The sequence below is a fragment of the Rana temporaria genome, chromosome 3, assembly GCF_905171775.1.
Source record: "Rana temporaria chromosome 3, aRanTem1.1, whole genome shotgun sequence".
In the NCBI taxonomy this organism is placed as follows: Eukaryota; Metazoa; Chordata; class Amphibia; order Anura; family Ranidae; genus Rana; species Rana temporaria.
This window is the reverse complement of record NC_053491.1, coordinates 466,985,717-467,129,895: the sequence shown is the minus strand read 5'-3', so window position 1 is coordinate 467,129,895 and position 144,179 is coordinate 466,985,717. Positions and strand designations below refer to the sequence as shown.

Here is a 144,179-nt window from a genome sequence, read left to right as displayed (position 1 = left end):
GGAAGGCCCTTTTTGGGGGGCTTTGGCTGCTACCTCTGGATATGGCATTGAGGTGGTTTTGACATGTATAATCTAGGTAAAAATGATTTCCCAATATCCAATGAGATGCAAGTTTGAAGGTATATTTGTAATTGTTTATTGAAAGTAGCAACAAGTGATCAAGTCAATGTTTTTTGGGGGAACAAAGACTCCCCCTTCCCCAGGGCTGTTGCTGTATGCTAAGGTGAATGGAGAAGGATCCCAAACAGGCGAGTCTGTGACACCAAGATCGGAATGATGAATGCCTGCCGTATTTGCAGGGGCAGATTATTCCAAGACACCCCCACTCCTGAACTGTACCAGGCCACATGGCCCCAACATGGGGGAGTGGGTGTTTTAGGGTAGGGGGCTTTTCACCCCCCCACCCCAAAGCACCTTGTCCCCATGTTGATGATGACAAGGGCCTCTTCCCGACAACCCTTGCCGGTGGTTGTTGGAATCTGCGGGCGGGGGGCTTATCGGAAACTGGAAACCCCCTTTAACAAGGGGGCCCCCAGATCCCACCCCCTTTGTGAACAGGTCTCGGGTACATTGTACCCCTACCCATCCACCAAAAAAAGTAAAAACCACAATAGACAGTTTTTGACAATTCCATTATTAGAAAAGAAAAAAAAAAGTGTCCCGCGATGTACATCCATTGTCAATCACACCACCCAACGGACCGAAAAAATTGAAAACATTTTTTTTAAAAAAAAAGCTCCGCCTTCATGGGAGGCTTTCCAGCTACTGCTGTCTCTTTGCTTTGACAGCTGTTATATAGGCAAGGGCGGGGCCACCTGGTGACGTAACCAAATGACCACGTCCCCTCTGGCGTCTCATGATCATGATGGCGACTCCTGCGACCCCTGTACGTCTGCCCCTGGATTCATCTATGGCCTGCTTAAAGCAGTATAAGGCTCGGTTCACACTAATGCATTTTTTCATGCTTTTTGCAGAAACACAAGACATTGTTTTTAACATGGGTTCCTATAGAACACATTCACATCGATGCATTTTTGTGCCTCTGCATTTTTTGGAAAGGTGTAGGGACTTTTTTAAATGCAAAACGCTGCTTTTTTCCTTTTTTTACTTCAATATACTTCAATGGAAATTCAGCAGAAAAGCATGTTGTGCGTTTATAGCCTGTTTTTGACGATTTTTGCATTATTTGCAACAAATTGGCCAAATAAAAAGAAAAAAATGATCAAAAACACGTGTCCGAAAATGCGGAAAGCATAGCAAAAAGCACTGCTGAAACGCTCAAAAGCAAAATGCATAGGTGTGAATCGAGCCTTCAACTCAAAACCAAACATTAATTTCTCATATTGCAGCTTATGAATTCTTATGCCGCGTACACACGACCGTTTTTCGGGTTCTAAAAAATTATTTATTTTTTAATGTCATTAAAAACGATTGTGTGTGCGCTTCAGAGAATTTTTCACAATCTAAAAAATGGCCAATTTTTTTTTTCGAACATGCTCTATTTTTTCACAATGTTTTTAACGTTGTCGTTTTTCGGGTTGTAAAAAATGGTCGTGTGGGGGCTTTAACGACGTGAAAAAACTGCGCATGCTCAGAAGCAAGTTATGAGACGGGAGCGCTCGTTCTGGTAAAACTACCGTTCGTAATGGGGTAAGCACATTCATCACGCTGTAACAGACAGAAAAGCGCGAATCGTCTTTTACTAACACGAAATCAGCTAAAGCAGCCCCAAGGGTGGCGTCATCCGCATGGAACTTCCCCTTTATAGTGCCGTCGTACGTGTTGTACGTCACCGCGCTTTGCTAGAGCATTTTTTTTTTTTTACGATTTTGTGTAGGCAAGGCCGTTTTAATGATCGGGTTGAAAAAAACTTTGTTTTTTCTAGACCCTTAAAAACATCATTTTTTAGAACCCGAAAAACGATCGTGTGTACGCGGCATTAGATGTGACAGCTGCTTTCTTTTTTCTTTTTAACCTTTCCTTCCTTTATTTTCACCAGATAAAGTAAGTCTATTGTTTTTCAACAGAACAAGCTCTCCTTCAAATGTAGCAGCTAGATAATTGAGACAAACCATTTAACAGTTACCCGGGTGCTTATGACGATCAGCTCTTTTTTTTATTCATGTAAAGCCTTAATTGTGAAATAAAAATCTGTTGCTGTAACTGCTTGTTTGCAAAAAAAAATAATCTAATGCAACACTACATTTAAGACTTGTAAGCTGCAATTTATAAAATTTTTGTTTTTGAGTGAGTGAGTAACATATATAGCGCTACAAATGCGAACTAAATCGCCTGAAGGCGCTTTTGGGTTTAGAACTAAATTAAGCCGCTTGACTTTCAACATTAAATCAGAGGTATTGCAAAAAATTTTTTTAAATGTAACTGTAATTTTGTTTTAACCCTCATTAGACTGAAATAAACACAGACTCAGTTAGTAAAAAAAAAAAAACACAGTATCTCACAAAAGTAAGTACACACTCACATTTTTGTAAAAATTTCCTTCTATCTTTTCATGTGACAACACTGAAGAAATTACACTTTGTATCTACAATGTAAAGTAGTGAGTGTACAGCTTGTAGAACAGTGTAAATTTGCTGTCCCCTCAAAATAACTCAACACACAGCCATTAATTTCTAAATTGCTGGCAACAAAAGTGAGTACACCCCTGAGTGAAAATGTCCAAATTGTGTCCAATTAGCCATTTTTCCTCCCTAGTGTCATGTGACTCTTTAGTGTTACAAGGTCTCAGGTGTGAATGGGGAGCAGGTGTGTTAAATTTGGTGTTATTGCTCTCACTCTCTCATACTGGTCACTGAAAGTTCAGCATGGCACCTCATGGCAAAGAACTCTCTAAAGATCTGAAAAAAGAAATGCTGCTCTACATAAAGATGGCCTAGGCTATAAGAAGATTGCCAAGACCTTAAAACTGAGCTGCAGCACAATGGCCAAGATCATACAGCGGTTTAACAGGACGGGTTCCACTCAGAACAGGCCTCACCATGGTCGACCAAAGAGGTTGAGTGCACATGCTCAGTGTCATATCCAGAGGTTGTCTTTGGAAAATAGACGTATGAGTGCTGCCAGCATTGCTGCAGAGGTTGAAGGGGTGGGGGGTCAGCCTGTCAGTGCTCAGACCATACGCCGCACACTGCATCAAATTGGTCTGCATGGCTGTTGTCCCAGAAGGAAGCCTCTTCTAAAGATGATGCACAAGAAAGCCTATAAACAGTTTGCTGAAGACAAGCAGACTAAGGACATGGATTACTGGAACCGTGTCCTGTGCTCTGATGAGACCAAGATAAACTTATTTGGTTCAGATGGTGTCAGGCGTGTGTGGCGACAACCAGGTGAGGAGAACAAAGACAAGTGTGTCTTGCCTACAGTCAGGCATGGTGGTGGGAGTGTCATGGTCTGGGGCTGCATGAGTGATGCCGGCACTGGGGAGCTACAGTTCATTGAGGGAACCATGAATGCCAACATGTACTGTGACATACTGAAGCAGAGCATGATCCCCTTCCTTCAGAGACTGGGCCGCAGGACATAACAACCCCAAACACACCTCCAAGATGACCACTGCCTTGCTAAAGAACCTGAGGGTAAAGGTGATGGACTGGCCAATCATGTCTCCAGACCTAAACCCTATTGAGCATCTGTGGGACATCCTCAAACGGAAGGTGGAGGAGCGCAAAGGTCTTCAAAATTCCCCAGCTCCGTGATATTGTCTCGGAGGAGGGGAAGAGGACTCCATTTACAACCTGTGAAGCTCTGGTGACCTCCATGCCCAAGAGGGTTAAGGCAGTGCTGGAAAATAATGGTGGCCACACAAAATATTGACACTTTGGGCCCAATTTGGACATTTTCACTTAGGGGGTGTACTCACTTTTGTTGCCAGGGGTTTATACATTAATGGCTGTGTGTTGAGTTATTTTGAAGGGACAGCAAATGTGCACTGTTATAAAAGCTGTACACTCACTACACCACATTGTAGCAAAGTGTCATTTCTTCAGTGTTGTCACATGAAAAGATAGAATCAAATATTTACAAAAATTTGAGGGGTGTACTCACTTTTGTGAGATACTGTATTTATACACACACACAGTATATACCATTTAAGTAATTGATATTCGCATACACTCAGTGACCGATCATTTTGTAATAAAGCAATTTTCAAAACTTTATTGACAATAGTTCTTTAAACAGTAGTTTAAAGCCCAACTTCAGTTTAGTTCTCATCTTTCCACTTCCCATTCACCAACTCACTGTACTTTGCAGAACATATATTTTATTTTTAGGTATCTTCTGGCCATTTCCGTAATAAGCGAGGGTCCTTTATCGTCTCCTCTAGTATTGGCCTAGGTCAGCCTGCAGTTCTACATATAACAGCACTCACTTTGTGATGCATGAACGGTATTCTATATGGCCTCGTACACACGATAGGTTAACCCAGTGTTTCTCAATTCCAGTCCTCAGGCCCCCCCATAAGGTCAGGTTTTCAGGATTTCCATTATTTTGCACAGGTGATTTGATCAGTTTCACTGCCTTAGTAATCACCACAGCCTTTTCATCTGAGGGAAATCCTGAAAACCTGACCTGTTGGGGGGGCCTGAGGACTGGAATTGAGAAACACTGGGTTAACCAGAGGACAACGGTCTGATGGACCGTTTTCATCGGTCAAAACCGATCGTGTATGGGCCCCATAGGTTATTTAACCATAGGTTAAAAAAAAGCCAACTTGCTTTAAATTTAACCGATGGATTCCTAACCGATAGGTCAAAACCGATCTTTAGTAGGCACGACCATCAGTTAAAAATCCACGCATGCTCAGAATCAAGTCGACGCATGCTTGGAAGCATTGAACTTCGTTTTTTTCAGCACGTCGTTGTGTTTTACGTCACCGCCTTCTGACAAGATCGGTTATTTAACCTATGGTGTGTAGGCGTGACGGACCATCAGTCAGCTTCATCGGTTAACCTATGACAACGGTCCTTCAGACCGTTCTCATCGGATGGAATGATCGTGTGTACGAGGCTTATAGGCATTGGCTGAGTGATGATTTCCCCCTCAAGGGAGTATGTTACATTAAAGGGGTTGTAAAGGTTCCTTTTTTTTAAAATAACAAACATGTCATACTTACCTCCACTGTGCAGCTCGTTTTGCACAGAGTGGCCCCGATCCTCGTCTTCTGGGGTCCCTCTGCGGCTGTCTCGGCTCCTCCCGCAAGAGCTAACCCCCCTCTGGGAAGCGCTCTCCCAAAGAGGTTAGCTTGTGGGCGCGCTCCCGTGATACAGTATCACTGGTCCCCTCCCCTCGGCGCACCGCGTCATTAATTGACGGCAGTGGGAGCCAATGGCTGCGCTGCTATCAATCATCCAATGAAGAGCCGAGAAGCCAGCGCGTTCACCACGTGGGACTTTCGAGGGCTCAGGTAAGTAAACGGGCGGCTGGGGGGGGCCTGTAAGCATCGGATGTTTTTTCACCTTAATGCATAGGATGCATTAAGGTGAAAAAACGTAAAGCTTTACAACCCCTTTAATTGTCATTTAACCCAGAAGAGGGTCATCAGTACGAGGATGTGGAGGACAGCGCTGAATTGTTGAGAGAGTGAGTACTGATTTTTTTAAACTTTACTTGTCAAGCCGTGGAAAAGGACTGAAGAGGAGGTGGTAATGCCCTAAAGGTATCATTTGGACTTTGAACCTTATTCATCTTATGATCTCCAGGTGATGGTTAAGAAGAATCAAACAGCGATCACAGAATTTCTGCTCCTGGGTTTTGGAGACCTTCATAATCGCAAAATCCTTCTTTTTGTCTTCCTTCTGCTTATTTACATCATGGCTCTAACAGGAAATGCTCTTGTAACCATTTTAGTTATGGTCAGCAAGAACCTTCATTCTCCGATGTACGTCTTTCTGACCCAGCTGTCTTTGTCTGAGATCCTCTTCACCAGCAATATTCAGCCTAGTATGTTGTGGTTGACACTGGAAGGTGGTGGAAAAATGTCCATTACCAAATGTTTTTTCCATTTCTATCTGCTTGCTGTATGTGGAATCACTCAGTGTCTGCTTTTGATCTCTATGTCCTTTGACCGATACCTGGCCATTTGTAAGCCATTACATTATACTGTCATTATGACATTTGGACTTCAACTTCAGATTGTCACTTTGTGTTGGTCAACTGGACTTTCTCTGTCACTTGTAATATATGTTTTCTTGTATAGGTTAGATTTCTGTGGGTCAAATACCATCAACCATTTCTACTGTGATGTCGCTCCTGTTTTAGAACTTTCATGTTCAGATATTTCTTCTGTTAAGCTGGTCACTTCCATGGTGTCCACTCCTCTCATTGTCTGCCCATTTGTATTCATTGTTGCCACCTATATTTTCATCTTCCGCACCATCCTGAAGATGTCAACCTCCATCAGGAGACAGAAGGCCTTCTCAACGTGCAGTTCCCACCTCACCGTAGTTTGTCTTTACTTTGGAAGTTTAGCGTCTATATATATTTTTTCCCCAGAAAGTAGTTCCTCCAATACAAACAAGTACCTGTCTTTGATATATATATTGGTTACACCGTTTTTCAACCCTCTGATCTACAGCTTGAGGAACCAGGATATTAGAGGGGCCATTATAAAATATATTCACATTTTGGGCTCATGGCAACTAAAATAGATAGATAGAGATACAGGAAAAAAAATCCTAAACAAATGTCCATCCAAAACTGATATTTTAATTTCTGGTAGATAGTACCTTAAACCACCTGACAGTCACTTCTATCTCTCGGGAACTTGGTGAGTTCTCGGGTCTGCGCACCTGCTATGCTCATTATAAGCGTGCCCATGATTAATGCTTGATTTTTTATAAACCACTCGCCTACTGGGCACTTAAACCCCCCCCCCCTCCTGCCTAGACCAATTTTCAGCTTTCAGTGCTCTCACACTTTGAATGACAATTACCCATGCAACTCTGTGCCCATATGAATTTTTTGTCCTTTCATACAAATAGAGCTTTCTTTTGGTTGTATTTAATCACCACTGGGTTATTTTATTTTTTGCGCTATAAATGAAAAAAGACCGAAAGTTGTGAAAAAAAAACAAATTTTTCTTCTTTTCTGTTAGAGCCGGTTCACACTGGGGCAATCTGGGATCTGACTTCAAGTCGCCCCAAGTCGCGCGGTCGAGAAAATGAATGGAAGTGAATGGGAGCCGTCTTAGGCCTTGTACACACGATCAGTCCAAACTGATGAAAACGGACTGAAGGCTGAAGTCTGATGGACTGATGGTCTGATGGTCTGATGTGCCTACACACCATCAGTTTAAAATCCGATCGAGTCCAACGGTGACGTAAAACACAACGACGTGCTAAAAAAAAACAAAGTTCAATGCTTCTAACCATGCGTCGACTTGATTCTGAGCATGTGCGGGTTTTGAACCAATGCTTTTGCGTACTAACCATCGGTTTTGACCGATCGGTCATCAGTCCGATTTTAAAGCAAGTTTTAAAACCTTGGTCTGAAGGGCAAAGGTCTGATGGGCCATACACAGGGTAGGTTTGGACTGATGAAACTTCAGTCCGTTTTCATCAGTTTGGACTGATCGTGTGTACGAGGCCTCAATGTACACTACTGAAGTCGCTCCGACTTCAGAAAAGGTTCCTGTACTACTTCAATCCGACTTCTAGGCGACTTGTAGGCAACTTGTACCCATTGATTTCAATGGAAGTCGCCTCAGAAGTCGGATCACTGTCTTAACTGAAGCAACAATACAGGAAGATAACATACATTTCTCAGGCAAACCCCTCCCTCCCACAGAGCTGATTGTTGTTTGATTGGCCACTGGAAAGCCTCCTGTCCTGGAGGCAACTTGTAGTTGCCTTGTAAGTTGCCTGATGATTCATACTCAAGTAGTGTCCAAGTTGCCTCCCAAAGTCGTGCTAGAAGTCGTGTTGCCCCTGTGTGAATGGGCTCTTATAAAATTTTGTAAAAATGTTGGCCAACATTTATACCGTTACATTGCTTTGGCAAAAATAACCCAAATAAGTGTATATTATTTGGTATGTGTGAATGTTAGAGAGTCTACAAGCTATGGTGCCAATCATTGAAAATTGATCACACCTGATGTACTGACGGCTTATCTCATTTCTAGAGACACTAACAAGCCAGGAAAGTACAAATACCCCCCAAATGACCCCTTTTTGGAAAGTAGACATTCCAAGTTATTTAGTAAAAGTGAAGTGAAGTTGTATTTTTTTTACACAATTCTTTGCATACTTTTTTTTTTCCTCCCGAATTTTCATTTTAACAGGTTATTTCTCTCACATGGCATATGCAGACTTGCAACTACACCTCAAAACACATTCTGTTACTCCTCCTGAATATGGCGATACCACATGTGTGAGACTTTTTCACAGCCCAGCCACATACAGAGGCCCAACATGTAGGGAGCACCATCAGGCTTTCTAGGAGCATAAATTACACATCTAATTTCTCAACCACCTATTCCACTCTGAAGGCCATGGAGCACCTGGACAATGGGAACACCCACAAAATTACCCCATTTTAGAAAGGAAATACCCCAACATATAATCTATGATGCCGCGTACACACGATCGGTTTGTCTGATGAAAACAGTCTGATGGACCGTTTTCATCAGACCAAACCGATCGTGTATGGGCCCCATCGGTTATTTATCCATCGGTTAAAAAAAATTGGAACTTGTTTTAAAATTATCTGATGGATACCTAACCGATAGAAAAAAAACAATCGTCTGTAGGCACGTCCATCGGTTAAAAATCCATGCATGCTCAGAAGTCGGCGCATGCTTGGAAGCATGGAACTTCATTTTTTTCAGCACGCCGTTGTGTTTTACGTCACCGCGTTCTGACACGATCGTTTTTTTTAACCGATGGTGTGTAGGCACGACTGACCATCAGTCAGCTTCATCGCATAACTGATGAAAAAATCCATCAGACCGTTTTCATCGGATTGACCGATCGTGTGTACTGGGCATGAGGCATAATGAGTCTTTTAAAAGTGGTTGGAATCCCTTTAAAACCACTTTTTACTACGGGTAAGCTACGACATCATCAGCACATGCGCACTGAAGCAACGGCACGTACGTTAGTGTGCAGTTACCGGTGGCTCTCACATGCATGTCACCGGCCGGAACGGTGTATGAGGACCGCTGCAGAGGCTTTGATCTAAGGTTAGTAATTCATAATGAGCTAGTATCCTCCTGTTGAGTGCACCCACAGCAAGCAGCTTGCTATGGGGGCACCCGAGCCAAGTCACAACTCCTTGTGTCCATTCAGACATGAGGTCAGAGCCCGACCCACCCCCTTTCTCTCCTTATTGGATGACTGACTTTGATTGACAGCAACAGGAGCCAATGGCACCGCACTGCTGTCTCAGCCACTGAGGAGGGAGAGTCCCAGGCAGCCCAGAAACTCCTGCAACATCGCTGGGTCTAGACAGATCTCAGGTAAGTATTAGGGGGGGCTGAGGGGAGCTGCACACAGAAGTCTTTATATCTTAATGCATATAATGCATTAAGATAAAAAAAAACTTCTGCCTTTACAACCCCTTAAATTAAAAAATTTGGGAAATGTAACAGGGGTTGCCAGAACAAACAAAGGTGGGTGGGTAAACCCGAACCCCCCAGCTGGAGAGTAGTTGAGAAAAAAGATAGGGAGATTTTACTATTGGAATATCCATGAAATCTTAAGCGCCGTACACACGGTCGTAAATTCCCAACAGAAAAAGTCCGATGGCAGCTTTTGGTCAGGAATTCTGACCATGTGAATGCTCCATGCTCAATAATAGCATGCAATGCCAAGCTGTGGTTTCCAAAGCGAGCAAAGTCCTTTCTTGTATTAAGAGAGGTACAGAGAGAGAGAGAGAGATATCATTTTGCTCCCCTGTACAAATCATTAGTAAGACCTCATCTGGAATATGCAGTTCAGTTGTGTCTCAAAAAGGATATCGGGTAACTGGAGAAAGTGCAGAGAAGGGCAACCAAACTGATAAGAGGCATGGAGGAACTCAGCTATGAGGAAAGATTAGAGGAACTGAATTTATTCTCTCTTGAGAAGAGGAGCTAAAGGGGGGATATGATCAACACGTACAAATATATACGGGGTCCATATAGTGAACTTGGTGTTAAGTTATTCACTTTACGGTTAACACAGAGGATAAGGGGGCACTCTTTACGTCTAGAGCAGGGGTCTCCAAACTTTCTAAACAAAGGGCGAGTTTATTGACCATCAGACTTTAGAGGGAACGGACTATGGCCAGTGGTAGTGGAAATGTTCTTGGCATCAGTGGGAGTAAACATTGCCATAATTGGTATTGGGGGAGAAGCAGTACCCTATCGTTGGCAGGAATACTGTCCCATCATTGGGTTAATTGGAAGGAACAGTGCCCCTTTATTGGTATCATTGGGAGGGGAGGAATAATACCCCATCATCTGTATTATTTGAAAGCAATAATGTCCCATCATTAGTATCAGTGGGAGGAATAGTGTCCCATTATTGGTGTCAGTGGGAGATATTGTGCTTCATTGCTGGTATCAGTTGGCAGAATCGTGTCTTGTATCTTTGGAAGTAGTGACCCAAGGGCTGGATAAAGGCAGGCAAAGGGCCCCATAGCCGCAGTTTGGAGACCACTGGTCTAGAGGAAAGAAGATTTAATCTCCAAATACGGAAAGGTTTCTTCACAGTAAGAGATGTGAAATAGACTCCCTCCAGAGGTGGTTCTGGCCAGCTCAGTAGATGGCTTTAAGAAAGGCCTGGATACTTTCCTAAATGTACATAACTGGGTACTAACATTTATAGGTAAAGTTGATCCAGGTAAAATCCGATTGCCTCTCGGGGGATCAGAAAGGAATTTTTTCCCCCGGGTGTAGCAAATTGAAGCAGGTTCTGCTGGGGATTTCGCCTTTCTCTGGATCAACTGTGGGTATAGAATTGGGTAATATCTCTATGTAATATCATGCAGTAAAATTGCACTAACGCACTTTAATACATTGCAGTAAAAGCAGGGCTCAAGTCCTGCGGGAAGCGTGGGAACGGAGGGCCAGATCCACAAAGAGCCGCCGTAACTTAAATATTCTGATTTAAGTTACACTGCCGCAAAATTTCTACCTAAGTGCCCGATCCACAAAGCACTTACCTAGAAATTTTCGGGTGTGTAACTTAAATTCCGCCGGCGCAAGGCGTTCCTATTCAAATGGGGGCGAGTCCCATTTAAATTAGGCGCGCTCCCGCACCGGACGTACTGCGCATGCTCGTGACGTAATTTTCCCGATGTGCATAGCGCGAAATTACGTTACGCCTAACTTCGTGAATCGCGCCGGGTCCAAAAAATTGCGTCGGGAAAAAAAAAAGATACGGCGGAAAAAAAAAAATAAAAAAAAATAAAATAACAGCGTCGTGGGAAAGAAGGGTCTGCTTTTACAAGGTGTAAACAGTTTACACTTTGTAAAAGCAGCCCTAATTTTACACATGCAACTTAATACTTACGGAGAAAAAACGAAGCTGAAAAGCTTTGTGGATCTCCGTAAGTGCTAATTTGCATACCCGAAGCGGCATTTCGACACGAAATGCCCCCAGCGGCGGATGCGATACTGCATCCTAAGATCCGGCAGTGTAAGTCCCTTACACATGTCGGATCTTCTGTCTATCTCTTGGAAACTGATTCTGTGGATCAGTTCCAAAGATAGAAACAGGGATACGCAGGCGGAACAGCAGATCCGCCTGCGTATCTCTTTTGAGGATCTGGCCCGGAGTTCATGCCCTTTTTTTACAGCAGAAACGCAGTTCCCTTTGCAGGACTAGAGCAGCCCGAGCCAATCCTTCACTAAGCGGCGAGCACAGCTTGAGTCACTGTCAGGGGCAGGCGAACCTTAGTAATCCTTTATGTTACTGGCAGCTTCCTGTATATGGATTCATCGGGTAGTGTGCGGGTATTCCGTCACTTCCTCGATGCTGCAATGTCTCCTGGAAGCTTTTGTCATTGTTCCCAGGAGACATTGCGGAGGTCTGCCGCGAGTTATCGCGGGATTTAGAAAGAAGCAAGTTCTTTCTAAATCCTGCTACCCGATGAATCCATATACAGGAAGCGGCTAGTAACATAAAGGATTACTAAGGTACAGTGGATCGAAAAAGAAAAAAAAACATGCGGTTTAGTAATTATGCATATGGGCGTATTATTTAATTTTTTTTGGTGGGGAAGTGGATCTTGGGTGGGAGTTCCCACACTTTTTTCCCCAGGACTTGACCCCTGAGTAAAAGTGCACTGAGGCACTTCAATATATTGTCGTAAAAGTACACTAATGCAGCAGTGAGCAGTAATAAAGCCGCTAGACCTGGAACAACTGGATGTGCAATGTCCATAAAAACAAAGGAAATGGGAGAAGAGAATGTAGGTGACTTGCAGGATTGCAGGGTGATTTTACAGGACGTGCAGCCATTTATTTTGTTCTTCTGCCGGCTATCATTGAGGTTGTTTAGGAAGCGTTGGTGCACTTAATGAAAGTTTTGGTAAACCAGTATGCCATAAAGGTGCAGTAAAGATGCAGTAATGGTGCGGTATAAGTGTGATACAGGTGCAGTAAAGGAGCAGTATAATTAATGTCCTGACTCCAGTAACTCAGTCCCTGCTAGCAGTGCGAATAATGGTAAGTGTCCTCTCAGCATTCCCTATGGTGCAGCTGTGAACTCTCACTTTAGAAAGTGGGGGGCCGTCATTCTCCCCACAGAATGCTTTAAGAGATTTAGTGGTGGGAAGTAAAGGGTGAGAGGATGTTCTGGTCTCCCTGCTGCAATAGTGTAGATTCAGTTGCTGCGGTCTGTGCTTTTCTGCCTCGGGTGTCTGCGTTGGTCTGGTCTCTCAGCACTCTGGTCAGTATGCAGTAGATGTGTTCTCATTGGTTCCCTCAGTTGCAATAGGAAGATCCTGGCAAACAGTCTCAGAAAAGCAGTTCCACTCTTCCTCCTTGCCTTTGTGTCTCTTGGAAATTACATTGCAAAGGGTTCATAAGCTCCATTATATCGCATGAACTGCAACTCCCATGAATCTCAGCACTCTGCATAGAAGTCTATGGGCTGGTGAGGGGATCGTGCTGCGTAACATCAGCACCACAGTATAGGTTAAAAAGAACAAAAAGCAATGGCTCTTTCTCCATGTTTCTGTAGTCTAGTAAGATCATAACAACCCCATATGCCCAGAGCATCTCTCATGCAGAGCCCTGCCATTTGCAGTGGTTCACATTAGGTCTCTGGGAGTCCAATAGAACACATAGGGCCCATGTCACACAGGAGCCCAGGTCACCTGGCGTGGGTTCCATGATACGACCCTCTCTCATCTCCAAGAGCATGACTCTTTTCCACTAATCACCACCTGCTTCTGAGTCGATCAAGTTTGCACAAATGTGGGGCTTAACCAGTGTACCTAAATATTTAGAGTAGTCAACACACATTGATGCTTAACCTCCCTGGCGGTATGATTCTTTCAGAAAAAACATGCTAAAAGCGGTACCATTATTTGCAAGGAAATTTGGCGTTTTATATTGTAGGTCTGTAATTTTTAGAAATAACTCACTTAAATCTGACCAAACAAGATTCTAATAGGCATCCCGTGTATTACATTTTTTTAAAAACAAAATTATAAATTATAATATAATAAATAATTATAAATAATTATAACAAATAATAATATAATTATAATAAAAATTATTCAATAATGTAATCAAATCAAAATCACTGAAATTTGCTCAGTTGCAGAATTGTCGCTGTCATTACTTTTATTTTTTTATGACGAATTTCCCCACAAATCGCTATCGCACAATTCTGCAAGTGATTATAATTTATTATCGCTGTTTTTTAGCTGATCTAAAACTATTTTTGACATAAAGGGACACTTTTGGTTGCTATGGACAATCTACAGTTTGCAGGGAGAAAAAAAGGTTTTTATTATATAAAATGACATGCAGGACACTGGGCAGACCACTAGGGACAGGGGAGGTGTGTTTTTTTTTACATACAGTACTGTAATCTATAAGATTACAGTATACTGTGTGTATAGTGTTTGTTTACGTTTTTGAATTTGGCGCCGTTCTCCGTCCCCGTGCGTCGTAACGTCGCAGGGAACGGAGATCGGCGTCACACGGAGGCACTATGTGAATCGAGCGAGGTCCCGCTCGCTCACACAGCGCGGTGGCATCGCTGGATCCAGGGACAAGGTAAGTAAAAAGTGCCTGTGGATCTAGCGAGGCAAGCCCGTGACTGACACGGGGTTACCGATAGTAGCAAGAAAATCTAACCCCGTGTCAGTCTCGGGAAGACCGCCAGGGAGGTTAAACCATACCTAACACTTTTTTATACGAAAGTCTACAGAAACAACACCACATAAGTTGCAGGTAATGTCCCTCAGCAAGGCAATTTTTTCCAACAGTACTATAATATAAGCTTAAAGACTCCTGAATTTCTGAGAACTTCTTTTGAAGGAGGTATTGAGATTACGGCATAGCTCTGAGACCCCTAAAAGTCCTTGCAGATTTTTGTACTGGTGGTGGAAGACAGTTCCAAAAAGCTGGCAAAAGAGATGCCCTTTAAGGGGAAACTTGGTAGTTCCCTCCTTGTCAGGTATTATTCCCTAACTCTGCTCCCACTCTCTCCTACCCAGTGTGGTTCTGTCCATCATTACTCATATACTGCTGGAATGATGCAGAGAGTACTATTTAGGGCACTTCTGTGTAAAAAAAGGTCATCCATATCTCGCAGGTTTTCGGCCTCTAACAGGAGACTCTGACCTCCCCAAGATAGCTGCCTGGAGACCATAATAGGGGGCACTGAGTTGTTGCCAGCCAGAAGAAGTGACATAGTGCCATCTTCAGGTCAACAGACAAATTGAAGCCCAACACCTGCCTACAAACCTGCATGGGAAAAGCACAGGTTCACTTTAAAGCACAGGCATATATCAATACATGCTCACTGACTGCTAGAATTTCTTTATTTTTTTCAACAAAGGTGGTGGGGTCCCGCCCCTCAGTTTTCTCTGACAATCCCACTATGCATATGTTGTTCCGTCGTAAACGGTTTTCCATGTCATCAGCTCTGTTATTAGTGTCCCTGGCCAACTGATGTGCTACATGGGCCTCCCGATTAACTGGGGGCAGCTTGTCTTCAACCTCACTCACCCTGCTTTCCACTGCAGTTGTGCACTCCCGGATCTTTTGTAGATCCTGTCTTAGGCCTCCTAACTGCTCTTTATTCACTGCTCTTTATTTGCTGCCATGGAGGACTGTTCTGCGAACCCCCCCCCCTCCGCAGTCTGATCCAGGGGATCCCCCAGCTTTTGGCCATAATATAGCGTGTCTCTCGGGTACTCCTCACCCTGAGTCTTTAACGATCGTTTGCTGACCTCCTCCTTGGACTTCTTGGCTCCTCTCGGTGTGCGTTAAGCCAGGGCCGCGGCGATGCCATCTTGGATTTCCAAGCACAGGAAATCCTCTTTTTTCCTTGCTATTCCGCGGGTGCAGAAAGCCGGTGGGTGGACCAGGAAGGTGACCGGGTCAGTAGCCAGCTGGAAAGCCGTTTCTCACCGTCGGATCGCTGCTGGGAGAGGATCAGTAGTCTGTCCTGTGGCGGAGCTGTGAGACACACGTCCTCTCACATGCTGGTCTTGGCCACTCCCCCTACTGCTAGAATTTCTTAAAGCATGCTTAATGTTTTTGTCCAAAGTTCTCTGTTATACATAAAGATGAAGGGGAATGGGGTGGTAAGGAATAACCATGGGAGATCTGAGCCATATTAAGATGGCCTTAAATTAAAGATACAAACAAAGCTCAAGGGCATAAAACAGACATGCTTTCATAGGGATGTGTTGTTCATTTTTGTACAGCGTTTGCATGACCGTGCAATTGTCACTTAAAGTAATGCAATGCCAAAAAGCTAAATAAATTCTTCAGAGGTCAAATAAATATAAATGCCCTTGCGTCACATATAGGCAATTTCTTTTAATTATGCAGATCTGTGACATTATCTTGGTTGGACTGAACAAAAATAAAGTCCGTTCTGGATGGCTCACTTTTCTTCCACACCACCACTTGCAATCGAATTTCCAAACATTTTCTTTCGAAAATCAGAAATTTCATGCAATCTGTGATCTGATGGCCCCACCATTGATTTCAAAATTCGACCAACCAAGCCTTCAATTTCACCTCATGTTGCTACACAAAAGAATTTTTGTGGCCAGGAATCTCCTTTTCTTTCTGGGAATTTTCCTTGCTGGGCTGCAACAGTGAGTGATCGGGCATGTTGGAATTATTTAAAAAAAAAAGAAAAAAAAACGATTTTCTAATCAATGAAAAGAGAATCGTGCGAGAAATATGATCAAAAAATAAATGCACATGAGTGTAGAGTGGGATACAAACTAGACCGTGTTTCCCCGAAAATAAGACCGGGTCTTATATTAATTTTAGGCCCCATACACACGAGAGGATTTATCCGCGAATACGGTCCAGCGGACCGTTTCCGCGGATAAATCCTCTCGAGGATTTGTGTGGATTTCCATGCGATAGAGTGTACTCACCATCGCATTGAAATCCGCTCCGAAATCCTCTGGCGAGGACGTGTCGCGCCGTCGCCGCGATTATGACGCGGCGACGTGCGACGCTGTCATATAAGGAATTCCACGCATGCGTCGAATCATTACGACGCATGCGGGGGATCCCTTCGGACGGATGGATCCGGTGAGTCTATTCAGACCAGCGGATCCATCTGTTGGGATGGATTCCAGCGGATAGATTTGATAGCATGTCATCAAATATTTATCTGCTGGAAATCCATCCCAGGGGATAAATATCAGCGGAAACAGATCCGCTGGAGTGTACACACCATAGGATCAATCCGCTGAAACCCATTCGCTGGGATTTTTCAGCGGATGGATTCTATCGTGTGTATGGGGCCTTAGTCTCAAAAAACACACTAGGGCTTATTTTCAGGGTAGGTCTTATTTATTTACGGGAAATAAAATGATGATCTAAAAGTGGTTGTAACCCTAAAAGAAAAAAAATTATATATCCTGTTCTTTTAAAGCACAGTGCTTGTGCTTGATGCTGTGTCATTTACCCCTAAATCAATAAAATATTCCTGTGTCCCCTGTCTTCTCTCCGTCTCCCCCAGTCAGGTCAGTATTTTGACATAATTTTAAAAAAAACATCTTGCTTAAAATTATGTAATCAGTTTTAATAAAAAGATTATACTGGTATAAGTGTATATGCTGGCATTTTTATCAGAAATACGGTACAGTACCTTTCTAACAGATCCCCTGGGCCCGCACGTGATCTGCTCTTCTCCGCTCCGAGATCCCTGCTGATGTCAACCCGCTCCGAGCTCTGAGAAGGGAGGGGCCCCAGACGTCAGCCAGATGGAGGGAAGAGTCGAGATACCCGTCAGCCCGCTCTGAGCTCTGAATAGGGAGAGGCCGCAGACGTCGCCGGGAGGAGGAAAGATCCTGCTGACGTCAGCCCGCTCCGAGCTCTGAAGAGCAAAGGGCTGCAGATGTCAGCCGGGAGGAGAGAAAGAAACCTCCGGCAGAGCGGTGGCTGTAAATACCATATGGAAATATTAAATACAGTTACAAACGGAGACGCACACTTATACCAGTTTAACCATTTTTTTAATGAGCGTTACTAGGGCATATTATCGTGGTAGGGCTTATATTGCAGCCCACCCCGATAATCTAGGTAGGGCTTATTTTTGGGATAGGGTGTATTTTCGGGGAAACACGGTAAGAAAAATGATTTTCCTTGATGTTTCACAGCCAATCGGAACCAATGAAAGAAAATTTGTATGAAAATTCTCGTATTTATTCTGATCATGCAGAGTCTTTTGTTTCAGATTTTTCTTGTATAAAAAACTTTCGAAAACGGTACACATTAAACGTAAAAATTGTTTGTTCTGTTCCCGTACGAGAAAAAATTTGGAGCTTGTTCCTTCGGAAATTTTTTTCATTTAGAAGGTCGGTATCGGCTGTAGAAAATTGTGTACACACTATATGAAAATCGTAAGAAAGTGTTGGCCCGAAACCACAGGGGCAGCAGAAACCTTGTGATAGCATCACTGTCTGTGCAAGAAAAGGACATTTTAACTGCTTGCCGACTGCCTAACGCACATTTACATAAAAAATAAAGCTGCGCCAGAAACTCTTAACTAGTAAAATACATTTACTAGTTATAAAGGCAAGTCCATAAGATGCAAGATGTAGGTATGTAATTCCAAATTGCAATAAAGTTCATGCAGATGAAGTGACACCCTTCACCAAGATGCAAGGCCGCTTACCAGAAGGCAAGCTTGATATGCAGTCGGCTATGACCCAGCCGCGGCCTTTATGGACTCACAGTATAAAATTTCAAGCAGCGTGTAAAACAAAAGTGCCGGGCGGCAACTATTGGAGCCCTTCCTCCTAAGCGTGGTGACGTCACTGCACATATACGTCGGCAGAATGGCACGGGCAGGCAAAGCAACGTACAGGTACGTTGCTTTGAATCTGACGCCTAGCGAGCGCACGCTGTGGGCTCTGTGACCGTGACTCGATGTCCGCCGGGGTCCCGCGTACGTGTCACAGAGAGGCAGAACGGGGGGATGCCTTTGTAAAGAAGGCATTTCCCTGTTCTGCCTTGTAACAATACAGTGATCTACTGCTCCCTGCCAGTGTCATGTACACAGTATCAGTGCATTTTTATAGCACTGATTACTGTATAAATGACAATGGTCTCAAAAAAGTGTCCGATGTGTCTGCCGCAATATCGCAGTCACGATAAAAATCGCAGAACACCGCCATTACTACCGTGTTTCCCCGAAAATAAGCCCGGGTCTTATATTAATTTTGCCAACCAAAAACACACTAGGGCTTATTTTCAGGGTAGGTCTTATGCCATATGCTGTCTTCTCTCCCCCCTGCCTTTTTGAGGGCGCATCTGTAACCCTTTGAAGCTCTCTTCCCCTCTTCAAGCACTGCAGAGGGAGGGGGCCCGAGATCCCTCGCTGACAGCTTGCAGAAGAGCAGAGCAGCCCGACATCAGCTGATCGCTGCTCGGCGATTATGTTGCCCGCCGGAGGCCTTATCCCAGCTCTAAGGAATGCAGAGGGAGGGGGGCCCGAGATTCCCCCTGACAGCTTTCAGAGGCGCAGATCAGCATGACATCAGCTGTGCGCTGCTCGTGATTCCGTGACCCGCCGAAAGCCTCTTCCCAGCTCTAATGCCGCGTACAGACGGTCATTTTTTGTGATGAAATAAAATGACATTTTTAAAAATGTCAATTAAAATGATCGTGTGTGGGCAAAATGTCATTTTATGTCTTCTGAAAAATGACAAAAAAAAAATTCGAACATGCTCGAATTTTTTGTGTCGTTTTTCAAAATGTCATTTTGTGTGTCAATGAAAATGATAGTGTGTGGGCAAAACGACGTTTTTAAACCCGCACATGCCCAGAAGCAAGTTTTGAGACGGGAGGTAAAACTACCATTCATAATGGAGTAAGCACATTCATCACGCTGTAACAGACAAAAAAGCACGAATCATCTTTTACTAACACGGAATCAGCTAAAAGCAGCCTCAAGGCGAATAGAACTTCCCCTTTAGAGTGCCGTCACTTTGTTCATCATTTTTCAAAATGATGGTGTGTATGCTACATCGTTTTTGAAAATGAAGTTTCAAAAATGTCGTTTTTTTTCATCACTTCAAACGTCATTTTTTTTTCATCACAAAAAATGACCGTCTGTATGGGGCATTAGGAATGCAGAGGGAGGGGGGCCAGAGATCCTCCGCTGGGAGGAGAGGGGAAGAGGAGAGCAGCGCGAGTACAGCTGAGAGCAGAGGGAGGTCAGCGCTATACCAAAAGGTATTTGGCACAACTACACTATATAATACTGTAATAGAGTGGACTCTAGTTTTTCATCGGCACTTTAAACTAGGGCTTATTTTCGGGGTAGGGCTTATATTGCAGCCCTTCCTGAAAACACGGTAGTAAAAAAAATTATAATAAAAATGCCATAAAATGATCTCCTATTTTGTAGACACTATAACTTTTGCGCAAACCAATCAATAAACGCTTATTTTGATTTTTTTTACCAAAAATATGTAGAAGAATACGTATCGGCCTAAACGGAGGAAAAATATGTTTTTTAATATATTTTTGGGGGATATTTTTTTATAACAAAAAGTAAAAAATATTGCTTTTTTTCAAAATTGTCGCTCTTTTTTTGTTTATAGCACAAAAATAAAAACCGCAGAGGTGATCAAATACCACCAAAAGAAAGCTCTATTTGTGAGAAAAAAAAGGACGTCAATTTTGTTTGGGTGCCACATTGCACGGCTGCGCAATTGTCAGTTAAAGCGACGCAGTGCCAAATTGCAAAAACTACCCCTGTCATTTGGCAAAAGGAAAGGATTACATTTTTAATGGCATTATGATCAGGGAAGGAAAGACATTAAGTCGTTGTTGTTTTTTTTATTACATTGCACTTCTTTTTAACATTTTAAATAAGATATAATAGACTATAGCACAGCAGCAATGTTTACTAAGCAGCATTTGTGTTGATTAAATAATTTTACTTTTCATCTAGAGGTTATTTTTTCTTTTTTTTATAAAACTGGATTCCAGCATGTACTGTACATCAACAGAATAAATAATTATAATATAATATATATATACATATATAAAAAGTAGAAATAAAAAGATAAAATGGGTCTCTAGACAATAATTTGTCCCCTCCTGGGACAGAGGGAGGTTAGTCATCAAGGATGCGCCGAAGAGTATAAAACACTCAACATTTCTCTATCCGCAATAGAAAAATATACCTGATCCTAAAAATAAAATATCATGACAGGTAAGGCCAGACCATTACTCAGCTTTAGAAAACATCCACCATGTAAGAGATTTATGAATATTATATTTTATAAATATAAATTTTGCAGTCCATGCTCGTTTTAGACTTTTATTTTTACATAATTTTTCTACATTAGGTTTTTTATTATATTCTTTTTTTTCTACATTTTTTGGAAGTAGACTACAGGGATCAGACAAGTACTGTATATTACAGTAGATTCAAAGGACAGTCCCCATTTTTACATTGCCCTTATACTGTGCCCACATAACACTTATATAGCACCTAACATAACATTTTGTTTAGAACTACAATACCAATATATTTATACTTTTTAAAAGTACCTTTAATTAATGCGAACGTTTTAAATAGTATTCAACTTAAAATCATTATAGCTTTAAAGTTGTATTATACCCAAAACCAAAAATGTTATATACCGTATTTATCGGCCTATACCGCGCACTTTTTTCCCCTTAAAATAATGGGAAAATCGTCGGTGCGCGATATACGCCGATACCCGCGCTGAGTTTGAACTGCGCCGGCAACATATACCGAGCGCAGTACACTTGGGTACATTCGTCCAGGCTCGGCTTCGCTCGCGGTCACGCTCTGTGACGCCTCCTAGCCTTTATGCGTAAGAAGCCGAGCCCGCCCGAGTGTACTGCGCTCGGTATATGTCGGCGGCGGCATTCAAACACAGCGTGGGAAGCGGGGATTCGACTCAGAGACAGCGCGGGAGGACACCACCGAGGCCGCAGACGGACGCCGGACAAGGCCGCCGATGGACGCCGGGCAAGACACCGACGAGGAGCATTCAAACTGTACGTTTTTTTTTTCTCAGAAATTTCCCTTCCAGGTTGGGGGTGCGCGCTATACGCGGGTGCGCGCAATACCCCGATAAATACGGTATTCCAGCTTACCAATCATTAGATGTGGTGGCTACATTTGTTTACTTTTTTAGGCTTTTTGTCCCTTGGTTTTCACCTGGTGATTGGACCAGTAGCTGTATTAGAGCCCCCCCCCCCACTCTGGAAGAAGGAGCACAGGAGGGCACCTTTGGACAGCAGCATTGTCAGTTTTGGGGAGGGTAGTGTTATGCTGCATACACACGATAGGTTAGTCTGATGGACCGTTTTCATCAGACCAAACCGATCGTGTGTGGGCCCCATCGGTTATTTATCCATAGTTTAAAAAAATAGGAACTTGTTTTAAAAATATCTGATGGATAAAAAAATGATCGTCTGTGGGTACGTCCATCGGTTAAAAATCCATGCATGCTCAGAATCAAGTCGACGCATGCTTGGAAACATTGAACTTCATTTTTTTCAGCACGTCGTTGTGTTTTACGTCACCGCGTTCTGACACGATCGTTTTTTTAACTGATGGTGTGTAGGCAAGACTGACCGATCAGTCAGCTTCATCGGATAACTGATGGAAAAATCCATCAGACCGTTTTCATCAGACTAACCTATCGTGTGTACAGGGCATAAGATGTGCTAGCAGATTTAGATACACTAAAGCCGCGTACACACGATCAGTCCATCCGATGAGAACGGTCTGAAGGACCGTTTTCATTGGTTAACCGATGAAGCTGACTGATGGTCCGTCGCGCCTACACACCATCGGTTACAAAGACGATCGTGTCAGAACGCGGTGACGTAAAACACAACGACGTGCTGAAAAAAACAAAGTTCAATGCTTCCAAGCATGCGTCGACTTGATTCTGAGCATGCGTGGATTTTTAACCGATGGTTGTGCCTATTAACGATCGGTTTTGACCTATCGGTTAGGAATCCATCAGTTAAATTTAAAGCAAGTTGGCTTTTTTTTAACCGATGGTTAAATAACCTATGGGGCCCACACATGATCGGTTTTGACCGATGAAAACGGTCCATCAGACCGTTGTCCTCTGTTTAACTTATCGTGTGTACGAGGCCTAACAGTTTTTTTTTCTCCTTTTGGGATAAAAGTTTTACAGAAAAGAGCCTAAAAAAGGAAACAAATTCAGCAATCACATCTAAGAATTGGTAAGCTGCAATACAATAGATGTCTGTTGTTGGCTTTAATACAGCTTTAAAGCCCTATTAAAGTTGTATTCTCTTATGTCTTTATAATCCTGCAGCCCCACTTATTATGATTTGTGACTGATTCTTGCTAAGAAATTCCTTAAAATGATCACATTTATTGAGACAAAAAGAGCATGAAAAACAAATTAAAAAGCATATATATTAAGATACATGATATATAGTGTGAGTCCTTGTGTGTCAACGTGTTTCGCTGTTAAGCTTCGTCAGGACATGTTCGGGGCTCGTTGGTTGCAAAAAAAGGGAGAACGGGTCTCACTATCTTGTAAGAGAGTCAACCTTGTTCAACAAGTAGTTAAAGAAGGGGTGATGTCCAGCAGAGAAGGAAAAGAGGCTGGCTACAGTAATCTTGTAACAAGGATTCATAAAGGCCAGTGGCTCATATATTACAGGTATCCTCATATCGTGACCTCCAACAGGGGATGATTTATACGAAAACTTGCCGGAAAAACAGGGGGTAACCATGGGCCAATGGCCGAAATGTAAGTGGATATAATCCTTAAGTCCAAAGTATCTCAACGACTGTAAAGTCCTCCAGTATATAGGCTCAGCTGTGCCTGAGCAGAATATTGTAGTGCAGTCAAATCCATATAGTGCCCTATACCAGCTATGTTATTGCTAATTACATTGTGCATTGGGTCTAAGTCTGGTGGATGGCACAGTCTTATATAGACATCCTATACAATTGTTGTAACAAGGAAGTTGTTCATGGTCATCTAAATGGTAGATTGTGACCTTCGCCATGCCACCAGCTTTTGACCCTGCCTGCCGCCTCTCAGACCTCCGATCTGAGAGGTGATAGGCATTGTAGGGCCAAGGGAAGTTCTAAGCATCTCCTTAGCACTGATAATAGAAAAAGAAGGCGAAAATTCCCCTGGATGAAATTTTTAGGCACAAAAATATTGATTTCAAATATACAGAGTATTGAAGTAAAAAAAGAGTATTTATTCATACAAAATTGAAAAAAATTGAAATATTGAGTTAAAATATATGATTCCAATGGATGTCACCATACGAAGAGGTACATGAAGGACCTCCTTTACACTCAAAGCGTTTCGAAATAGACTTCTTCAGGAGTGTGTAGAAGGAGAGTAATTCGGGATAGTAGGGTGATTTCAATATTTCATTGGATACAGTTTAAAAGAAATTAGAATAAACAACAGGCTGGATTATGTCAGTGGGGCTGCCAGTCAGGCACACGGAGGCGTGTGCCTGACTGTTTTAAATGCTCTGCTGGATGTCGTGGTGTGTGGTTTGGCTCTCTAAAGCAGGTCCTTTTAAAGCTACTGCAATATACTACTTAACAACAGTGGACACTACTGGGTCCCTTACGGATTCAATATATTCAGGGTCCCCCACATATAGTCCCAGCATATCCCTTCTGACTGATCTTCTCGTCTCCTTGGGTCCTGGGACGAACAAACATCCTATATTTATAGTCTACACAGATCCATGTTGATATGCTTCCTCTGATGCCTCTGTGTGCCTGACTGGCAGCCCCACTGACATAATCCAGCCTGCTGTTTATTCATATTTCTTCTTTCTTAAACTGTATCCAATGAAATATTGAAAATCACCCTACTATCCCTTCATGAATTACTCTCCTTCTTCTATACCCTCCTGAAGAAGTCTATTTCGAAACGCGTCAAGTGTAAAGGAGGTCCTTCATGTACCCCTCCGTATGATGACATCCATTGGAATCATAAATTTTAACTCAATATTTCAAATTTTGTATATTTGTCAGTAAATACTCTTTTTTTACTTCAATACTCTGTATATTTGAAATCAATATTTTTGTGCCTAAAAAGTCCATCCAGGGGAATTTTCTCCTTCTTTTTCTATTATTAATACGGGATGTGGCACAGCATATATTTGCCATTCACCCCCCTTTTTTTGCTCCTTAGCACTGATGGGTTATATGATACAACTGGGAGAAGATGTGGGAGGTCTTCCCTCACTCTGCTGGGAACCAATGCATCCAAGGTTTGGCAAGTACATTTTAAGGAAGGTGCTGCGGGTGATTTTAGCTTAAAAAGATACAGTAGATGTTTGTTCAGAAAGGGGGGTATTTTTGTCTGTGAGAGGAGATGTGTGTTAGTTGCTACTGCCCTCTGCACTGTACGTTACATACTACTGACCTCTGCACTGTACGTTACATACTACTGCCCTCTACACTGTACGTTACATACTACTGCCCTCTGAACTCTATGGTAAATACTACTTACCACTGTATTATTTACTACTGGCCTCTGAACTACTTACTACTGACTGCCACACTCTGAGTTACTTACTACTAACCTCTGAATTCTTCATTAAATACTACAGACCCCTGCACTCTTCATCCCGTACTACTGATCTCTGAACTCTGCATAATTGCATTACTTACTACCAACCTCTGCACTAGTGCTTTATCTTAGTGGCTAGTTTGTCCTGGAAGTAAAAGTGTTTATTAAGACTATGAACAATAACAACAGAAAATACAAGTAATTTATGAATGCCTACGTAGCCGGTATGGCAATCGTATAGGTGTTACATTACAAATGTGCATGGTGGTATTCAAACTATAGATGGCAAAACATGTTTTATTTCTCATTAAAGCGGAGCTCCACCCTAAAGTGGAACTCCCGCTGATCGGAACCCTCCCCCCTCCGGTGTCACATTAGACACCTTTCAGGGGGAGGGGGGTGCAGATACCTGTCTAAATCTATTGGACTACACAGCTACTACTGGTTGGATTGGTTTACAAGCACGGTGCTTCAAATCTCTTTGTGACAGATTCACTTTGGCCAATGTTTTTATTTACTGTGGCTGATCTTCTGAACAATGCTGTCTTTTGGTTTTCAGTGTTGGAGAGGAACCAGACTTTGGTCATAGAATTTCTCCTTCTGGGCTTCGGTGACCTCCACAACCTTAGGATTCCACTCTTCATCGTCTTTCTGATCATTCACATTATGGCATTGACCAGCAATATCCTTGTCATCATGTTAGTTGTAGCCAACCAGAGTCTCCACTCTCCTATGTACTTCTTTCTCAGCCAGTTGTCCTTGTCGGAAATCCTGTTCACAAGTAATATTGTGCCGAGCATGTTGTGGCTTATATTGATTGGCAGTGGAAGGCTATCGGTTGACAGATGTATTTCTCAGTTTTTGCTGCTTGCGATTCCATCGGTTACCCAGTGTTTACTGCTGGCTGGCATGTCCTTTGATAGGTATGTGGCCATATGTAAACCATTACATTATGCCATCATTGTAACTTTTGGAAAGCAGCTTCAGATAGTCCTCTCCTGCTGGATGGTGGGCTTCACACTTTCTTTAGTGGTTTATATTTACTTAAAGCAGTTACAATTTTGTGGCCTTAACATCATTAACCACTTTTTTTGTGACATTGCCCCACTCATAAGACTTTCATGCTCCGATACGTATCTTGTAGAAACTGTCACAGCTGCGGTTTCCTTTCCCGTTCTTTTGTCTCCGTTTATGTTCATCATTGTCACCTACATCTCCATTCTTAAAGCCATCCTCAAGATCCCATCCAACACTGGTAGGAAAAAGACCTTCTCCACATGCAGCTCCCACCTTATTATTGTATGCATGTACTATGGCACTCTGTCGTCAATCTATATCTTTCCACCTAAAGAGAACTCTGTTGATGCCAACAAGAGTCTTTCATTACTTTACACCTTGGTGACTCCTTTGTTCAATCCATTAGTCTACAGCCTACGAAATCAGGATATAAGAGCTGCCATCCAGAAATCTCTCAAGCTAATGGCCTTAAGCAAACTAACCTGCTGCTCTTACTGATCCTAGCAGTACAAAGGTACCTTAGATATCATGACCCCTATACTCTTATACCCCTGGATGACGTCCTGTTGGACGAAACATGTTGGGTTGCGATACAGCAGTAATGGAATCACACCTGCTAGGGTACTGACTGTGCTGATTTATTTACATGCCTGATTTTATCTGCCTTGTGTGAGTAGCATTCTTTTTTAATAAATTAGTGAAGTTTTACACAACTACACTATGAGTTCATTCTTTATCTCTTGTTCCCCTGAGCTTCTTCTGCAGAGTGTTCTGGGAGCCCTTATTCTGTGTCCTGGAGTGTGCCATTCAACCATCCCAGCAGGTATTTCTCCTAAAAAGTGCAGCCAGGCCTCCATATCTGAGGTCTTACCTGATGGTAAGCAGTTTGTGAGTTGGGTGTGCACCCGGGTGTGGAGCTGCGTACGGTTACATAAGAAGAATGGGGCGATATGCACATCTATTTCAAGAATATTCTTGCACTGATCACCTTTTATTTGGACTGATTTTGCAACGTGCACTTTATTAAATGATCATCTTTGGACACTTTTGATGAACTGATTTTTACACAATATACTTTATGTCATGGAGTTGTATTACTAGTGTATCAGCACTTTGATAGTGAAACAAAAATAAACATATAAGTGAAATATTGGGAGTTTGTGCAATTCCTAACTTGTGCTTTATACTGCAAGCAGTATACAGTGAAACCTTGGATTGCAAGCATAATTCATTCCGAAAGCATGCTTGTAATCCAAAGCACTTGTATATCAAAGCAAATTTTCCCATAAGAAATAATGGAAACTCAGATGATTCGTTCCACAACCATTTATTCATAAATCCTTCAGTTTATAGTCCATATAAAAAGATTATAGCAATGTGACCAGGTTGTGTAACCATAAAATGTCCATCCACAAATGGAATCCTCCACAAGGGGATTAGAAGCAAAATCTAGCAGGAGCTACAGAGTATAAAAGAGAAGAGAGGCGCCTTTAAGTGTAGCAATACTTTGGTACATGTTGTACCTTCATTAAATGTAACCATATTGCTACACTTAGATGCGCCTCTTTTATAATCAGTTGGGACATGACGCTACTCTTATATCAAGACATCGCTTGTATATCAAGTCAAAATGTATTAAAAAATGTTGCTTGTCTTGCAAAACGCTCTAAAACCAAGTTACTCATAAACCAAGGTTTTACTGTATATATTCTATGTGGATAACTTCAGCTACATAATGTCTATAGCTCAAATAAAAGTCCTAATACACAGCAGCATTACCCATAGCAGCAACCATAACACCCAGCCATGCAGGCAATAAACCTCCTTCTGTTGACACCAAAGCAAAATGCAGCCTACACCCATTTCACACTCCCTCCTTCTACTTTCACCTTTCCCATTCATTAACCTTGGTTTGACTCTTAAAGGGCCCATTTACAAAAAATAAGGGTACTATGGCTGCAATTGTTCGGCTCAGTGGCTGCAATTGATGGAAACAGTGGCGGCAATTGATGGGCACAGTGGCTGCAATTGATGGGCACAGTGGCTGCAATTGATGGGAACAGTGGCGACAATTAATGGCACAGTGGCGACAATTGATGGGCACAGTGGCTGCAATTGATCGGCTCAGTGGCTGCAATTGATCGGCTCAGTGGCTGCAATTGATGGGCACAGTGGCGTCAATTGATGGGCACAGTGGCGGCAATTGATGGGCACAGTGGCTGCAATTGATGGGCACAGTGGCTGCAATTGATCGGCTCAGTGGCTGCAATTGATCGGCTCAGTGGCTGCAATTGATGGGAACAGTGGCGGCAATTGATGGGCACAGTGAGGGTGCAATTGTTTTTTTGGGGGTTTTCTTTGTTTATTTGTGCCCCCCCAAGAATTTTGAGCACCAGCCGCCACTGTCTAAAGCAGTGGTTCTCAACCTCTCTAGTGCCATGACCCCTTGATAAAATTTCCCCAGTTGTAGGGACCCCTAACAGTAAAAAATTTTGTAGCGTGTGTTGTCAACATCTAAGGGAAAACAAGTAATTTGCGCCCCTAACCCTTATATTTGTGAAGTATTAAAACCCCTTATGGTACATTTTAGTATGTACCACTCTTTGTTCTCCTTTCTTTCCCTTTTATCTCTCTATCCTAATTTCTTCTTTTTTCCCCCATCCCTCAATCTAGCCGTCTTTCTTGCTCTCTCTCAATCTTTCTCTCCCTTTTTATTTGTTGTTCCCCCTCTTTTCCTTTCCACGCATTCTCTATATTTATTCCTTCCCTTACTCCTTGGGGGTGGGAGAGTTGGGATGAGTGGCAGTGCAGGTAGGAGAGTTGGGATGAGTGGCAGTGCAGGTGGGAGAGTTGGGATGAGTGGCAGTGCTGGTGGGAAAGTTGAAATGAGTGGCAGTGCTGATGGGAGAGTTGGAATGAGTGGCAGTGCTGGTGGGAGAGTTGGGATGAGTGGCAGTGCTGGTGGGAGAGTTGGAATGAGTGGCAGTGCAGGTGGGAGAGTTGGGATGAGTGGCAGTGCTGGTGGGAGAGTTGGGATGAGTGGCAGTGCTCGTGGGAAAGTTGAAATGAGTGGCAGTGCTTATGGGAGAGTTGGAATGAGTGGCAGTGCTGGTGGGAAAGTTGGAATGAGTGGCAGTGCTGGTGGGAGAGTTGAAATGAGTGGCAGTGCAGGTGGGAGAGTTGGGATGAGTGGCAGTGCTGGTGGGAGAGTTGGGATGAGTGGCAGTGCTGGTGGGAAAGTTGAAATGAGTGGCAGTGCTTATGGGAGAGTTGGAATGAGTGGCAGTGCTGGTGGGAAAGTTGGAATGAGTGGCAGTGCTGGTGGGAGAGTTGGGATGAGTGGCAGTGCTGGTGGGAAAGTTGGAATGAGTGGCAGTGCTGGTGGGAGAGTTGGGATGAGTGGCAGTGCTGGTGGGAAAGTTGGAATGAGTGGCAGTGCTTATGGGAGAGTTGGAATGAGTGGCAGTGCTGGTGGGAAAGTTGGAATGAGTGGCAGTGCTGGTGGGAGAGTTGGGATGAGTGGCAGTGCTGGTGGGAAAGTTGGAATGAGTGGCAGTGCTGGTGGGAGAGTTGAGATGAGTGGCAGTGCTGGTGGGAGAGTTCTGATCAGCCAACATAGGTGCTCTTGATCAAGGTAATTTGCTGATCTGAGAACTGTAGTGGAAACTTTTAATGGGAACTATAATCACAGGTAGTGTTACTCACTATCTCTCCCACTTCACATTTATCACCAGTCAGCTGACCTAAAGTCTCTGCCCCCCCAGCCATGTTGTGAACTGAATAGGCGGCTGCAAAGAGGCCGAGTAGGCAGCTGTGTGCTCTAGGGAGAGCCCTGCTGGGAGGCTGCAAAAGAGGTGCGGGCTTCAGGAACAGCCAGGGCTGTCTTAATGAGAGGGCACACCTGGGCACTGCCCAGGGGCCCGAGTTGCATGGGGGGCCCCTGCCCTTTCCCCAAAGAAGCTGGTCCTTGAGCCCGGGCTACCCCTCTACATCCCAAATATCCCCCCAGCACTCTGACCCCTCTACATCCCAAATATCCCCCCAGCACTCTGACCCCTCTACACCCCAGATATCCCCCCTCCACTCTGACCCCTCTACACCCCAGATATCCCCCCAGCACTCTGACCCCTCTACACCCCAGATATCCCCCCAGCACTCTGACCCCTCTACACCCTAGATATCCCCCCCAGCACTCTGACCCCTCTACACCCCAGATATCCCCCCAGCACTCTGACCCCTCTACACCCCAGATATCCCCCCAGCACTCTGACCCCTCTACACCCCAGATATCTCCCCAGCACTCTGACCCCTCTACACCCCAGATAACCCCTCAACACCCTGACCCCTCTACACCCCAAATATCCCCTGCCTCCTACCTACTCGATTTCTGTTTCCTGCACTGTCTCCATTGTAGGGGCCCCAGAGCATTACTTTGCCCAGGGGCCCATGATGCTATTAAGACGGCCCTGGGAACAGCCCAGAATTTGGTGACCCCTGGCAAATCATCATTTGACCCCCGAGGGGGTCCCAACCCTCAGGTTGAGAACCACTGGTCTAAAGGGATGACAGTGTCGTTTTTTCTAGGAAAGCAACCGCCTGTTTCTTGTGTAACTGATCATAGTGGATTGGTTGATGAGTAATAGGGGGGTTCTATTGTCTGTAAGCAAAGCTACATTTTAAAAGAAAAAATATTTTAATTCCACTGTCAAATAAGCACTACCATAGCACACTGTCACTAGTGATGAGAAACAGTTTGGTTCACTGGATGTTCACTGAACCGGACTAAAATCTACGAATCCCCAATTATAGTGTCCAATCCCCAGTGAAGTCTTCTTTAGGGTCTATTTACAAGAACAAAGAAACAAGTGTGTAAGTGAATGAATGACTTCCTCTTGAGCAACAGTCACTCACAATCCCATCAAAGTTTGTAGAAAATAAAAAAGGGGTCAGCATACATCAGGAGAAGACAATTCCTCTCCAGATATAGGGATTTTTTAATGTGAGGTGTGTTGCTCTTGGTATCTAAGGTAGGCGCACAAAACACAAGATTTTTTTAAAGTAGTATCAAAAATAATTTAATTATATAAATATAAAATATCATATTTCATACAGTTATTGACATAGTAAGATATATATAATCAAAACCACATTTTCATGATAAACAAGGTAAAGGGGAGACAGGTTATTTAAAGGAAAGTTGATGCGAGTTTGCCAACTAGTTTCGCACTAGATGTGCTTCGTCAGGGCTTGCATAATATTCCTGTTCCTTTAATACATGTAGTGGTCTGTGTATGACATAAAGATTCATCATTAATACAGATATAATGCAGTAATTTAATATCTTAAACTTTCAAAAAATGTGTATATTTAACACATATATATACAAAGAAAATATAGTGCGCTTACCACTTCCGTTAAAAAGCTCTGAGAACCGGGCAGAAAAACCTGCCTGAAGATCAGCGAAGGAGCACCTGATGCAGTTAGGAGATTAGCTAATCCACTTAAAATCAATGGAAGCCAGATCCACTTGATTTTAGCAGGTGCGGACAATGAAATGTTTGTGAGGAGTTCACCACAAGAAGGAAAAGATACAGGTACCAAAACGTTGTATCTATATCTTTCCTAAAGAAAGATTGAGAAAATAATGAAAAATATTGAAAGGTATGTGTATATATATTTTGTATAGATAACATAAATGTCTATACATTTAATAATTAAAGAAAAAATGTCCAATAAGTATTCAATGGAAATTTTACCTCAATAGTAGCAAAGTTAAAATTTAATGCTGCCAGAGGGGTCCAACGGGGTTCCCAATTGGTTTCCACAAAGTTCTACAAGTAAGAAGTAAGTATATATATATATATCAGAACATTATCCTATAATTAGATAGATAAATACAGTGCCTATGACTAAAAGTCATAATAAGGCAACTGTCTGTTTGTATGTAAATTAGAGAGGTAAGGGAGAGATTTTTACCTTAAGTGACCAGCGGTAGAAATAATATAATAACGTATCCTATTGTGATCAAAGGGTATAATGCCTCAGTTGTATTGAAATTAGGGGTGATACTGACAAAATGGTCCAAGGATAGTACTATGTATTTCCACTTAATTTCTATAAATAAGTAAAAGAGAAAAATTAGTATATTTAGAATAATGCATGTAGCTGAATATCCTAAGTGAAGCACTAAGTCCTTGGACCAAAAAGTAATTACCTTTACTGGGTAGTAACAGCATAGAGATGGATGAGGCAATATGCTAGCGTCTCGCATGTAATTGTGTTGTCCTCCCTTCAGCCGTCCAGGTCAGCGTCTGACATGTGTATCGTCAGCGCTGACTTTAATAGCAACATTTCTACCGGAAGTGAAAAGAGTCAATACTGACCCCTGGCATCACCTCCGGTCCACGTGTCCCAAGGCAGTAGCGCGCGCAGGTGTTGCGTTCCAGCATGATGACGTAAGCTGGAGCGCATCAGGAAGAGACATATCATAGCTGTCTCTTACCAGCCAAAGACAACGATTGACTGGGTGTGCGCGCGCGTCCCATCTGTTGATGCTGATGGGAAAGAGAGGCGTCTGAAAGACCGCACCCCCTATGCTGGGACCCGTGATTGGCCGCACCACGCTTGTGTGGAGTCCAATCTCCCCCTGCATCAGGAAGCCCCCTGCATGTTGAATCGCACGGCTCAGAGCTCAGAAAACAGAAATAATAATTTGATAAAGAATATTAAGTAAAGCATATACAATTAAGCGCATATTTAACTCCAGAGAAACAAACCAGAGTATGTTATTATTTTCTCACAATTATACATCAAACGAAGGTTCATTTTTTCATTTTTTCATTGCCTAGTCTGAGGAGAAGATTGATAGAGGCAGTATCCATGATAGTAAAAGTTGTTAGAGATTTTGGTGCTATCCAGCTATTTCACCATACAGCCGGACAGAACAAGAAAAAAGAGTACAAAATAAGTACAAACTAAAGCAAAACAAAATCAAATGAAGCAAAACAAAACAAAACACCACAACTACAAAATATAATCTAAACGCAAAAGGCGGAGCAATAGAGCCATCAATCCTTAAGCAAATAAAGAGTCATATAATTATCGGAGGGTTCACTGGATATATGCAGGAACAATGTAGAAACAGACCTCCTGATGACCCAAATATAGCAACTGATATTAATATTAAATTATATATCCAGGGTCTTTAAATGACATCTTTGTGATTCAAGATCCGTAATAACCAGTTAGATATAGGGAAATAATAATGATAGACAGCTCAAGGGCTTAACTATAAGAAGGGTTTGAATGACAGAGATGTGTTAAGCCCTGGTGAGTATGTGGCTCGTTGCTCAAAAATCCAACGGGCCTCGCGTTGGAGGATTTTTTTGTCAAAATCCCCACCTCTTTCTGGTAGGGGAATGACTTCCAACGCAAAAAAAGAAATAAAAGAAGGGTCATAGCTGTGGTGCAAACCTACATGTTTACAAATAGGAGTATAGAGCAGTCCTGCATCTAAGTAATAAAGGTGGTCCTTAATTCTTCTCGCAAATGTTCTTTTCGTCTTTCCTATATAAAATGCGCCGCAGCGACATTTAGCAAGATATACAATGCCTATGGTTGTACAATTAGCATGCCTCTTGGACTTGAGGAAACCTCCTCTAGGGAGGGAACAGCCGTCTCCTTCCTCAATCCAAGGGCAGACATCACATTGTCCACACTTATAGGTACCTGGTATCTCAGGCTCCTGAAGATCCGGAGCGTCAGGTACCAGATGACTGTGTGTAAGGCCGTCTTTAATGGACCTACATTTCCTATAAACAATTTCAGGTCTCTGGGAGATGTATTTAGAGATAATGGGGTCTTCGGCAAGAAAATGCCAATTATGATTAATCAATTGGCGGAAGATGTTTTGATCAGAGCTGAATGTAGTTATGAGTTTGGTTGTGGGGTTAGGCTCTTTTTCCCTCTGCTTAAATAATAATGCATCTCTAGTATTTGTCTTAGATTTTATATATGCTTGTTTAAGAACCTTTTTACTATATCCTCTCAATAAGAGTCGTGAATAGAGAGCAAATGCCTCTTTTTCAAAATCCTCCTCCTTTGCACAATTGCGCCGAAGTCTCAAGTACTGACTGTAAGGGATGCTTCGCACCAAGGATCTTGGATGAGAGCTAGAGTAGTGTAGAATAGTATTTCCTGCTGTTTCTTTTCTGTATAGATTAGTGTATAGGGTACCATCATCATTTATCGAGATTGTTAGGTCGAGAAAGGGGATGGTTTTGTTATCCGACTGGATAGTAAATTTTAAATTGTAATCGTTAATGGATAAGTATTCCATAAATTTACCTAGTAGATCCACGCCACCAGTCCAGATGACTAAAACATCGTCGATGTACCTCCGCCACAGTAGAATGTGGCGGAGGTATATCGCGGCGGAGTCATCCGAAAAGATGGCTCTTTCCCAACCCCCCAGGTACAGGGTGGCATACGATGGGGCACAAGAAGTCCCCATCGCCACACCCTGTACCTGGAGGTAGGTTGAGCCATTAAAGACAAAGACATTGTTAGTCAGTATGTGCTCCAATAGAGTTGTAACGAAACCACAAAGTTTCCAATTATTGTGATCTTGTTCACGCAAAAACTGAGAGATGACTTGGATCCCCTTTGTATGAGGGATACTAGAGTAAAGGGCCTCCACGTCTATTGCTGCCAAAATTGATCCTGGGGGTACGCTCATACCTTCAACTATTTTAAGAAGTTCCAATGTATCTTTTAGATATGATGGTAATGCCATCACATGGGGTCTCAATTGCATATCGACATACTTGCTTGCAGTTTCCGTGTGGCTGCCTATACCCGAGATGATAGGACGACCAGGTGGATCCCTGATGTCCTTATGTATTTTAGGCAGTGAATAGAACGTAGGAGTTATAGGCCACTTAATCTCTAGATATTCCCTAAGGTCTTGGTCAATTAGACCTTGTTGAAATGCTAATGAGATCAATGAAATATAATTGGATCTAGTTTTTGGAACATCATCTTCCGATATTATTTTATACCAGTTGCCATTACATAAGATTTTGTCACACATTCTGATATACTGAGTCTTGGTCATTACAACTACGTTACCCCCTTTATCGGAAGGTTTTATCACCAAATCACTATTGCTAGTGAGTTGGGTAAGTGCTTGCTGTTGTTTTTTTGATAAGTTATTATCATTTTGTCAGTATCACCCCTAATTTCAATACAACTGAGGCATTATACCCTTTGATCACAATAGGATACGTTATTATATTATTTCTACCGCTGGTCACTTAAGGTAAAAATCTCTCCCTTACCTCTCTAATTTACATACAAACAGACAGTTGCCTTATTATGACTTTTAGTCATAGGCACTGTATTTATCTATCTAATTATAGGATAATGTTCTGATATATATATATATACTTACTTCTTACTTGTAGAACTTTGTGGAAACCAATTGGGAACCCCGTTGGACCCCTCTGGCAGCATTAAATTTTAACTTTGCTACTATTGAGGTAAAATTTCCATTGAATACTTATTGGACATTTTTTCTTTAATTATTAAATGTATAGACATTTATGTTATCTATACAAAATATATATACACATACCTTTCAATATTTTTCATTATTTTCTCAATCTTTCTTTAGGAAAGATATAGATACAACGTTTTGGTACCTGTATCTTTTCCTTCTTGTGGTGAACTCCTCACAAACATTTCATTGTCCGCACCTGCTAAAATCAAGTGGATCTGGCTTCCATTGATTTTAAGTGGATTAGCTAATCTCCTAACTGCATCAGGTGCTCCTTCGCTGATCTTCAGGCAGGTTTTTCTGCCCGGTTCTCAGAGCTTTTTAACGGAAGTGGTAAGCGCACTATATTTTCTTTGTATATATATGTGTTAAATATACACATTTTTTGAAAGTTTAAGATATTAAATTACTGCATTATATCTGTATTAATGATGAATCTTTATGTCATACACAGACCACTACATGTATTAAAGGAACAGGAATATTATGCAAGCCCTGACGAAGCACATCTAGTGCGAAACTAGTTGGCAAACTCGCATCAACTTTCCTTTAAATAACCTGTCTCCCCTTTACCTTGTTTATCATGAAAATGTGGTTTTGATTATATATATCTTACTATGTCAATAACTGTATGAAATATGATATTTTATATTTATATAATTAAATTATTTTTGATACTACTTTAAAAAAATCTTGTGTTTTGTGCGCCTACCTTAGATACCAAGAGCAACACACCTCACATTAAAAAATCCCTATATCTGGAGAGGAATTGTCTTCTCCTGATGTATGCTGACCCCTTTTTTATGGTCTATTTACAAGCTTTTGGAAAAAATGGCATGGGTAGCTGGGCACTGCCATGGTTTACATGTACCAATGCAAAAAAAATTATTATCCTTGATCAGAGTCTGGAATGGATTATAAAGATGGACCCCATTCAAAATGAAAACAAAAAACAAAAAACACACGTAGCCATGTAAAAAAAAAAAAGTATCAGTCCCGTATCTGAGTAGGCAGCCTGGTCAGGAACATAAAGGGCAGCAAGCATGCACCACTCTTCCTGAATTAAACCAGGGCACCTTGCCAGGGAGGGGGTCCTGCCAAAGCACCTTGTCCCTATGTTGATGAGAAAAGGGCCTCTTTCCCACAACTAGGGTTGCACCGATATCAATACTGGTATCGGTGCCAATACTGAGCATTTGCTCCGATACCTAGGCAACCTCAGAGATGATCGGTGCATCGGTGGGGGGAGTAATAATCACTGATCTCCCTGTATAGCTTCTCTGACAGCCGATTCTCCTCCTCTCCCTCCTGTGGCTGTCAGGGAGATCAGTGCTTGTAACTGCCCCTACTGCGACACCGATCCCCTCTTGACTATCCCCCTCTGCTCCCTGGGTCCCTCTCTGTGCTCCCTGTGTCCTCCTCCAGGTCCTGATCCATTTTGTCCTATGGGTCTCCCTCTGTGTCCTCCATTTACCAGCTCCTTCCTTTTCCTAATGCACAGTGATCACTGACTGTCCACTGAGCATAGTAAAGTGTGTTTACGATGCTTCAGTTTATGAATGGTGAGGAGCCGCTGTCTTCTCTCCATTAAACTCCAGTGCAGCTGAGGCTGCAGAGAAAGGGACTGGGGAATCTCTATTCTCTTCGGCAGCCAATCAGGAGGGTTGATCGCCTCGCTGTGCATGCTGGAGAGGGGTATTTAGGGGGCAGACACTGTTGGTTGGGCGTCGTCGCCTTACTGCCATCCACCTGGGCAGTCGTCCCACCACCCCCGTGTGTGGCCCTCCTGGCCGGGATGTGTGTTAGAGTGTTCCTGGCACCGGGACCACGTTTGTCCGGAGCACCTACTCTACCTGTAGGCCCGGTGTGTAGACTGGGTCAGCTATTTGCAAGTGGTCCTGGGCTGTCTGTCCCATGGGAGGAAGCCGATCGGTGGAGAACCTGTCTGGGAGACACCTAGCACGAGGCTGGTGTCTCAGGAGAGGCCTAATTGCTCATCGAAGGACACTTTGTTTCTGAGAGGCTGGACGATGGTCGCCTATCAGTTCCTGACATAACTGCTTTTTTTGAAGGAGATCTGGGTGCTGAATCCAGTTGAGAAGGATTTTGAACCAAAGCTATCTCCACCTTTAGGAGGGTCTGTGGCAGAGACTTCACCCTAAAGTTTCCAAGTGACACTCTGGCTGCTAGGCTGGTGAGAGAGGCCTATCCAGATGCGCTATACCCACTCTGGCTAGAGTGGCGAAGAGAATTGTCGTTGGAAGCAGGACTCTTTCCTGTAACCAGTTCACCTTCCATACCTTCTATCCCTTCACCTTTTATACTATTTATAATTTTTACCCCGTTGGGTAATAAAAGCACATAAAAGACATTGGGCTAGATTCAGCAACGATCTACGCTGGCTTAGCCCATCAATACGCTTTCAAACCAAGTTACTCTTATACCAAGGTTCCACTGTATGTATATATATATATATTATATATTTCATTTTTTTACATACATACATACACACACACATATATATACATACACACACATATATATTCTGTTTCATTAAAAGTCAGGAGTGCTTTCAGTAAACATAAATACCTTAGAATCATTCCAGAGATCTCCATCTGTATTCCTTTATGCTTGTGTCTACAATTCATTCTACTGTCTCAATATCTCCCTTTGTAGACATCCAGTCAGATACACTGAGAGCAGAGAGTACAAGTGCAAGTGATGACGAGTGATTACTCAGAGTGAAAGAACACATTCTCAGCATCCCTTTAGACAAGCATGTTCTTAGCTGCTGGCCACTGGTAGAGGCATACTTTAGCTGTGCTATGCTGATCAATTGGTTGACAACTTTTGCAGAGGCAGGTTTTATAGGATGCGATCACGCAACTGATGGGCAGACTGCATAACTAAAGTCCTCATCATCCAGTGATCAGCTCCCTCCCTGGAACATGCATATCTAAAGGAAGCCTGGGAATGTGTTCCTGAGGGTAACTGCAAGAAACTTTAGGCGGTGTAGTTTAGCAAACAGCAAGAAGCTGAGGCAATAGCCACTCCACCCCACATTTTTGTCTGTTATGAAGTGTCGGAAATACTAAAACACAGCAGCTACAGGGATGGACTGAGGACATGCACACACTTTCAAAGTAAGAAAAAATATTTCAACAATACTTATGCAGTTTTCAGTTAGTAATGCTCTTTATTAATACTTGGTATAATAAATGTAACTTTCATTCTCTTTTAAAGGATTTATGCATTTTCCATGTCGCCCTAAAAGCCATATATAAATGACCCTCTCCCCACACAAATTATACAGACTGTGCTTATAACTATACAAATCCATATGAAATGTTTACAGAGCTCCACTACATGACCCAAAATATTGAGTTAGGTTGCGCAAAACTAGGAATGTTTTGACCGGTTTGCTGTGGAGGAATTTGAGTGGCCTGCGCAGTGCCCTGATCTTAAACCCTTTCAGAAGATTGGAACACCATGGGTACCAGAATTTGACTTGGTATAACAGAGCTTAGACTTGAGGGAGAAACAGCACAGCGAGCCATTCAGGTGTGATACAGTACAATGTACATGCTGACAGGAGAAGAGAGCAGCGTGACAGAGTGATCATGAGTGCATTGCTTCTCCTTGCACTGGCCAGTCATAGGCTGGGGTGGAGATCAAAGCTAAGTGAAATTGAAGCTGCAAAAGAGAAAGATCTAGTCCCCTTTCATGCTAGACAGGGCTGTGCTGTGTGGCGGAACTGTATAAATCTCAGGATTGGAAAAACAGAAATGCAACTCCTTTTGGCAGGTAAAACAGCAACTATATATGTATTTCCTCTGTGTCGAGTGCCCTCTAGTGTTAGAAGTGTAAATAGGTTAGTGTAGGTAACTTTTTGGCTTGGCTGGCAACCAATCCTGGGGTTTATTCTGGGTCAGGGCTGAGTGACACAGGGGGGCTGGATGACTCATCAGGGAGCACCTCTGATACCTCTCTCTACTTGCTGGAACCTTGGAGAAGCTTCCAGAAGAAGGGAAGTTAGGAGGGGCTGCCTGTAGTAGGCATGAGTGCCCCAGCCAATTTCTAGACAGACTGGAAGGAGGCTGGCACCTCATATATACTCAGGGTCAGCCCAGCAGGGGCAGGAGAGTTTAGGTGGAAGTCTGGAGATGGAGTGTTGAGGAGGCTGTTGGAGTAAGGTGACCAGATTTTTTAAATGAAATCCGGGGACATATTTTTTTATTGGCAAATGGCACAGGACTGCATAATACACAGAGCCCTGGGCACAGGACTGCATAATACACAGAGCGCTGGGCACAGGACTGCATAATACACAGAGCGCTGGGCACAGGACTGCATAATACACAGAGTGGATAGAGAAGACTGCCGCTCCAGGTGAGCACACCTAAGGCAATCAATGTCCACTCAGGAACCAACGGGTGCCGGCAATGCACAGAGCATGCAAAAGAAGAAACGTAGATGGACAGCCGCACTCCAATAAGTCTAAAAAAGACGTGCCCTTTATTGGGTAAAAAGAAATGCACTACAAAAAAAAACAGCATACAGTGGGAAATAAACAGCTGACGCGTTTCACATTGAACCTCAATGCTTAGTCATAGCTATGACTAAGCATTGAGGTTCAATGTGAAACGCGTCAGCTGTTTATTTGCCACTGTATGCTGTTTTTTTTGTAGTGCATTTCTTTTTACCCAATAAAGGGCACTTCTTTTTTAGACTTATTGGAGTGCGGCTGTCCATTACGTTTCTTCTTTTATAATACACGCAAAACGCCTGAAAACTGCCCCAGTGTAAAGGGGTCTTAAAGTGCTGGTAAGTGATACATAACTGCATACTACAAAGGGGAGATATGAACAGGTGAATCTGTTAAGAAACAAGAGATATGCACTTGTGCTGTATTCCCAAAAGTATTTTTTTATGTAAAATGAATTGTTTGTGTATTTTGCAGTCCTGTGCCCAGCGCTCTGTATATCAAAGCACTGGGTACAGGACTGCATAATACACAGAGTGCTGGGCACAGGACTGCATAATACACAAAGCACTGGGCACATGACTGCATAATAGACAGAGTGCTGGGCACAGCACTGCATAATACACAGAGCGCTGGGTTTCACGACTGCATAATACACAGAGCGCTGGGTACAGAACTGCATAATAAACAGAGCATTGGACAATGGACTGCATAACACACAGAGTGCTGGGTACAGGACCGCATATTAAACAGAGCATTGGACAATGGACTGCATAAAACACAGAGCGCTGGGTACAGGACTGCATAATACACAGAGCGCTTGGGCACAGGGCTGCATAGTAAACAGAGCACTGAAAACAGGACTGCATAATAAACAGAGCACTGGACACAGGACTGCATAATACACAGAACGCTGGGCTCAGGACTAGGTAATATACAGAGCACTGGGCACAGGACTGCATTGGCATTTTCAGCCAGCATAGGATGCCCTGTCTACGTTAAACCGGCCCCGGACAAAACCGGGTCTGGGGACTGTCCCTGGAAACCTGGGGTGTCTGGTCACCTTATGTTGGAGGCCCTTGGGGGTGCTTTCCTAGTCTGGGGGGAGACCTCGGGACTGGGAGCTCAGGTGCAGGAGAGAACCTCTGACATCCCAAGGAGTCCTGTCCAGTGGCACAGAGGAAGTCAGCATGTCCGGGAGTTTTCCAGGGAGAGACAGCCAGGTGGCCAGTGAGTGAGATAATCGGGGAGGACTGAGAGACAGCCTGAGAGGACTGAGGCAGCAGTCTTCCATGGTTGTAGAGTTAGGCCCCTTTCAGACTGGGGCGGGAGCCGCAGTGGCGGTATAATGCCGCTAAAAATAGCGGCGCTATACCGCTGGGATTGCCGCGGGAATCAGCCGCTAGCGGTGCGGTATAAACCCCCGCTAGTGGCCGATAAAGGGTTAATACTGCCCGCAATGCGCCTCTATAGAGGCGCATTGCGGGCGGTATTGCCACGGTTTCCCATTGTTTTCAATGGGAAGGAGCGGTATACACGCCACTCCTCTCACCGCTCCAAAGATGCTGCTGACAGGAGATTTTTTTGTCTCCCGCCAGCGCATCGCCTCAGTGTGAAAGCCCTCAGGCTTTCACATTGAGTCTGCAGTGAAGGAGTTTTTCAGGTGGGATAGCAGCGCTATTTTTAGCGCTGTACCGCCTGAAAAGCTCCTCAATGTGAAAGGGGCCTTAGTCTGGGAGGACTGTGGTTAGCTAATGGAAAGGAGCAGCTGCAGCCAGGAGGGCTGGCAGTGCCCGAAGAGGTGATGCTGGGATTAATAGCCACAGGAGGAATGTAGCTGAACAATGGGACTTTTCTACACACCAATGGGGCCTTGTCAGATTTCACCCAAACAGTGTTCCTGTTGGAGCTGTGTTTCTGCGAGCAAGTGGTGTGCTGGAGGAAGAGGAGTGTATATAGCTGTATATAGTTGAGTGTCCCTCAAAAGGCTTTGTTGCAGTTGAGTCGGCATCCCATAATACCCCTATCCCCATCTAAGTTCAATCCCCTAACAAACAAAACAAAGTTGCCGGACTGTTTCCTGTGAAAAGTTTGGTGTGACTGGCTGTGCAGGGTGGGGGATCCCTATTTAACAGCGGCTCCTACGGGGCTAGCGCTACATGTGTATTTAGAAGTTTGCTGGGGTTCCCTTTTTATGGATGAACTTCTTAATAACATTCCTAATTTCTTGGTTCCTCAAGGTGTAGATGAGAGGATTGACCAATGGAGTCACCAGGGTGTAGAACAATGAAAGAATCTTGTTGAGGTTAACAGACCCTGGAAAGATAGGTATGGATCCTACTGCTAAGCTTCCATAGTAAAGGTTCACAACGGTCAGGTGGGAGCTACAGGTGGAAAAAGCCTTATGCCTTCCACTGATGGATGGGATCTTCAGGATAGTGTGGAGGATGGCGATGTACGTGGCTATGATAAAAATAAATGGACAGGCAACAAAAGGGAAAGAAAAGATAGACGTGGCCAGCTGTAGAGCAGGGTTATCCGAACAAGAAAGTTCTACCACTGGAGTGATGTCACAAAAGAAATGATTGATAGTGTTTGGGCCACAGAATTCTAAACTATATAATAAAACATATAGTACAAAAGCTACTATTAAGCCCACTGACCAACAAAAAGTGCTTATTTTCAATTGGTGTATGATGGTCATGATTCTACCATAGTGTAGTGGTTTACATATGGCCAAATATCGATCAAAAGACATGGAAGCCAACAGTAAACACTGAGCAACTGCTGGAACTGCTAGAAGATAGAACTGGAAAAAACATCTAGTCACAGATACTTTCCCACCACCCACCAGTATCAACCAGAGCATGTTGGGCACAATAATGCTGGTGAAGACGATTTCAGACAAAGACAGCTGGCTGATGAAGATGTACATGGGAGAGTGAAGACTCCGGAAGAACGCAACCATCACAACAACAAGGGCATTGCTGGTTAAGGCCAGGATGTGAATGATCAGAAAAATGGTGAAAAGTAGAATTTTAAAGTCATGAAGGTCACCGAAACCCAGGAGCAGAAACTCTTTCACCAGTGTGTGGTTCCTGTTGGTCATTTTTTGGATGCCATAAATAAGTATCTGATGAAGTACTAGAACCAAAAAAATAAATAAATGATCAAAACAACAATAATTCTCAGTAAAAAGATAACAAATGTAACACCAGGGGGCGATTTACTAAAACTGGTGCACACAGGATATGGTGCAGCTGTGCACAGTAACCAATCACCTAACTTCAGCTTGTTCAATTAAGCTTTGACAATAAAAAACGGAAGCCGATTGGTTACTATGCACAGCTGCACCAGATTTTGGTAAATCTTCCCCCTGGAATTGCAAAACAGCAAGGTACAAGATGTAAATGTCTTAGGGCTCTTTCACACGTCCGTTCCGTTCGTCCGTTTTTTGGACGTCCGTTAACGGACCGCAATGCTTCCCTATGGGCTAGCGTCCGTTAGCGGATGAGCATCCGCTAATGTCCGTTAGCATCCGTCTGCGTTCAGTTCCGTTTTTTTGGACGGAAGAAAACCCTGTTTTTCTTCCGTCTAAAAAACGGAACGGACGAAAAACAAACGTTAACGGATGATCCGTTTATCATCCGTTCCGCTAACATCCGTTTTTCTATGTAAAAAGCCCCCCCAAAAAAAAAAAAAAAACGGATGAAAAAACGGATGGAAAAACTGATGCAAAAACTGATGCAAAAACTGACGAAAAACTGACGAAAAACTGACGGAAAAACGGATCAACTGATGAAAAAAAAACTGATCTGAAAAACTGAACGGACGTGTGAAAGAGCCCTTAAATATACACAATTTGTTCATTTACAACCACAAATAATGGACTAAAATGGGAAATTCGATAATTACATTTAAATTATGCAACTTAGAAGTTCAAACAAACGAAGTTGGCTATAAACCATAAGAGTATCTGCATATTAGGGAAAAAAAGTGTTCATATACACCTTACTGGTTTATTAAGACTGTTGTTATATGCACCAACGTTTCTTAAAGGGCCCCAATGATAGCTGGCAGAACAATGTTAAGGATTGCCATTTATTTTCAATGACACCCCAATGTACTGGCAATTGACCAGCATTTCTGCATTCCACAACACATACGGCACTACAGTGTGTTGTGCAGCATTACAAGAAAAACAGAAATGGAAGGCGCGAGCACACCTAGTGCATTATTAGAGATAATTTAATAATAAAAATTATTTTAGTGTAAAAGTGGGTACTCACAAAATGAAACTGACAAAAGGCCATAAACACAGTGCATGGACATGCACAGAACATGGGGTACAGCTAATGCGTTTCGGAGGCGCACCCCCTTCCTCAGAGCTAGGCTAGTCTCGCACACCATGGGCAAGCGCTTTTATAGGAAATGGTGGAATTGAAAATTGTGTGTTAAAAAAGCCACACCCTCGAAGGGGCAGAGAAAAAAAAAAGGATAAAGTTTAGTTGCACTAATGTGAAAACAACATAATCCATGTCAAAAACGTTATAAAAAAAAAAACAACAACATCATAAATGCACAAATAAATAATGATAATTCATTCAAATCCATGATATATTGCACATTTGCTTGTATTTAGTCAGATGAATACAGGTGTAGGAACACGCAAAAAAATTATTATATATATATATATATATATATATATATATATATAAATAAATAAAAACAAAAGGCTCAATCCATGTCTCACCTCTACATGCCTGATATAGCTGCGGGGGTATGGGGGGTTTTGGGCATTTAGAGGTGTCCAAAAACCACCCATACAAGAAACCAGCTCAGTATCAGGGGGAATCTACTTCCTGGAAACTCAGTGTGTGGTTTTTGGACACCTCTAAATGCCCAAAACACCCCATACACCCCAAGCTACATCAGACATGTAGAGGTGAGACATGGATTGACCCTTTTTTTTGTTTGTTTGTTTGATTCATTTAGATACATATATATTTTCATATATATATTTTTTTATGTATGTGTGTTCCTACACCTGTATTCATCTGACTAAATACAAGCAAATGTGCAATATATCATGGATTTGAATGAATTATCATTATGTATTTATTTGTGCATTTATGATGTTTTTTTTCCCATATAAGGTTTTTGACATGGATTATGCCGTTTTCACATTAGTGCAACTAAACGTTATCCTTTTTTTTCTCCGCCCCTTTGAGAGCGTGGCTTTTTTGACACACAGTTTTTAATTCCACCATTTCCTATAAAAGCGCTTGCCCATGGTGTGCTAGACTAGCCTAGCTGTGGAATGTACTAAAACTGAAGTAACATTTATGAAGAGAACAAAATACTATTAATATTACCAGATGCTAAAATGATATTTCTCAGCCACTTTGTTCTGTTTGCAAACTCTGAAAATCCATACCAGATCCTTTACCTTTGTCTGGTAAGGATTTAGGGGAGGACACCCCCCCCTACAAAAAAAAAAACAAGAAAAATCTGTAAGCCCAAACATTATAGCAGACCTTTATGTAGCATACAGCCTGGGTGGCAAGGAAAAGAGATGGGGAAGTGAGTATGCAAAAAAATATATAAGTACTACAGCGCTAATTAAATATCAAATTATGAAGCATTAACAAAATTACCAAATAATAAACGCAGCAAAAAGTGATGTAGGTCAAACAAATTAGTGCAATGTATATATAAATTAATTTGCGCTGAATATTAACTTAGAAAATGCAAATCGTGCTGATAGGTGATTTAAAGAAACTATTAAGTGTCAAATTAATAGGCAAAATGAAACAAATAAAGTCCAATTGCATAAATATACACCAGTGGTTTTCAATGAAACAACACCCAGATCAGTGTGATGATTAAAGGAAGGTGTGATGTGATCTCAGACAATGTGCTCCTGCTTCACAAGTAGAACGCCTCTTCCACATTAACCACAGCTCATGGAAGACAAAAGAGAAAAACTCTCATAGCGCAGCTGAGTATTAAACAATACAAGGAGGATAGATGGTCTCTAACAATGGCACACTCACGAATCCACCGATTAAAAGCCGCATATAGCAACAATACACCGATCCTTCATTAAGCAGCTCAGCTCATATGATGTTTCCTCTCCTCATTCGAATCCTAGATCGAATCCTAGATCCGTCCCGCTCGTAACTCCTCCCCCACGCGTTACGTCAATAGTCACTTGACTTAGTCATGGGTCACTGCCTGTCCACTCTCCGCTGATGTTATTTATAGTCAGCGTGGGAATCAGGCAGAGACGGGATTGATAGTGAGGGAGTATTAGACATCTTACATCATTGCAAGCATAAACGAAGGATCATACACTGTTCATTAACATAGTGCATGTAGGCAATTTAATACAAAGAATAATCATTATTAAAAATAATTCATAACATCGTTTAAAAATATCTAGTGGCATTATCCTCAGTTTAATAATGCCACTAGATATTTTTAAACGATGTTATGAATTATTTTTAATAATGATTATTCTTTGTATTAAATTGCCTACATGCACTATGTTAATGAACAGTGTATGATCCTTCGTTTATGCTTGCAATGATGTAAGATGTCTAATACTCCCTCACTATCAATCCCGTCTCTGCCCGATTCCCACGCTGACTATAAATAACATCAGCGGAGAGTGGACAGGCAGTGACCCATGACTAAGTCAAGTGACTATTGACGTAACGCGTGGGGGAGGAGTTACGAGCGGGACGGATCTAGGATTCGATCTAGGATTCGAATGAGGAGAGGAAACATCATATGAGCTGAGCTGCTTAATGAAGGATCGGTGTATTGTTGCTATATGCGGCTTTTAATCGGTGGATTCGTGAGTGTGCCATTGTTAGAGACCATCTATCCTCCTTGTATTGTTTAATACTCAGCTGCGCTATGAGAGTTTTTCTCTTTTGTCTTCCATGAGCTGTGGTTAATGTGGAAGAGGCGTTCTACTTGTGAAGCAGGAGCACATTGTCTGAGATCACATCACACCTTCCTTTAATCATCACACTGATCTGGGTGTTGTTTCATTGAAAACCACTGGTGTATATTTATGCAATTGGACTTTATTTGTTTCATTTTGCCTATTAATTTGACACTTAATAGTTTCTTTAAATCACCTATCAGCACGATTTGCATTTTCTAAGTTAATATTCAGCGCAAATTAATTTATATATACGAAGTGAGTATGCACCCCTCCCCTCCTGATCCATACTGGGCAACACTCCCTCAATGTGGGGAGGGTACCTTGCTAGATGGGACCCCCTCGCAAAGCACTTTACCCCCATGTTGATGAGGGCAGGGGCCTCTTCCCCACAACCCTGGCTCGGTGGCTGAGGGAGTCTGTGGGGGAAGGTATCAGGAGACTTATCAGATTCTGGAAGCCTCCTTTAAAAAAAGATGGGGTCCTCCCTGGCAAGGTATCCTACCCAAGTTGAGGGCATGTGACCTGGTATGGTTCATTCAGTCAGGGGAGTGCACACATTGCCCTTTCTTTCCTGGCCAGCCTGTCTTCAAGCTTGCATAAGAGTCTAGACCCCATGCTCTGGCATGTCTTTTGATGGGGAACCAATGCTTTTCCCTGTGGGTCATCCCTTAACATCTATACTAGACCCTCATCTGGGATAAGACTCTAGTATACTGTAGATCAGGGGTCTCCAAACTCTTCAAACAAAGAGCCAGTTTACCATTCTTCAGACTTTAAGGGAGCTGGATTGTGGCCTGTGGGGGTAGAAAATGTCCTGGGCCCAGCATTAATGAAAATAAACATTGCCTCAGGGTTGGAGGTCAGTTACATAGCGCAAGTGGTCAGTAAGAGGAGGAATAGTACCCCATTATTGGCATCAGTGAAAGGATTAGTGCCCCATCATTGATATTAGTGGAAGGAATAGTGCCCTATCGTTGTCAGTGGCAGAAATTATGTCCCACTGAAAGTGACAATGGGAAGAATACTGTCCCTTTGGGCCGCAGTTTGGAGACCTCTGCTGTAGATGAAGGGAAGTTTTTAAAATGTTCTTACATCGGTACATGTCCCTGAAGGGCAGTGCCCAGCTCCCCATGCTCTTTGTTTAATGGGGGGGGGTTCTCAATAACATTTTTATAAAATGAAAAAAAGTCTGGTGGAGGAAATGTTATTTAGCAGCAAATGTTCTCTTTTTCTAAAAGTCATTTTAGCTGTTGGTACACCCAACAAGTGCACAATTTTTACGGCATCCCCAAGTATGTTATTCAAAATTACTGCTAAACAGTATTTTTTATTCTTTTTGCATTGATACAACGACCCCCCATCCCCTTTGTTTTTGACAGTCCCTTGCTTATTACCTTGGAAATTGCATTAGACAAGCTTTTCTGCTCATGTTGTTGCTGGTTTCTAAAGATAAACTGGAAAATGTTGTACACCTTTTGTTTTGATGCACCTGAAATGTGATTAGCTGATTTGAACTTTAATATTAGAGCCAGAGACAACCTGAGCCCAACCATTTGCAGAAAAGGGTCAGCAATGATCACCGAAAATATAAAAGAAATATATAAAAAAATAATAATTTTAAAGTCAATGCACACCATTGCAAGATTAAAAGCAAAAAAGATCAACAAGATTTCCAGTTACAAATATTTTCACATATAACACCAGTAAACTTCTTACCAGAGAGACAGGTAATAGATATCATTTAATTGCCTGTGCAAGAAGCTGAACCTAGAAGGCAGGAGGAGGCTTCTCACGTTGGATATGTTAAAAAAGCAATAATGATCGGCTCAGAGCAGAGTAAACGTGGAGTACATGCCTTTGTGATAGGCAATGAGGTCCAGGTTCATCATTTAGTTATGGGCTGTTTATATTCCTAAAACATAAACAGTAAAATCCTCATGGGACTAATTAGATTAATTGTGTTGTTTAATTGGTGCAGGTTATGGAAAGTAAAGCCTCAACAGGCAGAGAAGAGCTCCCAAGGCACCAGCTCTGCGCCCCCCCCGTGCTGCAGTTTACCCAATTTATTTAATTCCATTAACATAGTTACTAGTATCAAAGGGACTACGTGATGGTTTTAATATATTTTGTTTATTAAAGTCAAGACACATTTTTTAAATATAATAAAAAAAAATGCAATTGTTATTCACTCTTTATCCAGCCAGTGAGTGGTGGGTGGTCTATCCTCAACTTCATATTACCTAGTTGCTTGATGGTTGTAGAACTAGTTCAGCAGCTTAAGTTTCAAGTCCTGCCCATTTTGCGCCTATCCCTTCCCAGTTTATGGCCGGTGCTGGACCACAGAGCCAGGTAGCCAGGTGCAATGTGTTGCCCAGAAGGCCATGCCTATCCTCCACAAACATGTGGATTGATAATGTTCTGACTCCGATTGTTGTGATAGCGATATATCCCTTGCTGAGACCTCTATGCCTGGCCTGTATAAGCAGATATACTCACTGCGGACAATCCTTGTCAGACAGCTGAACTCGTCAATACCGATTCATTCAAAAGAGGTGTTTATTCCTTAACTTCAGAGGTTACAGCAGATAACAGGAACAGCAGATGAATGGTGATAGTATTGTGCGGTCAAAAGATGATGCCTTTCCTACCTTGGGCAGAGTACATGAGTGTCCTTCTACATGTGGCTTGCTGGCTGAAGAGATGACACAGGAAGTACTCCACACAGGAAGCAGGGAGGGGCATACATACAGTGAAAATATGTGGTAACTCAAAGAATCACATAAACATGTGCATTGCAACAAAGGCCACTAGATGGCAGCATAGGATAACACATAGATTTAGCTATGAGAAAATAGTAGGCAAACCACACTATATAGACTCTAATCTATATAACAATGCTAATATTAACTGAGGCTATGCATCTCATATTCTATGCCCCTATTGGGGCAGCACACTCCCCGTCTGGTATGATAATGCCACTATTTACATAATACAACGGTAGTTATGCAAATAAACAACAGCGCAATTTGCTTGATGTCTTGAAAACCTGAAAGACATAATGGAGAACATGCATATAATACAACAACTATAATATAAGGCTTCAAGTTGTGACAACTAAAGTTCCAGATACTTCCTTCTCGAAGTCGCAGGTAGGATCCAACAGCATACCCAAGTAAGTTCAGTCTCCAAACGGCAAGAGCAAAATGAGTTCCGTGATAGGTCAGATGAAAGTCTTTACAGTCCCTTGTCTTGAAACTTTCACCTCCACCTTACGTACCTTACCGTCATCACTAGGAACGCTCTTTACAATAAGACCCATAGGCCACTCGACTCTTTCAGCTTGCTGATCCTTAAGCAGAACGAGATCTCCAACTTGGATGTTAAGGTTCGGGCGCTGCCATTTCCTGCGTCCTTGCAGAGTAGAAAGATACTCCATCTTCCAACGATTCCAGAAGCAGTTGGCAAGGTGTTGTACTCGCTTCCACTGATCGTAGCACAGATTTCCTGATTTAAAGTCTACAGGTGGCACGGGAACAGTCCCAAGCTTTTGGGTAAGAAGAGTGGCTGGAGTAAGGATAGTTGGGGTCTCTGGATCTGTAGACACTGGAACAAGTGGTCTTGAATTGATTATGGCAGATGCTTCTGCCAGGAAGGTGGTTAGAATCTCGTGGGTAAGTCTTGTGGAATTCAAGTCCATGAGCATAGAGTCCAGTATTTTTCGCGTGATTCCTATCATTCTCTCCCATGAACCACCCATGTGGGAAGAATGAGGAGGATTGAAAATCCATGTGCAGCCTCTTTCAGCTAAAAGGTCTTGTATTGGCCTAGAGTTGAGCTGTAACTCTCGACAAGCTCCAACGAAATTAGTTCCACAGTCGGATCTTAGTGTCTTGACTGGTCCTCTGATGGCAAGGAACCGTCTTAGAGCATTGATGAAACTTGAGGCATCCATAGATTCTATTACTTCAATGTGTACTGCACGTACACTCATGCAGGTGAACAGCACTGCCCATCGCTTACTATTGGCTTGGCCACCTCGTGTTCTGCGGGCTGTTACCATCCATGGTCCGAAGACATCCAGACCAACGTGAGTAAAGGGTGGGTCAGTACTTAACCTGTCAGCTGGCAAATCTGACATTTGCTGTTGCTGATGTTTCCCTCTTAGTTTGCGGCACTGAACACAGCTGTGCAGTGTAGCTGTAATCTGTCTTTTTGCTCCTATAATCCAAAGGCCTGCAACTCTTATGGCTCCCTCTGTGAAGTGTCTACCTTGGTGTTTCACCCTTTCATGGTAGTGCCGTATGAGCAAAGTGGTGATGTGATGGCGAGCAGGTATAATGAGAGGATTCTGTTCTTGCTCACTGAACTTAGCCTTGTTTAGGCGTCCGCCAACCCTTAACGTGCCATCATTGTCAATGAATGGGTTCAGGTTAGCAATTGGACTGTTTTTTGGAATGTCCCCCTTGTCACGGATACGTCTGATTTCTGAGCCAAAGACATCCTGTTGTACACTGCGTATTATGATCAGTTCAGCTTCAGCAATGTCTTTTGCAGAAAGAAGCTTTTGGCACATGTGCCAACCTTGACAGTGAGCATCTGTGAGCTTCGTGTGAAAGCAGTGTGCAATATGAACTAACCTTGCGGTGGTGCGTACCAGCCTTGTCCACTTGGAGAAACGTTCAAAGCGTTGACAGCCCAAGGCACATCTTTGTTCAGTTCTGGTGACAAGGGTTTTAACTTCAGGACGAACCTCTGGATCTTTGTCGGGTTCTAGAAGACTAAAGACGTCAGCCGTGGTTTCTTCTGGATCAGCCAACAAGAATTCAGGACCTGTTAACCAAGAAGAATTTACGAAGGCACTCGCAGACACTGGCCTGGTGCCATGATCTGCAGGATTAATTTCAGATGGAACATAATGCCATTGTTCAGGTTTAGATGATTTTCTTATTCTTTCTACACGGTTGCTGACATAGACATAGAAACGTTTAGTCTGGTTGTATATGTAGCCCAGAACAACCTAGCTGTCTGTGTAGAATTTGATGTCATCTATCTGAATGTCTAGCTCACGCAGTATGAAATCTGCAATCTCTACAGCTAGCACAGTCCCACAAAGTTCAAGCCTAGGAATTGTGTGTTCAGGCTTGGGTGCTAACTTAGCCTTCCCAAACAGAAACCCTACATGGGTTAGATTAGCTGAATCCCTTACCTTGAGGTAGGCAACAGCCGCTATGGCCTCAGTAGATGCATCTGAGAAGATGTGCAGCTCTTTCCTCCGACTGGTGGCAAGGGAAGTCGGAGTGTAGCAGCGTGGTATAAGGATTCCATCTAAGGCATGTAACGACTGTTTCCAGGACTCCCACCTTGAAAGTTTGTCTATTGGTAGTGGGGCATCCCAATCTTTGATAGTCTCTGAGAGCTGTCTAAGTATGGATTTACCTTGTATGGTGATGGGAGCCACAAATCCCATTGGATCGTATAGGCTGTTCACCACTGACAGAACTCCACGCCTGGTAAATGGTTTGTCTGCAGAGCTGACTTGAAAGCCGAAGCTGTCCTTTAATAAGTCCCACCGTAGGCCCAGACTTCTCTGCACAGGTGGCATGTCCATCCCCAGATTTAAGTCTTTAAACCCTGTGGCATGATCGCCAGGTTGAAAGGCTTTCATAACAGCAACACTGTTTGAGGCAATCTTGTGTAGTCTGAGGTTAGCCTCAGAAAGCATAACTTGTGTCCTTTGGAGCAGGTCTATGGCTTCTTCCGCTGTAGGTAAAGATTTAAGTCCATCGTCCACATAGAAATCTCTCTCGACGAAATGTCGAGCATCTGCACCATACTCCTGTTCTCCGTCAAGAGCAGTCCTTCGTAAACCGTATGTTGCGACGGCAGGTGAGGGGCTATTTCCGAAAACATGAACCTTCATGCGGTATTCAATCATCTCATTGTTCATGTTGTTGTCACGGTGCCACAGAAACCTTAGGAAGTTCCTATGGTCTTCTCGTACAATAAAGCAATGAAACATTTGTTCAATGTCCGCAGTTATGGCAACTGGCTCTCTTCTGAACCTCATGAGTACACCTACAAGGTTGTTGGTAAGGTTAGGACCAGTGAGAAGAATATCGTTCAGGGATACGCCCTGATGTTTGGCACTGGAGTCGAACACTACCCTAATTTGTTTTGGCTTACGTGGATGGTACACTCCGAAGAAGGGTAGGTACCAGCACTCATCGTGTATTTGAAGAGGTGGAGCTGGCTCAGCATGCTCATTGTCAAAGATCCTCTTCATAAAGGTAATGAAATGGTCCTTCATTTCAGGCCTGTTCTTTAATGTTCGTTGAAGTGAGTTGAATCTGGATAAAGCCTGTTCCCGATTGTTTGGCAGTTTGACCTTTGCAGCACGAAGAGGCAATGGTGCAACCCAGCTGTTAGACTCATCCTTGAAGAATTCTTTGTCCATTATTTTGATGAACTCTCTGTCTTCAACTGACAAGGCTATTTTGTTGTCGTCACTTGTGGTACAAAACACTGTGGTACCTAGGTTGTCATCACACAGGATAGGAGTGGCATCAGGTACTTGGATGATGTCAAGAGGCTTCTCCTTTATTTCATAATGGTGAGGGCACTCTTTGAAGTGGGATGCGCGTCCATTTCCTAACATGTAAGTTTTGAAGGAGTGGATCTCAGATGATGTACACATTCTATCCAAGCATACATCGCCCACTATTACCCAGCCTAGATCAAGTCTTTGTGCATAAGGGGCATCCTCAGGTCCATCACACTGCTCACGTACCTTATGTACTCTAAGAATGTCTCTTCCTAGCAAGACTAAGATTTCAGCATTCATGTCCATTGCGGGAATCTCATCAGCAAGGTGCCTTAAGTGAGGATGGTGATATGCAACCTCTGGAGTAGGAATCTCTTCTCTTTCGTCTGGTATCTGGTCACACTCGACTAATGTTGGTAGGAGTATGCCCTCTTTCCCTTCGATATGAGACACCATGAACCCATCGACCCTTCTGCCGAAAGTCTCTACGCGACCAGAACAGGTTCTGAGAGTATACGGTGTGGCATGACCCTCAATGCCAAAGATCTCAAAGAATTTAGGCTTGACCAGGGATCTGTTGCTCTGTTCATCTATTATGGCATACATCCTGGCAGCTTTTTCAGGTTGACCCTCTGGGTATACCTTAACAAGGCATATCTTGGCACAGCACTTGTGATCTAAACCTTCTCCACAGACTTCTGTGCATGAAGAAGAAACATTCTCCTGGGCTAGAGCGTGGCTTCGTTGCTCCCCGCCATGATTTGAGAGAGGGGTGGAGGTAGGTAGCTGCTGTGGGCTGTCTGTAAGTGGAGTAGGATGCATAGCTGTCACATGTCTTTCGCTGCTGCATTCTGTGCACTTGATGACAACTTTACAGTCCTTGGCAAAATGACTATAAGAAGCACAGCACCTGTAACATACTCCAAGTTTCTGGAGAATCTCCCTGCGCTCTTGTAAAGTCTTTGCTCTCAGCTCTCGGCATTTCTTAAGAGGGTGAGGCTTCTTGTGAATAGGGCACTGACGATTAGGATCTTTATCACCCGAATCACTCTGGTATGCATGAGAGGATACGGGTGGTGAGATGTCTGTCCTTTTAACAGATATTGCTCTATGAAAGTCTCTGTGTTTAGCTGCTGTGTTGTCATACCTTGGAGATGGTGATGAAGCAGGCAAGTTGGGTTCACTGAAGCTGAAGCTGGGATCATTTCTCATCCAGGCTTGTTCACTGATGAACCTGCAAAAATATGAGAATGGAGGAAAGGATACGTTATAGTCTCTTTTGTACCTTGAGCCCTGCTGCGCCCATCTCTCCTGCAGGCCATATGGCAGTTTAGACACCACTGGATTGACACCATGAGCAGTGTCCAGGAAGCTTAGACCAGGTAGACGTGGGTCTGTCTTTGCCAACTCTAACTCCATGAGGAGGTCACTTAGATCTTGGAGCTTGCGATAGTCTTTGTTCCCTATTTTTGGGAAGTTTTGCAGTCTCTTGAATAGAGCGCTTTCTATGGCTTCTGAGCTACCATAGGCTTGCTCAAGTCTTGCCCATGTGGCAACAAGACCTGCATCTGGGTGGTCAACATGTACTGTCCTCAGTCTTTTAACACGATTTGCAGATTCTGGCCCCAGCCACCTTATGAGCAAATCAAGTTCGTCCTTGCTATTAAGGTTGAAATTAGCAATAGCAGCCTTGAAGGTTGATCTCCAGGCCCTGTAGCTCTCTGGACAGTCATCAAACCTTGAGAGGCTGGTGATAATGAGCTCACGGCGTGCCATATAGCTGGCTAAGTCATTCAAGTCTGATCTCTCACTCTTTGGTGCCAAAGTAATCTGTGGAACCCCTTGGGTGTGAAAGTTCTCTGGTGAAGAAAGGTGAGGTTTACCAGGATGAAATGATGTTGCATGAGCGCTTAACTTTGGTGTAGTCTTTAAGGCTTCTGCTGGCTGTGGCTGGAGCTGCGGCTTGTCGCTGGAAGTCACCTTGTTGATGGCAGGAGTTGATGTGGTTTGCTGCGTAGATGCTCTGGCGTTGTGGACTTGAGAAAACTCAGGCATTTTGAGCTGGGAGGTCCCTGAGTTGAGAGTCAGAACAGTGTTGTTAGTAGGAGGTACAGGAGATGACTCTGTATCTTTGTAAACATTATGCTTTAGCACATAATCACTGGTGCGATCAATTGGATCTTCCAGTTCTGCTGGGATAAGACAGTCTGAATTAGTACTTTGACCCATTGCTTGTTCAAGGACTTTTAGCCTTGCTAGCGCACCTGCTTCCTCTTTCTCTATTTGCAGAATCTTTATTTGGGATTCCATTTCTGCTTGGCGAGTTTTGCTCTGGGCTTCCATCTCTGCTTGGCGAGCTTTGCTTTGGGCTTCCATCTCTGCTTCAAGAGCTTTGCTTTGGGCTTCCATCTCTGCTTCAAGAGCTTTGCTTTGGGCCTTCATCTCTGCTTCTTTCTTAGCAAGGGAGCTTTGCGCTTTTTTGGATTCAGCATCAGCGCGGGCCTCTATTAGCTTGTCGCTTAATGTTGAACTTCTGGAGCGAGAGGATCTAGAAGAACGTGCAGTGTGCTTGGTTGATGTTGATCTGTGAGATCTGGTCTCTTGCAGTTGAGCAATGCGGAGTTCTGCCTTACACTGAGCATTTTTCACTAAGAGATCCCTTTGTTGGTTCAATGCATCAGTCTTGGTCAGTTCTGCTGAAGAGTCCTCTATATTACAGTCTTGCAAGAAAGCAGTGTATTTTGCAGACAGCCGTTGGTAATGTTCATATGCAGCAGATAGGCGAACTATAGAATTTCCTAGTTCAGCTGGTTGATCATTAAAGTGTGGCAAAACTGACATGCAGTGTGAAGTTCTGTCCCAGAAGTCCGATAGCTTGCTGGAGAACTTATCTCTAGTGTATTCGTAGTTTTCTCTGAGTTTCTGTATTGGTTTTATTGTACGCTTGGGTCTTACACTCTGTTCAGCAATATCTGCAGAGTCTGCTCCCTGTACGTCTGCGGGTTCAGAGGCATGATGAATCTGCGTTGGTTCAGCCGTAAAAGAGTGTTCAGAGCCTTGTCTAGACATTTCTCACGGTTTTGTAAAAAATGGTACTGTCTCTTTAAGAAGACGAACAGCAGCTTAGACAGGTGGGGTAACACAGTTCAATTAGAAAAACAGCTTTCAACATTCGCATGAAGCGCAGTAAGCTTGTGCGACCATGTGCTTACACAAGATGGCGGCTGGCACTGAGCTTGATTGCAGATTAGGCACACACATATACCCAGCAGGCTGTAAGAATTCTATGCATCTTTTGACTGTTCTGACTCCGATTGTTGTGATAGCGATATATATCCCTTGCTGAGACCTCTATGCCTGGCCTGTATAAGCAGATATACTCACTGCGGACAATCCTTGTCAGACAGCTGAACTCGTCAATACCGATTCATTCAAAAGAGGTGTTTATTCTTTAACTTCAGAGGTTACAGCAGATAACAGGAACAGCAGATGAATGGTGATAGTATTGTGCGGTCAAAAGATGATGCCTTTCCTACCTTGGGCAGAGTACATGAGTGTCCTTCTACATGTGGCTTGCTGGCTGAAGAGATGACACAGGAAGTACTCCACACAGGAAGCAGGGAGGGGCATACATACAGTGAAAATATGTGGTAACTCAAAGAATCACATAAACATGTGCATTGCAACAAAGGCCACTAGATGGCAGCATAGGATAACACATAGATTTAGCTATGAGAAAATAGTAGGCAAACCACACTATATAGACTCTAATCTATATAACAATGCTAATATTAACTGAGGCTATGCATCTCATATTCTATGCCCCTATTGGGGCAGCACAGATAATGTCACTGTTTTACTGGACGACGCGGTCAATAGCCGGGGTCCACGTGACTAGTGTCTGTGATGCAAGGTCCAACAAGCATGGGAAGGAACAGTATATCACCTTCCCAGCATAAGGGCAAATAAGATGGCGGCTCGGAAGAATGCAAGACCGGGCACAATGTTGAAGCTAATGGTACTGCCTCATGACCAGCATCCTGTAACAATGATAGCATGGTCACCTCTCCCCTTTTCTCCCAGATCGCCTCAGGCAGTTAGTTACTCTTCAGAAATACCAATCTGCCCCAAGTGCCTGAGCATGATGGGCAAATAGGCACACCTCTACCCTCCAACTCACTGTTCCTGGCAAGTTTGCAGACCATTCAAATTCATCTTGCACAAAGTGTTTAGAGGGTTCCCCAATGTTTGATTTGTGGTAACCTAAGAAGTTAAGTCTTGGTTCAAGAGGCAGCTCATCTTCAGGCTACTTAACAGGTTATGGTTCAGAGAGCTCCACAACAGAACATCAACCTGAGCCGGATGATCTTGGCAGTCTAGTCATAGCTCAGTAGTGCCACTTCAGACTTGGTAAAGTGGTCCACAATGACATGGCTAGTGTAAGAAAGTTGAAGAATTTCTAGTGGGGCACACACGTGCCAAGTCAGAGTTTGGGCCTCAGCACCATTTGACATTGATTAGACCGGTGTCAGTAGACATTTTCAAGAACTGGCATAGACTCAAACTCGGCTTATCCTTTGGGGTTTTCACAAAACATTCATCTGTTTCAGTGTCCCTAAAAGGGCCCAGCCTCTTGACCATATGACTTGCCAGCGAGTCATGGGGCAACCCTATTCTGTGGTATTCCATCGGGATCATTTGGGGCAAGAGGCCCAGGTTCATTGTGAGGCATACATCACTCGATGCGGACTTCCTGGATTGGTGAATCCTTGGGGGGGGGGTCATTGTCCCTGCTGGAACAGTCCCCTCTCAGCAGATTGCAGTGGAGCCACTTTGAGAGATTCACAGCCTTCAGAAACCATATCATACACAGTGGTAGGTGGCAAAGGCCGTTTCTCCAGCCAAATGGGGGGACCCTTACCACCTCTTGAAGGGGAACCAGGAGTAGCTTGCGTTTAGGGGGGGGGACACACAACTCCCTACCACTCAGTGTCTAGCCATTGGAGGTCCAGATCACATTGAGCCAAACAGCTCTCAGGTTGCAACCCCGTGTGCGTCCACTCAATTGTTTAGTCTTAGCCAGAAAATGTGGTATGCCCAGAATAGACACTGCCAAACTTACTGGACTGTATGTGGCCCCTACCTGTTCCTTTACTCCTTCCACCATGATGGGCAGAATATTGGCTGCTTTCAGTAACAGGCAGGATAGGTCCAACTCCTGAACCATTGTAAGTAGCACGCAAAACGCAATAACAATGACTTTGGACCTAAAGTCAAGCACAGGACCATCTGGTCATTTACCAAGGGGTTGGACTGGGCTCAATCATAGTCTATGACCTTTTGAGACCTTGTGGTGCTGTCCCTCTGTCAATAAGGTGAGGGAGGGTTGTGTTCTTAACTTGTTCATGCATGGCTGGCCTTCATCCCTACTACAAATTGGTCCCTCAGTAACTTACCTGAAGAGCTCATGTCAGCATTGCTGCGTACATCCTTTAACCTCTCTCCCAGAGGAGAGCTACCGCAAAATGAATGAGGCATTTGTGCTGACACACACACACACCTATCTCAGTTTCGACGCATTCTCGCCCCCCCCCCCCCCCCCCCCCAAACAGTCCTTGCAAACACACTACAAGGCCTGGTTGACGGATATTTTTTCATTGAGAAAAATAGCTATTCCATACAGAATTTTGTACCCAATCTGCTGCACAAATATATAAAATAGTTTCAGCATTCCAGAATCAATAGCAAACAGACAACTGCTACCCACTGGCACTCTCCATGCTGCTCCAGATCTTCAGGAAGGGCGTTCCTGGTCCACCAGCCACCATGAAAATACTGCGTGGAGCCGCAGCCAAATACAGCACTCACATATTACATGGATATAGTTCTGTTCAAAGACCAAATTAGTAGAGGCTTCAGGTGTTTTCACATTTGTAGCCACGCTACATGAGACAAACCAACCAATCTAGAATAAGGAACAAATGTGAAAACACCTGAAGCCTCCAATTATTGGTCTTTGAACAGTACTATATGCAAAAAGCAGGTAGTTCTTCAGTGATCACATACCATGCAAGCTCATTTACACTAGTTTGTGGAAGTTTCATATATTTTCTTTGATTTTGCACAGTCATATTACATATGTTAGTTGGGTTATCACATTTTTCCTTAATTGTGGTTTATATTAGGCCGATTTTTAGCGCAACTTCTTATATTTATTCACTTTCACAGCGTCAGCACATTCTTTGGTTGCAGCTTTTATCATTTGTTCATTATTTATATCTTGGTTGAAACTGAGAATTCACATCAGCGCTCAAGTCACTTTATCAACTCACATGTAATGGGTTGCACCCTCCCACAGTGGTGGCCTATCCATAAGGGGTGTTAATCTACATACAGGGCATGGGATTTCAGTAGGTTCCTCCCCCTGTGTGCTATATATATATATATATATATATATATATATATAAAAAAATAAAAAAAAAAGACTCAGACTTACCGGTGACGGTATTTCTAAGAGCCTTTCAGGACAACCTTGGAGAGAGTGCAGCTCCGCCTCTTCATTAGGAAACACATGCTAATCCTTTAAAACCCTCCTCTTCCACCATGGCTTCAGTTATTGTGGTCCAACTCTCTGGAAGACAAAGCACAGAAAACCACAACACCATGATAGATTTATACTTATTACTTTAATATACATTAAGGGAGGGAAATAGCGGTTGTCCTGAAAGGCTCTTAGAAATACCGTCACCGGTAAGTCTAACTAAGTCTTTCTCTAATCGCCTTTCAGGACAACCTTGGAGAGGATAAACAAGTAACTTACCCTAGGGTGGGACTACTGCCTGCAGCACCTTTCTGCCAAAGGCCTGATCTGCGGCAGACAATAGGTCCAACCTGTAGTGTCTTAAGAACGTTGAAAAGTTGGACCAGGTGGCAGCCTTGCAAATCTGCTCAGGTGTAGCACCTGCTCTTTCAGCCCAAGAAACTGCAGTTGATCTTGTAGAATGCCTAAGGGATTTGTAAGCTTCCATAATTGTGAGTTTAAGCCACCTTGCTAGCGTACTTTTGGACGCTTTTTCTCCTTTACGAGGTCCTGAAAAAACTATAAATCAGTGCATTTGTTTTTCTAAACTCTCTAGTGACTGAGAGGTATTGCTCAAGACACCTTTTCACATCTAAAGTATGAAACGCTTCTTCTCCAGCGTTAGAAGGATTCAAAGAAAAAAAGTGGGTAAAACAATTTCCTGTGAATGATGAAAATTTGATGCCACCTTTGGGAGGAAAGCAGGATCTGTCTGAAGAACTACTCGATCCGAAAAAATTCTTAAAAAAGGTTCAGTAATGGCTAGTGCTTGGAGCTCGCCAACTCGCCTTGCTGAAGTTATTGCCACCAAAAAAAATGTTTTCAGAACTAAATTTTTCAAAGAAATATTAACTAAAGGTTCAAACGGATCCCCCGTTAGACCCTGCAAGACAACTGATAAGTCCCAACTTGGAAAATTTTTAAGAGTCACTGGTCTGTTTCTTGATAGTGCCCTGAAAAATCTCGAAATTAACGGTTCCTTAGACAGCGTTTTTTCGAAATAAACAGAAAGGGCTGCTACCTGCGTTTTTAGCTTACTAGCTGCCAGACCCTTCTCCATTCCCTCATGGAGAAACTCTAGAACCAAGACTATGCTTTTGACTTGGAAATCCTTGGCAGAACACCAAGAATTAAATACTTTCCAGACCTTCCTGTAAATAGATCTGGTTACTTCCTTCCTACTTGACAATAAGGTTTTCACTACCTTGTCCGATAAGCCCTTGTCCTTTAGAATGTCCTCTTCAGAAACCAGGCACACAGATGTAGTCTGTCTGTTTCTGGGTGACACACTGAGTCCTGCGTTAGAAGGTCTTTCCTGGCTGGTAGTCTCCACGGGGGTTCTACAGCTAGATTTAACACTGTTGCAAACCAAGGCCTTTTTGGCCAGAAGGGAGCAATTAGAATCAGGCTGGTCTTCTCTTCCCTGAATTTCCTCAATACCAGCGGAATTAGAGGAAAGGGGGGAAACGCATAGCACAGATGGTAATCCCAAGAATGGGCTAGAGCATCTATGCCCAACGCTTGATCCCCTCTGTGTAGGGAAAAGAATTCTTGGACTTTGGTATTCTGTTGACTGGCAAAGAGGTCCACCTGAGGAAGACCCCACTTTATTGTGATCATATTGAACACTTCTTGATTTAGGCTCCACTCCGCTTCTACAACTCTCCTCCTGCTCAGTAGGTCTGCTAGCAAGTTTTGAGACCCTTTTAAGTGAACTGCTGACAGGGAAGTTAAATTTATTTCCGCCCAAGATAATAGTTGGTTGGCAAGCTCCATCAGTCCTTGACTCCTGGTCCCTCCTTGTTTGGTCACATAGGCCACTGCTCTTGTATTGTCTGATAATACTTGTACATGATGACCCTTTAGTAGATGTTGGAAAGCCAGGAGTCCCATCAAAATGGCCTTTAGTTCTCACCAATTTGATGATCTCCTTGCTTCCCCCTTGTACCAAGACCCTTGTGCCGTCTGTCCGTCCAGGTGAGCCCCCCATCCCCAAGAACTTGCATCCGTCGTCAGACGCTTGTCCAAAGGAAGGACCCACGAGAGACCCCTTGCTAGGTTGGCTTGATCTCTCCACCACCAAAGGGACCTTTTTACGTTTGATGTTGGCTTGAAAAGCTTTTCCAGGGACTCCTGATGGGACCAGACTTGTAAGATATTTCTCTGTAGAGGTCTGGAGTGCAGTCTTTCCCATTGTACAGCCGGAATTGAAGCTGTAAGCTGGCCTAAAACTGCCATAGCTGTCCTTACTGACACTGCTAGATTTGTCTGGATCTGGCATATCAAGGAATTGGACAACTGAGTTGATGTTGTAACCAAGGAACCTCGTCTCCTGTGAGGGGTCTAGGTTTGACTTCTCCAGATTCAATAACCAGCCGAGGCTTTTGAGATGTGATTGTGATATCTGGAAATCTGTCACCAACTGTTCTCTTGAATCTGCGAAAAACAGGAGATCGTCCAAGTAAGGAACAACCGAGACCCCCCTCAGTTTCAGAGGCTCCAAGGCTTCCACCATCACTTTCGTGAATATCCTGGGGGAGGATGAAAGACCGAATGGTAGAGCCCTGAATTGTAGGCGCCAAATTGAAGTCCCTAGGTTGACTGCCAACCGAAGAAATCTCTGGGAAGCCTGGGCTATTGGAATGTGAAGGTAAGCATCTCTTAAGTCTAGAGACGCCATGAAGCACCCTGGTGTTAGTAGTTTTGTTATCGTATGGATAGTGTCCATACGAAAATGTTTGTACCTTGTTCAGAATTTTTAGGTTTAGGATCAAACAAAACTTTCCCGAAGGCTTTTTCACTAGAAAAATGTGGGAGTAGAACCCTTTTCCCTCCTGGTGTTTTGGGACTTGGACAATAACTTCCTGTTATATCAAATCCTTTAACAGGGTCATCATTGCTGAAGCTTTCCCCTGATCCCTTGGTAGGGCTGTAACAAAATCTGGAAGGTGGGCAATCTGCAAATTCCAAGTTGTACCCCTGTGCAATAATGTTTCTTACAAAGGGACTTTTGACCCACAGACTCCACTGAGGTAAGAAAGCAGACAATCTCCCCCCCACAGGGGTTAGACTGTCATTTGTCCTTTGAGGGCTGGTCCTGAGGGGACTTAAAGAGAATTCCACCCCTTCCTCTACCCCTTTGGGGAAACCAGCGTTTATTTTCCTCTTTTTTGTAGGTTTGTTGAAAACCATGAAAATTTTTCTTAAAGGGTGGCTTCTTCTTGGCTGGGAAGGCCTTTTTGTCCGCTGTTCTGTCCAGAACTTTCTAAATCTGGACCAAATAATAAATCAACTGAAAAGGGAAGTCCACAAAGCTTGATTTTTGAGGCCGTGTCCCCTGTCCAAGTTTTAAGCCAGACTGCCCGGCTGAGTCCACCAAAGCGGAAGACCTAGCTGCCATTTTGATTGACTCCGCAGATGCGTCAGCCATATACCTAATCGATTTCAAAATCAAAGGAAAAGATTCTAACAAGTCCTTCCTTGATGTGCCTGCTTGTATATGGCTTCTAAGTTTCTCTACCCAACACTCCAAGTTTCTTGCCACCACTGTAGAGGCCATGGCTGGCTTCAGACTGAGTGAAGTAGAGTCCCATGCTTTCTTGAGTAGAGAATCTGCTCTTTTATCTATGGAGTCTTTTAGCACACCCATATCCTCAAACGCTAGATCTGTGCGGCGAGAAACTTGGGAAAAAGCTGCGTCAACACAAGGTTTTTTATTCCACACTTCTGCATCTTCTTCATTGAAGGGGAATCTCTTCTTTAAATTTTTAGAAAAGGGGCCCCTTTCAGGGTCTTTCCACTCCTTCCTGATAGTATCAGATACCACCTTGTGGACTGGAAATACTTTAGATTCATCTAACCCCTGGTACATTTTGTCATGCAGAGATAACTGAATTTTTTCCTTTTGAATTTCAAGAGTAGTATAAATTGCAGAAAGTAGATCATCCACTCCCATCTAGGGAGACTTTGTATCTAGAACTTCTACCCCTTTATTCCTCTTCATCTGAATCCATGACTGAGTGAAGAGTACTAGTCCCTTCATCCCCTGAATCCGCCCTCTCTGGAGGAGGAAGCTTTAGGGCACCCAGCGCAGCTTTCCTGCAGAGCCTTCACTCCACTAAGCAGGGAGAAGCTGGGGACTCCGGAGCTCCTTTCCTCACTAGGAAGGGCTGGGATGGCCTCTGCACACCAAGCAGCAAACAGGTACACTTACCCCTCCCTTGGAGAGTGCAGCTCCTCTGGTCCACATGCATGCACTTCCACCATGGCGGAGGAAACACAATAACTGAAGCCATGATGGAAGAGGAGGGTTTTAAAGGATTAGCATGCGTTTCCTAATGAAGAGGCGGAGCTGCACTCTCTCCAAGGTTGTCCTGAAAGGCGATTAGAGAAAAAAGTGGGCTTGGGGCACAGAGCACTGCACCCTGAGCAAAGGTAGCAAATTCTATTCTCGATTCTCCTCCCAGCCAATCAGGTTCGAGTGACAATTTACCAAGGAGTCTCAGGACACTTAGTTCGTCCAGGAGGAGACACAGCCCAGTTCTTCCTCCCCCCCCCCTGCCTCCTAAAGGCAAGCCCTCTAATCACCACATTCCATCGGTCTTCCGTTAGTTTGCTGCCCCCTAATATATTGAGCACCAGCTGCTACTGTCACACCATTAACACCACCTCAGAGAGATTGAGCATTATGCTACTAGCACATGGTAGAATTTTAGTTCTATAGGCCCAACACACTGTTTTTTAAAGGAAACGCTGCTCCTCCATAGATGCAATATAGTAAGGGATAGTGTTGTCACCCCCTGGGGCAAAAGCATTGTTACTGGCAGCATCAGAAAAAACCCTACCAATACAACCATCACTTCCATGGATTTGTATGCTTGTTCTTGGGTTCCAGCTACTCCTAGTCCCAAGCATTATTGGATGCACACTGATGGCACTTAAGACGATGTCAGAAACCACTTGCTACTGCTCTATACAGATTTAGGACACACCACAAGTCAAATTTAAACTCTTTATTTCTCTACAGCTTTGTAAGAACATTTGTTAAGCAGCAGTTTTCCAATCCAAGCAACACCAGCAGGAACAGCCACCAGACTGATAGAAGCCACTGTCACCAAAACCCACCGCGCCAAGGGTTGGGACTCTGAAGCAGTCCTGGAAACACGACTGAGCCCTGTTCTGGGGGCTGGGTGATCCTCTGCGCCGATCACCAGGAGTGGACCAAGAATAGCCTGGCCATGTTTCTCCGAATGATGACCTACAGAAAGATTTGATTCAAGTTAAAAAGTGCCAAAAAAATAAAAGTTTCAGGCCAACAATGAACTGTGGGGAATAATTCTATGTTTGTTTCACACATCTAAGCCCCTCATTAAAACAATGACCATCCCAAATTACATCATGTTGCCATTTTTTTTGAAGTGCAATGAATCTGGCAAATAATTATGGCACAATATAGATTTCTAAGAGGGTCACAATATCTTGGGGGGGGGGGGGGGATCATTTGTTAGGCCTGCAAAGTCACATGCCAGATTCAGAGACTATTGCTGGCCAGCTAGTGTCAAACATTTTAGAAATAAGCTTCAAAGCCTTGTGCCCTTACAAAACCACCCCCCCCCCCCCCAAAAATAAAAAAAAAGCCCTCAGAGTACCAGCCTTGTCACATTCAGCAATTCAGATGCTTACTCCCTCATTACACATGGTAGTTCACCCAACTAGCCTTAATATCATTAAGCGACACATTGGTGTGGATTTACCAAAGTCAAATAGACACTGCAGTTGTACTCTGCAAGGGCATTTTCTCCGGAGCTCTGCAAGTGCACCAACTCTGAAGCACCACTTTCCAAAGAATACCCAATCACATGTAGAAAAAAAAAAAAAAAAAAAAGCATTCTACTTGCACCCAATTGGATGGAAGTGGGCAGAGCCAACCCCCTTTGCATTTAGCAAAGCAACCTAGTTCGTGAAAGGAACCACTACATGCCATCATGGAGTTGCAGGCTTCAACTCTAGAATGATAATTTAAGGAGCATCTCCAAGTGGCCATCTGGAACAGAGCAAGGGTTGGAGGAACAGGCAGTGAAATATTCAATTAGAAGGTGTCCAGTGTGCTGCTGTCCCCTGTATTAGAGATATTTCAGCCGTCAATCCCCTACCACTTGCTGTAGTCAGTGCCACAAGGTCAATTGAGTGCCTTTCACAGCTCTGAGTGCCCAACTTTTTTTTTTTTTTTTTTTAACCACGAGTACCAACACTTTAGTATGGGCCGATACCTACTGCAACAGTTTTGTTTACACATCAGCTGTCAACAGGGAAACCCCACTGACAGCTGAAGGAGTCATCGGTTAAGGACATGGGGGACCCATGCTTAACATTTCAGCTGTCAGAGGGGGGAGGGAACAAATCCCACCAACAGCGGAAAAAACCGAGGCTGAAAGTATCGGAGCATTTGCATTAATACTGAAACTCATGCAAATGCTTATCAGTACAACCCTAAATACTCACCCAGCTCCATTTCCTAGATGCTGAAAGATAGCTAATGAATGAAGCAGGAGCCATAAACAGAGGGGGCAGAACTTGAGTCACCATCCATTCTTAGATCCTGCTTTATAGAAAAATTGAGTTTCTATGAATGGAGGAGCTGGATGGAAAGTGCAGGAAGTCGTTGATAGCTTGTCTGATCAAACAGACCCTGCTGCATTGGAATATTAGTTGGGGCAAGGAAAGCAAAGGGAAGATTTAAGCCGATAGAAGGGGACAGTAGCACAAGTGACAAACCTATCAAGGCGCCTTGTACCAAAATGTGTTTTACTTCTGACCAAAAGTGAGCTTACCAACATGTCTCTTCTGAAGGCCTCTGGGTCTTCCAACTACTCTAGGTCTTCCAGCTCCCTGGGGTCTTCCAAGATTTGCCAAACGGCTGCCCTGAGGCAAGGGTTGTTCACAGGCCCCAGTGACACAGCACTGACAAATGTCACTAGACCCTTCCACTGGGGACCAACTGCAGAGAAAAAGCCCACACAACATGGAGGTATTAGACAATACTAGGGAAGAGAAAAAAAAAAATAGAATTACACCCCCCCCCACTCCACCATGCCCACTAGCATAGGGGGTTGTATCCCCCCCCCCCCCCCCCCATTATCTGTGCCCCTTTCTGATGATCATGTGCTGTCGGAGCGGAGGGAATATTTATTCATCTTCGCTCGCATGTTCTGCCTTGGCTCAAATCCTGGCCAGCTACCTGCCTATTTCCTTGCCTTCCCTGGCAGAGTGATCTTCCTCCGCTCCCCATCCAGTAGTAGCCGGGGCCCGAAGAGTGAGGCCTCGTACACGACTGTTTTCCTTCGACAGAATCCATCAAGAAACTTGGTGGCAGAGCTTTTTTGACGAGAAAAATGGTTGTGTGTATGTTTTTCAATTGAGAAAACTGTAGAGAAACGCGACGAGAAAAAAAAAAAGTTCCCCCCCCCCCCCCTCGACGGGAGTCTCAATTTCCTCGTCGGGCTGGTTTGACGAGAAACACGTTTGTGTGTGCTTCAAAAGCCGCGCATGCTCAGAATAAAGTATGAGACGAGAGCGCACCTTGGTAAAAGTAGTGTTTGTAATGGAGATCGCACATTTGTCACGCTGTAACAGACTGAAAAGTGCAAATCGTTTTACAAAACTTTTACTTAACACGCAGTAACATGAGATTAGCAAAAGCAGCCCCAAGGGTTGTGCCAGTGGAATCGAACTTCCCCTACCGTCGTACATGTTGAACGTCAGCGCGTTTGACAAGATTTGGTCTTGACAGTGTGTACGCAAAGAAAGCTTGTCAAGATTCGACAAGCCCAACAAGGAACTCGTTGAGGAAAACAATGTTTCATTTCCGACGGGTTTCTCGGTCGTGTGTACGAAGCCTAAGACTTGAGAGGCTGTGAGGCAGGCAGCGATGGGCAGAGAGTTGCTGATTGTTGCCATTACTAGTAAAGAAAAAAAATATGTCCCCAGATTTCATTTTTAAAATATGGTCACCTTACCCCATAGCTGTAAGTCAGGGGAGGCTCAGGAGTTGGTGTTAAAGTGGAGGTTCACCCCAAAAATTATTTTTTTTTTACATTAGATTGATGCTCGTTTTGTGAAGGGGAATCGGGTGCTTTTTTTTTTTTACAATCGAAGCAGTACTTACCGTTTTAGAGATGCATCTTCTCCGCCGCTTCCGGGTATGGGCGTTCCTACTTGATTGTCAGGCTTCCGACGGTCGCATACATCGCGTCACGATTTTCCGAAAGTAGCCGAACGTCGGTGCGCAGGCACCGTATAGAGCCGCACCGACGTTCGGCTACTCGTGACGCGATGTATGCGACCGTCGGAAGGCTGTCAAATAGGAATGCCCAGTCCCGAAGACCATACCCGGAAGCGGCGGAGAAGATCACTCTAACGGCAAGTACTGCTTCGATTTAAAAAAAATAAATAAAAAATACCCGATTCCCCTTGACAAAATGAGCATCAATCTAATGTTCAAAAAAAAAAAAAAGTTTTTTGGGTGAAGTCCCGCTTTAAGTGCAAGTCTGCCCTTACCAGTAAAGTGACTGGGAAGGGGGTCTTGTATAGCATTAGAAGTAAGAAAAAAAAAAATTAAGGGTATAAAAGCGTAGATCTGATCTTGGCGCTGAAAAACTCAGCTTGACAATTGCATGCAAGGCAATGGTGTTGTGCTACACCAACAATTCTCCTCACCTGTTGCTGCCTCTGTCATAAGAGCAAGCTTTGTTCACAGAGTTGGGGACTTGGGAGGCAGACACTGCTCTCAAATTGCAAGTAATATAGATCTAGAAAAAATAAATAAAAAAATTAAGCACAGAATTACCCGAAATAAAATATAACAGTAAAGCCAAGTCCTCACCACAGACTCCTTTACTTCCTGGAAGCGGAAAGCTTCGATGGTGAACTGCAGCTTGCCTTGTTGGATCCTTGGAGACCTGAAGGCTGAAGATGTATCATCTCTCATTGCATCCACAAAGCACCTATAAAACATGGTTCAGTTATAGTTCAAGGTGGAGCCTCATTAATAGCCCTACCTGAATGAAGAACATACCCATTGGCTGCAATGAGTTCATAGTGAGGAGTCGAGTTGGGATCAGGAGATATGGTGGCCACACAGGAGTCAACAAACAAGATTAAGCCGACGTGGTTCTGAATGTCTACAGAGGCCTCAATGTTTAAGCTCTGGCCCAATTGGAAGACAGAAGAACTTCTGGGGACACTCCAGTCCTCTGTGGACCCAACAAAAGTGGATTAGAAATTATTCAAGAATCTTGCACTTTTATGAAATGCTCCTCACTTACCATTCATCAGATGCAGGGAAAAGAACAGTTTTTCGTGGGAGGATACTGTGGTGCTGAACGGAGACCAGGTTGGCATGATGGCTTCGCTGCTCACATTGCCATATCTGTAAAAGGCCACGTCTGAGAGGTCAGCTCTTGTATTCAAAACTCAAGTACAATGGCATACCTCCCAACTGTCCCGGATTCCGCGGGATCCTCCCGCAATTCAAAGTCTTTCCCAGGGTCCTGCGGACTAGACTAGGATCCCGGTAAACAGGGCCCGGGCGCAACATAACGTGCCTCCATGTTTGCGTTCCACCGCCATGTTTGGTGTCCGGTTCCCTGTGATTGGGCGCATGGGGGTCATGTGGGGCTGGCCTGTCATTGATCGTCTAGAAGTCCCGCCTCTGCACATGACCGCTATACGCCCAATGACAGTGCGATGGGAAATACGGAGCAGGCTACAGTCAAATGGCGCAGGCGGGACAGAGGAATATGCACAGGTAAAAGAACCAACCCCCCCCCCCCCCGCTCAACAACTTTGATTCTCGCCCCAACCCCCCCCGGTCTACAACTTTGATCCCCGCGACACCCCCCCCCCGCATTTGATTTTCTAAATGTTGGGAGGTATGCAATGGATTGAGAAGACACATTGTAGCTATAGGATTTAGTTTTAAGAAACCAGGTCAAACTACATGATTGTAGGCAGGTGCAGTCTAAAATTCTCAACTGCATGTGGCGCTCAATTGCATCAGGAAGCAACGTCAAGAGGACTTGATGCTTCCTTGTTGAAACATGGCATGCTGTCAAACATTCTCTTGCGACTTCTGAACCAGTTCCCAGCTGGTTGTTGCAGCATCCAACCCCTTGAGCTTCTCCAGGAACGTGTGCCATGGGAATATGGAGTACTAGTCAAGAGGAACATGGTTCCTCTATGGTTTCCTGCGGAAGCCATCTGATTGGATGCCGATCCTCTAGGTCAGCGTTTCTCAACTCCAGTCCTCAAGGTGCCCCAACAGGTCATGTTTTCAGGATTTCCCTCAGATGAAACAGCTGTGGTAATTACCAAGGCAGTGAAGCTGATTAAACCTGTGCAAAATAATGGAAAGCCCGAACACATGACCTGTTGGGGAACCTTGAGGACTGGAGTTGAGAAACACTGGTCTAGGTGACCTTGATGGCCATCTTGGGTCAGGCAGATTATATTTAAGACCCTGGCTCCAGGGCTTGATACACATTTCATATCCAACAGGGACAGCACATGGACATCATCCTTCCTGGAAGCCTCCCCATTTAGTCACAGACCAGCCAGGCCACACTATCCCAAGACAGCCGGTCTTGGATTCTCCAAAAGCATCTGTTACACCGTTCTCCACAACATTCTGTGAGTGCCAGGGCCTTTTCACCCTCAAATAGGTGCTAGAACCCAGCCACGATGCCCCAAAACCACTCCCCCAAATCTAGTCAAACAGTGGGTGTGGTCAATCAAATTTCATGACCAGTAGGAGGGTCTTAGAGGGGCATTAAATACCAGGAGTGCAATACACAGAGTGCAGAGCTGTCACTTGTAAACACAGAAATCAGACTTCTGTGTTAATAAGTGATTGTGGTGAGCAGGAACCAAAGGGTCTGAGCCAGAGGTGGTGGAACCGAGTTCCCCCTGAAAAAAAGCCCTGGTGAGCGCACTGGTCAGGTTGTCTTCCTACCAGGGAGTTGTGCTTGTTTGGACTTTATTACAATACAGTTCTGTTGGCAAATCTAAAACTCAAGGGTTTACTGCCACTGCACCTCCCCACATACTTGGCAGCAATGACCCACAGCAGCCAAACCAGTTTTAAAGATAGGACAGTTAATGGATTTAGTTTTACTTCCAAGTAGACATGTGCAATTCGTTTTGTTTCTAATTCGTTTTTTTACGAAAATTCGTTAATTACGAATTTTCGTATTTACAAATTTTTTATATACGAATTTTCGTATTTTCAAAAATTCGTATTTACGAATTTTCGTATTTCCGTTTTTTTACGAATGTTTCAATTTTCGTAATTCGGATATACGAAATTTCAAAATTTCGAAAATTGAAAAATGTTTCAATTTTCGAAATTTCGTATTTCCGAATATTTTCGCCTTTCGAAAATTGGAAAATTGAAAAATTCGAAATGTCAAAAAAAATGTTTTCGTTATTTTAGTGGGATTACCACTGCCCTTCTAGACCTCATGCCAAAAGGTCAACAAATATATCCATCGTCATTGAATGGACTTACCTTGAATAAATACATTTGATTGGAACCACAGCTGGGTTAGAACGGACGATGACTCCATTAGCCAATGGACTGTAGGTCAGGATGCTGGAGTAGATCACGTAGTCCGAGGTCACCTGTTGAAATCAGATTATGAAAGAAAAAGTCAGGATGGAGAGCAGGGAAAGGAGCCTTCCTTGGTTTTAATGAATAGAAAGTCAGTGATCAGCATCAAGCATCGACTCCATTAGAGAGAAAAAAAAAAAACAGGGTTGTACTTGGCTGACGTGTCCCGCCACTGACAATATTAAAAGGGTCCCACAATGGGAGCAGAGGGCCCCGGTCAACCCCCCCCCCCCCCTTTAAAGATTTCTTGCATCAAGGTTTTAGTTACAAATGGGTTGAGGTTCTGCACTGTCCTAGGGTGACAATATTGATCTTCAATAAAGTAAAATAAGCATTGGTGGACAGGATGAGTGTCACTGCTAGGAACACATTCATATATGCTTTTAATAAACTTGAGACAAAATTGTTAATTACAGGTCTTGTTCCCCCCAGCCTAATTGAACATAGTAGCAGCAGACTGATGAGTGCATCGGTCACACTGCTCTCCTCCAATCAGCATTTTCCTTGCACTTCAGCACCAGTTTCTTTTGTGTGCTGCTTCAGCCCGAGTTCTGCCGTGGAGTGCAAGAGGAGAACTCAAACTCCAACTGCTTGCACAAAATAGGTTTGAAGAGTTTGTTACCCCCAACACTTCATATTCCTGCTGTACCATGTACTTGTACGATACCGTTCTTTTTTTGCTTCCTTTTTCGTGAAATCAATGGTGTTCCTGCCAGTCTCTGCTTTCCTATTCAAAACTGACCACACTAAGCAGGAGAACACTAGCCGTGCTGGAAACTCAGCCTGCTCTACTTCAATGATCACACTTGTCCTGACAACCCCCCCTGCCCCCCCCCCCCAGCTGCACAGCCATTCACTAGGAAGATCAGTCTGCTGCTTCTCCTCTCCCAGCTCTTATGAAGCCAAGAACAGAGGGAATGCATGAACGTTAAAAAAAAATAAAAAATTACACACTTTTTATATCTATGCCAACATTTTTATTTCCATTTTAAACTGAATGCGTTGTTTTACAAGGTAAACGTTTACAATGACTTTAATGATTTAGCAAGGATTACAGAGCTGCAATAAATGTGGGTTTCGCATCAGTCGGTAAATCTCCCCTCTGGCTCTAAACACGTGAAAAACAAAAAAAAAAAAAACACCCCACCCATTGGAATCAATGCATCCATGGAGCTGCGGTGGCTCAACACGATTGGCACTGCGCTGACAAGCCATTCACCTCTGCAGCTAGGGGTTCGGATCCCGGTCTCGGCTACATCTGAATTGAGTTTGGTGGTCTCAGCCCGGCTCCCGGTGGGTGTGCTATGCGAGGTAAGCTTGCGCTTAGTACGCCCACCCCCCCTCCCACAAAAAACACCACACTTACATGCACTCAAAATTGGTTAACATGCACGCACTTTGACCACACGGTCTCTAAAAAGAGAGGCGAAGGACTAACGGGGCTGGTTGAGCGGGCTAGATCCTCTCACTCCCTTGTAGGGAGTCCCTCTGCCCCGTTGGGATTCAAAGCGGAGCAGGTAGGGCGGGCTGTGTGGGAGGACCCCCTCACACACCTGCCATTGCCACCCGGGGCATGGAGAAAGGTGGCAGATTGCCTCTGGGGGAGGCCTGCCTACCAGAGGCGTCCCTAGGGGGGGGCCAGAGGGGGCCCTGACCCCCCCCAACATCATGCTGTGCCCCACCATGTGCCCCCCCCAAAAAAAAAAAAACATTTTTTTTTTTTTTGGAATTTTTGTATTTTGCTCCCTGAGAGGGAGAGCGCCCCCAGTCAGCTCTGCGGGGGATTCCTCCCCCTCCCTCTGCTGGCCAACACTGCATAATGCGAGCGCTCACACAACCAGATATTCTAGCCTGGGCCGTGTTTAAGTGTGTGCACTGCAGACTGCAGTACACTGTAATCACTGAACTATATTATCTCCATCCCTTCTCTCCCCCCCGATCTGTCTCCCTCCCCCTCTCCTGTTCTTTCAAAACATTCACAATTTACTTTCACTTTCAGTTAGGCAGATAATATACGGTGCAAATTTCTTTCCTGCATCCACAGATTGCAGGAAAGAAACTTGCATGATTCTCCCATCAACAGATGTGACAGGGGAATATCCCTCCTGCCCAGCAATTATATTCTCCCGACAAACAGTGATTATCACCAGTGACTATACAGCAACCACTAGTGATAATTATAAGAGAATCTGCTCATTAATGGTTAAAATCTCAGCCAGTTTATGCTGAACCAGCTGAGATTTAAACTGTCTATGGCTGGTCTTGGCTCTTAGGCAGCCCATACATTGATTAGCACTGTGGAGTGTCGGCTTCCTGGCGTGATCGGGCATGTGGGATTTCAAACACACCCGAGCCCATCTCTATTGGTTGTAGACAGTTGAGCTCCCTGCAGGTTGCTTAGCAGCAGTGGACCCTTCTCTGACATGCTGATCGGGATGCAATCCAGGTGATGCTCTTAGTCAAATCCTAGTCATAAATATCAGTGATTTTATTGATCAAAGCCCACACTTTACAGGCATAGAGCCCACATGGCTGCTGATCATACGGTTGATTATATTTATGTGGTTGTACTCTTGATGCTAATAAATACTGTGTTTATTAGATCTGACTGGGAGCATCACCTGGATCACATCCCGATCAGCATGTCAACAGAGAAGGTTATACAGCATTACTGCTGCTAGGTGACCAGCTGGGGGCTTGGCTCTCTATAACCAATAGTGCCAGCCTTCCCCTGCATGCACCCATAATGTCACCAGCACTAGGTCCTAATAGACTGCCGCCGCTGCCAAGGAGACAGACGCCAGACCAGCGCTGTAAATAGCAGGGACAGGACAGCTGGGGATCCCCACTGTGGCAGAACACCAGGGCCCGGTGGCAAGACAACCTTTGCAACCCTGATGGTTCTTCCACTGCTTTGGACCCTTATGTTTTCTTGTTGTGCTGGTGACATATCTCTTGTTTTCTGCCACCCTGGGGGGCCCCAGTATAGTAGGAAGGGAGCTCACTGCAGAACATGTGAAAGGGCCCATAGTGGGATCGTAGTAAAGGGCCCCAGGAGATATATATATATATATATATATATATAAATAATTGCATTTTATAGTTGGCCCCCCTACCTTTGTCCCTGTCCCCCCATGTGCCCCCCCTAAATATGAAAGCTGGAGACGCCACTGCTGCCTACTCCCAACTCCTGCAGTCCGGCTCATCTTTCGAATACACGCACAAAATACACTTAAAAAAAAAAAGAAAAAAAAAAGAATCAATGCATCCAGATTAGGGGGCCAGACGTATGGAGTGCCCCTGATGGACAGTCCGCCACTGCCAGGAGATATGAATTAACTCAAATAGTTCACAATGCAGCCAACAGAAGCTGTGCATGCAGTTACTTCACGTAAACCAATGTTTAATGGGGTTGTAAAGGTTCATCCAGGGCCGGCCCTACCATGGGACCCGATGGTACCATTGTACCAGGCAGCACTTTCATGGGGGCAACCTACCCACACGCCATCCCATTCCGCCAGCTCCACTCTCCACTCCACTGTGGGACTAATTGCCGCCCGACCGCTCCGCTCCACTGTGGGGTTAATTGCATGAATAGAGCCATAACAGATCCTTTGTATACTCCTATATACACATGTATAGAGCCATGATAGGTCCACTTTAGTTATCATGATATAAAATAATGGATGTGGGGGCATTTTGGTGAACGTAATTTTTTTGGGGGGGGCAGCATTTCATTGTTGGTACCAGGCAGCACAATGTCTTGGGCCGGCACTGGGTTAATCTTTTATTTTCTAAATAGGTCCCTTTAAGCCAGTGCATTGTTGGGTCACTTACCTTTTCCCCTTGTAAATGTCCCCCCCCCTCCCTTGTCTGAAGGTCTCATTTCCTGTTCCTCCTCAGTAAGCTTACCCTCATCATCCAAGCCGTTCTGGCTGGGGGTTAGTCAGCGTGCTCGCCCCCTCCCTTGGGACAACATCCCTGCGGGGAGACTGTTGACAAGGGAACTACAAGGGATGTAGTCCCAAGGGAGGGGGCGAGCGCGCTGACTTACCCAGAATGGCTCGGATGATGGGGCAAGCTTACTGAGGAGAAACAGGAAGTGAAAAATTCAGACAAAAAAAAAAAAAGCCAAGTGAATCAATGGACTAGCTTAAAGGAACCTATTTAGAAAATAAAACAAACTTTTACAACCCCTTTAAGCCATTATGACCTCAAGTCCTGAAAGTTCCCCTTCAATCTGATGGCTTCCAGACTTTGACCCATTCAACATGTATGCTGCACGATCCTAAAGCAATATGATCTGAAAGACAGCTAGACAAGTGGCATTGTACGTGGTCGGTCAGCAATGGTCACTCCTAGATTTCTCAAGACAGGTTCCCTTCCAATTAAACCCTACACTGAATTTTTTTGAAGCCGCCATTGCTAAAACTGCTACCCAACTGGCAATCATGCGGATAGATTACATGAAACTCTGAAGAACAGGTATGCGTCATGTCAAATCAATCTGACCTCCAGGCTTCCCTCTGTTGTACAGGTTTCCGCACTCTGAGCTTCTCACAATGTAGATTATAAGGTGCTGCAAGTCAGAGAGCCTCATATCCTGGCTGGCAGAACATTTAGAAAGGGACACGTTGAAGGCCTAGAGAAGAAAAAATGCAGTGTGCAACACTAACCACCCAGCGAGTGTATGGGCATGGACCATAAAGTGGGCATTACTTTAGTGCTTAGCGTTGTAGTGTGGCATGTCTTCCCCCCCACATTTATTTCGTTTTAGACCATAGCGGGCCTGGGGGTGCACTGAAGAGAAGTGGGTCAAGAGTAATCCCCAGCACATGAGGGAGGTCAGTGGATGCATTAATAACGCCCCAGCATTGGGTGGAGGTGGGGGGGGGGGTGATTGGATGCTCTAATAAGCCCCCCAGCATTGGGTGGGGGGGTCATTGGATGCTCCAATAAGCCCTCCAGCATTGGGTGGGGGGGGTCATTGGATGCTCCAATAAGCCCTCCAGCATTGGGTGGGGGGGTCATTGGATGCTCCAATAAGCCCCAAGCATTGGGTGGAGGGGGTCATTGGATGCTCCAATAAGCCCCCAGCATTGGGTGGAGGGTCATTGGATGCTCCAATAAGCCCCCAGCATTGGGTGGAGGGGGGGGGTCATTGGATGCTCCAATAAGCCCCCAGCATTGGGTGGGGGGGGGGGGGGGTCATTGGATGCTCCAATAAGCCCCCAGCATTGGGTGGAGGGGGGGGTCATTGGATGCTCCAATAAGCCCCCAGCATTGGGTGGAGGGGGGGGGTCATTGGATGCTCCAATAAGCCCCCAGCATTGGGTGGAGGGGGGGGGGGGTCATTGGATGCTCCAATAAGCCCCCAGCATTGGGTGGAGGGGGGGGGTCATTGGATGCTCCAATAAGCCCCCAGCATTGGGTGGAGGGGGGGGGGTCATTGGATGCTCCAATAAGCCCCCAGCATTGGGTGGAGGGGGGGGGGGTCATTGGATGCTCCAATAAGCCCCCAGCATTGGGTGGAGGGGGGGGGGTCATTGGATGCTCCAATAAGCCCCCAGCATTGGGTGGATGGGGGGGGGTCATTGGATGCTCCAATAAGCCCCCAGCATTGGGTGGATGGGGGGGGGGTCATTGGATGCTCCAATAAGCCCCCAGCATTGGGTGGAGGGGGGGTCATTGGATGCTCCAATAAGCCCCCAGCATTGGGTGGAGGGGGGGGGTCATTGGATGCTCCAATAAGCCCCCAGCATTGGGTGGAGGGGGGGGGTCATTGGATGCTCCAATAAGCCCCCAGCATTGGGTGGAGGGGGGGGGGGTCATTGGATGCTCCAATAAGCCCCCAGCATTGGGTGGAGGGGGGGGGTCATTGGATGCGCCAATAAGCCCCCAGCATTGGGTGGAGGGGGGGTCATTGGATGCGCCAATAAGCCCCCAGCATTGGGTGGAGGGGGGGTCATTGGATGCTCCAATAAGCCCCCAGCATTGGGTGGAGGGGGGGTCATTGGATGCTCCAATAAGCCCCCAGCATTGGGTGGAGGGGGGGTCATTGGATGCTCCAATAAGCCCCCAGCATTGGGGGGAGGGGGGGTCATTGGATGCTCCAATAAGCCCCCAGCATTGGGTGGAGGGGGGGTCATTGGATGCTCCAATAAGCCCCCAGCATTGGGTGGAGGGGGGGTCATTGGATGCTCCAATAAGCCCCCAGCATTGAGTGGAGGGGGGGGGGTCATTGGATGCTCCAATAAGCCCCCAGCATTGGGTGGAGGGGGGGTCATTGGATGCTCCAATAAGCCCCCAGCATTGGGTGGAGGGGGGGTCATTGGATGCTCCAATAAGCCCCCAGCATTGGGTGGAGGGGGGGTCATTGGATGCTCCAATAAGCCCCCAGCATTGGGTGGAGGGGGGGTCATTGGATGCTCCAATAAGCCCCCAGCATTGGGTGGAGGGTCATTGGATGTTCCAATAAGCCCCCAGCATTGGGTGGAGGGTCATTGGATGCTCCAATAAGCCCCCAGCATTGGGTGGAGGGTCATTGGATGCTCCAATAAGCCCCCAGCATTGGGTGGAGGTGGGGGGGGGGTCATTGGATGCTCCAATAAGCCCCCAGCATTGGGTGGAGGTAGGGGGGGGGTCATTGGATGCTCCAATAAGCCCCCAGCATTGGGTGGAGGTAGGGGGGGGGGTCATTGGATGCGCCAATAAGTCCCCAGCATTGGGTGGAGGTAGGGGGGGGGTCACTGGATGCTCCAATAAGCCCCCAGCATTGGGTGGAGGTAGGGGGGGGGTCATTGGATGCTCCAATAAGCCCCCAGCATTGGGTGGAGGTGGGGGGTCATTGGATGCGCCAATAAGTCCCCAGCATTGGGTGGAGGTAGGGGGGGGGGGTCATTGGATGCTCCAATAAGCCCCCAGCATTGGGTGGCGGGGTCATTGGATGCTCCAACAAGCCTCAGCAAAATGCACCTTCGTCTGAGTTGGCAACAATCCTTGCACCGGCCCTGAGAATCCCTCCTGTGTTTAGGTATGGGCAAGGCGTTCTATAGCCCTGCCCTAGGGGGGGGGGGGGACCACACCACTTCACCATTAATACAGGCCAGTGAGTGAATGTGGGCGCCAAGACCGATAATTGGCCCGATAATACTTTAGTAGCAAAGTGGAATAAATGGAAGCCATAGACTGGCTCGAACATCACTCACCTGTAAAGTGTTGCCGCAGTCCTGGATGTTGTTGGAGAAGAGGATGGTGGTGTCATTGCTCTGCTTGGGCTCACAGGACTGGGATCCCAGGCTCAGCTCAGAGGGTTGCACCAACATACCATTTTCATAGAAGTCCCTGTTAACTATCACCTCAATGGTGTCCACTGTACATTGGATGCTGATAGGGGAACTGGGGGGCTCCTGCACCATCTGTCGGGGAAGGGCCCCACTAAACAAATGACTGGGTCCTCTCCTATACTGGGTGCTACCTCTGAGAGAGCCCAGTCCCACCAGCGGGCGAACAACACTCTCTCTATTGGCCCCTCTAGGAGAGCCTTGAGCAGGGATGGGTCTCTTGTAATTCTGCCACCAATCTGCCTGGCGCTGCTGCCTTACCGGAGCGCCACCAAACACCGGCCCACAAACCAGCACCACCAGAACCCACATTTCCAAAGCCATCCTGACCCCAGACAGCACTATGGAAGGGAAGAAAAGGACCTGCCCTTTATACCCCTCCCAGCAGACACAACACTCCCCAGCTGGGCCAGATCATGATAAGCCTGTGCAACTGGACCGACTGCCAGCAAAACCTTCTTCTGAAAACTTTTAGTTTTCATCCTCTAAGTTTAAAAAAAATAACAAAAAAACCTTTCTAATAAATGTTAACATGAAAAAATAAGACAAACAGTATACATAATAAAAAATAAAACAGAAATGGATATAACAGCAGCCAGTAAGAAATGCAGGCCAGTTGTCCATAGGGACCAGAACCCTTTTTTAACCACTTGCTGTCCAGAACTTTTTTGGAACTTTTTGTTTACAAGTTTAAATTTGTATTTTTTTGCTAGAAAATGACTTAGAACCCCCAAACATTATATATATATATTTACCCATGAGAATAAAATCGTTGCAATATTTTTACAAAATGTTTACAATATTTTTACCAATATTAGTCCTTCAAACGCGATTTTTTTTTTGCAAAAAATACACTTTTTTGAAAAAAACACACGAAAGTTTACCTATTTTTTTGTACACTGTGAAAGATGATGTTACGCTGCGTAAATAGATACCTAACATGTCACGCTTTAAAATTGTGCACGATTGTTGAATGGCGACAACCTACAATACTTAAAGGTCTCCATAGGCAACGTTTTAAAACATTTTACAGGTTACCGGTCTAGAGTTAGGCTGCTTTCACATTGCAGCGTGGAGCCGCGGTGACGGTATAGCCGCAGCCATTTGCTAGCGGTGAGGTTTTAACCCCCGCTAGCGGCCGAAAAAGGGTTAATACCGCGTTGCGGGCGGTATTACCGCGCTTTCCCATTGATTTCAATGGGAAGGCGCGGTATAGGAGCGGTGAACACACCGCTGCTATACCGCGGTAAAGATGCGGCTAGCAGGACTTTTGGTGCGCTCCTTCAGGCTTTCACATTGAACACTGCAGGGCATGATTTTTCATGCGGTATAGCAGCGCTATTTTTAGCGCTGTACCGCATGAAAAACGCCCCAGTGTGCAAGGGGCCTTACAGAGGAGGTTTAGTGCGAGAATTATTGCTCTCGCTCTAACAATCGCGGTGATACCTTACATGTGTGGTTTGCACACTGTTTTCATATGCTGGCCATAAATCTATCTATGGTCGCCGCTGCTGCCCCCTATTGTTGGGCGCCGGGCATCTAAATTACAGCAGCGGGGGTGTTTTTGGAAGCACCTGATTAGGGCCGTGGGCTCTAATAGGCATCCTGATAAGAGCCATATGGTCTAATAAGCTTCCAAAATGGTAAACAGCAGGTGCAATGTTTACTCAGTGCTGTGTAAGGCTCGATTCACACCTATTCATGTTGCTTTTGAGCGTTTTTGCAGTACTTTTCGCGGTGCTTGCTGCGTTTTTTGACTTGCGTTTTTACTGCGTTTTTTACCGCGATTTGCGTTTTAATTTTTTTTACATCAATTTACATTTTTTTACATTTCATTAAAAAAACAGGTAAAAAAAACGCAAATCGCTGCAAAAACGCGTCAAAATCATGGTAAGAACGCGGTACTTGCGTTTTGGATGCGGGTCCATTGACTTCTATTACATGCAAAACGCTGCTTTTTGCGGAAAAAAAGTCCCCGACCCTTTTCAAAAACGCAGAGACACAAATAAGCATTGATGTGAACATGTTCCATATGAAACCATGTTAAAAAATTTCCCTGCATTTCTGCAAAATGCACCGATGGATCGCACAAATGTTTGGATTTTAAAACAACAGCCTGTCATCACACAATTCCCTTCGGATAATCCGATTGTGTGTACGAGGCTTTAGTCCTTGAGGCTGGGTTCACACCATTTGGGAATTGAAATGCAGTTCCCCACATCCATGGGGCAATAGCAGGAGATTTTGACAAGCTCTATTTGGAGCCGGTTCACATATCTCCGCAGCGGGTCCGGTGCGATTTGCACAGGAGTCCTGTGCGTCTTTTGGTCCATTTCAGGTCCAAATTCAGCCCAAAATTTGGGCTGAAATCGGACCTGAAACAGTGAACCAGGACGCACCAGACCCCTGCTGTGAGCCACACAGAGCTGATCTGCTCTATACGCTTACTACGCAAGCTGCGTAGGGCAGTGCAAATTACTCGAGGCCCCGCCTCCCCCTCGTGGGTGAAGGGGCAGCGCCGGTGGAATGGGAGTCCTTCTCCCAGCGATCGTGGAGGGGAAGAGAGAGGGGGCCGCCCGGATATTTAGAGTGCAGCGCACGCAGGGAGCACAGCGATAACAGTGTTCCCGCCGCTCGCTGTCAGATACAGCCCCTCCTCCTGGTCCCGGGACTTTGATAGACAGATCACCTGTCCGATCCCGGTGACGGGTGATCTGTCAATCAAAGTTCCCTGGCCAGGGGGCAGGGCTGTATATGACGTTGAGCGTGGGAACACGGCAATTGAAATGAAAGGTGTTATCGCTGTGTTCCCTGCGCTGTGCGCTGATCGTCTAGGCCGCTCTCCTGTTCCTCTCCTGCACAGGTAGGCTGAATGGTGGGCACAAAGCTGCATTTGGTGGGCACTGGGCACAATGCTGCATTTGGTGGGCACAAGGCTGCATTTGGTGGGAACTGGGCACAAGGCTGTATTGGTGGGCACAAGGCTGCATCATGGTGGGCACTGGGCACAAGGCTGCATTTGGTGGGCACAAGGCTGCAGTTGGTGGTCACTGGGCACAAGGCTGCATTTGGTGGGTACAAGGCTGCATTGGGTGGGCACAAGGCTGTATTGGTGGGCACAAGGCTGCATCATGGTGGGCATTGGGCACAAGGCTGCATTTGGTGGGCACAAGGCTGCATTTGGTGGGCACTGGGAACAAGGCTGCATTGGTGGGCACAAGGCTGTATTTGTTGGGCACTGGGAACAAGGCTGCATGGTGTGCACTGGGCACAAGGCTGCATGGTGGGCACAAGGCTGGATGGTGGGAACTGGGCACAAGCATGGTGGGCACAAGGTTGCATTGTGGGCACTATGCACAAGGCTGCATGGTGTGTACTGGGCACAGGCATGGTGGGCACAAGGTTGCATTGTGGGCACTGTGCACAAGGCTGCATGGTGTGCACTGGGCACAAGGCTGCATGGTGTACACTGGGCACAAGGCTAATGGCTTACATAGCTCACGGCATCACGGGTCAGGTAGAGGGCCCCTTAGCAGAATTTTGCTTAGGGCCCCAGGGAGGTCAGGATCGGCACTGGAGCCACATGTGGCTCATATGTGAACCCAGCCTAATGCAAGTTACTAGTACTTAATACAAGTGCTTAATGCAAGTACTGAGTTAGCACCCTGCGTAAAGGCAACCTGCTAATTTTAAATAAGCTGGCAGCACACCTTACCCTGCAAAAAAACATGCAACCCTTTATTTAAATGCACAGAAAATGTAGTATGGTGCCCTGCAGTGCGCATGCATTGCTGTGCCCCACAACACTGTACAATGGTTGGTGCATTAGCATGTGCCAATGTAATGGTCATGTGTGACAGTAATGTGTGACAGTAACACTCATTTTACTGCAAGTTGCTGTATATCAAAGATATGAATGGTACTGATTGATGGTTACCCCGATGGAATAAACACATACTAGTGTTAGCGATCAAATGCTACTCGTAGTAAATGGCCACTAGTCATTTCAGGAGCGCAATTGAGCGGCTTAAATAGTTTGGATGATTTATTTTGCATGAAGATTTCTCATTTGTTGGGGAGGGCAGGTCGGTAGGTGTGATGATCCTGATCTGCCCCAGCTGGGGAAGGATTATAAAGGGCAACTCCCTTTTTCAGGCACATTGTGTTGTTCATCTTGCAGTCAGGATGGGTTGGACAATAAGGACATGGGTCAGGCTGGCGCTGCTGCTGGTGGCTCTGGGGTTTGGCAATTTTGGTGTTTTGGCAAGACAAAAGCGCCAGTCTGATTGGTGGAGGAGCCACCAGAGAGTTGCACCTGGCCAGGACTTTTCTAGAGGGAGCCTCAGAAAGCCCAACTGGGGAGGCCTTGACCCTCTGTATGGGTTTGGGGCTTCCAGTGGTGGTTCACTTAGGGGACATGCTGGTGGGAGGCTTAGAGATCTGCCACAGACTGGGCGCTCTCCCATCAGTGTCCAGTGTGGAGAGGATTCCATGACTATCAGTGTCAGGAGGGACTTCTATAAGAATGGAAGGTTGGTAAAACCCTCTGATCTGAGCCTGGGATCCCAAGGCTGCAAGCCGAGTGCCCCAAGTACTGACCCCATCGTCTTCCAGGTGGGCCTCCAGGACTGTGGTAATGTTTTGCAGGTAAATCTTTCTGGGAAATGTCAATGAGGAGTTGTTGCTTATCTATGCAACTCTGTTCAGCTTGTCTTTGCTTCTCAACTTATAGGGAAAAATATGTCTTATTTCCACTTCGCTGCTTTCTGTGTTGCCTGTCAGTTCACTGGACAGGCTCCACTTGTAAAGCTTTGATTTAAAGAGATTCAGTCTGCCATGTGTGGACTTGGGGTGTGTGGGTGTTATTTTTTTTGTGCAAAGAGGGGGGGGGGGGAATCTTGACATGTTTAACTATTGCTGAATCAGGGTGGAGGGAAGCTGAACTGGAAACGGTGGTTTTGTACTGGCTATGCTGGCAGGGATGCGTATTGGAGGCTACATATCTACAAAGTAGGTTTGCCACCTGTCCAGGTTTTACCCGGACAGTCTGGGTTTAAGTTCACCTGGACACATTAGTGGCAGCACCAGTCCTCCTATCTCCCCTCCCAATTGGCTTCCAGGGTTTTTTAATTTATATTGGGGGGGGGGGGGGGGGTGCTTTAACTGGGGTACAGACTGACCATATTTGATTTAACTATGTTCCTTAGGCCTCTTTCACACTAGGGTGGGAGGTATGTTGGGGGTAAAGCACAGCTATTTTTTACTGCCAATTTTGCGGCACTATTTGGCCACCCGAGGTGTGTGTGTGTGTGTGTGTTTTTTTTTTTTTTTTTTTTTTTTTTTACCCCTCGCTAGCGGCTGAGAGGGTTAAAAACCGCCTCTGCAGAGGTGCTTTGCTAGCGGTGTCCCATTGATTTCAATGGGCGGGAGTGGTATACACTCCGCTCCAAAGATGCAGCTAGCAGGACAGTTTTTACTGTCCTGCTAGCATACCGCTCCAGTGTGAAACTAAAATGCAAGATTGCGAATGACCGCGCCGCAATGTATTTACGAAAGTACAAAATTACGAATTTTGAATCAACGAAAATAAAACTGTTTCGAAAATACAAACAGTCCGAATGGGAAAACGTGTCTTATGAAATTGGAAAACAAAGTTTTTGATGTGCACATGTGTAATACGCACTTTCACTGTGTAATACGAACTTTCACTGTGCCAGCAAGGAGATTGTTCTCCCTGCTGACGCTGTGTGTGTCTATGACCACATTGTTGTCATTGGGTGATATTGTGGCCCATCATTCAGCTGCATCATTGATGCCATTGTAAAGAATTGGGTTCCTGGTCTGTAGGCGGAATTGTATCACATTGTTGGTATCGGTGGATAACAATGGTGCCCCAAGGGCCAGATAAATGCAGGAAAATTGCCGCATTTGGGGCCCCCGGGCAGCAGTTTGGAGACCACTGCTCTGATTTGAAGGGTAACTGCCTGGGAGGGATTGTATAACATGTCAACTTTTGACCAGGATTTTTCTACCTCTTGGGCAGCTGGCCATGGTTTGTGGTTGGTTTACTCCTCTCCTTGGGTACAGATCATACCTACAGTCTCAAGTTAGTGCTAAATGATTAAAAGGCCAATGGGTGGTTTACTAATGGTAGCAAGCTGATTTGTGAAAACCTCCTGGCTAGACTCTATTGAAGTGAGAAGTGTGTTTTATATTCATCCATGTAAGATTTACTCATATACTGGATATCCGTGTAACATTGTGTTTTTTGCCCTAGATGACGCCAGATTGGATGATCTACTCCACCACTCTTACCTATAGCCCAGCCTCTTCCGCAAATGTCCCTATTACCAGGACTAGCTCAGCTGTCCTCCCCATCAATTGCTACTACACCAGGTGAGTATTGAGGACTATGGCAGATGTGAGGGGGATATTTTGCCTTTGTATACACCTTTGCTCAGAGCTGAGTGGAAACTCCTAAGTTACTGCGGCCATAGAAAGGGCACCCTGCAAAATGGCAATGCTTACCTGGGCCTCAATCTTTGTGGTTTGTTTTCCACATGCCTGACTTCAGGTGTATAATGCACTTTGTCCCCCACTGTGTACTATATTTCTCTTGGGAGTTCAGTGGAAGACCACAATCCCCTGTGTAGGGGTTTGGCAGTTACAAAGCTTGAGGATGGAAATGCCTGGGGCATAGGTGGTGTCAAGTATTGATAGTTTGCTTGCAACCAGGGTCGCCATCAGGAATTATGGGGCCCCTTACACAGCTTCAGGTATGGGCCCCTGGAGCAGAGAACGGGGGGGGGGGGGGTACTGCCACCTCAAATTAAGAATTGAGAAGGGGGGGTGCCACCGCTAATTGATTGAGAAGTGGGGGTGCCACAAATTGGGGGGGCAACCCTTACAAAAAAGGGAAAAAAATATTTAATGTATAAAAAGAAAAGGGGGGGGGGGTAGCCTCTAGGCCTCTTACAGGTGTGTACTGCCTGTACCCCCCCCCCCCTGATGGCGGCACTGCTTGCAACAGTCACTAAAAACTCTGCAGAAACATAACAATTGGTAGTTTAACACTTAAATAAATGGTAGTTGTGGTGCAAACATTGTCACATGCAAGTAGTTCATGGTTGCAATAAACCCCATTTCTTGAGGGCATTATCAAGTATTTAACACCAAAATTTACTTTTTACTCATTTGCAGGCTGGTTAATATACCATTGAAAAGATTACGTTCTGATCCTCCCAAAAAATCCAAGCGTGCAGGAACTTCCCTCTGCTATACAAAAATCTCAAGCTGTGTTGGAAGCCCTGCTTGATTCTTAACTACAGAACACCACCTGCTTATGTTGGGTGGGGAGGTGTTCTATAGTCTGTCCTGTAACAAATTTTGACCAATTCGGAAAAGTTAATTCGAATATTCAAAAAATCTGAAACGTTAAAGTGGAGGTTCACCCTAAAGAATTATTAACATTAGAGCCAGCAAAGTAAGGGCATATACTTTCGGCAGGTTTTTATTTATTAATTTTTTTTTCCATACTTGGCTTTTTATATTCTGATTTGGTCCAGGGCTTCCGCGTTCTGATGACTCCAGGACTGGGCGTTCCTATCCCTTCGCGCGTCACTAGATTTCCGGAAATAGCCGAGCTGCGAGTCGGCACTATACGGCGCCTGCGCCCGCCGTGTAGAGCTGACTGCGCAGGCGCCGTATAGTGCCGACTCGTGGCTCAGCTATTTCCGGGGGTAGCTCCTTTGGTTGGTCCTCGCCCACTACTAATTAGGTCCCAGGGCACTTAAGTTTTTTGACATTATATACAGTCAATACAGATCCTCACCTTGCTGGGGGCGTTTCCACCGTCCACAACCTAGGTGAGACTTTGTCTCCACCAAGGAGTGAATCTGTATTCACAGGCCCAAATCTCCTGACGAAGCTACATTTGAGTAGCGAAACTGGTTGAGAGCCTGATCTCTATGACCCCCTCCGCCTGATCGTTACCCGCAAACTAGGGCCAGTTATACCATCTTCATTAGGTGTTGGCTGGTCGTATAATCAATTGTTCTACACTACCATCTCTGTAATTTTAAAATACTGTGTATTTCTCAAGTTATTTAAGTTATGTTTATGTTTTAATAAATTGAACTTTTTTACCTATCATACTCTATTGATAACTGATTTACCTAAGTACCGACCTAGTCCAATAGCCCTTGCCTTTTTCCCTTAGTTTTTCTGGGTCTCTGGGGTCCCAGATAAATCTTACCTCTATTCAAATTATGATAGGATGATGGTACTTTCATGTTACGCTTTTCTTTCTTTACTGAGAGGTTTCCTTATAAATCAAGTACAGGAGTAACATTCATGGTAGAGAATGTTGGAAACTTCAGTCGGGGACCCAACCAGCGGAGGTGACGCTTGCTTGCAGATTAGGCTTGTGTGTCAAGCCAGGGACCAAGCCAGTCGGCAGGGGTGAAGCCAGAGCAAATTTAACACAGACCCCTTTCACACTGAAGGTGTTTTTCAGGTGCTTTAGTGTTGAAAAATGCCTCATCTGCAGTCCCAGTGTGAAAGTTGAGTGCTTTCACACTGGGGCACTGCACTGGCAGGTTGTTTAAAAAAAAAAAAATCCTGAAAGCAGCATCTTTGAGGCGCTTTAGGAGTGGTATATGCACCGCTCCTAAAGCACCCCTGCCTATTGAAATCAATGGGCAGTGGCGCTTTGCAAATGCTTTTAACCCTTTATTCGGCCTCTACCGCTGTTAGAGTGGAAGGGTTCTAAGAGCTGGCAATAGTATGTGCTCAACATGAATACCAAGCCACTGCATTTTATTTGCCATAACAATTTTCCTCAGCTTGTGGTGAAAGCTTGGCTAATAGAGCTTGGTTAGTAAGGAGGTCTCTGCTAATGAGAATTTTTAACTTGGTTTAAATGGGAACACCATAGGGTTTTGTCTAACACTATAGTGCTAAAATCTTCTTTTTGTCCAGACACGGCAATGTGAGCAGCAAGGCTGTTAGGCCAACATGGGTTCCATTCAGCACCACAGTGAACAATGAAGAGAAATTGAACTTCTTCTTGCGTCTGATGGATGGTATGTATGAGCAGTAATCGGGGTTGGGTCAAACCCTTTCTAATCTTTATTCCCAGTCCTACATCTGATTTTTTTTTTTTTTTTTTGGGGGTCTACAGATGACTGGAGTGGCCCCAGAAATTCCACGGTCTACCAATTGGGTGATATCCTCTACATAGAAGCCTCTGTGAACATCCAGAACCATATCGATCTGACCCTGTTTGTTGACAACTGTGTGGCCACCATATCTAATGATATGAACTCATCGCCTCGCTATGAGATCATTAATGCCAATGGGTATGTTCATCAGGTGAGGTGGGGGTTTCTATGATATCAAACGCTGACCGGTCCTGTTTTGTAGGTGTTTGGTGGATGGGAAGGAAGATTCGTCTTCAGCCTTCATCTCTCCAAGAATTGATTCAGACTCATTACAGTTCACTGTCGATGCTTTCCGATTTCAGAATGTGTATGAGTCTACGGTAAGGGTTATTGGAACACAACTTTTTTTATTTATTTTTTTCTTGGGCTACTTCAATTACAGAATTGCTCTTCTCTTCTAGATCTACATCACGTGTCAGCTGAGAGTTACTGCGGCCACCCAAGTCCCTGACTCTATGAACAAAGCCTGTTCCTACAGCAAAGCCACAAGCAGGTGACCTAAGATTTGTACAATATTTTGGCCACATGAGCCACCCCTCAATTGTTAAAATCTGTTTATGTAGCGCTACCCCCACAGGAGGAACTGCTTGGTAATTTTGGGTTCTTTATCCTGCGCATCAACTCCACACAACCTTGGACATGTGCACTGCCAAATTTTTTTTTATTTGTTTCAGGAAAATCTAAATTTCTTTCGCATTTCCGAAAAGCAAAAAAATCATTTCCAAAAAACGAATGAAACGAAAATATAAAACATATTTTCGGAATTTCAAAAAATTTGGAAATTTCCCATTTTCGAATTTTAGATTTTTGAACTTTCGATTTTTGAATGTTACAATTTCAAAATTTCAATTTTTTTATTTTAATTTCCGAATTTCAGAAACTCAGGTTCTTAATTTTTAATTTCTTTTATTTGGAAATTCGAAATCGATTTCCATAAATCCGAATTTCGGAAATGAAAAAATTCGGAATTTTTAGAAGTTAGAAAATTTGGAAATAACAAATTTTTTTTTAATACGAAAATTCGGAATTGACGAATTTTCGTTAAACAAATTCGAAACTAAGCGAATTGCACGTGTCTAGACATGCCTGATTAAAAGAGAACTAGTGCAAGCACTTGTAAGAACATTAGTATATATTCCTTTACCTTGGCTGTTAATTTGTGCCAGGAAAGACCCCAGACACAGGACTCTTAACCAATAGTCTTAAAGGGGTTGTAAACCCTCATGGTTTTTCACTTTAATGTGTTCTATGCATTAAGGTTAAAACTTGGTGTTGCAGCCCCCCTCCGTTTTTGCTTACCTGGATGCTGTCATCCTCTGTCCAGAACTAGCAGGTCATCTGTAGCTGGTGACCTGCGTCCTGATTGGATAGATTGAATGTGGACACTTGATACATGGAGGAGCCACCAACACTGCTGAGGGACCCCAGAAGATGTGGATCGGGGGCCACTCTGTGTAAAATGAACATACGCAGTGGAGGAAAGTATAACATATGTTGAAAAGTTTACAATCCCTTAAAGTATTGGTACGGGTTAAAATGAATGGTGGCTTAAGCATAAATACAAATGCAAGGTAGCTTCAGTCAGATAGGCCAAATTCTCGTAGAATAGAGTTTTGTACAACTAAACTGGCACTATATTCAAAACTTAATTTGTGTAAAGGAGGGCTATAACTGTTTGTCCCATTAGGCAGATTTTACTTCCCTTCCAGATGACTGTTGAATGGGGGAAGAGGACTTTTTTGACAAGTGTCTTGTCAATAGTCTCTTCTTCCAGGGGCTTTGTTCCCAATATACAAGATTTAGGCTTTCTTCATAATTACGAAGTTTATTCTTCAAGAAGGACAGGCAAAAGACAATGCTTGCATAATGACAGCTGAAAACACATGGCAAGATGGTAATTTCAGAAGGAGGAAATGGATGTTATGATGGTACGTCTTTCTGTTCAGCTTCCATAGAGAAAGCTTCCTGCTGGGTGGGCTTCATACCCCCATCTCCCTGTAGGGTCGGGTGACCCTGAGGTCCTTAACTAGCTACTCACACCACATGGATTCTTATACTGTTTTTAAAAGCTAAGCAAAATTTATTTTAGCACAGCTCCAAGCAAGGTTGTGATGCTCCTGTCAAACGTAACACCCACTTAAGTATATTAAAGTAACATATCTCCACCCACTGTCTTGACGTAGATCTCCAAAAATACATGTAATGTGCTGCAACTGACCTTGTCTGTCCTCAACAACCCTCAAAACTACCATGTTTAAATATTGATTCTCAGAAACTTTTATAACATAAAATAATAATTTCAAAATCTTACAATGGCCAAAGTAGGAAGTGAATGGAAATCCTTGAACACTAAGGGGAGTCCCAATTGGAAGTTTTCCCCCTCTATTTTTGGCAGCAATAAACGGCGCATAAAAGCACTAACTGCAATGTGAATAATATAACTAGAGTGCACTAGTCAACAATGTGGTGCAATGTCCCCTGGGGTGCATCTGAGCTTAAACAATAAGGTAGAGAAGGAAGCGCCACCTCGGTGTAGTATTTAAGACAGCTTGAATGGTATGTTCGTTTGTAGCCTTCCATCTCTGCACAGAAAGATCCAGATCTGAGGCCTTCACCACGGACCACTGACACAGATGAGCCTGTTATTTCCTGTAAGTGTGGTTTGATACTGTGCCATTACAGCTGTCTTAAATACTACACTGAGGTGGCGCTTTCTTTACCTTCTTGCCTACCAAAGACTGCTCTGATGACAGCACCTGCCATTGATCTGCCACGATGTATGATTAACCCCTGAACTGTTTGATTTACTGCTATGGACTAATTGCTTATCTAGCTAACATCCCAGCCATTGTGTGCACCCATGTATTTGACCTTAGTTACCATCACCTTATTCTTGAGCATAAACGATAAAGGTATCTCTAGCAGCTGTAAATGGGCAGTTGTTAGTCCTAACTTCAGCCAGCTAAAGGGGCCCAGTTGTACCACTGGAGCGCATGCGACCAGTTCCAGTCCAGATCCCGAAGATCTGCCTTTGGATGCTGGGTGGCAGACAGCTACTGAGACGCTGTAAATGGACCTGGCTGTTTTTAATTTGTGTGATCTGGAGAAGGATTTGTCTCCCTCACTGGGAAGTGTCCAGTAGAAGGGGTGCAGCTGCCCTAGGGGTTGAGTACTGACTCTGAACAATGGTCCTGGGTAATTGCTTTTGGAATGTAAGTGCCAGAGGTAGTTATGGACTAAGACCCAATCGTAGGGTCTGAGAACTGGCCACTCCCATATGCTCTCAACAGAATCCATGGATGGACTGGCCATTGGGACTACAGGGAGTTTCCCAGTGGGCTGGCCTCAGTGACAGGGGACCGCCGCCCTTCCCGCAGCGCTCACCTTTGGGGAACAGAAGCAGGTGGAGCACCAGAGGAGCATGGGGAAGGGAACAGACAGCTGACTCAACAGCTATGGCCTGGGAGTTTCTCACTTCTGCCTAATCTTGTCCCATAAGGGGGAGCGCCAAACTGATTCTTTGCCCCGGGTGAAATGTCTAACTTCCCCACTGGTAGTGCCTATAAGATTACCAGTACCAGCCTTTCTATTCTAATAAAGTAAAACGGCTAGTGAAGAGGGGGCTTGGGTTGGTCCAGCCCTGTGTATGGAAGCATGGAAAAACTGATCCTGTTACCATGCAAGTGTATCCCATGCCATAACCCCTCTTCTGTTAAACTTCTGAACTGTCAGTCTGAAAAGCTGAGCCTGAATTGTCAGTGTTCATGGGGAAACTGCTTGGGTGACCAGCAACCTCTGTACTATTTTGGGAGCCTTCAGGGGTAGTGATGCACTACAAAGCTCAAATCTAGCAAATGTGACATATTGGCAGGTTTTGGTAAATGGTGCTTCTTGACATTGTTCCAAGATTTAAAGTGGAACTTTAGTCTAAGTCCTGCTAGATTACTCCAGGCTGGCCCCTTTTGCATGCATGTAAGACCTTTAAAAATAAGGGTCTATAATTAAAATCCAGTAATGCCCTCTCGCCTCGCTCAGTTGCTCTATTAGGCACTGCCAAGTCTGTAGAGGCAGATCTACTGAGATCCTATCCTTTACAGCCAAGCTTTTGTTCAACTGCCATGGTCCTGCACATGTGATCAGTTAGGACACAAGCAAATGTGGCAGCAATCCTGGCATTCCAGGCATGTATCTGTTGAAACCATTAAATTGATTGGGTTTGTTCCACTTTATGATTTACTGTTGCTCAGGGCTTCAGTAAAACGGCAGCCGTCAGCAAGAGGAAATTTACAGCACACTAAGTTCGGTAGCATAATTATTGTATGTCCTTGGTAAAGAACATCTTTCTATAACTATCACTCTTGCCTCTAGCTGGTCTGCTGTGGAAGGGTCCAACGACATCTGCCGGTGCTGTGACACAGGAACCTGCAGTGCCCCTTCTGGGGAGCGTGGGTTTTTGGGATCATTTGAAAGAGGACGCTGGAAGAGAGACATTGGTGAGTTTTATTGAAGCCTCAGCCTTGTTATAGGTTACCAACCTTGTGAAATTTGCATGTTTTTTGATGATGCCTACAGTTACAATTTGACAGGTCATTAAGCACGCATCCCAATGAAGTTGGGGTGCATGACAAAACATAGTAACTGATAGTTACACTTGAGATAATGGAAGTCCTGAAGCTTAATTGGGGGTGGGCCCCCCAAAGCACATGGTCCCCATGTTTATGGGGAAAAAGAGCCTCTTCACAACAACCCTGGGCTGTGGTTGTTGTGGGGGGGGGGGGTCTGCAGGTGGGGGCTTATTGGAATCTGGAAGCCCCTTAACAAGTGGGGGCCCAGATCCCGGCCCCCTATGTGAATGGGTATTGGGTACATTGTACCCTTACCCATTCACTTGTATCCTTACCCTTTCACTAAGTGTCAAAGGAGGAACCACAACAGTTTTTGACAATTACTTTATTAAAGGCGTGAAACTGTCCTGTGATGTACATCCATCTTCAATCATGCTGCCCAATGGACCTGAAAAATAGAAAAAACTCTGCCTCCATGGGAGGACTCCCAGTAAAAGCTGTTTTTTGGCAGTTTTTTTAAATGGGCAAGTGTGGGGCCACCTGCTGACTTGACTGGATGACCCTGCCCCCTCTGATGTCGGGTGGGGGTCTCTTGCCTATATAACGGCTTTCAAAGGCAAGAGACAGCAGTTGCTAAGAGGCCTTCTGTCAAGGTGGAGCTTTTTAAATTTTTGGGGTCCGTTGGGTGGTGTGATTGAAAATGGATGTACATCATGGGGGTTCCCCTTAACCACATCAATACACTGTTATAGTGTGTACACTAAAAAGGCCTGCAGTTGCCAAGGCCTGGCTGGGCCAGTGTCAGGCTTGAAGTGACTGAGGACTTGCATGCCAGGCAGGGTGACGGGTGGACCACAGCAGCTCTTACAGGGGTACTGCTACATATAATATAGTGCAGTCAGTGTAAATTTTATAGCGATGGATCCATCGACTGCACTATATACTCTGAATTTATATTTTGTATCTTTTTACACTACCTGCCTAATCTCTATTCAGTCACTATATATGGCTGCCTTGTATAGTGTGGGGCATGGACTTGGCCCCTGAGCCATGATTGGCCAAAGACACCCTGCCTTTGGCCAATCATAGCTCATGGTGCATCATGCTGTGATTGACTAGGTCAGGTGCATGCTTTGGCCAATCATCAACCATCAATGCAGTGCATTATGGGTGAACATCACACAAGCACACCATATGCATGTTCTATGAACATCAGGACCATCCTTAAGATCAATCATATAAATCTTTAATGACATTTTTTTGACAGGATTGACTTGAGTGCTTTGACATAAAATGTAGCTGCTTAATCGCACAAGGATCCCAGTAGTATGCTCTTCAAAGGAGTTCTGTAACTTTCAGCAAGCATCCCCATTGTCGAGGAAAATGCATCTTGTGGAAAAGCACAGTAGCCGCCATTAAAAAAACAAGGGGAAAATGGGTTGCGCTAGAAAATTCAACACAACCTGACAATTGTGCGTATAAAGTGCATGAGTAAAAAAACTGAAAGGGGGGGGACTACAAAAATATAAATATATGAAAAAAATATTGTTTGTCAAAGTGAACAAAAATTGCAAAGTAGTCCCCCTAAATGAGACTAATACCATGTGTGCAAACAATACATTTTGAGTTCAGACATGAAATGCTGTAAATGAAAAGTTTGTCGAATTTCAAAAAACTGTGGAAAGATGAAAGAATACAGTCCACCACCGATTCAGATAAGTGTTGCTTGGAAGGAGGAATTCCTCAAAGGTTACACCAGGGGAAAGGTAAGTAAATGCTCTTACCAGACAAGTTGGACCCTTTTGTTAGATGGGGGTCAAGAAGGCATGTATATCCACCCGATCCAATGATGGGGTGGGGGGGGGGGATCACAGGGGCAATGGGCTACTCGACTTCCAGCTGGTCCTCACCCAGTCCGTACAGGTGGCTATCTCCTCGGAGCGATCCACTCTAGAACTCAGTATCCCACAAGGAACCACAGAGGGAAACAAACGGAGGCTTGAGATGGTGAAGTACCATAAAAACTGAGTTTATTAAAGTGTAACATACACTGAAACAATTTAAAATTGCCAGCAGAAAAAATTACATGGGGGGGGGGGGGGAACGTACACCCGTGCTTCCGGGGTCATGTTGACGTCAGTATGTGGCTCCGCCCAGTAGCCTCCATTGCCTGGCCCCTTGAGGGCAGATGGACAAACCCCAGATGTTTACAGCTGGCTTGTAGTTTGTCACAAAAGCATCTCTGTATTGATGAGGTGAAGGCCTCAACACAATCATTAGATATGACTGGTATGCTTATTTCTTGGTTGCATTTTCTTCTACTTGGGTTGGCATGCAATCCTTTCCAGCAGAGTTGTAAAACATGGGAGTTTTTTCTTTTTCTGCCTTACAGCTAGCAGGCATATATGGTTCTGATCTGTGACACGTCAGCATGAGAATATTGGAGTAATGTTCTAAACAGACCCTGAAAAGTTAACTCCCTGGCAACAAACTGCTCATCTTTACAGCTCTCTAAACCCCTCACTCTTGCAGGTCCTCATTCAGAAGAACATGGCCTGGTCACACTTGGTCCTCTCTTGGTGATTGACGCACAGGATCGGTCAGCCCCCAGAACAGGTCATGGTCACCCTTCCAGAACATCTCAAGAGCCAAGACCTACACAGCTGTGGATGTTGGTGACCGTAGCTTCTGTCAGTCTGGTGCTGACTGCTGCTACTGTCACTTTGATTGGAAAATGTGTCCTGAGCAAATTGTCTTCCTGATGAGCTTTAGTGCAATAAACTTTTGATAAATAATTTGGATTTTCTGTTTTCATTTACGATTGAGTTTTTTTTACATGTTATGGAAACCTGTCTCATTACTGACAATGTATGTAACCACTTGAGTATTAACCTTTGCAGTACCAGGGCCATGTTCAGTGCTGTAACTGTTTGGGTAACAAATTGCTATACACTAATCACAGTGTGTGTGTCCATGGAATGCTCTTGGTGGTATTGCCAATTTACCTTTGTTTTAATCTACTTGCTATGGTTGCTTTCTTATTGTGGAACATCAAACGTCTTTCTCTAACCTTGTCAGACAGCAATAATCTACAAAATGTTTCTTCCTCCATCACCTGGACATTCCTGCTCGGCTCCTTTCCTTAGTGTATCTCTGCTGTTATGTCTTGCGCTTCCAGTACATATTGCAGAATGCATTCTCCCACTCTGCTTGATGGTGATGGAAGTTGACTTTAAGGTTTTCTTGTTATAGGAAGGTGATGGTTAATAAACAAAAAAATACCCACCTGTGCTCAACAAAAGTTCTAGCAATAGTGAACCACTGATCTTTAGCTACTCCAATATTGGCAAGACTTTGCAACCCCCCCCCCCTGTGGACTGGGAAAGCCCAAAGGACTCCTCTGCGTGTGTGGTTTATTAAAACAGATCTATGCTCAAAGTCATCACTATCCAGTGTCCCGCATGGCCTGGTCCCATGCATGAGTCGCAACTACGAGAATTGTTTCTCAATTTATACCACCGAATTAGAGATGCATGTTTAGCCTATAGATATTTCATCCAACCAAAGGCTCAGATGTGTCCGAAATATGCAAAATTTGTCCGAATTTCGATTAGTTGCGAAACAAATTGTCCAATTAGTTCCTGAGTGGTCATAGTACACAGATTGACACTTTTTTGTTGCCCCTGTGTACAAAACTTGCTCCATAAAGACATGGTTAGATGATTTTGGTGTGGAGGAAGTGAGTGTCCTGCACAGAGCCCTGACCTCATGCCTACTGAACACCTTTGAGATGAATTGGAACACCAATTGTGAGCCAGTTCTCATCATCCAACATCAAAACCTAACTGCACATATTTCCCTTTGGCTGAATGGGCACTTCCCACCAGACACACTGTGAAATTCTGTGGAAAGCCCAGGGCCAAATCCATATTAATGGTCAGGGTTCTGAAATGCGATGCCCAACAAGCTCAAAGGTGTGTGATGGTCAGGAGTCCGCCAAACTGCAGTCATATACTGTAGTTTACATGTGCACACACTCTAACACAGGGGTAGGCAACCTCAGCCCTCCAGATGTTTTGAAACTACAAGTCCCATGAGACATTGCAAGATCCTGACAATCACAGGCTTGACTCCTAGAGGCATACCTCCCAACATTTAAAAAATCCAATGCGGGACATCTTGTTGAGCGGGGGGACAAAGTTGTTGAGCAGATCGCAGTTGTTGAGCGGGGTGATTGCCAAGATTGTAGTGGGGGGGGCAGGTTGCTGTTCTCCTACCTCTGTCCCGCCTGCACCATTCCCCTGCAGCCCGCTCCATCGAGAGCAGAGAGACAGGCAGAGGGGAACCGTTGCACTGTGATTGGGCGTATAGCAGTCATGTGCGGAGGCAGGACTTCTAGACACAGACAGGCCAGCCCGACACATGACCCCATACGTCCAATCACAGCACCGGACATCAAACATGGCGGGGGAAACCGAACATGGAGGCACGGAATGTCGCCCCCCCCCCCCCTAAATGTCGCGGACCGAGCCCTGTTTTCCGGGACTCGAGTCTAGTCTGCGGGACACAATTAGAATTGCGGGAGGCATGATGGGATTTGTAGTTTCACCACAGCTGGAGGGCCGAGGTTGCCTACCCCTGCTCTTATACATCAGATCAGTAGAAGCTCATGGTATTTTACCTCTGCAATTTTATGTATCCTCTGTGATCACTGTTCTAAAGTAGGGTGACCGGACAGTCCCTGGGCTGAGCACACTGTCCCCGGACCAAGTCTGTCTCCGGATTGCAGGGACGGTCCCGCTGGGTCCATTGGACAGGTAGTGATTTGAGAGGGGCCGCAGAGGCAGATCTTTCATCAGGCTAATTTAAAGAGCCATCTCTGGGGGTGGGTAGCGGGTTTTCCTGCTCTACCACACTAGCTGCTCTTTGTCCCACATTCCCTGTCTCTTCCGGGTCCCTCTCTCCTGCTAAGCCCAGTGTCGCCCCCCCGAGTTGGCTGCATCCAACAAGAGTTCCCTATCCCCTGGGGACCCCATCTCCTCTGGGGACAGGTAGTCATATCCCCAAAAATTTGAAGAAGTATCTTTTTTTATTTTTTATCTCATGGACGAAATATGAGAAAACGTATATATCATACAATCATTCCATAAACGCATACTGCATATATCATTTGAGGAAAATATGCTTATAAAAAAGTTTACCATTTGCCAATAAAAAAAAAAAAAATATGTCCCCGGATTTCATTTAAAAAAATCTGGTCACCTTATTCTAAACTGGAGACTGCAATTCAAGGCCATGGATTACCATTAGGGAAACAGGAAAAGAAAACCGATTTAAACATTTTAGGACCGCTCTTTTACATTATATGTAAAGCAGTCATAAAAGCTGGAAATCCCCTAGTAAATACTACAGGAGTGGCAAGAGTATTTAAGGTAACTTGTCACATCTCAAAGCAGAACACACAAGAGTACATTGATCTTCTACAGGTAAGACTTGGAATGGGGCAATGGGGAGAAGAGATGTTTGACTGTCTTACAGGGCAAAGACTCAGGCCGCGTACACACGGTCGGTCCAAACCGATGAAACCGGACTGAAGGACCTTTTCATCGGTCCAAACCGATCGTGTGTGGGCCCCATCGGTCAGTTATCCTTCGGTCAAAAATTTTAGAACTTGCTTTAAAATTGAAACAATTGACGCCTAACCGATAAGTCAAAACCGATGGTTAGTACGGAAAACATCGGTTAAAAACCCACGCATGCTCAGAATCAAGTCGACGCATGCTTGGAAGCATTGAACTTCATTTTTCTCTGCACGTCGTGTTTTACGTCACCGCGTTGGACTCGATCGTTTTTTTTTTAATTGATGGTGTGTAGGCACATCAGACCATCAGTCAGCTTCATCGGTTAACCGATGAGAACGGTCCTTCAGGACCGTTCTCATCGGATGGACCGACCGTGTGTACGCGGCCTAATGCCGCGTACACACAATCGTTTTTAATGTCATGGGAAAAAGCGAAGTTTTTCGTTATGTGATTTTTGTCAACCCTGCCTTGCATACACACAATCGTGAAAGAAAAATGCTTGAGCAAAGCGTGGTGACGTACAACGGCACTATAAAGGGGAAGTTCCATTGGGATGGCGCCACCCTTTGGGCTGCTTTTGCTGATTTTGTGTTAGTAAAACTTTGGTGAGAGACGATTCGCGCTTTTCAGGCTTCGTGCTTTTCAGTCTGTTACAGCGTGACAAATGTTCTATCTCCATTACAAACGCTAGTTTTACCAGAACGAGTGCTCCCGTCTCATAACTTGCTTCTGAGCATGCGCATTTTTTTTCCCCGTCGTTAAAGCCTACACACGACCGTTTTTCACGACGTGAAAAAATGGAGCATGTTCTAATTTTTTTTTTTATGGACATTTTTCGAGAAAAATGCTCTGGAGCCTACGCACGATCGTTTTTAATGACCAATTTAAAAAATGGCATTTTCTCGTCATGAAAAACGGTTGTGTGTACGCGGCTTCAGTCCCAGCAAGGGTACTGCTGATTTCATCAAGGCCAACACATGCCTGATAGGATAACTGTTGCCTGCATATATATAAAAATGGTGGTGAGAGAGAAAAATAATAAAAGCGCCATATAGGGATAATGTAACAGGGAAAGGAAGAGAGATATGCCTCGTACACACGACCAGTTTTCCCGTCGGGAAAACTGCCATGACAGCTTTTGGCCGGGAAAACTGGCCCTGTGTATGCTCCATGGCAGTTTTCCCGACAGGAAAACCCGCCGGGAATTGCGCCAGGAAAAATTAGAACATGTTTTCTTTTTTCCTGCTGCGATTCCTGGCGGTCTTTTTCCCGGCAGTTTCCCTATGGGAAACACTGCGGTAAAGCATACACAGGGCCGGGTTTCACGGCCAAAGCTCTCCGACGGCCCGGGAAAATCTCTGGTGTATACACGGGGAAAGTGACCGAGCAGGTTCTCGGTTCAAACCCCCCCCCCCCCGGATTCCTGGTGGACCTTTTACCGCCGGGTTTCCCGATCGTGTGTACGGGGCATAAGAGGTAAAAAGATGGTAAGGGAGAGACAAAAAACAAACAAGATGACAGAGAGAGAAAATAGGAGAGAGAGGGAGAAATTGGCGAGGAAAGGATGAGTGTGGGAATTGTGACGAGGGGTAAGAAACCAGGATTAGAAGACGATAGACAAGCAAGATGAAAGAGTGTGGATGTGCTGCAGGGCCGATCATAGGGTCACAGATGCCTGGGTGCAGAAATATTTCTGGCGCCCCCACATGGGCGTGGTCATCTTACTAACTCCTCCCCTTTACAAATGTTTCTATCGCTAGGACAAACACAGAGATGCTCCCCTAAGAAGTCTTCATTAGTGTCCCCAATCAGAGTCCTCCCCATCAGAGCCCCCCACAGCAGGTGTCCCCCATCAGAGCCCCCCCCCAGCAGGTGTCCCCCATCAGAGCCCCCCACAGCAGGTATCCCCCATCAGAGTCCCCCCCCATCAGGTGTCCCACTTTAGAGCCCCCCACAGCAGGTGTCCCACAGCAGGTGTCCCCCATCAGAGTCCCCCCAGCAGGTGTCCCACATCAGAGCCCCCCACAGCAGGTGTCCCCTATCAGAGCCCCCCACAGCAGGTGTCCCCCATCAGAGCCCCCCCCCCAGCAGGTGTCCCCCATCAGAGCCCCCCACAGCAGGTGTCCCCCATCAGATCCCCCCCACAGCAGGTGTCCCCCCATCAAACCCCCCCCCCCCCCCCACAGCAGGTGTCAGATCAGTACTTGTACAATAGATTCCTGTAGCTCGGGCGCGCTGGGAGCAGAAGCACATTACAGGGGGTGGGGCATATGTGGCATCTTTGGAGACAGACAAGGAGGAGGGAGGGGAGCACTTTGGAGCTTTGGCGTCCCTAGCTCTGCGGCGCCTGGGTGCGGAGAAACCCGTGCACCCTGCCTAGGATCGGCCCTGTGGATGTGCTGGAAAGAGAGAGAAATAGAAACAGAGAAGAAGGAACAAGGATAAAGCCGTCCAGCAGGGACTGGCCAAATTTTCATCCATGTATGAGGTCCGTGGTTGTACAGAATTAGATCTACCGATTAACCTCTGTACAACCACCTAGACAGATTTTTTTCTCAATCAGCGGCGCCAACTAGAGCCGCCAACACTGGTCAGTGTATTCTGACACCGAGGAAGTCTCCCCACTGTGACAATACAATGCCTAAGCATCTGAAAATAAAAGAATAATGTATGGGATGCCTAAAAAGATAAAATAAGTTAATAAGGCAGAGAAAGAAGAAAGAGAGGATGTGCAGGAATTAGAGACAGAGAGAAATAGAAACACAAAAGAAGAAGGATAAGGAGATAAATAGGATAATAAGATGAAGAAAAAGACAGAGAAACAGTGACAAAGGGTGTAAAAAATAAAAAATACAAATTAGTTAGATAAGGAATGACGGGGTATGGGAAGTGGATGAGATAGGAGTAAAAAAAAGAAAGAAGAAGAAGAAATAGTTGAAAGAAAGTAGGAGAAAGTGTACAGATATAGAAATGAGTGTAAGCGGAGAGAATGAAAGAGAGAGAGTGAGAGAGGAAAGGAGTGCAAGAAAAGAGACCGGGAGAGAAGTTAGGCATAGTTCACACCTATGCAGGTTGCAATTTGCATATTCCAGGTGCACAAGGAAAAAGGGGTACCAAAAGGTAACCCAGGTAACTTTGTAGGCACAGTAAACAATAAAGAATATTTGAAAAAATTACAGTATTTATTGAAAAAAGTACATGGTTGAAGTACAAGCATTGAAAAGAAAATTAAAAAACATATATATTGTGTGTACGAGGCATTAGAGAGAGAAAGGATACAGAAAAAAGAGAGAAAATCTAATGAGAAGGGAATGGAGAGAGAAGAAGGGTAAAAAAAGAAGAGAGGATGCCATACGTGGTCACAATAGTGGTGGATTTTGGTCATTTGCAAAAAAAAAAGTAAATGTTTGTTTATTTTTTTGATTGTGGCAATAGTTAAGGTTTTTATTTTGTCCAGATATGGGATTTAACCACTTAAGCACCAAGTCTGTTTTTCAGACTAGGTGTTTACACGTTAAAAAAACCCCCAAACATTATAAAAAAATAAATTCTAACGCCCTAGAAAATAAAATGGCAGTCATTGCACTATTTTTTGGCACACCGGTCTTACAAGCGCACTTTTTTTTTCGAAAAAAAAAAAACACTTTTTTTTATTAAAAAACAAGACAACAGTAAAGTTAGCCCAACTGTTTTTATATTGTGAAAGATAATGTTACATTGATTAAATTGATATCCAACATGTCACGCATCAAAAATTGCGCCCCGCTTGTGAAATGGCGTCAAACTTTTACCCTTAAAAATCTCCATAGGCGACATTTAAAAAAAAACTCTACAGGTTGCATGTTTTGAGTTACAGAGGAGGTCTAAGGCTAGAATTATTGCTCTCGCTCTAACGATCACGGCGATACCTCACGTGTGGTTTGAACACCGTTTTCATATTCAGGCGCTACTCACGTATGCATTCGCTTCTGCGCGTGAGCTCGTCGGGACAAGGCGCTTTAAAAAAAATATATATTATTTATTTTACTAAATTTTATTTATTTTTACACTGTTTTTGAAAAAAAAAAATTGTATCACTTTTATTCCTATTAGGGCTCTTTCACACGGAGCGGACCGTTTCTGGGTCCGCTCCGTGTGTCCGCCAAAGCTCAGCGGGGATCCCCGCTGAGCTGTCGGCGGATAGGGCGGTCCCCGCACACTGTGCAGGGACCGCCCTGTCTCTGCTCCGCTGTCCCCTATGGGGGACCGGATGCAGACGGACCGTCTGTCCGTCTGCATCCGGTCCGTTCCGCCGAACGGAAGAAAAATAGGGTTTCTTCCGTTCGGAAAAGCGGATCCCGACTGACGCGGACGCTAGCGGATGCTCCATCCGCTAACAGACGCGTTCCCATAGGGATTCATTACAAGTCCGTTAACGGACTTGTAATGAACGGACGAACGGTCCGCTGGTGTGAAAGGACCCTTACAAGGAATGTAAACATCCCTTGTAATAGAAAAAAGCATGACAGGTCCTCTTAAATATGAGATATGGGGGTCAAAAAGACCTCACGTCTCATATTTACACTGAAATGCAATAAAAAAAATAAAATAAAATTGTCATTTGAAAAAATGAAAAAAATAAATTGGTATGGAGACGCGTGGGGGCCATCTTGCCCTCACTCGTATCTATGGCCAGCACGTGAAAGGACCTGATCGCCTCCGCCGCTGGCGACGGCTCTGGTAGGCAGCGGAGGGCGGCACCTCTCCCGCCGCCGATAACAGTGATCTTGCGGCGAATCTGACACAGTGACCACCATTATTGTTTACAGGACCGCCGCTTGAAGAGATGGAAACCTTGGTTGTGGCAGCAGCTGCTGCCATTACCGAGATATCCCTCTTCAAGGAGGGACGTATATAGTCGTGTGGTGGTCCTTAAGTGGTTAAATAAACAAAATCTGATTTTTTTGACCGGCTAAGTGGCCTTATGCCTGATCCATTCCTCTTTGTGTGTTCCATAGACTGCCATGGATGCGGTTCGTGTCCAGCCTCAGGGACCGGGAGCTATCACACTTGTCCAGCAAGGTGTAGCAACATCAGCAGTTGTTCCTGAGGCGCTGAAATGTCTTGTCGGGGTAAGAAAAAACCTTCTAGTGAATTTTATTTTATTCATTCGCATTAGTAGCATTCTTAATAATTCATAATCTGTCAGACCACTCAAATGTGATACTTGATATGTGTAGATTCATGACTGCTGAGGCGCAATGGGCCCAGGTACAAACTTAATGTAACATAAATGTATAGAAACCCTCACCCCAATAAATAAACACACTTACAGCCATTAGGTTGGAAAGGGCAAGGCCACAGCTTTATTTAAAATCCAACACATAACATGTGAACACTTTTAAACCGGTGTAGGTCACAGTTGTACTGTGAGCAGGGCCGCCATCAGGGGGGTACAGGCAGTACACCTGTAAGGGGCCCGAGGGCCCCAGGGCCCCGGATGGCAACACCCCTTTAAAATATATATATATATATATATATATATATATATATAATATATTTATATTTTTTTTGTTTTTATTAAAAGGCCCAGAGGTCCCCAGGGCCCCGGATGGCTACCCCTTTTTTTATATATATATTTTTTTCTTTTTTGTAAGGGGCCCAGAGATCCCCAGGGCAACCCCCCCCTTTTTAATTTTTTTTGTTCGTCAGCACCCAAAGCCCCCGACCTCAATTCACGCCCCCCGCTTCTCAATTCGCGCCTACTTCCAATTTCCAATCAAGAGCATAGTCAATTACAGCCACTTTTATGCTGGCAAGGTCAAGAAACCGCAGCAAGCTGTAACATACCATAAAAAAAAGGGCGGGAGGGTGGGCAGCTCTTTCAGCCATGTTGCTCAAAAGACCCAGAATACCCTGGGGCAATACTTTCTTAAGCTCAGCCCAAGCCCATCCCCCATAGTTCAACCAATCCTTGGTGACCACTCAGCCACCTTGTCCTGCACCTGGCCATGCCCCCATCAGTCAAGGCTCTCTTTCCCTAAGGGGGTTTAAGAGGCCTTCACCCGCCAACACCTTACAACTTTGTGTTTTTGCAGATAACTTGAGGGGGCAGAATTAATTTGAATGTAACATTCTTTAAACACATAGCAACCACCACACGACGATATACGTCGACACAATGGCACGGGCAGGCAAATGGGCATACCTGTACGTCCCATTAAGTTTACCGCTCGCGGGTCCCAGGAACTCGATGTTCCCAGGCTGCCCCCGCAATTGCGGTCGGCAAAGGCAGATGTAACCACTTGTCTACTACGTCATGGTAGATAAGTCGTTGAGGGGAAAATACCTTTTACAAACATGCCCCCAAATGTTCCCTACATTTGCAGTCATTTTCTTTTTTTCCTTTTTTTTGGACCAGAAGGACATTCTTTTTTATTAGAAGAATATACAAAATAGGTGCACAATACAGCATGAACTCAGGGAGTTAAAATATATATATATATATACTGTATGTATTGTATGCTCTAAAATCTAATTACAATTCTAATTTCCTATTTTAGGTGGAAGAGGTTATTTTAAAAGATAAAGGTAAGTGAAGATATGCAAAAGACATTGACTAATTCTTAATTTACCTTAGACCTATTCCGTGTTGTGAAAGGCAGTGAGGGAGATTTACTAAAACTGGAGAATGCAAAATCTGGTGCAACTCTGCATAAAAACCAGCTTCCAGGTTCTATTGCCAAAGCTTAAAGGGTAACTCCACTTTTGTGGGGAAAAAAATAGCAATAAAAAAAAAAAAAAAAAACAGCATATACAATTGCAACACAAGTCATATTGTAATTGGATGTTATTAAAATTTACCTTTCCCCTTTAATCTGCAGCTCTCTAATTTTCTGTAAAATGCAATATGGCAACCTGGAGAATGTGTACAGTACGCACCCAAGAAACACCAAAAAAATAAGATATTTAGGTTTACACACAAGGTGTCAATAGCAACTACTGTAGGTACCAAGAGGGAAGCGATAAGATTTTGAGCAGGTGGTATAGAACTCCAGAAGTACTGAAGCGTATATACCCACAGGTTTCCAATCTCTGTTGGCGGTGTCAAGGGACTGTTGGCACTATGATACACATTTTTTGGGAATGTCCAGAAATACGGAACTTTTGGGAAATGGTCTCAGAAACAATAAAAGGAATGATCGAGGTTTCACTTGGAGACAATCCAGCTGCCTTCCTACTTTTTGACATCCCTATGTGGACGGAAAAATATAAAAACTCATTGTTGAGACATTTGCTGTCAACAGCAAAAGCATGCATTCCATCTCTTTGGAAAAGTTATGTGGGTAGATCCACATACAAATACATTGGCGCAGCGTATGTGAGATACGCTACGGCGCTGTAACTTACTTTAGGCCGGTTTGAATCCCCAAAGAATTTGGGCCGTAAGTTACGGCGGCGTAGTCTATCTCTGGCGGCGGAATTCAAATCGGCGATTAGGGGGCGTGTTTCATTTAAATGAAGCGCGTCCCCGCACCGAATGAACTGCGCATGCGCCGTCCCTGAATTTCCCGCCATGCATTGCGCTAAATGACGTTGCAAGGACGTCATTTTTTTTAACATAGACGCGACTTACGTACATTCCGATTCACGGACGACTTACGCAAAAAAAATAATAATTCAAAATTAAACGCGGGGAACGACGGCCATACCTAACATGGCAAGTCTAACTATACGCGACGAAATAGCAGCTTTAACTATACGCCGGAAAAAGCCGACTACAGGCGACGTAAAAAAAATGCGATGGCCGCTCGTACGTTCGTGGATCGTCGGAAATAGCTAATTTGCATACCCGACGCGGAAAACGACGTGAACGCCACCCAGCGGACGCCGAAGAATTGCATCTTAGATCCGAAGGCGTACTAAGACGTACACCTGTCGGATCTAACCCAGAGGCCGTCATATCTTGTTTTGAAGATTCAAAACAACGATACAATGCGGGAAATTTGAAAGTACGCCGGCGTATCAGTAGATACGCCGGCGTACTCGCTCTGTGGATCTACCCCTTAGTCTCCAAGTAAAGCACAGTGAATGGCAAAAATATCAGAAGTGCAATTCATGGAAAACCTCACTATGAGTATGAAAGAGCAGGAAGACAAATATCGGCCGATCTGGGCTCCCTATGTTGCATATAGGGAGCGGGTGGGATGAGGAGAGGAAAAAACAAGAAGGGAAGATTTAAGGATAGAAGGAGAGGGGAGGAGGAGAACATTTTTCATGTTTTTTTGTTTTTGTGTTTAACTATTCTAAGATTAAACCGATATCTTCGGTTTACTTCTTTCTCTGGGGGAGGGTAGTATCGTAGTGGAGGGATCAGAGAGATAGCTAAATCACAAGGAAATAATTAAGGATAGTAATAAAACAATACAAGCTTAAAGATTAAGTTGGAACCTGGGAGAGGAGTAATTAACAGTGTTGAAGAGTACAATAAGTAGAATGCATGCAAGATGGTATATCTGTGTAGCGCTACCCCCGAAGGAGCCGCTGATTTGTTATTGGGATCGGCATATTGAGTTACCTTAATGTGGCGTATGGGTGTAGTTGGAGAACAAAGCAGTGAGCGAAGGTCCAGACAGCGAATAAAGGTTTTCCAATGCATTATTTCCTGGCCAACTTGGCCAACATCAACTTCAAATGGGAAGAAAAGGTTGATGAGGAGAAGAAGGGAGAACCTTGCGATTTCAGACCTGGATATGAACCGAGCAGTCCTGCTCTCAGTAGTATCAACTTGTGATCGTCACCACTCTTTCTGAGTGGGTGTGAAGTGCCCCCGGACAGACCCCTCTCACAAGCCTGGCAGCCGAGGTGTCACTTTGGATTTGCTGGAGGAACGATCTCTCTCACAGACCTGGCTCTAGGGCCTCTGCCACAGGCCAATTACTTTAGGTGAGTTAAATGGATGAATGGAGCGAATCCTCCCAGTAGGTTTTAGCATAGGTCACCAGATGACAGCAAAGCGTACCTGTCAACATTCTGGTCACCAGATCCCCGATTGGTTTGTTCAAGCCCTGTTGGACAACCTGCCTCCGGGTTCCCCTCAAGCCGACCCCCCAATCGAACGGCACCCAGCCTGGGATCCTCTCAATAGAACTGGGGACCCAGTAAGTCACTGGAGTCCCCTTTTACCTCCGGATGAGGTTTTGTGTAGCCTGCAATTCTGGCCTGGTGGGCTGCGCTGGCGGGGATCCATGGATACGCGCACCCTGAAGGTGGATGCCGCACCTGGAATCGGGGACCTCCGCAAAGACTTTCTAGCACATGACACCTGTCACAGATATACCCCTCCCCAGCATGCCTCGCGAGGGAAAACTCCTCTAATTGGCTGCTGGGGAAAGTTGCTCTACCAGAACCCCTCTGGTGCCAACTGCTGGCCAGGGATGGCACCGCATCCCTGGAGCACAGACTGACCCAGTGGACATTTCTAGAATGACAGAAGTCCCAATTTAAATAAATTGTGAATAGGAGCAAAGTAACTCTCCTATTCCCCACTAACTTTAGCGTAGTGCCCATACTGAAAGTAAGGGGGCGCTACATCTGTAAAGATGTATTATGACTATCTCTGTGAAAAGAAAAAAGGGGAAAAATATTGAAATAAAGAATAAAAAAAAAAAAGAAACACCATTTAAAGCGGGGGTTCACCCTAAAAACAATTTTCTAACATTAAATCCAGCATACTGCCGACATGAACAGTATGCTGGTATTTTTTTTTTTTTTCCGTACATACCGTTATATTGTAATTTTCCCCCCGGCTTCCGGGTTTTCTGATTCCGGCGGGACTGGGCGTTCCTATTTAGGAGGTAGATGATTGACGTCTGGTGAAAAACTTCCCAAGGCGCATAAGGCGCGTCACCAGTTTTCTGTAAATAGCCGACCTGCGAGTCGGCTCTATATGGCGCCTGGGCAGTTAGCTCTACACGGCGGGCGCAGGTGCCGTATAGAGTCGACTCGCAGGTCGGCTATTTACGGAAAACTGGTGACGCGCCTTATGCGCCTTGGGAAGTTTTTCACCAGACGTCAATCATCTACCTCCTAAATAGGAACGCCCAGTCCTGCGGGAATCAGAACACGGAAGCCGGGGGAAAATGACAATATAACGGTATGTACAGAGAAAAAAAAATACCAGCATACTGTACATGTCGGCAGTATGCTGGATGTAAAGTTATATAATTGTCTACACTAAGTCGGATATTAGGCATCCCCTGCAACAAAAATATAATTTTTGGTGAGATAGTCCCAATAGGAAATCACATCTAAAGGCATGTAGATCCTACAATTTTCCTCATTAGAGCCCTGCAGGTGCAGCAGCTGGTTATTAATTATTAACCACTTAAGCCCCGGACCATTTTGCAGCTAAAGGCCCCTTTTTGCGATTCAGTACTGCGTCGCTTTAACTGACAATTGCGCGGTCGTGCAACGTGACTCCCAAACAAAATTGATGTCCCTTTTTTCCCACAAATAGAGCTTTCTTTTGGTGGTATTTGATCACCTCTGCGGTTTTTATTTTTTGCGCTATAAACAAAAATAGAGCAACAATTTTGAAAATAATTCAATATTTTTTACTTTTTGCTATATTAAATATCCCCGAAAAATATATAAAAAAAAAAATGTTTCCTCAGTTTAGGCCGATATGTATTCTTGTACATATGTTTGGTAATAAAAATCGCAATAAGCCTTTATTGATTGGTTTGCACAAAAGTTATAGCGTCTACAAAAGTTTTATGGCATTTTTATTAATATATTTTTTTTTTACTACTAATGGCGGCGATCAGCGATTTTTATCGTGACTGCGACATTATGGCAGACGCATCGGACACTTTTGACACATTTTTGGGACCATTGTCATTTTTACAGCGACCAGTGCTATAAAAATGCACTGATTACTGTGAAAATGACAATGGCAATGAAGGGATTAACCTCTAGGGGGCGCTGTAGGGGTTAAGTGTGCCCTAGTGTGTGATTCTTACTGTCTGGGGGCGTGGCTGGGCATGTGACGTCACTGATCAACGTTCCCTATGACAGGGAACAGACGATCACTAACACTGCCACTAGGAAGAATGGGGAAAGGTTTGTTTAAACTTACTTTTCCCCGTTCTTCAGCTCCTGTGACCCAATCACGGGACACCGGCAATGATCGGGTCTGCGGGTCCCGCGGGCACGGTCATGGAGATTCGGACCGGGTCGCGGGCGCGCTCGTAACCCACGGCTGGGTCAAGCAGGCTTGACAAGAATCACGCCGAGAAAAACGTTGTTTTTTCCATGACATTAAAAACGGTCGTGTGTACGCGGCATTAGAGCAGAAAAACACCCAAAAACACTGATATGTGAACAGAGCCTAATGTAACCATATTGCTACACCTAGAGGCACCTCCCTTCTCTTTTATAATCAGTTGTGACATGGCGTTACTTGTACAGTGCCTTGAAAAAGTATTCATACCCCTTGAAATTTTCCACATTTTGTCATGTTACAACCAAAAACGTAAATGTATTTTATTGGGATATGTGATAGACCAACACAAAGTGGCACATAATTGTGAAGTGGATTAAAAATGATAAATGGTTTTCAATTTTTTTTACAAATAAATATGTGAAAAGTGTGATGTACATTTGTAGAGCGCCTCCCTGAGTCAATACTTTGGGCCAGATTCAGATAGGAGATACGACGGCGTATCTCCGTCCTGATACGCCATCGTATCTCTAAGGCCGGCTGGTCGTATCTATGCGCCTGATTCATAGAATCAGGTTACGCATAGATCTCCCTAAGATCCGACAGGTGTAAGTGACACCGTCGGATCTTAGGCTGCAATTCCAGGCCGGCCGCTAGGTGGCGCTTCCGTATCTTTTACGCGTCAAATATGCAAATGAGGAGTTACGCTGATTCAGAAACGAACGACCGCCCGGCGCATTTTTTTTTACGTCGTTTGCGTTCGGCTTTTTCCGGCGGAAATTTTGCGGACTGCGCATGCGCAGTTCGTTCGGCGCGGGGACGCGCCAGATTTAAATTATACACGCCCCTAGCCGCGGAATTTGAATTCCGCCGGGGGATTTACGATACGCTGCCGCAACTTTACAGGCAAGTGCTTTCTGAATAAAGCACTTGCCTCAAAAACTTGCGGCGGCGTAACGAAAATCGCTCAAGCTCTGGATTTAGATCTGGACTTTGACTGGGCCATTCTAACACATGAATTATGCCTTCATCTAAACCAGGGGTCTCCAAACCCTGGCCCGTGGGCCACATATGGCTCACTTGGATGTTTTATCCGGCCCGTAGGTCATTCAGAGACTGCCTGCTTCAATTCCCCTGTGTGGGCAGTGGGACAGAGCAGAAGGCAGATGGGGAGATGTATGTGTGCCGCTGTCAGAGCGGATCCAATGAGGCAGAGGAAGGTAGAGTGGTGGGCGGATTCCCATGCGCGCAGGGAGGAGGTGGGGCTCCGCTGTCGGCAGCATGGATGTGGGCTGTCTGTACGTGCTGGAGTCAGGCTGGTGGAGAGGCGTCAGAGGAGGAGGCTGGGCTGGGGGAGTGGCGGCAGAGGACAAGGTTAGGCTGGGGGAGGTTGGGCTGAGGGAGTGGCGGCAGAGGACGAGGTTGGGATGGGGGAGTGGCGGCAGAGGAGGAGGTTGGGCTGGGTGAGTGGTTGCAGAGGAAGAGTTTTGGCTGCGGGAGTGGCGGCAGAGGAGGGAGGTTGGACTGAGGGAGAGGTGTGCGCAGATTCCTCCACTGACATCATCAGGAGGAGGAGCCGCAGGACTGGGAGGAACTGTCTGCAGGAATGCAAAACCCAAAAGGTGTGTGTGATAGTGGAGGGGTGTGTTAGGAGAGGGGTATGATGAGGGGGGTGTGATCAGAGTGGAGAGATTTAGGAGGGTGTGATCAGACTGGGGGTATCTAGGGCGGTGGTGATCAGGCTGGAGGGGTGGTGGTGTTATATTGGGGGGGTATTTGGGGGTGTAATCCGGATGGGGGACACAGACGTGAGGAAAGGCTCTGACAGGGACACAAAAGTAAGGAAAGGCTCTGACGGGGACATAGAAGCGAGGAAAGGCTCTGGCGGGGACACAGATGTGTGGAAAGGCTCTGAAAGGGACAAAGACGTGTGGCAAGGCTCTGACAGGGACACAGACGTGCGGAAAGGCTCTGACGCGATTATTTACATTTTTATTAATTTATTTCTAAATGCTTTTTGGTCCTCGAATATTTATAAAATCTAAAATGTGGCCCTTGGGCTAAAAAGTTTGGAGACCCCTGATCTAAACCATTTCATTGTAGCTCTGGCTGTATGTTTAGGGTCGTTGTCCTGCTGGAAGGTGAACCTCCCAGTGGCATACTAAGTGGGGACGGGGGGGCGTGCCGCACCAGGTGCCACACACTAGGGGGGTGTCAGGCCAGCAACCACCCACCCCCGCCAATGAAAGGAGAGTGTGCGGTGACAGAATATACATAGAGTGCCCGAGCGAAGCATGTGGTGGATTTGCGCTGGGGGGATGGGGTGCGAGGATCGGCAGCACATCTGGTACCGGCACGATGATCCCCTTCTCTCACGGCTCTGATCAGTCTCGGGCAGCTGCTGTCAGCCGAGCAGAGAAGCCGCCTCCCCCTCCTACTCTATGTCTATACAGTGCTGTGCATGCAGGAGGAGGGGGAGGCGGCTTCTCTGCTCGGCTGACAGCAGCTGCCCGAGACTGATCAGAGCCGTGAGAGAAGGGGATCATCGCTCCCCCCCCCCCCCCCCCCGCAAATCCACCACATGCTCCGCTCGGCACTCTATGTATATTCTGTCACCGCACGCTCTCCTTTCATTCGCGGAGGGGGGGTTGTCGGCCTGACACCCCCCCCCCCCCCAGCCACTGTAGCGGGGGCCTGCACTGTAGCGGGGGCCTGTACTGTAGCGGGGCCTGTACTGTAGGGGGGTCTTCACTGCAGGTGGGCCTGCACTGTATTCGGGGTCTGTACTGTAGCGGGGGACTGTACTGTAGGGGGGTCTGTGTAACATACAGGTGTCTAGAGGTGCAGGGTACTGTGTAATGTAAAGGGGTCCAGAGCTGTGGGGGGCTGTGTAATGTAAAGGGGTCTAGAGATACAGGATGCTGTGTAATGTAAAGAGGTCCAGAGGTGCAAGGTGCCATGTAATGTAAAGGGGTCCAGAGTTGCAGGGTGCTGTGTAATGTAAAGGGGTCCAGAGTGTTGTGTAATGTAAAGGGGTCCAGAGGTGCAGGGTGCTGTGTAATGTTAAGGGGTCCAGAGGTGCAGGGTGCTATGTAATGTAAAGGGGTCCAGAGGTACAAGGGCTGTGTAATGTAAAGGGATTCAGAGGTACAGGGTGCAGTGTAATGTAAAGGGGTCCAGAGTGTTGTGTAATGTAAAGGGGTCCAGAGGTGCAGGGTGCTGTGTAATATAAAGGGGTCCAGAGGTGCAGGGTGCTGTGTAATATAAAGGGGTCCAGAGGTGCAGGGTGCTGTGTAATGTAAAGGGGTCCAGAGGTACAAGGGCTGTGTAATGTGAAGGAGTTCAGAGGTACAAGGGCTGTGTAATATAAAGGAGTTCAGAGGTACAAGAGCTGTGTAATATAAAGGAGTCCAGAGTTACAAGGGCTGTGTAATATAAAGGAGTCCAGAGTTACAAGGGCTGTGTAATATAAAGGAGTCCAGAGTTACAAGGGCTGTGTAATATAAAGGAGTCCAGAGTTACAAGGGCTGTGTAATATAAAGGAGTCCAGAGGTACAAGGGCTGTGTAATGTGAAGGGGTCCAGAGGTGCAGTTGTGGAGAGGGGGTACACAGAATTGACAAAAATATATTGAAGGATGCAGAGGAATGCAGGGGGCACAGTGGGGTGTTTTTGCATTTTAAGGTGGGGGGGTGCCAGATATAGGATCCGCCCCGGGTGCCAAATGCTCTAGGTATGCCCCTGGAACCTCCCCCCCCCCCAGTCTCAAGTCTTTTGTAGACTCCAACAGGTTTTCTTCTAATGCCGCATACTTTATGTGATGAAAAAAAATGAAATTTTCTGTGAAGTAAAAAACAACGTTTTTGAAACTTCAATTTTCAAAGACGAAGTTACCTACACACCATTGTTTTTTCACAATGCTCTAGCAAAGCGAGGTTACGTTCACCACGTTTTTCCATTGAAGCTCGCTTCATAACTAGCTTCTGGGCATGCGCGGGTGTAAAAACGTCGTTTTAAACGTCGTTTTTTGCTACACACGGTCAATTTCTGTGAAGTAAAAAACGACGTTTTGAAAAACGACACATAAAATTTAAGCATTTTTTTTTGTCGATTTTCACAAGACATAAAACGACGTTTTCCCCCACACACGGTCATTTAAAGTGACGTTTTTAAAAACATCGTTTTTTTTCATCACATAAAGTGATGGTGTGTACGCGGCATAAGATTGTCCTGTATTCGGCAAAGTTTCAATGGTCTGGTCTGACTGAAACAAGGTGATCTGAAGACTGGTCATCACAAAATTATAGAAATAAACAATTTTATTTTTTTATTTTAGGTTGTCTTATTCACATGTGTATATCTTTAAAAATCTTTTGATAAAAAAAAAAAACCTTTAAGCTTCTCACAGCGGATTATTGTTCAGATTTTCAGACTCGTTCTGGGGAGACCCTGTTCTCGGTTCTGTACAAGGAGGTATTTGATGACTGTTGCTGTTGTTGTGGGACTTCCAGGAAGATCAGACTCACAAACAGCTACAAGACAGAAGTGATAGGACTGAGTTCCTTCTACTGCGATTACTATGTAAGTACAATTTCTAAACCATCACAATTATTTGTTTAATAAAGCATAATGACCAATGGGAAGCAACCTGCAAACAATTATATTTCCACTAAGCATGTGGCTTTATACTTTGTAAAAAAAAAAAAAAGCATGTGGCTCTATTTACACAGCGCTTCATTTTAAACCTAATATTTACACCAGGGGTCTCCAAACTTGCTAAGCAAAGGGCCAGTTTAGTGTCCTTCAGGCTTTAGAGGGGGCAGATTGTGACCCGTGGGAGTAGAAAAGGCCTCAACATCAGTGCTCCATCAAAGCTTCAAATGGGAGGAATAGTGCCCTATTGTTGATATCAATGAGAAGAATAGTGCCCCATTGATGGTGTTAGTAGATGGAATGGTGCTCTATCATTGGTGTCAGTTGGTGGAATATTGGCCCAAGGGCCAGATAAAGGCAAGCAAAAGGCCACATATGGCCCCTGGGCCACTGATCTACACTGTATGGCCAGATTGTGGCCAATATGTGGACATCCATCCAAATGATTGAGCTCAAGTATTTCCAGTGAAGGGTACTGCTAATACTACATCATATAATGGAATTCTAGATAAGTGTGCACTTCCAACCTTGTGGTAACAGTTGGCAAAGGTCCTTTTCTGTTCCATTGTGACTGTGCCCCTGTGTCGGCTCAATAAAGACATGGTTTGACCAGTTTGGTGCGGGGTTACTCAAGTGTCCTCCACAGAGCCCTAAACTCAACACTACTGAACATTTTTGGGATGAATTGATGCTCTGATTGCAATCCAGGTCTCCTCATCCAACATCAGTACCTGACTTCACATGTTCTTTTGGCTGAATGGGCACGAATTCTCCCAGACCCACTCCAAAATTATGTGGAAAGTGTTCCCAGTAGAGTGGAGAACATTATAGCCGTAAAGGCATCCATCTCCATATTATTGCCCATGGTTTTGGAATGGGATGTTTAACAAGCTTATATAGGTGTTATTCTCAGGTGTCGTTCATCTTTTAGCCATACAGTGTATGCCTATCGCTTTTTTGTTTTAGCTTTGGATTACAGGGACAAGTGAATGATTTAGCTAAACTTGATTTTGTGGCAAAAATATAAATTTTCCATTTGGCAACATCTCTTCAGAACTAGCTTGTAATTTGCCATGCATAACTAAAAACATACTAATTTAAAACTATAAATGAGCAGTGCTCTTAGCTGTGAGACCACAGTACCATGGTATATGGTTTTGTGGCATTGCTTTGTTTATGAACTAAGCCCCTGGTGCCCCCTTGGACCTCAGCCATCTGTAGTGGGAACATTGATTAGGACAATAGCATTTATATCTACTAGCCTCATGTAACATGTTCCCAGTTTGTATTGTCTTCTACAGCATATCCCCCCCAACAATGTATCCTGCGCATACATGCACCATGCACCCGGTAACAACCGCTTACTACAGTTTACACAGCGGGAGACTCAAGTATAAGCCGAAGGGGGCTTTTTCAGCACAAAAAAATGTGCTGAAAAACTCATACATCATGGGACACAGAGCCTTAATACTTATGGGTTATAGTCACCACAGGTAATTGGACACTGGCAAACCCAATTAAAATTGAGTTCCTCCCCTATATAACCCCCTCCCAAAGGGGGATAACCTCAGTTTTTTTCGCCAGTGTTTAAGATGTTTGGTCACGTTTAACATGTGCTAAGAAGAAAAATGCTCTTTTGAGGGTCTGGCTTGCGGAGACCTAGGAGCTATAACCGGATCCATTCCTCGGGCTGATATCAAAGGCCTAAGATGGTTGGTACCCCCCGGCCTCGTGTAAAGAAGAAACAAGGTTTGCCTGTAATGTCTCTCTGCGGAGGTCTGGGCTCCAGACTTTGGTGTACTAATACATCTGTGGCACGAAAAGTTTCTGGCAGAGTCTTCTACAGGTCCAGGTATGAGGTTTTCTCGAATAAAACCCTTGATAAACCTGAAGGTTGGCACAACTTGCCCGCCGTGATGGGTGAAAGCTGGAACTACTTTTAGTAGCTTTCCTGTGGCGTGGATAAGGTAAGAAGAGGATAATTTTATTTGTGTATTATCTTCTTTTGAGTAGGATGTCTTTCCTGGTTCTCACCACTGGAGGGAGTAAGTACAAACCTGGTGTTTTCTTACATAGCCATCCAGGATACATGCTCAGTGAAGTTGGTCAAATTTAACACCACTCACCTCCTTCCGCTGCAGGCTCTGCCACAATACGCATACAGGGGTCCATAATGATGCCCCCCCCAGTAATCTCTCCCCCTCTTCCTCGTCTCCTGGGCACCGCCATGACAGCGGCACATGCGCAAGCTCGCTTTTTGCTGTCTGAATGAGACATAGATAGGGGGAGGGCCAAGTGGTTGTTAGTGATCTGTGCGCAACGCAGGACACCTGTGTGAAGGCACCAAGAGGCTGGTTCAAAAGCCCAGCACACCAGAGCCTTCTGTAAGCGGCATGAACACAGAGCTGTGGCCTGTAAGCATCCCTGTGGATTGAACCAGGCAAACCTAAGACTCCTACTCGCATCAGGTTGTGCAGTGAGCTGATATTTTGTGTATTGCAAGACTATAGCACAACAGTGATTGCATTTGTATTTGTGGGTAGTACCTTTGCTTTGCAGTAAGGACTATGTCCCCGAGAAGAGGGTCAAGGGCTAGTAAAAGGGGCACCAGAAAATCCCTGCGTACGGCTAAGGATTCGGAGCTTGTCTGCAGTTTACCATCCCCCTCTGTCAGCCTGATAGCAGCCTCACAGGATGAGCCCCTGTCTGGTTTTGCAGCTTCTCCTATGGCAGCTCCTGTATACGCCACTGAGGACGCTTTAAAAGCTGCTTTGGATGGCTTAGAAGGAAGGATTGCTAATATTGTCACAACCTCCTTGAGAGATAGCAGAAAACGGGGTAGATCCCCTTCATCTACTCTGGCCCTCTTTTCAGATGAGCAGTCTGAGGGTGAAAAATCCCTCTCCGGAGATAAGGATCATGTGCAGTCTGAGGACTCAGAGGATCAGAGGATTCCTGCCACTTCTCAGTCGCTAAAGATGCATGTGCAATATTATGCAGAGATGGTGTGTGCCACTTACAAATTGTTGAAGCTTCTAGGCCCTCTGTTTCCTCTTTGGGATCTTGGAAATCTCTGCAGGCTGAATGCGCCTTTCCAGTTCATCCCTTGCTGGATAAACTGATGTATGATCACTGGGTTCACCCAGATAAACTGTTTTCTCCTCCTAGGCAGTTTTCCCGCCTTTATCCTATGGAGGAAGGTTTTACTAAAAAATGGGGGTACCTGCTATTGATAAGATATTTCTTGTGCAAACAAAAACCTGACCTGTCCTATAGACAACGCAAAGGGTTTTAAGGATCCAACTGATAAAAGCTGGAGTCCCTATTAAAAGCCTCCTCTTCCATGGCTGGGGCTGTAGTACATCCTGCAGTTGCAGCCATTGGTGTATGTCAGTTCCGTCAAGGAACAAATGAAGCAGATGATTAACCTCCTCCCTACAGAGGAGATTGAGTTTATGAGGACCTTTCTAAGGCCTTGTGCTTTGCGATTGATCAAATCATGGACTCTGTTCAACAAGCATCTCACTTGAGTCTCCTGCAGGTACACATGCACAGGTCCCTTTGGTTAAAACATTGGGAGGCAGAGGCTTCTTGTAAGAAAAACTTGTCAGCGTTCCCCTTTGGGGGAGAACACCTGTTTGGGGATGAGCTGGATAAATACATCCAAAAGATTACCGGAGGCAAGTCTACTCTATTTCCGGTTAAGAAGAAGAGTAAGCGTCCCTCATTTAAAAGTACTCTTTCTCCAGCCCCTGGAAACGTAGTCTCCAGGCAGTGTCGACGGGCTCCCCAGTCTAATGCTAGGGGAAAATCCCAGAGCCAAGAACAAGGGCAGAAAAGAACTTGGGGTTCAAAGTCTAGACAGCCCCCCAAAACTTCCCTATGAAGGGATGCCCCCGCTCGGCCGAGTGGGGGGAAGGCTGCTGCATTTTGCAAATGCCTGGCAGAACGAAGTTCAGGACAAGTGGGTCATCGCCACAGTGTCCTCAGGCTACAAGCTAAAATTCAGAGAACTTCCGCCACCCCGTTTTCTGAGATCAAGAGTTGCTAAAAGATCCAGAAAAAAGAAGGCCTTTACTGTTGGCCTTGGAACACCTGTTGTCCCAAGGGGTAATCTTGAAGTTGGCCTCAGAGGATCAGGGGTCAAGATTTTATTCAAACCTGTTTACGGTTCCAAAACCAAACAGGGATGTCAGACCTGAAAAGTCTGAATCATTTTCTGAACATTCGCTCCTCCATGGAGTCTGTCAGTTCAGTTTCCACCCTTCAGGAAGGAGCATTCCTGGCATCAATAGACATCAGAGCTGCATATCTACATGTGCCAATATTTCCTGCTCACCAAAGGTTTCTAAGGTTTGCGGTGGATCAGCGTCACTTTCAGTTTGTGGCCCTTCCTTACTGACCCCGGCCCTGGCAAGGCAAAGGGCACAAGGCATAGCAGTAACAGTCTACCTGGAAGATCTGTTGATCATAGATCAGTCCGCCGCACGCTTGGGCCACAATGTGCACAGCACAGTGGAATAATTAGAGTACTTAGGCTGGGTCCTCAATCTGAAGAAATCTTCCTTGCAGCCTCAAAAAAGGCTAGAGTACTTGGGCGTTATAGACACGTCCCTAAGCAAGGTATTACTTCCCAAGCTGAAGGCAAAAGCCATAGGAGACTTGGTCTGAGTGGTAAAGGCAAAAAGAAGGCATTCCATCCATCTATGCATGAGATTATTGGGAAAGTTGGTAGCCTCATTCGAGGCTGTCCCTTACGCCCAGTTTCACTCAAGACCATTACAGGGCAGAATTCTGTCAGCTTGGAACAAAGATGTTCAGGCCCTGGATCTTCCTATGATCTTATCTCCAGGGGTTCGCCAGAGCCTCAATTGGTGGTTGCTCCCCCAAAATCTGTCAGAAGGAAAATCCTTCACTCCAGTTACCTGGAAAGTGGTGACCACAGATGCCAGCCTTCTGGGCTGGGGGGCAGTGCTAGAAGAAGCATCTGCCCAGGGCAAGTGGTCTGGGGCCAAAAAGCTCTTATCCATCAACATTCTGGAGGTTCGGGCAATTCATTTGACCCTCAAGGTTTGGTCTCACAGACTGCAGGGCTGGCCTGTTCGGGTTCAGTCCGACAATGCTACGGCCATGGCCTATATCAATCACCAAGGAGGCACCAGAAGTCTGGATGCCCAAAAAGAGGTGAATCACATCTTGGCCTGGGCAGAAAGGCATATTTCTTGCCTATCTGCGGTCTTCATTCCAGGGGTAGAAAATTGGCAGGCGGATTTTTTAAAACCGCTAGCAACTGAGTCCAGTCTCTACACCCTGACATCTCTACACCCCAACATGTTTGAAATCATATGTCAGAAATTGGGAACCCCAGATGTGGACCTCTTGGCTTCCAGAGACCCTGGTATGCAGAAGTCATAAAGATGGCAGTAGGAAGACCTTGGGTTCTTCCTTTACACCCAGACCTACTATCGCAGGGTCCAATATTCCATCCTGCCTTACAAAGTCTAAATTTGACGGTTTGGCTGTTGAGACCCACATTCTGAGGAAACGTGGGCTCTCAGGCCCAGTCCTATTCACTCTGGTTAATGTTAGGAAGCTGGCCTCCAGGCTCATCTACTACAGAATATGGATGGCATACTGTATGTTTCCTGGTGTGAACCCAGAAAGTGGCATCCTAGAAAGTTTGCCATTATTAGGATTCTTGTCTTTCTTCAGTTGGGCTTAAATATGAAGTTGGCCTTGAGCACTATCAAGGGCCAAATCTCGGCTTTGTCAGTATTCTTTCAAAGACCACTTGCATCTCATTCCCTAGTCAGGGCCTTTGTTCAGGGTGCACTGTGGTTGAATCCGCCGATTAAGTCTCACCTGTGCCCATGGGATTTGAATTTGGTGTTGTCTGTTTTACAGAAACTACCTTTTGGACCTTTACACCAGGTGTCTCCAAGTCTGTTGACACAGAAACTGTTTTTTATTGTAGCCATAACCTCAGCTAGGAATTGGCGGCTCTTTTGTGTAAAGAACCGTATATGATTATTCATGAAGACAGGGTGGTGCTGCGTCCTCACCCGAATTTCTTACCTAAGGTGGTTTCAGGTTTTTATCTGAACCAAGATATAGTCCTACCATCTTTTTTTCCAGATACGCAGTCTGCGGAGGAAGAGAGTCTACACTCTCTAGATGTTGTTAGAGCGGTAAAGGTTTATCTGCAAGCTACGGGTCAGATAAGGAAGACTGATTATCTATTCATTCTGCCACAAGGCCCAAAGAAGGGCCAGGCAGCGTCAAAATCCACTATTGCAAGGTGGATTTGACAAGTCATTACTCAGGCCTATGGTTTAGAAAGGATTCCTTCTTTTCAGCTGAAAGCGCACTTGACTAGAGCAGTTGGTGCTTCATGGGTAGTGCATCACCAGGCCTCCATGGCTCAGATCTGTAAGGCTGCTACTTGGTCTTCGGTCCATACATTTACTAAATTCTACCAGGTAGATGTTGAGAGGTTACGAGGATGCCGCCTTCGGGTGTAGTGTGCTGCAGGCACCAATATAGATCCTCTGGCTCGATAGCGGTCTTATTCTGATCTGTGTCTCCCTCCCCTCAATTTTTAGCATTGCTATGGGACATCCCATTAAATAATTAAGGATCTGTGTCCCGTGATGTATTATTAAGAAAATAGGATTTTTTAATACAGCTTACCTGTAAAATCCTTTTCTTGGGAATACATCACGGGACACAGAGCTTCCCACCCCTCTTCGGAGTTAACATGGAACACTTATTGCTCTGCTATAAAACTGAGGTACTCTCCATTTGGGAGGGGTTATATAGGGGAGGAACTCAATTCTAATTGGGTTTGCCAGTGTCCAATCACCTGTGGTGACTACATAACCCATTAAGTAATTAAGGCTCTGTGTCCCGTGATGTATTCCCAAGAAAAGGATTATACAGGTAAGCTGTATTAAAAAATCCTATTTTTTGCTATCTCTCTGATGGCTTTGTTTTGTTTTTTCAGCCTAATAATGGCTTGCTTCACTGATAGTGACAGCTCTTTGGATCTCATCTTGAGAGTTGACAGCAACAGAATGCAAATAGCACACTTAAAATAAACAGCTGAGCAGCCAATTGTCCCATTACTTTTGGTCCCTTAACCACTTAAGACCCGGACCAATATGCAGGTTAAGGACCTTGCCCCTTTTTGCGATACAGCTCTGCGTCGCTTTAACTGACAATTGCGCGGTCGTGCGACATGGCTCCCAAACAAAATTAGCGTCCTTTTTTCCCCACAAATAGGGCTTTCTTTTGGTGGTATTTGATCACCTCTGCGGTTTTTCGTTTTTGCGCTATAAACAAAAATAGAGCAACAATTTTGAAAAAAATTCAATATTTTTTACTTTTTGCTATAATAAATATTGCCAAAAATATATAAAAAAAATTTTTCCTCATTTTAGGCCGATACATATTCTTCTACCTATTTTTGGTTAAAAAAATCGCACTAAGCGTTTATCGATTGGTTTGCGCACAATTTATAGCGTTTACAAAATAGGGGATAGTTTTTTGGCATTTTTATAAAAAAAATATGTTTTACTATGAGCAGCGATTTTTTTCGTGACTGCGACATTATGGCGGACATATCGGACACTTTTGACACATTTTTGGGACCATTGTCATTTTCACAGTGAAAAGTGCTATAAAAATGCACTGATTACTGTGAAAATGACAATGGCAGTGAAGGGGTTAACCACTAGGGGGCACTAAGGGGTTAAGTGTGCCCTAAGGAAGTGATTCTTACTGTAGGGGGGCGTGGCTGTAGGCGTGACATCACTGAACGTCGTTCCCTATTTTAGGGAACAGACGTTCAGTGTCATTGCCACACAGAAGAACAGGGAAGGTGTGTTTACACTCACCTCTCCCCCTTCTTCAGCTCCTGTGACCGATCGCGGGACACCGGCGGCGTTCGGTCTGGGAGTCCCGCGGGCGCGGTCACGGAGCTTCGGACCAGGTCGCGAGCGAATGTCAGGAACAAGATTGTAGACCTAAACAAGGCTGGAATGGGCTACAAGACCATCGCCAAGCAGCTTGGTGAGAGGGTGACAACAGTTGGTGCAATTATTCGCAAATAGACTAAACACAAATAACTGTTAACCACTTCAGCCCCAGAAGATTTTACCCCCTTCCTGACCAGAGCACTCTTTACAATTTGGCACTGTGTCGCTATAACTGACAATTGCGAAATTGACATCCTTTTTCCCCCACAAATAGAGCTTTCTTTTGGTGGTATTTGATCACCTCAGCGGTTTAATTTTTTTTGCGCTATAAACAAAAAATTTGAGACAATTCTGAAAATAAAACAATATTTTTAACTTTTTGCTATAATAAATATTCCCTAAAATGTTTTTATAAAACAAATTTCTTCATCAGGTTAGGCCAATATATATTCGTCTACATATTTTGGTAATTTTTTTTTTACAATCAGCGTATATTGATTGGTTTACGCAAAAGTTATAGCGTCTACAAACTATGGGAAAGATTTATGGCATTTGTATTATTTCTTTATACTAGTAATGACGGGGATCTGCGACATTGCGACAGACAGATCGGACACTTTTTTGGGACCATTGACATTTAAACAGTGATCAGTGCTATAAAAATGCACAAATGCAAAAATGAACACTAGGGGGCAATGAAGGGGTTAACTGTGTGTTCCCTCAGTGTGTTCTAACTGTGTGGGGATGGGAGTGACTAGGAGAGGAGACATCATTTTTCCTACTTAGTCGGAACAAACAATATGTTTCCTCTTCCCTTACAGCACAGGGATTTGTGTGTTTACACCCCCCTGCTCAAGAAAGCACATGTACAGACCCGTCTGAGAGTTTACTAATGAACATCTGATTCAGAGGGGAACTGGGTAAAAGTGTTGTGGTCAGATGAGACCAAAATCAAGCTTTTTGGCTTCAACTCACTGTGTTTGGAGGAAGAGGAATGCTGCCTATGATCCCAAGAAAACCATCCTCACCGCCAAACATGGAGGTGGAAACATTATGCTTTGGGGGTGTTTTTCAGCTAAGGGGACAGGACAACTTCACCACATCAAAGGAATGATGGACAGGGCCATTTACAATCAAATCTTGGGTAAGAAACTCCTTCCCTCAGCCAGGGCATTGAAAATGGGTCGTGGATGGACATTCCAGCATGACAATGACCCAAAACACATGGTCAAGGCAACAAAGGAGTTGTTCTGATAGGAGAGAGGAGGAGGAGGAGGAGGCACAGGCACATGCACATCTCCAACGAGGCAGGATGCCCTTCAGGGGCAAGCTTAAGGGCAGCACACCGACTGCATCACAACGCAGAGCTACGCATATGCAGGGCGCTGCTGTGTCTCAGCGTTATTCCAAAAGTTCTTTGGTGTGGGCCTTTTTTGAGACGAGTGCATCAGATCGCACCGCTGCTATTTGCGACATATGTCTCAAGCGTATCTCGCATGGCCAAAACATCACCCGCTTGGGCACCACATGCTTGACCAGACATATGTTGACCTGCCATGCAGTTCGTTGGCAAGCATACCTCAAAGACCCACACCAAAGAACAAAGCAGACCTCCCCTTGCCCCTCATCAGCTGGGATCTCCAACCCCACTATACCCTCAGTCCTCTCTGAAGCCTGCACTGATAGGACTGAAGGTGTAGAATTAGGTGTGTCACAGCCTAGTACAATCTACTATCGGTACACAGATGGCAGATTGTACCAGGCAAATTTCCCTGCCCCAGCTGCTGCAGCGCCGAAAGAAGTTCTCTCCCAGCCATCCACATGCCCAGCGGTTGAATGCTAGCTTAGCTAAATTGCTAGCACTTCAACTGCTGCCTTTTCAGTTGGTAGATTCTGCCCCCTTCCGTGAGTTTGTGGAATGTGCGGTACCTCAGTGGCAAGTTCCCAAACGCCACTTTTTCTCACGAAAGGCGATTCCGGCTCTCTACTGCCATGTGGAAGGCAATGTCCATGCCTTGCTGGACAGGGCGGTCAGTGGTAAGGTGCATATTACCGCTGACTCATGGTCCAGCAGGCATGGACAGGGACGTTACCTATCTTTCACGGCGCATTGGGTGACTCTGCTGGCAGCTGAGAAGAACGAAGGACAAGGTACAGCAGTGTTGGAGGTTGTTCCGCCACCACGCCTCCAAAATGCTACTACTGGTTGTGACACACCTCTCTCCTCCACCCCCTCCTCTTCTTCTTCCTCTGTGGCCTTTTCCTGTGCTGCTGTGTCCTCGGAACCAGCGGTGCTCCGTAGGCGTTCAAGGGGCTACGCAGGTATGCAGGCAAAGAGATGCCATGCGGTGCTTGAGCTGGTGTGCTTGGGGGACAGGAGCCACACTGGGCCAGAGGTTCTGTCAGCTCTGCAGGGGCAGGCTCAGAGGTGGTTGACGCCACACCAGCTTAAGCCAGGAATGGTGGTTTGCGACAGTGGCACCAACCTCCTCTCCACCCTGTGACAGGGACAACTGACCCATGTGCCCTGTTTTGCTCATGTCCTTAATTTGGTGGTGCAGCGGTTCTTGGGCAGGTACCCGGGCTTACAGGATGTCCTGAAGCAGGCCAGGAAAGTCTGTGTGCATTTCCGACAGTCATATAATGCCAGTGCTCGGCTGGCAGACCCCCAAAGGGAATACAACCTGCCCAAGAACTACCTAATCTGTGACATGCCCACCAGGTGGAACTCTACATTGGCCATGCTGCAGCAGCTGCACATGCAGCAGAGGGCCATCAATGAGTATCTGTGCCAATATGGCAGCAGAACTGGGTCAGGGGAGCTTGTTTTTTTTCCCCACGCCAGTGGGCCATGACCAGGGATGCATGCACTATCCTGTCACCATTTGAGGAGGCCACGAGGATGGTGAGCAGTGACAGTGCATGCATTAGTGAGACTGTCCCTCTTATTCACATGTTGAAGCACATGCTGTGTGGAATAATGGACAGGTCCCTTGAGGCAGAACAGAGGGAGGAAGAGGAGGACTTCCTTACCTCTCAGGGCCCCCTTTATCCACACAGTGTTCCTGCTTGGCCTGCCTATCGCACAGGAAGAGGAGGAGGAGGAGGAGGATTGTGTCAGCATGGAGGTGGAGCCTAGCACTCAGCATCAGCAGCAGTTATGAAGGGATCAATTACAGTCCCAAGGAACCCATGGACTTGTACGTGGCTGGGATGAGGTGGCTGCGGATCCTGTCATCCTCAGTGACCCAGAGGACTCCGCACCGAATGCCTCAGCAAATCTACGTTGTATGGCCTCTCTGATCCTGCAAAGCCTGCGGAAGGATTCTCGTATTCGTGCTATCAAGGAGAGGGATCATTACTGGCTGGCAACTCTCCTTGATCCACGTTACAAGAATAAGGTTGCGGACCTTATCTTGCCGGCGCAGAGGGAGCAGAAGATGGAACATCTTCGGGAGGCCTTGCAGAAAGGTCTGTGCAACGCGTTCCCAGAGACTGGGGGGGTTGAAAAAATCCAGGTCCTGAACAACGTATTGCTGAGGCTTCGGTCAGTCACAGAAGGAGCGGTGGTGAAGGTGTCCGTCTGACCGATGCGTTCAGACAATTGTTTAGTCCGCAGCCCCAAGGTATGACCAGTTCCAGCAACCATCGCCAGCGTCTGTTTTACATGGTACGGGAATACCTAGGGGCAAGATCAGACTTGGACACCTTTCCCACCGAAAATCCTCTGGCTTACTGGGTCTTGAGGATGGACAGTACGCAATTGAGCTACTGGCTTGTCCTGCATACAGCGTTCTTTCAGAATGCACATTCAGTGCTGCTGGAGGCTTTGTAACCGATCACAGGGTGCGCCTCTCCACCGACTTGGTTGATCGACTGACCTTCATAAAAATGAATCGGCTTGGATCACCACCAGCTACCAAGCACCTGATGCTGATGTAACTGAGTGATTTTTTTTAAATGTCAGATCCCTTCAAGACTGCCTATGCTGATGCTGAGTGACTATCCTGTTATGCTGAGTGACTATCCTTTTCCTCCTCAATGATCATGCTGATAGCTTGTAAGAACATTTTTTGTTCTGGGCACCGCCACCAGTGGCTAAGGCCCAATTTTTCTGCCCCTGTTTAACAGGGGCGTGTAATTAAAATTTTTGATGCAATACTTTGCAGCGGGCTCATTCCTGTGCTCCAACTAGAGTATCTGTGAGGGGTTGCAGTGTTGTGGCACCAGCACCAGTGAAGAAGGCCCAATTTGTATGCCCCTGTTTAACAGGGGCGTGTAATTACAATTTTTGATGCAATACTTTGCAGCGGGCTCATTCCTGCGCTCCAACTAGAGTATCTGTGAGGGGTTGCAGTGTTGTGGCACCAGCACCACCACCAACAAAGGCCCAATTTTTCTGCCCCTGTTCAACAGGGGCATGTAATTACAATTCTTGATCTAATATTTCACAGCAGGGCCCATTCCTGTGCCCACCAAGAGTAACTGTGAGGGCTTACAAAATTGTGGCACCAGCACCACCACCACCACCACCAACACCAACAAAGGCCCAATTTTTCTGCCCCTGTTCAACAGTGGCATGTAATTACAATTCTTGATCTATTTCACAGCAGGGCCCATTCATGTGCCCACCAAGAGTAACTGTGAGGGCTTACAGAGTTGTGGCACCAGCGCCAGCACCAAAGGCCCAATTTTTCTACCACTGTTCAACAATGGCATGTAATTACAATTCTTGATATAATAGTTCACACAGCAGGGCGTTCCAGCGCCCACCAAGACTAACTGTGAGGGCTTACAGTGTTGTGGCAACACCAACACCTAGGGCCCAAATTTCTGCAGAGTATATACGGCAGGCCCCTACTTTCAAACATCCAATTTACAAACGACTCCTACCACACAGACAGCAAAAAAAATGTTTACAGGGGTGATAACCCTTCTCTATGTTTTCAGAAAAGCTTAAAAATAGATTTTATGGCTGAAGCTACACTTTAAAGAAGTACCAGTTCAAAATTACAAACAGACCACCTGTATAATGCTGTTCAAAGTATATAGGGCCAAAGGGGCTTGTAATGACCTGGGGGAGGGAAACCCATGCTATTTTTCTCAATGATTTCATCCATATTGCAGGGACTAGACATTACATTAAAGCCGCAAGCAGTTTTAAATTACTTTTTTCTTATAGTAATCTCATTTTGTGCAGGGACAGTTCTAAACACGTGCCACCTCACAGGTACGATATTTAAAGGAATTTTTCATTTTTTTTTCACTTTAAGCATCATTGAAATCACTGCTCCAGAAAAAACGACCATTTTTAAAACTTTTTTTTTCTATTGATACATATTCCCTGGGGCAAGACCCGGGTTCTCAAACCCTTTTTCCAACAATAACTTGCATATTAGGCTTTAAAATGAGCACTTTAGAATTCGAACGTTTGAGTCCCATTGACGTTAATAGGGTTCTAAATGTTCGCGCGAATGTTCGGTCCGTTCAAAGGTTCTGGTGCGAACCGAACGGGGGGGGGGGTGTTCGGCTCATCCCTACCCAGGCCCGTCGCAACCCGACAGGCAAACCAAGAATTTGCTTGGGGCCCCGAGCTGGCCTGGGGCCCCCAAGCAGGGCCCTTGCCTAGGGTGACCAGGCCCGGACTGGCCATAGCGGGCACACCGGGCAAATGTCCGGTGGGCCGGGGGCTGACAGGCTGAACTTTCCAGCCGCGGTCCGATGCCTGTTGATGACCGGGCCGCACAGCGGGAGGTAAGCGGCGACCGTGGCCTGGAGAGGGTTAACGCAGGCCGTGGTGGAGGCTCACCTCCCGCTGTGCGGCCATGCCGGTGTCTCCTCTCCAGGCACTCCTGCCCTGCCGACAATGTCATCTATCAGCAGAGCAGGGGCGGGAGGAGCCGGAGATCTGTACACTGACCAAGTGCAGGGATCCATGGTTGCTATGCAGCAGGTCAGATCCAATCAGAGCAAAGATTGCTGTCCGTGCACGCGTTCTGCTGCTGTAGCTAGGCAATGGGGACGCTGCCAGGGCTTGGGCCGATTATGTCATGGCAACGTATGACGTGTGGAGACCCCGCCCCCAAAGGGAAATTGCGTCCATTCAAAAAACCAGGGGAGTGAAAGAGACACGTGAAATGTAAGTGCATAGAGACTGAGAAGTGAAGACATCACATCGGGAGACAGGGGAAGAGACACAGAAGGAAAACAGGTAATCAAGAAACGGCAGACTATGGAGTAATGGAGGACACAGGGAAGTGTAAATAGATAGAGCTGAATGGTGGAAAAAAGGAGATAAGAAAGGGGGAAGGAGGGAAGAAGAACAGATAGAAAAAAAGGGGAATATATAAAGAGAAAAAAAGGAAAAAAGAAACAGAAAAAGGAGAGGAGAGGAAAATAAGAGAAAATAAAAAAGGATAAAGATGATAGAGAAATGAAAAAAGGAAGAAATTAGTGGGAAAAGGAGACAAATTAAGACGATAAGGTGCGTGCAACCGAGAAAAATGTATGAAAGTAAACTTAAAAAAACAAGTAAAGAAAATTACCTAAGTAAGAAATAAATAAAGTGTGAAAAATGTATATAAAAATAATAAAACAAATATAAATATAAATAATAAAAAGAAAAGAAAAAAAAAAGAAGAAATAAAAAATAAAGGATAAAAGAAAAAGAACACTAAGAATTTAAAAACGGAAAAAAAGAAAAATGGGAAAACCTAAAGTATTATAGGTGAAAAACGAAGAGAACAAAGTACTGTAATGGGGGGCTGTGATTGGTAGGGGCACTGTGATATAAAGGGTACTGCACTGTAAAGGGGAACTATAATCATTACAGTTTTCTTTACAGTGCGGTCCCCTTTATATCACAGTGCCCCTACCAATCACAGCCCCCCATTACACTACAGTGCGGAGGACCGACTCCATGATTATCCCATCACCACCCGTCCTCGCGAACTGGCGGTTGCTGGAAAATTGGCTGTTCAGTCTAAATTTCTCGGGCCTATTTTTTGTCCCAGTCCGGGCCTGAGGCAGGAAACGCAATCTCCTGCCACGCGGTAAGGTAGAGGGGGGGGGGCTGTAAAAAAAACATGGGGGGGGCTTCGCGTGCGGGGGGGGGCCTCCATGTCCATTTTGCTTGGGGCCCCCAAATTCCTTCAAACGGCCCTGTCCCTACCCGTAGGTAAAAGTGGTCTGTAAGGGTTTACAACCACTTTAATGACTTGGAGAGGATCTGCAAAGAAAAGTGGGACAAAATTCCTCTAGAGATGTGTGCAAACCTGGTGGCCAACTACAAAAAAAAGTCTGACCTCTGTGATTGCCAACAAGGGTTTTCCCACCAAGTACTAAGTCATGTTTTGCAAAGGGGCCAAATACTTATTTCACTCAATAAAATGCAAATCAAATTATAACTTTTTTTAAATATGTTTTTCTGAATTTTTTGTTATTCTGTCTCTAAGGCCTCATACACACGGACGGACTGTCCGATGAAAACGGTCCGCCGGACCGTTTTCATCGGACATGTCCGCTCGGAGATTTCTGTCTGATGGTTGTACACGGCATCAAACAGAAATCCGCGCGGACACGATACGTGGTGACATGGCCGCGCCGTCGCCGCGACGATGACGCGGCGACGTGCACGGCCCTGGAAGGTCAATGCTTCCACGCATGCGTCGAATCACTTCGACGCATGCGAGGGCTTTCGGCCGAGCGGACATGTCCGGTGAGTCTGTACAGACGACCGAACATGTCCGACAGACAGGCTTCCAGCGGACATGTTTCTTAGCATGCTAAGAAACATTTGTCCGCTGGAAACCTGTCCGATCCGCCGGAAAATTGTCCGGTCAGCCGTACAGACGACCGAACATGTTCGCTGAAACTGGTCTGCGGACCAGTTTCAGCAGACATGTTTGGTCGTGTGTACGGGGCCTTACTGTTAAAATAAACCTACCATTAAAATTATAGACTGATCATTTCTTTGTCAGTGGGCAAACATACAAAATCAATTCGATTTCCCTTCTAAATGTTTTTTTTCTATGTCTGAATTTCTCACTTCCTGTTTCTCCTCAGTAAGCTTGCCCCCATCATCCGAACCGTTCTGGCAGGGGGTTAGTCAGCGTGCTCGCCCCCTCCCCTGGGACTACATCCCAGCGTGTTACTGAGGAGGAACAGAAAGTGAGAAATTCAGACAAGGAAAAAAAACATTTAGAAGGGAAATCGAAGGAAAAGGTAAGTGAACCAACAATGCACTAGCTTAAAAGAACCTACTGTATTTATTGGCGTATAACACTCACTTTTTTACCCTGAAATGAGAGGGTAAACTGTGCCCGCGTGTTATACGCAGGGGGCTGTGGAAAGATTTTTTTCCTGAAACTTCCCTCTTAAAGTTAGGGTGCGTGTTATACGCCTGTGCGTGTTATACGTCGATAAATACGGTATTTAGAAAAGAAAAAACAAACCTTTACAACCCCTTTAAAGGAGTTGTAAAGGCAGAAGGTTTTTTATCTTAATGAATTAAGCATTAAGATACAAAAAACTTCTGTGTGTAGCAGCCTCCCCAGCACCCCCTAATTACTTACCTGAGCCCCATCTCTGTCCAGCGATGTTCACTAGTGTTCTAGCCATCTGGGACTCTGCTTCTGATTGCCATTGGCTCCCACTGCTGTCCATCAAAGTCAGTTAGCCAATCAGGAAGGAGGGGGGGGGGGCCAGGTTGGGGCTCTGTGTAATAACTATGCCCCTGAGCTTCCTACACTGTTCGACCTTTTTTCTTTACATGGTGTTTCTCTTTATGCTGTCCTTCCACTTATTCCATGCTTCCATTTAGTTGCAGGTGGCCATCCTCTCAGGAGATACAATTGGTTATGTTAAAATTAATTCCGCATTTGCAAACCTGATTGCTACCATTTACCTGACACCGGATATACCCTTGTACACAGCAAGTCTACCACTGTCCAACACAACAATGTGGGATTCCCCCATTGAGGTGGGTCACTTGACTCTGACAATATACAGTATGTATATAAAAGTTCTTTGTTTTGGAAGACTAAAGTGAAGACTTGCCAATAGGTGAAGTGAGCATAAAAATATTTAATAGTTGCAACGGTGCAAAACTGATCATTTTGGTAGGGATTAGAGATGAATTAAGGCATGATGGGGATGTAGAAAAGGTAAAAGCTTTGGACCCCATGCTTGCGTTCGACGATGGTAAGTACTGTAATAGGCACAAAGGCAGCTAAACCTGCATTGTCTGTACTGTCATGGCCAAATCAGACATCTACAAGTACATCCTCCACTGTGATGTGACAGATAGTTGCACAAATCTTACCAAATGTCCATTTTGTAGTGGTTGGTCACATTGAACTGGACTTGTTCGGTATTGTTGAAGACATTTCGTACCTTGTCTTAGCCAGTGAAGAAGTTGCTTAGAGAAGCTAAAAAAAAAACATCTTCCACATTACAGAACAAGTCCCATTGAACGTGACTAACTATCAATGCCATGACTTGGATCAATGAGAACCTTCATCATGGGCTTTCCCCCTGGTTTCTAACCCTAACTCTTGCCTAGGTTGCCTAATTCCCCATCACATCAGAGTCCCAGCTTCACATCAATGACCCCTTTCACGTCAAAAGCCCCCCTCCCCCATCACATCAGGGCCCCTCTTTCACATCAAAATGATTTCCCATCACATCAGAGTTCCTATGGGTCTGGTAAAATATTGTGGTGGGCCAGATGTGGTCCGCATGTAAGCAGGTTGAAGTGGTCATTAGACTTGACCGATTTCCTGATCTTTTTGGCGGGTTCCTGTCTGGGTTTGGCCCACTTGCGCCGTGTGATCTAAATGGGACAGTGGTCTAGTTCACAAGAGTTGCCCGAAGGAGTCCAGGAGCTGTCATTGGTGCTGTAAGAGAAACCTAGTGAAAACGGTGCAGCCTAGAGTGTGAGACCCGCAGGGGATGGAGACGGTAGGAGAGACCCACATGGGTAGGACAACTTCGCCTGTTCTGGCCCACAACAGACTTTTAACTGGGATTCACCCTGAAGACACCAATGCTGGAGTATGCCTCCAAAGGAATTACACTTGCGAGAGATAGCCTGTAAAGGACTAGGAACAATAGAATGTACCTTCACAGGTATGCTGGGGCAGCACACAAGCCTGTAGCCATAGTTAAGGAATTAGGAAATAATAATGCCTTTATCTGTTGGGATGTGAGTGTATTTGTGCACTTTTTCTAAGAACAATGTTTGAGACTTTGTCCTTTGCCTTGTCTGAAGTTACTAAAGAGGTGCATTGTAAGTAACCGGCACACACACAGTGAACAAGTGGGCCCTTAACACATTGGGGTATAAAGACATCAGTGTAAAGTGGAGTAATGTGAAGATACAAGTAGTTGCCAAGAGTAATGGAAGTGTAACAAGCAGCCTGTTGATAGCGTGTACCTGTAATAGGTGTGTAGCGGCCTGCTACTTTCATAGCTGACGCTGCCTTAAATTTAGAGGGTAGTCCAAGATTTAACTACCTCTGACTGTATTGTATTGCCAAATCTGGGCCTCTGTTCCAGGCGTGGCTGTACTGTGAGTGACCACTATTGTTGTCTGGGGTGTTGGTACCACTCCAGGCCGAGGGTGGCAGCAGTCGAGTCAGGGCATGTTGGGTGTTTTTCCTCGGCAGCCAATCGGTGGGGGTTGATCGCCTCGCTGTGCGTGCTGGGGGAGAGTACTTAAGGGGACAGATGTCATTAGTTCTGGGTCGTCGTGGTCCGTTCCTGGTCAGTCGTCCCACCACCCCCGTGTGTGGCCCATATGGCCGGGGGTGCGTGTTCAAGTGTTCCTGGCTCTGGGACCACGTTGGTCCGGAGCTGTGACCAAGTAGGCCAGGTAGTCAGACTGGGTCTACGCTTGCAGAGTGGTCCTGTGCTGTCCGTCCTGAGGGAGGAAGCCACTTAATGAAGCACCTGTTCTGGAGAGCACCGAGCAGAAGGCTGGTACGCTCAGGAGAGGCCTCGAACTTTATTGAAGGACGCACTAATACTGAGAGTCCAAGTGAAGGTAGTCTGTCAGTTCTGAGTTCACAAGAGTTCATTTAAGAGAGATCCGGGTGCTTAATCCTATGCTGAGAGGATTCTGGACCGAATATATCTCCACCTTTGGGAAGGTCTGTGATAGAGACTTTGCTGAAGTTTCTGTGTGACACCCTGGCTGCTGGACTAGTGAGAGAGGCCTATCCTGGTGCACAATACCCACTCTGGCTAGAGTGGCGACGAAAGCTACGTTGCTGGAAACAGGAGTGTTTCCGAACAAAGTTATACACCTGAACCTACTACCTATTACCCTTTCACCTTTTCAACTACTACTTTTATTCTTTTACTACGTTGGATAATAAAGCAAAGAAAAAGAAACGCAATGTGTGGACACTGAAGTTTTCTCAACTCTCATCGTATACCCTAGACGGCGAAGGAATAGAGGTAACATGCCACCCAAAACAAACCAGCAACTCCTTCGAGGGTAGTGCTACAGGTGGAATGGCCTCTAGCAGCGAAAGAGATGTTGTCGGTACTCCTTCCGCCAGGGGTCTATCTCCCATGGTAACAAGAGCGGATTTCACCCCAGAGGTTCCCATCCTGAACAGAGGCACGGAGGTTTAAGAGTCCAGTTGAGAGCACACACGGAGCCCCCGCAGAGTGCATGGCGGGGCCCACTTCGCAACTTGGGAGTGGTAGTGGAAAACGCTGGACAGGTAGATGTGGATGTTGGCTCAGTGTGTCCCTCCTAAATGCAAGTTAATGTGAAGGTGTACATTGTCGCAGGGCACCGAGAGTTAAATGGAGAACAGTTACAGTGCTAGTGTACATGGTGTACGCTCATCTCTAACAGTAGATGTCCGCTTTAAGATCGAGTATTGGCCAATGGTAGTCTGTCTTGCCCCAAGGCATTGGTGAAGACAGCACAAAACAAGGGTACTCCATTAGTGTGTGTAAAATGACACTGTAAAAAAGTGCCTAACGTAGCCCAGAGGAAGCCACACGGGGCATGCCTCACATGTGGCCCAGTAGTTGGCGCCCAAAGAGTTTATGGGGAACATAGAGGACGTGACAAACTACCCATCTACCCCTGTAGGCCCAGCCCCACCTGCCTACATGCAGGATATAGTTTGGAGGAATATTGTTGTCACTCTAGGACAGGAAGTGTGTTAGGACTAGAGGGCACCTCCAAAACACAGTTGTTAGTTGTTTTGTAGTCCAACTATAAGGAATAATCAGCTGACTAAAGAGGTACCTCATCCATATATATTACTGTAACTGACCTCCGTCCTCAACAGGATGTCAGCCGAAAATGCTTTCTCTGTCCAGTACCACATGATCCAGGACCCTTTTAGCCCACCCTGTTACTAGCCATAACTCAGTGTAGGGTGAAAAACATCAGACTCTTTATTCAAGCACATGTAACAACAGATATACAACTCAAGGACACTCACCCCCTCCCTTGAATTCAGGGCGGGGTAAACTGTACCAATAACAATAGACACACAGGCCAGGTGTATTCAAACTACTCATCAGTAAACAGTCTTATTAGCAGGGAGGGCTGCTGGAGGAGTTCTTCCCCCCTCCACATAGACATACATCCCATAATATACTTTTCTCTCAAGGCCGACAGACACAACAGAACAATTGAATACAACCACACCCAAAGTGACTCCCGTCCCAGTGACACTTGGAGAAAACACGTGTAGGGCTGGTGCTGGGGAACAGTAGGGAAATCAGGGGAAGTAGGGTGCCGTAACAATTACCATCTACCGAAAAAAATAAAAAAAGTTTAATTCTGGACTTAACTGGTACCAGAGAGAGAGATGCTCACACAAGTGTTAAAATATATATGTATTTATTCCAAAATCACATAAAAATTATTATTATAAAAAACACAGAAAATTGTTCTCTTATACTATGTAAGCCATATAAATAAGCTGCCAACAATTATCTTTGCTGTATGTTCCAAGGAGTCAACGCATTTCGCATTTAGCTTCCTCAGGACCACCTTCGCATTGATAGCAAAGAAATGGCCTACTCAGAAAAAAAAACTGCCGGAGCAACATATCATATTATACATAGTCTTTAGATGTAGTTACTAAGCATATTTTGTCACACTTAGGCCTCATACACACGACCGAACATGTCTGCTGAAACTGGTCCGCGGACCAGTTTCCGCTGACATGTCCGACCGTGTGTAGGGTCTAGCGGACAGTATGACTCATCGGACATGTCCGCTGGTTATGACGTATAACCAGCGGCCCGAAATCCCGCGCATGCGTCAAATTGATTCGACGCATGCGTGGAAGCATTGACCTTCCGCGTCAGAGAACGTCGGTGTCGTCTACGTCACCGCGTTCTCTGTCCGCGGGGAATTTGGTCTGATGGTGTGTACACACATCAGACCAAATTCACCCAGCAGACATGTCCAATGAAAACGGTCCGCGAACCGTTTTCATCGAACATGTCTGCTCGTCTGTAAGAGGCCTCACGCATCACACTCAGAGTATAGCTCTCAGATCTATAAAGCGGTCTATACTCCGAATGTGATGCGTAACAAAATATGCTTAAGTAACAATAAACAAAAACACTATGGGTGTTTTTTACGAAAGGCAAATACACTTTGCACTACAAGTTCACTTGAAAGTCCACTGAATGTGCACTTTCAAGTACAGTCGCTGTAGATCTGAGGCCGCGTACACACGACCGGTCCATCCGATGAGAATGGTTTTCATCGTTTCACCGCTGAAGCAGACCGATGGTCTGATGTGCGTACACACCATCAGTTCAAAAACCGATCGGGTCAGAACACGGTGACGTAAAACACACGATGTGCTGAAAAAAACGAAGTTCAATGCTTCCAAGCATGCGTCGACTTGATTCTGAGCATGCGCGGGTTTTGAACCGATGCTTTTGTGTACTAACCATCGGTTTTGACCGATGGTCAGCCGTCCATCGGTTCGATTTTAAAGCAAGTTCTCTAATTTTTGTCCGAAGGACAACAGACCAATGGGCCGTACACATGGTTGGTTTGGACCGATGAAACTGGACTTCAGGCCGTTTTCATCGGTTTGGACCGACCGCGCGTACGCGGCCTGAGGGGGACATGCAAGAAAAATAAAAAATAAATAAACAACAGCATTTTAGCATGCACATGATTGGATGATAAAATCAGCAGAGCTTCACCTCATTTCAGAGCTACCCCTCAGATCTACAGCGACTGCACTTCCAAGTGCACTTTTAGTGAAGAGTGGATTTGCCTTTTGTAAATAACCCCCTATGTATAATATGATATGTTGCTTATGTATGTTTTCTATTTTGAGTAGGCCATTTATTTGCTATTAACGCTAAGGAGGTCCCGAGGAAGCGAAATGCGTCGACTCCTTGGAACATACAGCAAAGATAATTGCTGGCAGATTATTTATAGGGCATACATCGCATCAGAGAACAATTTTCTATGTTTTGTATAATAATAATAATAATAATATTAATGTAATTCTGTAATAAACACCTATATATCCTAACACGTGTGTGTGACCGTTTCTCTCTGATACCAGTAAAGTCCAAAACCAAAAAGTATTTTTGGTAGATTGTTTTGTAGTCCATAGAGGTGAGCTGAGCAGGATTGATAAGACTTCTTGGGATTTCAGTACAGAAGAGACACTGAGGTGGATTTACTAAAGGCAAATTAGACTGTGCACTATGCAAGGGAACTTAGTAAATGAGGCGAGGCTTCACTTTGCAAAGAACACCCAATCGGGTGCAAGGCAAATAAATTTAAAAAAAAACTGTGTGTGTGAATAACACAAAGGGGTTGATTTACTAAAGGCAAAAAGACTGTGGCCCAGATTCTCAAAGGGCTTACGACGGCGCAACACCATGTACGCTGTCATAAGTCCTAATCTGGGCTGTCGTATCTATGCGACTTTTTCTTAGAATCAGTTACGCATAGATATCCAATAGATCAGACAGGCGTAAGGCTCTTACGCTGTCGGATCTAAAATGCATTTTTTTTTTTGCCGCTAGGTGTCGCCTCCGTCGTTTTCCCCGTCGAGTATGCAAATTAGCTAGATACAGGAATTTCCGAACGTAGGCGCGGTCGACGCAGTGAAGTTACGACGTTTACGTAAGGTTTGCGTGGCGTAAGGTTGCCCCTGCTATATGAGGGGCAACCAATGTTAAGTATGGCCGTCGTTCCCGCGTCAAAATTAAAAAATTGACATTGTTTGCGTAAGTCGTCCGTGAATGGGGCTGGACGCCATTTACGTTCACGTCGAAACCAATGACGTCCTTGCGACGTCATTTGGAGCAATGCACCCTGGGATATTTTCTGGACGGCACATGCGCAGTACGTTCGGCGCGGAAACGCGCTGAATTTAAATGCTCCACGCCCCCTACCCGGCTAATTTGAATTAGGCGGGCTTGCGCCGGGTGATTTACGCTACGCCGCCGCAACTTTACAGGTAAGTTCTTTGTGAATCAAGCACTTGCCTGTAAAACTTGCGGCGGCGTAACGTAAATGACATACGTTACGCCGCCGCAGAGATGCGACAAAATACGAGAATCTGGCCCTGTGCACTTTGCAAAGAGCAGTTGCCTTCTGGCAAGTGCAATTGCTCCAGAGCTTAGTAAATGAGGTAAAGTTTTACTTTACAAAGAATAGCCAATCACATGCAAGGGAAATAAAGAAACAGCATTTTTGCTTGCATCTGATTGGATGATGGAAGTCAGCAGTACTTCTAATCATTTACTAAACTCTGGAGCAACTGCTCTTGTGGAGTGCAAATGCCCTTTGCAAAATGCACTGTCTATTTGCCTTTAGTAAATCAACCCCACAGTGTACAAGTTTTTTTAAATGTGAACAGCTCTGTCCCCTGTATATATTATCCATTGTAAGCTGATTTGCTAGGCATTAGAGAAGCAGCAAAAATGCGCCACATACGCCCGTTTCTAATGCCAACAAGAGAAGTTCATTTTTAGGGATTACATACACTTTGTTCACACTGGTCCCTCTCTGTCCATAGACTTTATAAAGATGCCTTCATTTCTGTTTTTCACTCTCTCATAGATACTCAAGGTGAACGGCTCATCTCGTGTTGGTAAAATTAAAAAAGAAAATGTGAGAAATGCCTCCCATTACGTCTTCCAGTTCGAATCAAACATGAAAGCCGCTCTGAAATGTCTCTTCCTGAGCGCCTTCCTGTACATGGTGAGTGAGATGACACCTCCGTCACATACACAGACTTTATATAATAATAGTGTCTTTGTAAATCTCCAAAATACCCCCATCATGTGATTCAGGGGCGGATCCAGGGGGGGGCAACGGGGCAATTGCCACCCCCGAGAAATTTGTTTTAGTTGCGGAACTTGCAGGCGCCGGAGAGTCTGTGCGAGTTCGCGTACGAGTGACAGAGCTGGTGGGTGACAGCGTGGGCCTCGGTGTGTGGGCGGGCGGCTCGGTGGCGAGTGAGAGTCAGAGAGTGGGTGGTCAGCTGGGTGGCTCTGTGGGTGAGCAGGCGGCTGGCCAATCAACAGCGGCCGGAGGAGCAGAGAGATGACATGATCTCTCACCGCCCCGCGCCCGCCCAGCATTAACTTCCGCCCTGACGGTGCAGGAAGCAGAGAGATTACATCATCTCTCTGCTGCCTGACTCTGACAAGCAAATCATCACCTTAGCACGTGACAATCCGCAAGGTGTGGCAGGTGAGGTGGCAAGTGACAATCTGCATCTGGTGGCAGGCAAGTGACATTCCGAAACTTGTGGCAAGTGACAATCCGCAACATGGCAAGTGACAATCCGCAACATGTGGCAGGTGATGTGGCAAGTGATAATACGCAACATGTGGCAGGTGATGTGGCAAGTGACAATCCGCAACATGTGGCAGGTGACATGGCAAGTGACAATCCGCAACATGTGGCAGGTAACATGGCAAGTGACAATCTGCATCTGGTGGCAGGCAAGTGACATTCCGCAACTTGTGGCAGGTGATGTGGCAGGTGATGTGGCAAGTGACAATCCGCAACATGTGGCAGGTGAAGTGGCAAGTGACAATCCGCAATATGTGGCAAGTGACAATCCGCAACATGTGGCAGGTGAAGTGGCAAGTGACAATCCGCAACATGTGGCAAGTGACAATCCGCAACATGTGGCAGGTGATGTGGCAAGTGACAATATGCAACATGTGGCAGGTGATGTGGGAAGTGACAATACGCAACATGTGGCAGGTGATGTGGCAAGTGACAATCCGCAGCATGTGGCAGGTGACATGGCAAGAGACAATCCGCAACATGTGGCAGGTGACGTGGCAAGTGACAATCTGCAACATGTGGCAGGTGACATGGCAAGTGACAATCCGCAACATGTGGCAGGTGATGTGGCAAGTGACAATCCGCAACATGTGGCAGGTGATGTGGCAAGTGATAATACGCAACATGTGGCAGGTGATGTGGCAAGTGACAATCCGCAACATGTGGCAGGTGACATAGCAAGTGACAATCCGCAACATGTGGCAGGTGACATGGCAAGTGACAATCTGCATCTGGTGGCAGGCAAGTGACATTCCGCAACTTGTGGCAGGTGATGTGGCAAGTGAGAATCCGCAACATGTGGCAGGTGACATGGCAAGTGACAATCTGCATCTGGTGGCAGGCAAGTGACAATCTGCATCTGGTGGCAGGCAAGTGACATTCCGCAACTTGTGGCAGGTGATGTGGCAAGTGACAATCTGCAACGTGGCAAGCTGCATCTGGTGGCAGGTAGTGTGACAAGTGACACACTCAGGGCTCCCACTGATTCTGCATTATGGTGAGTTGAACCATTTGATTTTATATTACAATGTAATAATATAAAGAAAGAAAAGCCCGGAGCGACAAGAAAAAGAACGATAGCATAGGGCTGGCATGACTGGGGTGGAATCTGGGCAACGAATGGTTAAGGGTACAGGAGAGCTCTCAGGGGAGTGGCTGTAGGAGCAGTGCAGGCTAAGGGGGGGAGCGTTATATAGAGGGGGCGGGAGCGGCGCCAAAACCACACGCAGGCAGAGTGAGAGCAGGGAGGCAGGATTTCCCACCCACCCTCCCTTGTTTGTTTTATGTTGTGTGGTCCGTTTGTTTTTCTTTTCTTTCAGGGATAAGGAAGGGTTGTCACGACAGCGGAGGCGGTGTCCTTGGTCTTTGACGGTGACAGTGAACTGATGGAATGGAAATGGTTGGGGGGCTCATCGATGGGATGGCCCCCCCTATGGTGGTTATTGCAGTGGAACGGTGTCTGCTGCAATACAGTTACGGTACACTGCGGGTTAAAAAGGGGTCTCAGAGCTGGGTCGGCTGGAGGCCTGGGTATGGTAATTGGTACCGCAGTGTGGTGGTAAAAAGGTTAATGGGGGTTACTGTCAAGGACCAATTGTGACTGTTTTAAATATTAAAAGTGTTTGGTAAAAGTGTTAATAGTTAAAGTTGGAATGGTTGGACATTCCTATCATTAAAAATTTGGTTAAAGATTTATTTGGTTATAAAATATAAATGGCTGTTGTGGCCAATTTTTACTCCAATTTACTGTGTCGGTCTCATTACTGGGTTGTAATGGTTATGGGGAAAATGGGGGGTGGTAACAAGGGAATTAGTTAATGGAGGGAGGGGGTGTAAGAGAGAGTGGCACATTGAAACTACACTAGTCATGCGCTTCAAATCATCCTGATACCATAACAACCATGGTCCCGTGATCATTGAAGCACTAACACCAGTCACTTCCCTGATAAATTGCCCCCCCCCCCCAAAAAAAAATTCTGGTAGTGCCCCTCCCGAGACTAGACTCTGGATCCGCCCCTGGTGTGATTACTGTATTCATCTATATTATATACAATGGGCCAGATTCTCGTCCAGCGGCGTATCTCTGCGGCGGTAAAGCGTTCCATAGTCTAGGCCCTTGGACCGCGAATCTCCTTTCTCCTTTGGACTTGTATCTGGCTTTGGGTATCTGGAGGAAATTTTGATTGGTGGATCGCAGAACGCGATTGGGATTATGAGCTTTTATTTTTTCGCATAGATAATGGAGAGCATTCCCATAGATACATCTATGCGTTAGACAGAGTGCTTTAAAAGTGATTCTGTCTTTTACTGGTAACCAGTGAAGGGTTCTCAGTGAAGGTGAGATTGATTCCCAAGGTTTTTTCCCAATCACAAGTCTAGCGGCCGTATTTTGAACGACTTGTAGACGAGCGATTTGGTACTTGGGGAGTCCGAGGTAAAGGGCATTTGCATAGTCCAATCTTGAGTTTACAATAGCTCCCACCACGACCGCTATGTCTTCCTTGGGAATAAAAGGAGTAAGTCTGCGTAGTAGGCGCAGCAGATGGTGAGATCCGCTGACTACTGACCCTATTTGTGCGTCCAATGTCATGTGAGAGTCAAAGATGACCCCGAGACTTTTGACTTTGGCGCTAGGGGTGATGATTTTGCCCAGAATGGGCGGGGGGGTCCAAGTTGTTGTAGGTTGATTCATATGCTTGGCGTGAAACAGGAGAAGTTCTGTTTTCTCTCCGTTGAGTTTAAGATAACTCCTTGTCATCCAGTCCTCTATCAAAGAGAGGCATGTCTCTAGATTGAGGTGATGATCCTTTTTATTGCAAATGCGGAAATATAGTTGCGTGTCGTCTGCATATGAGTGGTAGAGCAGTTTTTGACTGCTAATAATCTCAAAAAGAGGGCGAAGATAGATCTTCAATAACACCGGCGACAGGGGGGATCCTTGAGGGACTCCGCACGATAATGTGCGTTTCTCAGAAGTGAAAGGTCCTTACTTCACTATTTGCGATCGGTTTTCCAAAAAAGAGGAGAACCAAGATAAATCGCCTTCTGCAACTCTGGCTACTTCAGCTAGCCGAGTCAATAAAAGCTTGTGGTCTACTGTGTCGAAGGCTGCGCTTAGGTCCAACAGAACCAGAAGACAAGATTCTCCTTCGTCTGCGGCCTCGAGAGCGTCGTCCCATATTTTGAGCAATGCGGTTTCTGTCCCGTGTCCAGGCCGGAATCCCGATTGAAATGGGTCAAGTAGGTTGTGGGTATCTAGATGCTGTTGCAGCTGTTGTACCACTACTTTTTCCATTACCTTTGAGAGTACATTTAGGCCTGTTATTGGACGACGGTGGAGTGGGTCCTTGGGGTCCAGGTTGGGTTTCTTCAAGATGGGTCGAATTATACCCTCCTTCAACTGGGAGGGCACTATGCCTTCCCTGAAGGATTGGTTGATAAGCTGCGTGATAGGAGGTGCCAGGATGTCGGCGCATTCCTTTAGCAGTTTAGTGGGGATGATATCATTCGGCGCGGTGCTGTTACGCAGATTACCGATGATATTTTTAGTGGCATGGATAGAGATAGGTTCCAGCGTGAACTTACCTGGTTGTGGTGAATTACTGCAGGTATTGTGTAAATCATTACGGGGAGGGTTGAGGGGGGAATTATTTTGCTGAATGCTTTGTCGGATCCCCTCGATTTTATTAATGAAGTAATCCGACAATTCACTGCAAAATTCTTGTGAGTCCGAATTGGGGGCTTCAAGACATCCTGGATTCATGGTCTGAGTGACCAATTTGAAGAGTTCGCGTGGGCGATTAAGGGCGCTGTTGATAGCCTCAGAAAAATAGTTTTTCTTGGCTTTGAAGATTTCTTTGTGGTATTTTCTTGTTGTTGCTTTGTAGACAATGAGGTTCTCATCTGAAGAGCTTCTTTTCCAGGCGGCTTCCGCCCTTCTACGCTCTTGCTTCAATAATGCCAGTTGGTTGTTGAACCAGCTGGAGTTATTTTTCCGGATGCGGGTTTTACGTTTCGGCGCTATTAAGTCGGCTGACTGTAATAGGGCTGTGTTTATGGTATCCAGTGTTTCTTCAGCTGTTTGATGCAGCTGAATTGTATTTATTTTTTTCCTTAACGTGGCTTTGAAGAGTTCCGAGTGGAGCTTCTTCTGACATCTAGTCCAGTGTGTTGTCACTAGATTTGATGTTTTAGTTTAGGGTGGGAAATCGGAAATAATGAATTTAATTGCATGGTGATCTGTCCATGGCAATGGTTCATTTTCCAAGATTTTTATTTCCAGATCTTGTCTGAAAATAAGATCAAGTGTGTGACCTGAAGCATGTGTGGGCCCACATACTAGTTGTTGTAGCCCTAATCCTTCGAAGTGATCAATGCAGGCGTCGGCAACGGGGTCTTGCGGGGAGTTGGCCCAGAGATTGAAGTCCCCGAGCAGCAAAAGGTGTTTGCTGTTAAGGCTATAGGTGGAGATAAAGTCCGTCAATGATGGGAGAAACTGCGATTTTGGGACGGTCTCCTGGGAGTTTGTTTGTAGTTGCAGGGTAAGGGTTTCCATAAATGGAAGAGGGTTTTGAAGGACAGGTTTAGTGATTGCAAGATGAGTCTTATGGATCACCGCCAGTCCTCCTCCTCTTTGCCCTATTCTGTTTTCAGTTATGATACGATAGTTTTCTGGCACCAGTTCTCCTAAAATGGTGTTACAGTCTGCTGTAAGCCAGCTCTCTGTAATAAAGAGGCAGTCTAAATCATATTGTAGAA

At 45.1% G+C, this 144,179-nt stretch overlaps 5 protein-coding genes across 5 annotated transcripts in view; 4 read left to right on the top strand and 1 right to left on the bottom strand.

The window, feature by feature from the left end:
- The first annotated feature begins 25,813 nt into the window (after positions 1-25,813).
- Positions 25,814-27,281, top strand: LOC120930956 (olfactory receptor 6B2-like). Its single transcript, XM_040342088.1, has one exon. It carries the CDS (start codon positions 25,918-25,920, stop codon positions 26,764-26,766), a length of 849 nt encoding a protein of 282 aa, XP_040198022.1. The 5' UTR covers positions 25,814-25,917; the 3' UTR covers positions 26,767-27,281.
- Positions 27,282-65,383: 38,102 nt separating this feature from the next.
- Positions 65,384-79,744, bottom strand: LOC120933583 (zona pellucida sperm-binding protein 3-like). The gene is made up of 8 exons (XM_040346867.1): positions 79,260-79,744; positions 71,950-72,062; positions 69,710-69,813; positions 69,460-69,637; positions 69,268-69,388; positions 69,102-69,193; positions 67,217-67,383; positions 65,384-65,643 (listed from the first exon to the last, which is right to left on the bottom strand). The coding sequence occupies exons 1-8, from the start codon at positions 79,716-79,718 to the stop codon at positions 65,399-65,401; spliced, it is 1,479 nt and encodes a 492-aa protein (XP_040202801.1). The 5' UTR covers positions 79,719-79,744; the 3' UTR covers positions 65,384-65,398.
- Positions 79,745-83,539: 3,795 nt separating this feature from the next.
- On the top strand, positions 83,540-95,975 carry LOC120933582 (zona pellucida sperm-binding protein 3-like). Its single transcript, XM_040346866.1, has 8 exons — positions 83,540-84,041; positions 85,672-85,790; positions 88,374-88,477; positions 88,576-88,753; positions 88,818-88,935; positions 89,017-89,108; positions 92,984-93,108; positions 95,713-95,975. Exons 1-8 carry the CDS (start codon positions 83,580-83,582, stop codon positions 95,940-95,942), a joined length of 1,428 nt encoding a protein of 475 aa, XP_040202800.1. The 5' UTR covers positions 83,540-83,579; the 3' UTR covers positions 95,943-95,975.
- A 2,671-nt stretch (positions 95,976-98,646) lies between these two features.
- LOC120930623 lies at positions 98,647-132,016 on the top strand. Its single transcript, XM_040341799.1, has 7 exons — positions 98,647-98,666; positions 103,760-103,873; positions 105,305-105,332; positions 114,388-114,545; positions 131,415-131,601; positions 131,717-131,794; positions 131,934-132,016. Exons 2-7 carry the CDS (start codon positions 103,766-103,768, stop codon positions 132,014-132,016), a joined length of 642 nt encoding a protein of 213 aa, XP_040197733.1. The 5' UTR covers positions 98,647-98,666; positions 103,760-103,765.
- Positions 132,017-138,687: 6,671 nt separating this feature from the next.
- LOC120933580 (keratin, type I cytoskeletal 10-like) overlaps positions 138,688-144,179 on the top strand; it is a 15,194-nt gene continuing 9,702 nt past the window's right edge. Inside the window, exon 1 of the mRNA XM_040346865.1 lies at positions 138,688-138,821. Within this exon, the coding sequence (XP_040202799.1) occupies positions 138,774-138,821 (48 nt within the window). The 5' untranslated portion in view covers positions 138,688-138,773. The remainder of the gene's footprint in view (positions 138,822-144,179) is intronic.

Excerpts from the sequence above, each read along its gene's own strand:
- LOC120930956 (XM_040342088.1), top strand. The coding sequence starts at position 25,918 with ATGGCATTGACCAGCAATATCCTTGTCATCATGTTAGTTGTAGCCAAC.
- LOC120933583 (XM_040346867.1), bottom strand. The coding sequence starts at position 79,718 with ATGGCTTTGGAAATGTGGGTTCTGGTGGTGCTGGTTTGTGGGCCGGTG. Across the intron at positions 69,194-69,267 it reads AGGAAGTAAAGGAGTCTGTG|ATCTATATTACTTGCAATTT; the intron begins GTGAGGACTTGG and ends TATTTTTTCTAG. Across the intron at positions 65,644-67,216 it reads CCTTCAGAAGAGACATGTTG|GTCATCATTCGGAGAAACAT; the intron begins GTAAGCTCACTT and ends ATCTTTCTGTAG.
- LOC120933582 (XM_040346866.1), top strand. The coding sequence starts at position 83,580 with ATGGGTTGGACAATAAGGACATGGGTCAGGCTGGCGCTGCTGCTGGTG. Across the intron at positions 85,791-88,373 it reads ATCAATTGCTACTACACCAG|ACACGGCAATGTGAGCAGCA; the intron begins GTGAGTATTGAG and ends CTTTTTGTCCAG. Across the intron at positions 88,478-88,575 it reads CTTCTTGCGTCTGATGGATG|ATGACTGGAGTGGCCCCAGA; the intron begins GTATGTATGAGC and ends GGGGGTCTACAG.
- LOC120930623 (XM_040341799.1), top strand. The coding sequence starts at position 103,766 with ATGGATGCGGTTCGTGTCCAGCCTCAGGGACCGGGAGCTATCACACTT. Across the intron at positions 114,546-131,414 it reads CCTTCTACTGCGATTACTAT|TTGCAGGTGGCCATCCTCTC; the intron begins GTAAGTACAATT and ends GCTTCCATTTAG. Across the intron at positions 131,602-131,716 it reads CTTGACTCTGACAATATACA|GGATTAGAGATGAATTAAGG; the intron begins GTATGTATATAA and ends TCATTTTGGTAG.